The 131,789-nt window shown below is 45.5% G+C and overlaps 3 protein-coding genes and 2 long non-coding RNA genes across 12 annotated transcripts; 2 read left to right on the top strand and 3 right to left on the bottom strand.

The window, feature by feature from the left end:
* Positions 1 to 13,983: 13,983 nt before the first annotated feature.
* Positions 13,984 to 25,683, bottom strand: LOC135373376 (zinc finger protein 431-like). Its single transcript, XM_064606595.1, has 4 exons — positions 25,165 to 25,683; positions 22,434 to 22,931; positions 19,447 to 19,599; positions 13,984 to 15,935 (listed from the first exon to the last, which is right to left on the bottom strand). The coding sequence occupies exons 1-4, from the start codon at positions 25,448 to 25,450 to the stop codon at positions 14,416 to 14,418; spliced, it is 2,457 nt and encodes an 818-aa protein (XP_064462665.1). The 5' UTR covers positions 25,451 to 25,683; the 3' UTR covers positions 13,984 to 14,415.
* A 1,431-nt stretch (positions 25,684 to 27,114) lies between these two features.
* On the bottom strand, positions 27,115 to 29,216 carry LOC135373408 (uncharacterized). Its single transcript, XR_010416443.1, has 3 exons — positions 29,060 to 29,216; positions 28,431 to 28,491; positions 27,115 to 28,021 (listed from the first exon to the last, which is right to left on the bottom strand). It is a non-coding gene; the product is annotated as an uncharacterized LOC135373408 (long non-coding RNA).
* Positions 29,217 to 29,242: 26 nt separating this feature from the next.
* Positions 29,243 to 62,901, top strand: LOC135373407 (uncharacterized). Of its 2 annotated transcripts, XR_010416442.1 has the most exons (11): positions 29,243 to 29,987; positions 31,082 to 31,178; positions 32,409 to 32,637; positions 43,345 to 43,445; positions 46,087 to 46,207; positions 47,858 to 48,960; positions 58,531 to 58,632; positions 59,198 to 59,430; positions 60,907 to 61,059; positions 62,052 to 62,320; positions 62,681 to 62,901. XR_010416442.1 is itself a non-coding variant. In XM_064606617.1 (10 exons), the coding sequence occupies exons 6-10, from the start codon at positions 48,122 to 48,124 to the stop codon at positions 62,264 to 62,266; spliced, it is 1,542 nt and encodes a 513-aa protein (XP_064462687.1). In that variant the 5' UTR covers positions 29,243 to 29,987; positions 31,082 to 31,178; positions 32,409 to 32,637; positions 43,345 to 43,445; positions 46,087 to 46,207; positions 47,858 to 48,121; the 3' UTR covers positions 62,267 to 62,901. The 2 variants fall into 2 exon arrangements, 1 of the variants encoding a protein (XP_064462687.1); XM_064606617.1 differs by having other exon boundaries at positions 62,052 to 62,901.
* A 15,234-nt stretch (positions 62,902 to 78,135) lies between these two features.
* Positions 78,136 to 99,010, bottom strand: LOC135373422 (uncharacterized). The gene is made up of 8 exons (XR_010416456.1): positions 98,608 to 99,010; positions 97,955 to 98,051; positions 96,653 to 96,916; positions 84,847 to 84,956; positions 82,392 to 82,544; positions 78,885 to 78,963; positions 78,577 to 78,800; positions 78,136 to 78,429 (listed from the first exon to the last, which is right to left on the bottom strand). It is a non-coding gene; the product is annotated as an uncharacterized LOC135373422 (long non-coding RNA).
* A 127-nt stretch (positions 99,011 to 99,137) lies between these two features.
* LOC135373415 (zinc finger protein 271-like) lies at positions 99,138 to 130,619 on the top strand. Of its 7 annotated transcripts, none has more exons than XM_064606628.1 (7): positions 99,138 to 99,313; positions 99,386 to 99,525; positions 102,077 to 102,178; positions 102,315 to 102,547; positions 106,058 to 106,210; positions 112,248 to 112,400; positions 128,252 to 130,619. In XM_064606628.1, the coding sequence occupies exons 4-7, from the start codon at positions 102,337 to 102,339 to the stop codon at positions 130,498 to 130,500; spliced, it is 2,766 nt and encodes a 921-aa protein (XP_064462698.1). In that variant the 5' UTR covers positions 99,138 to 99,313; positions 99,386 to 99,525; positions 102,077 to 102,178; positions 102,315 to 102,336; the 3' UTR covers positions 130,501 to 130,619. The 7 variants fall into 7 exon arrangements, with proteins under 7 accessions (XP_064462698.1, XP_064462700.1, XP_064462696.1 ...); XM_064606627.1 differs by having other exon boundaries at positions 99,263 to 99,313; positions 99,381 to 99,525; XM_064606630.1 differs by lacking the exon at positions 99,386 to 99,525 and having other exon boundaries at positions 102,320 to 102,547.
* The last annotated feature ends 1,170 nt before the right edge of the window (positions 130,620 to 131,789 follow it).

Here is a 131,789-nt window from a genome sequence, read left to right as displayed (position 1 = left end):
ACATTTGAGCTCGCTGACGCAGGAATGACGTGAGTAATCGGAAAAAATAAAGCGAACAACCCTGTTCTGTACAGATTCTGATTTCCGAATGAAGTGATCCTGGTAAGGATCCCAAATAGACGCCGCGTATTCCATTTTAGAGCGAACTAATGTGGTGTACAGTTGAAGCTTTAGTTCGATAGGTGCTTTGGAGTAACGTTTGATGAAGCTTAGCATCTGGTTAGATTTCGAGCATACATGATTAATGTGAAGATCCCATGTGAGGTTGTTAGTTATATGAACACCCAAATATTTATGTGAACTTACAGTGTCAAGTACAATATTATCTAGAGAATAAGTGTTGAGCGTGTGTGATTAGTGCGACATAATGACATGTGTTTGCACTTGTAAGTGTTCAATGCATGGAGGAAGGAAACGCAAGGAGCGGCCCCTCCGGCAGTTTTCTATCGGGATGAGCGTAGCCGGCTTCGCATTGCATTCTGGGATGCTCCTGTCTACCACGTGATCCTCCAGACAGTATGGCGCCAGCAGAGTAGACTGCGCGAGCTGTAGTTGTGTCACAGTTAGATGGCAGTATTACGTTGAACGTAATACTGCCTTGCACTTTATTTCTGTGTGTTCGAATGTTTACTGTTCTATTAGAAGACACGTCACAGTGTGCAGAATGCAGAAGGAGTACGCAGGACCGGTAAACATCACGTGTGGCAACGGTTACTTCCAACGTATGTACGTTCCTTGATTAAGTGGTAAAGAATGCAGTTCTCAAAATACCATTAATCAGATTTGTACAACAACAGAAGGTATGAAATGAATCTGCGGCACAGTATAAGGTCCCGTAAGGTAAATGACTCGAACACGCACGGGCGACTAAAACAACTTACCGTGTGCTTACGAACAAAACGCGTTCCCGTGACAGAGCTGCTTTTAGTTCAACGAGAGCCGCAGCCGGGACAGGAACACATTGTCATACGTCGTTTCTGCGATGGTGCTCACATTTTCACAATAAATTACTTTAACAAAGCAAAATTATACGGAGAGCAGCGCGAGAAGCAAAGCCTTGCAAAACCGAAACTTTAGAGGGAATCACGTGGTGGACAGGAAGCAATGGCGATTTTGACTCGAGCGACCGCTAGAGGGTGGCTACGCTAGTCTGGCGCGAAGAGCCGCTCCTTATGTTTCCTTCCTCCATGGTTCAATGGCATAAGCCAAGTGTTACACCAGGAAGAAATGGCATGGAGATCACTTTGCAAGGCAGATTTATCAGAGGGGGTAACTATACGGTAAATCACGCAGTTGTCTGCAAAGAGTCTAATGGTTGATGAAGTTGGCCGAGAACAGAACCTTGTGGAACTCCAGATAAGACAGATGTAATGGAGGAAGTGGTGTTATTTGCATAGACAAATTGAGTTCTGTTGTGAAGAAAGTCCCCAATCCATGCAAGTAAATTTGGATAAATTCTTATGAGAGACAGTTTATGAAGGAGAAGGTGATGAACTTTATCGAAGGCTTTGCGTAAGTCAATGAATGCGGCATCTACTTGGAAACCAGCGTGGATAGATGAAAATAAGTCATAGGTGAAGTAAGCTAGTTGCGTTTCGCAAGAGAGACCACGGCAAAAACCGTGTTGTACGTTAGAGAAGAATGAACTGGTGTAATCATTTGTGTACGTACCGGCAGTTTCCCCCGAGAGTATGCAAGTAGGTTATTATGATTTACAAAAGCGGTGACAGAAACTGTCCATCTAATTACCGTCCGATTTCAGTGTTGCAGGTCTTTTTCGAGGCTTTTGAACGCGTAATTTATAAATGACTTGCCGCCTATTTTTAAAGAATATGACCTCCTCTCGGAAAGGCAGTTCTGTTTTTGACAGCACAGTTCAACTGGGCTTGCTTCCCGTGTACAGAAAGAGGTTATAGACAAGAACAATAAAAATCGGCTGCTGACCTTGGGCATGTTCATATTGATTTCAGCAAGGCGTGTGACTCTACGTGGCACAAAATAGTGTATTAGTAATGCTAATAGTAGTGTATTAGTAATAGTAGTAGTTGTAGTGTATACTATTTTAGACGTAATACAGTGTAACGTGTATTACGTATAAAACAGTATTACTCTAACTATCATGTTACGGGATTCGGCGTACTGCATTTTCATTACTGATCTTATATTGTCACGTACGGAAACAAGAGTTATGCACATATACACGAGGCTATACCGGGTGTTTCAGTTAAATCCCCGGGCTAAATAATTCGCGAACAGGTGCACCAATCGACGAACTTTCTTTTTTGCAAGTATCTGTCCGATACCACCTACAAGCTGCGCACCGTGTGAATGAGTGGGAGGCGCTCATTATTTAACTAAAAAATTTAATGAGTTTCGTAAAAAAACAACTTCTAAAGCAGGGCGCTATCGGCATTAAAATGGGTACTACCCCTTTTGGGACCTTCAGTGGACACCTTTTAGAGAAAAATCTGCCACCGAAGCGGATCATTTGTTGCAGTAATTAATTGGTTTCGGTTTACATATTTTGTCGGGGCTGATCGCGGTGAAGAGTAAAAGGACGTAATAGACCTCTACCTGTTTGTAAACAAATGACGTCATAGTGTTCGACAGCGCCACGAGTTTGGTAGAGTTGAACTACGTTCAAAGCTAGTGGCGAACAAGGTCGCGCTCGAAAGCCACGGTCTGGAGGGGATTACGATGGTCTCTGAAAGGGACTTGCTTTTCTTTCAGTAGGAGGCAGCGAACAATTGAAAATTCGTGGAACCCAGCTCTCCCCTTCCGGTCTGTTTCGGTTTTGGTCTGTCTACCAACGTCATGATGACGTTTGTCGGGTAGAGGTTTATTCATTGGTGGACAAGGGAATGGAAGAGCGTCCTTTTGCGCTTCACTGAACAACATCAGAACAAGAACATCAGTTCTTTCATTTAGAAGTAATGTTTTTCACGAAACTCGTTTGAATTTTTATTTAAATAATGAGCGCCTCCCACTCATTCACACGGTGCGCAGCTTGTAGGTGGTATCGCCCAGAGACTTGTAAAAAAGAAAGTTCGTCGATTAGTGCACCCGTTCGCGAATTATTTAGCCAGGGGATTTAACTGAAACACCCGGTATATTGTATATGTATATGTTTCTAAGAGCTCCAAAGAGCTCCGGCTATTTTTCCTTGTATATGTATGTATGGAGTTTCTGGTGACGACGACCCAGTGAAAGAATTGATAAAAACAAGTGAGCTGGTGAGTGTAATTCATGACAGTAAGACCCCACGACGAGGGACGACAAAAACAGACACATACAGATGTCTCCAAACTCTGTCTGTGTGCGTCTGTTTTCGTCGTCCCTAGACCCGAGATCTTACTTTCACACAGCGACAATTATTCGAGGCATCGGCTGCACAGTAGACTTTTAATATAAAAAGCGGGAAAACTGCAAAGCAAATACAAGAAAACGAAAAGTATAGTGGTCAAAGTTTTTGTGTTCTATTTCATTAGAACGGACGCCGATATTTGTCTACTGCAATAATTATACCTGGATATTACATGGCCTGAAACTGAAAATGAAAGTCTATGACTGAAAACGGTAAACTGCCGCAGTAGTCAGGAATAATTATTTCAGGGCTTCATATTTTAAGAATTAGCTCGTTCTGGAGTACAAAAGATAATATGCCGCCTGCATATCGCCGGCAGCCGGAATAGCGCTGCCAGTCGGGGACGAGTGACGAAATCTGGGCCTGTTGGTATGAGACCATATTGCTGCTGAGCGCTATAAGACGAGGACTTAAACACATGCGCTAACTTCCAACACTTTAATGAAATGAAATGCTGGTACGACAAATTTCATTAAAGTGTTGGAAGTTAGCGCATGTGTTGTGTTCCTGTCTTATTGGCGGCGAGCGCGACTTACAGGGGGCGCTCTAAAAGTCACGTGATCCGCCGGTAGTGTGGAAACAACGGGATGCGTGTCTGCGGTAGTGACCGCGTTTGGTCGTGTTTATACGGCAATGCGCTGTTTTCAATTGCAAATCGCCATCAGCTACACTTGAAATGAACTTCCAGAACTAGCCGAAACATGAAAAGTTTATAATATTATGATTATCTTGATAATCAAGCTGCGAAACGGAAAGCAAGCGCCAGAAAAATTGGTGGATTATGAGGCATGTTCGGAGCGTTTCGCCGAAACGTACGTCGGAATGAAATAAAAGGGTAAGGTACTACTGGGTGGACAGAAAACTGCAACAATATGGTGCTCTTGGATTCCCGTCCAGATCCGAAACGTTGTTTTCAGGAACGAAATATTGTGCCGTCAAGAAATCTACCCACGAATGCTCGACAAGCCTCCATCAAAAAGCCGGCCTGAGAAAATCGTCATTGCGCTGCACTGTCAGATATGTTTTTGGGCGATTTCATTTATTGTGCTATCGATCTTCGTAGTGCTTTGCCGTTGTCGCAGGATACAGATTAGGTCTCACACTTGAAGAAAACTTGTATCACCATTCACATATCTCCAGCTACACTGCCGTATGGTTCCCACTGTAGAGTAGTTCATGGACTTGGACATCACACGGTACAATATAACAATAATAATATTAATGAAACAAACAAACACGAATACATACAAGTTCCTGTTGGCGGCAGGAACGAAACTACAACGCACGCACAAGATAGCCACATATGATCACTGACGACAGCGTTCAATATGCAATATGCAGCTCCTTGAGGACTGTCACTATAGTGCTAAAGGGGACTATCAAGATTGCACCTCACACAATTGCAGACCTGTCGTTATTTGTTTGAATGAAAAATGATGAAAACTGTTAACACCCATTATTACCATTTGAAAGTTTATCTGTATTGAATAACTCTGTACTAGCTGCTAATGTCCACGATCCTTCCTCAAATGTATTGTTACACCTTGCGCTCATTCTATGACGCCCCGCTTTTTATCTTTCAATTCAGTTCAAACTTTACGGTGCCCATGAGCAACCGGATTGGTCTGAGTAATTCTGCACTACACCAAATAATTGTAATCAAACATAATACACTGACGGTAACCAAGCACGACAAACAAATAATTGTGACACGGCGCTCAAGACCGATAAGTAGGCTGTTTTTACACAAAAATATCCGCATCTGTAAGCTGGTGTGGGCATCGATAGGGAAACTGGAAGGCAAAGTCCGTCTGTAACAGCACCTCATCACACGCGCACCTTTCTAGCGCGCATAAATTTAAACAGGAACATACTCATTACGAGTTTAATGTTCATTTGACTCTGTCTAGCCACGCTTCAGGACAGGCAACAATCATGGGGCTGTCCCTCCGCTGAACAGCATTATGGCTGTGTTTCAATACTCGGCGCAGGAGAAGCTGTCTGAGTGGACAGCTAGATAGACGCCTTATCGGCGGAGATTTGGAACAGACTTGCGGACTTGACGCCGCTGTCGCCATCTGTCATGGCCCGTAGGAACATCAATGCCGCACTTTGGTTAAACGCCGCGTAATGCATTCATAAACGCTGAAATAATTCAGCTCACATGTCGATGCATTCTCCCTGCGTATCGTTATATTGCAGAACACCTAGTGACCTCAGTATCATTAGTTAACAATGATCGGCAAAAATGCCGGCACGGCTCATTCATATTACGACGTAGCCTTTCAAGAAATACGCGTTTCTTGTATTTTCTTGATGTGTTCATATCATTCGTATATGTCTCCATTTCCTCAGTGTTCCTTGCATTTCGTTGCTCTCCACGTTTTGCAAAACTTCACTCCGCCATGTATTAACCCTGGGTCCTCAGAGGCGGAGAGTTTTCATTTTCCCGGAGGGGGCAAGGGCGCACCGCGAAGTAAGTACTCTGGCGCGGGGGGGGGGGGGGGATATGTTAATCAAGAAATAATAAGAAAGGAACGGTAAGCCAGATGGATGTCGGCTTGTTATTCCAAAAAAAAAGTGAAAGGCAAAGAAAATAAGAAAACAAAAAGATGGAAAGAGAAGAGAAAAATGAAGAACACAGAACTGGGGGGAAGCTGAAGAATCACACACTCTGGCGGGATCCTATGATGTATGCAGAACTGGTATAGAAATAAGAGGAAGGAAGAACAGAAAAAACAGAACAAAAGAAAAAAAAACAGAGAGACATGTGCACAACTGAAGGCATTACGCCTTTGAAAACTGAGTGCAAAAAGAACAAAATGTATTGAATCCCCGGTGTTTGACCCGAAATGCGCGCAATATAATGAATATGGTCAATGAAATGGAGCAGCGGGAGTTGAACCCGCTCCCAACGAATATGCGTTCCGAAGATTCTACCGTTACACCTCACTGGCAGCTGCTGGTACCGTTTCGACTGCTTCGTTTCATTGATCTGATTGATTTGGGCGAAATCCAGGCTATGTGTTGTGTCATCCTCTGTGTTTCTTCGCCTCACCTTCTACTGTGATAATGAGTATGGTGGGCGGATACATATTTTACAAATTGTAAGATGCATTTTTGGGTTGGTGCCTCTACGCTCTTTTGACCCGGGCGCGCCGAGCCCCAAAGGTTGGTGTCAGTCTCATAGCGGCACTTCCCGGGGGAGGCGGCGCCCCCCCCCCCCCCCCTAGTTTATGTTCCGGGGGGGCAAGGGCTCTCGCGCCCCCCCCCCCCCCGCAGTCGGCGCCTATGCCTTATGGAACTACAATAAATAAATTCAATAAAATATCACTTTTTGGACTTATTGTTGAACGCCGTAAACACGTCAGACCTAATCGCATCCACGATGAGCGCATCTATGTCGCAGACAGGTGTGTGAATTTTCAAGTCTGCTGTCAATGACGACCACTCAGACGCATAGCTAGTCTGCATCGATGCAGACTAGGCGAAAGACGCCTGAATAGCAGTCTAGGCGGGAATTGGAACGAAACTTAACATGGCGGCACTTCCGGTTAGACCGCCAAGTAGTCGACTTACCGGAGCATTGAAACACAGCCATGAAACTCAACTAGACGTGCGTTGGCAAGCTGGCGAACGGCGTTGCATCCACACTACGCAGTTCGCTCCGCCGCCGCGGGAGGGGCGCCACCGTTCGCGCTCGTCCCCAATAGCAAGCGCGGCTGCTATGGTCTGCTAGCGGAAGTACTCGCGGTGCAACTTTTTGCTGCAACTCGGTTCCCGCTACAGTTGCGCGCAACCGAAGTTGCACCAAAAAGGTCCCTACATACGGCGAGCAACTCGGAATGCCGTAGTGGTCACCGAGCTCGCCAAATGACACGAAAAAACATCATTGTCGTCCAATCGCACTGCGACTTCCGCTCGTTACAACTTCAATCCCTTGAGAGTTTGATAATTTTACATAATTTCCACTGGTCAGTGATAACGGTGATAATTTCAGCGTCTCGCGTACCGCCGCTGCAATAACTGACACATCGAGGTCTTCCTGATTGGTCGCGCTTGCAAGGCGGAGCGCGGAGCCGTGGGATTGACAGATGCAGCTAGAGTTGCAAGAGAAATCGCTCGTGAAGCGATGGGCTGTGCAACTCCTGCAACTCGAGTTGCGCAACCAGAGCTTCGCGTTCACACGGTGCAGCTTGGTGGTGCAACGAAAGTTGCATCGTATGAAGCACTCAAATCGGGAGTATGAGGCACCCGGAGTGGCCACTAAACAGCGAAAAGCAACTTTGGAGCGATACACTGCTCGCTACCTGATGCCGCTTTCTGTTGTCTGCTCGTGCAGTGCACAGACGGAGGACACGTTGGCTTAGTTTGAACCTATAGGGGCCGTGCGACACCTAAAGGGGGGGGGGGGGGGCGCTGCTCCGTCGCGACAGCGCCGCCAGTGGCGGTCTTGGAAGTATCCGACGTGATACCACGTCGCCCGTTCTATGCATTCTGAAGTGGAACCGTAGCTTGCGTGGCGACCGCCGTAATTAGAAGGGCTAATTTTCGAAGTGCAAATAATGTGGAACCTTTCTGGGGCGCGAACGAAGAGAATTGAGACAAACTGCACAGAAGCAACCACCGTATTTATAATGCATCTAACAGTGAAGGAGAACAGCCACTCGCGTCTGTCTGGCCAAAACACCTGTAAGTGATACGTCGAGAGGATGGTTATTTGACGCCTCACAAAATCTTGGCTTGCTAGCGAAGGCTATATACGTGTATTTCTCTGATTCCAGCCACTTGTAACATGTTTTTGACTGAGTCTTGTATTCCTTTCGTCCTCTTGGCACACACATAGCTTCGTCCGTGATGCGCTTCTATTATCTCCCGGGTAATTTGAGATCTGGCCCTCCCCAGGACAGTGGTACTCCGAAAATCCGGAACACAACCACATCTATCGCAATGGTATGCCAGATTGCCCGAAGGCACATTTCTGAGGCTGCAGGAGTGCTCACGTAGTCTAGTAGGCACCTGCCCGTCTGGCCAATGTAAACTCTATTACACGAGAGAGGGATTTTGTATATAACACCAGAAGAACAGGGCACGAATTGCTGGGAATGAGCAATATCACACACAACCCCACGTTCAACTTTTTTGACCATGCCACAGAGGCCACCAACCTTGTGAGGGGCCGAAAGGACCGTAGGGGCCAGATCTCAAATTACCCGGGAGATAATAGAAGCGCATCACATACTTTTGGCGGGGGAAGGCAAGTGTGTCAGTCAACCATCTCTAACACTTTATGATAAAGAACTTGCCTTCCTAAGTACCTAATTACTATCTACTGGCTGCCGTGCGTCTATCAGCACGGTTTGAGGCTTATAACCCGGCACGTGTCGCCTACCGGTTGTGTTTTAAAAGCATTCTTTTGCCTGCAATACATATTAGTTGCGAGTGACGCCTGTGTTTGTGTGCTTCCTTCAGTCCCTGTCTTCCGCGTCCCAACATCTGCAGTATGCTGTCTCACCAACTAGCCCAACTTTCTGCGCTGGAAAAGATAGGAATTTTTAATAGACGTCATATAGGAGCTGTTTACTGTGAAGACGGCTGCATGGCGTGAAGTTGTCTGCACTAAAGCGCCGCATTTCCCGCGAATAAACGCCTATGTGGAAGTTGTCCAGTAATACAAAAGCATGATAAGTTATAAAAATATGGCACTTTACTGAAATCCTAGCATTGGGTAACATAGAATGTCCGTATTTTGCTTCCCGTGCCCACATTTCGAAGGTCGTCCTGCTGGCGCTCAACTACGTCACGGAAAATCTCAAGCACGTGGTCGCTTGTCGTCTGCTTCAAAGCCCCCATTTCAAAACGGGTGCGCGGGCAGCGGCTCGGAGTCTCGCACTCCCGGGTGCGTGAGTGAAGTCTGAAACACGCGCGCTTCGGGGCTCCTACTTAGCGCAACCAAATGGGAGCATGAAGAAACCGACACTGAAGATGTGATCTCTGGACTTGACTCCCTTCTTCGTATACGCTTGTGTAAATCTCTCTGTAAGAACCACAATGCAGGATGTTTCTGCCCGACAAGACAGCAACAGCCGATCAGTACTGCACGGGCCACGTTCTTATATAGGCCCGGTCAGAGCCCGGCTTTCCTTTGATTTCTCCAGTCTTTGAGTGGCCCGAGGACTCCATACCTGGCCCAGCACTGGCAGTCGCAATAATTCCTAGGTCTCCCGGCCCTAGCATAGCGGTCTGTAAAAGTTGGCCGTTGCTAGCTGACAGTGGGGGGTAATACATGCTTCACTTAGGCCTGACAACATACGGACGTGAGTTCATAATGTCAATGCCCAGCCCAGGACGGAATGGAACCCAGGAAGGGTTTACCCGGGCCATGCTTGGGCTTCTGTGTGTCACAACGCGATCTCACATTCTCATATGTTATGCCACGTAATCGCCACAGTGACGGTTAACCAGCCATGGTAATGACGATGATGACAACAACAACAACAAAAGAAAACACACACAAAATGATACCTACATGGTTTCTATAAACATTAAAAGGCTTTCACTAAGAATGTACTAGCAATTCGAAAACAAGTTTACTAACTATCGCCGTACCACTAACACACCGTATACGTATAGCACATGACTGTTCATGTGGCCGACATGAGAGAGACTTGGTGGGATACTGCCTTTCTTATTCTCTCTGCATTACCACATGCCTCTTCCGGGTCAGAGGACATGCGGCAGAACCGAGTTGAGACCCGTAAGGTGCGAGGGTGAGTGAAAAAATAATGCCTCCTCATTTACTGCAACTTTACTTAAAAATTAACTGAGTCAAAAATGACATATGTCGTAATACTGAAGTCCCCCCTACAAGAAGCTACCGCTCAGCATAGTCATCGTGACTTCCCATGCACATCACGGCATCGTCGAAGCGTCAGATCTCAGCTGGGCAATGAATCTGGAGGTTGCTTTCTGATCCACGACCTTCAAGCAGATATAACCCGATTCAAATTCTGAAACAGTGGACCACATATAGACCGTCCTTCATCAGACCAAAGGAGTATATAGAAGTGTGAGGTTGCGAAATCTGCGTTGTATTATACAGGGTGTCTTTTTTTCTTCCATACAGATTTTTCATTAAAAATCAATAAAGGCTGTAGACATGCTGTTTTCACTTCTATCATCTCTAGGCCGGTGGACATTCTTGGCCATATGTTGCTCAACCGTCAAGTGACTAATTACCTAAAAATCGTTAATTAATTTTTAATTATAAAAGCTACGAAGTTCTCCCAATGAGAACATCTGTTCCTTTCGGTGACCTGATATCGTAGCCATTTTCAGAACAAAATCCGTTCGGTAGATCGTCCGCAAAAAATTTGTGAACGAACACTTTTTTTTTTCTTTTGTTCATTGCGCATCTTCGGAGACCCGTCTTTCCTTCACCGCCAATGTGAGAGGGTGACTGTCGCCTCTTGCGTCCTGGAAAAAGAATAAAAGAAAACAGAAAATGCAACCCAAGATAAGGGCACTTCCGATAGCGTCACCCGATACCGTTGGTTTTGTTTCTGCAAATTAAAGCTCATCTTCGACGCATTAGGCTTCTTCCTCCTCTCACATCGAAGGTGAAGGCAAGACGCATCTCCCAAGGTGCGCAATGATCAAAATAAAGAGAAAAGAAGGGTGTTTCTTCACGATTTTTTGCGAACGATCTACCGCACAGATTTTTGTACTGAAAACGGCTACGATTTCAGGTCACCGAAAGGAACAGATATCCTGATTGGGACAAATTCGTAGCTTTTATAATTAAAAAGTTAATTAACGATTTTTAGGGAACTAGCCATTTGACGGTTGAGCAACGTATACATGGCCATGAACGTCCGCCGGACCAGAGACGATAGAAGCGAAAACAGCATGTCTATAGACCTTATCGTTTTTTAATGTATTGAAAAAAAAAAAAAAGACACCCTGTAGTTCACCATAGTTGAAAGGGAGATGAGCCACGATGGAACACCCCATTCTGACAATCGCCTGTGCATCGTAAGGGTGTGGTCGTGCATTGTCATGTTTAAGGCCCTTCGTTTTCCGCGATTCCGTGATTCCGCGAAATTTGTAATTAATCGCGGAATCCTTCGTTTGGCACAGAGTTTCACGGAATCCTTTACTTTTAAGGGTGTCTATGAATATGAGAGTTCTCAAATTCGAATTGGATATCAATCACTTGAAGTATCTGATTCGTGAATTGAAATACCCAATATTCGGGTTTCCGGATAATGTAACTATTCGCCGAATACGAACGACACCTCCCGAAAATGGGCTTCACCTGACGCTTCCTTGCATGAGGTGAAGCCTGCTTTACGAAGTTGTTTATGCTGCAGGACAAAACGGACAGATTGTGGTTTAGCTTAGGATTACATTAGCCCAAGTTTATTGTGTATACTTCACCTGAGGAAGGGGCGGCGTCCCCCCCCGTATGCAGTTTAGGGGTAGCAGTGGCGGATTTTGATTTGATATCTGGGAGGTTGCCTTCAAGAAGTTAAGACTTTTAAATAATAGCTACAGTCCAAGAACAAAAAGGGATGTACTAAAAATGTAACTTCGCCAGTGCATGTATTGTAAGCTCCTTCCTATAAAGTTCCTATGAACTCTATAGATGCTGAAGGTCTTTCAGCAGGTATAAAATGATTTCAGGCGACAGACCGCATCAGATGAGAACACAAGATGTCATGTATGTAATGCTGAGCCACAACAGTGCTTTGAATCTGTAATTTTATAACATTTTTTGTTCCCACATGATCCAAGAAAATAAAGTGTCTTCCATTTCATGCAGCTGTTGACTGCTCGCCGCGGAAAACCGCGGTATTTATATGTCAGTGCCGTGGAATTTTGAATTTGCCGCTGCAGAAAACAGAGGGCCTTAGCCATGTTGAATCTGTGTTGAATGGGTGTTGTGCAAGAATCTATAATAATAATAATAATAATAATAATAATAATGTAGTTTATCACTTTTGTGAATGGGAGGAGGGACAAAGAAGGGAAGAAGAAGAACCACACAGACACAAACATACCACATGATTGATTTGCTTTTGATTGGAAGAAGAAGAAGGAATCTATATAAGGACGATGGACAATGTTTAATGGACACCTATGACTACACGATGAAGAACATAAATGCACGTGATCTGCTCATGAGCGGTGATGCTGACGACATTCGACGTGGTACACGGGTGACGTAGTATTTAACGGATGTTTCCATGTTGTCTTTTCTTCCATATGACCTCTTTCAACTCTAGAGTGTGCATAGCTTGTGTGAGTAGGTTTCGATATTGATTGTGTATCTAGGGTCTGTTCAGAAAACTAACGAGAATAACGTGCCGTGTGTCCCTGTCGTCACACGGTCGTCGGTTATCATCTATCGCTGATCTTGATGGATGGTCACTCCTTGGCTTATCCGGTAGTCCGATTTCTCCTGGTTGAAATCCCTCCACATCGCTAATGTCTACTACGGTGTCTCCATAAATGTTCTTCAACTGACTATGGATTTCCAGGGGTGCACAACCTTTTTTTCTCAAAAATTTGATAGCGGCTCTTTGTTCCAGTGTCTGATCCATGCAGGGATGTCAGAAGGTAGGGGCAGAGCGGGCGGTGCACCTGCTTGGGATTTCGATCTGGGGCCCTGACCTTTTGTTCTGAGGTTCCTGCCACCCCATTTTTCATTTGTACATGTCGTCCAAAACAGATTCTCTTTCAGCTTTATTGCCGTACAGATTGAAAAGGAACAACTGAATAGGTATACTATCCACCCAACCCTATGTGATACTGTATGTACGGACCTGCTGCACGAAAAGTAGCAACACACCATTCAGTAACCTTACACGACAGAGGAAAACAGGTTTCACTCCAGCAAAGGACGTCGACTCATTTTTGGTCAACACAGGGAAATATTCGTGGCTAGAAAACGGAACTCTTATCGTGCAGCAAGGAGTCTCTATGCAGTTCACTGCTGCACTTGATGACTCGTGTTGCATATCTGCAGTCTTTGCCAGGGCTATCGCCAAGACACTTGGCAGGGCTAGAGTCAGTAAATAAGCTTCGCTTCAGAGTATCGACACTAAGGTCCAAAGAAGAGCAGGAGCGCCATCTTGTTTCCGCACCACACCGGTACCATCCCCAGCTGAGGACCAAAGACGGATAATATAATGCTCGCCGTGGGATCGAGAAGTGCGTTTGATTGTTGCGCGATAATCCATGTATTGTCCACTAGAACGTCCCAAGGATGTCAAAGTGAAGTCAAGGCCGTCAGCCTTGATGGGCCGCTTGCAAGAGGAAAGCACATTTCACCTGCACACCGAAAGTGGGCTTCACCTGACACTTCCCTGCATTCGCCTGCTCTACAAAATTGTTTATGCTGCAGGACAAACACAGACAAATTGTACTTTAGCTTAAGATGACGTTAGCCCATGTTTATCATGCATACTTTGCCTGAAGATGGGGCGGCGTCCCTCCCGTGTGCAGTTTAGCTGTGGCAGTGAGGGATCTTGATTTGATATCTGGGAGGTTGCTTTATAAAAGTTAAGACTTTTAAATAATGCCTACAGCCCAGGAACAAAAAAGGGTGTCCTAAGGATGTAACATTCCCTGGGAATTTATTGTGAACTCCTTCCTATAAAGTTCCTATAAACATTGCAGATGTTGAAAGACCTTTCAGCATCTACATGGTTTATAGGTATAAAATGATTGCAGGTGACAGACCGCGTCAGATGAGCACACACGAGGTCATGTACGTAATGCTGAGCCAGAACAGTGCTTTGAATCTGTAATTTTATAAAACCCACATTATCCAACAAGATAAAGTGTTCCCTATTTCATGCAGTCGTTAACTGTTGGCCGCAGAAAATTGTAAAATTTACAAGTCAATGCCGCGGAATTTTGAATCTGCTGCAGCAGAAAACTGGGGGCCTTACCTATAACACTGTACATAAACCCTTCCAGACTCCGCAGCACATGGGAAAGTACAGACATGGAGGGATTACTGTTTTTGTCCCCCCTCATGTCTCTCACGTATGATGTGTCTTCTTGTGACGCTTCAGGGATGCATCGTAGGAAAACATGGCACTACAGATGTTGCATTCGTATGACTTTTCACCAGCGTGCGTTTGCTTGTGACGCCGAAGATTACGATTGCAGGTGAATTCTGCAGGACAGAGATCACACTTGTACGGCTTTTCGCCAGTGTGTGTTCGCTTGTGATGCTGCAGGGGACCACACTGGCTGTATGCTGCAGGACAGAGGTCGCACTTGTACGGCTTCGCACCCGTGTGCGTGTTCTCATGACGCTTCAAGTCCGTGCGTTGGAAAAACTCTGCGGGACAGATATTGCACTTGAATGGCTTCTTGCCTGTGTGCTCCCATTCGTGGACCCGCAGGGCCTGACTCCACCGGAACTCTGCAGGGCAGAGACTGCACTTGTACGGTGTCTCGCCCGTGTGTATCCGTTCATGACCACGCAGGGCATGCCCCCACTGGAACATTGCAGGACAGAGTTTGCACTTGTACGGCGCCTCACCCGTGTGCGTCCGTTTGTGAACCCGCAGGGCCTGGCTCCATCGGAATTGTTCAGTGCAGAGGTTGCACTTGTACGGCTTCTCACCCGTGTGTATGCGCTTGTGTCGCCGGAGGCTTGAGTGATCACGGAACTCTGCAGGGCAGAGATCACACTCGTACGGTTTTTCACCCATGTGGGTTTGTTTGTGAACTTGCAGCTCCTTGCTTTGGCTGTACTCTGCGGAACAGAGATTGCACTTGTATGGCTTCTCACCCGTGTGCATCCGCATGTGACACAGGAGGGTCGCAGGATGACGGAAGCGTGCGGTGCAAAGATTGCACCTGTATGGCATTTCGCCTGTGTGTATCCGCTTGTGACACCGGAGGCTGGCACGATGACGGAACTCCGCGGGGCACAGTTCGCATTCGTACGGTTTTTCGCCCGTGTGGGTCCGTGTGTGAACCTGCAGCTCCTGGCTCTGGCTGTACTCCGCAGGACAGTGGTCGCACTTGTACGACTTCTCGCCCATGTGTGCACGTACGTGAGCCCGCAGGTGGTTGCTGCGTCTGAACTCTGAGAGACAGATGTCACACTTATACGGCTCCTGGCCTGCAGGCATCGGGTTGTGATGCTGCAGGCTTGCGGTGTGGGTGAGCTTGCACGGATTCTCACCGGTGCTCCACCGGTTCTTGGGGCTCTCACACAGGGTGAACGGAGTTGTACTGAGATCACACCCGAGCCTCTCCTCTCCCATCAGACATTCTGATGGAGAGGGACCCTGTATGGACTTGTCGGGAGTGTGTACGAGAATGTGGCATCCCTGGTCTTGTGCGACGTCCCTGGTCTCAGAATCTGTGGGTCGACTGTTCACAGTGACTGGGACAGCGTTGTTGGATGGAGCTTGCACTTCCGTTGTGTTCACGTTGAGTTGAGTACTCCAAGGGGTACAGCATGAGGAAGCTGGATCACAAGTGTCTTCACAAGGCTCATCCTTAATATGAAGCACACCGGTGCTTGCCATTGGCTCTGAAACTGCAGAAACAGAACTGTGTGAACGCAGACGGGTTGGCATTACATTAACGCATCTGCCATATTTGCTCGCGTAATTAAGGCACGTTGTTACGCTTAAATGCAGTGCCACAAAGTCAGGGGCACAAGCATCATGGAAATTTTAAATGTTGCAGTCATTTCATTTAATTTATTATGGTCCTTGACCAAAGGGGTCATTACAACAGGCAGTCGGGAAGCTCCAGACTCCTTGTTGTTCACACCGATTGGCTTGATGCGCCTTACTGCAACCACAGTACCAGTCGTTGTGTCAACTCATGAGAAGAGGGTTACATGAGTGAGGTTGAGGAGGAGGAGGAGGAAGAAGAAGAAGCAAACACAAAAGCTGTGAACAAGGTGGTTAGTTCCACCTGTAACAATGACCCAATGGAACAGCAGAACTTGAGTGCCAGAAGAAAGTGGCCCGGCAATAAATTGCCTTGTCTGGGATAATTTTTATTTAATTTTATTATTCATTTACTTTTATTGCATTATCAATGTATTAGCTTTAGAAGCCCCATTTTGAAGAAAAGCTGGCATCGTTGTTTGTGTACGGCAGGGGGCAGGGAGCGACACGTGATGAAGAGCGAATCAGCTTGCCGAGTGCAGCGGAGCCAATCGGAGTCTGCGAAGCGAAGCCGCTAGGGGGAGCAGCGCAGTCAGTTGCGCTTCGTCTCTGAATGAGGAAGATTTTATTTTATTTCGAGTTATCACTGCAATACAACTATAGTTACTGGAGGCTAGTTACAGACAAATGAAGAGAGGACAGCAGGAAGGGGTATGCAACAGGGGAGAGAGGGGAGATGCGAATTTTCGGAATTTCGAATACGAATCGAGCCTCTGATGCTATTCGAATACTATTTGCAAGCTATTTTAAGTATTGGAAATTTTTGGATATTTTTCTAATAGTACTGAAGCGAGGTGTTCCTAGCGCCATTCTGCGAGTGGGCTTCGCCTCGTTTCATTCAGGAGTTCTGTGAAGCCCACTTGGGGTTGACACTATCGTTTTGGTGTGCGGCTCCGTTCTGCAAGTCGGCTTCACCTCATTACGCTCGAGTGTTTGGTGAAGCCTGCTTTACAATGTTTACAACATTTTGTCACTGATGTCTACAACTTCCGTAACCCCATGGTCAACACTGTCACTGATGAGGTTACATGCTTCTTCGGGTACTGCCGAAGAAGCATGGTGCTCCACGTACACCCCCTCTGCAGTGCCACACCTTTCTTTTTTTCATGTTGAAAAGTGCATTAATTACATGAGCAAGTACAGTAAGTAGAAACATTACTAACACTGCGGTTTATGCGAATGTATTCGAAAAGCCAGGAACCATGACGCAGGAAGAAAAAAAAAATGCCGACTTAATATAACACAGATAACAGCTTAATCAGATCAGATCGTCACCCATACGGGAGACACGGAAGGACACAGGAACTGCGGTTTATATTTGAGTTGATTTTTTTGTAATTTTGTGTTGGTGCCGCAAACGAACTGTGGCTATGAGCGGCGTACAGGCGTAGACAGATGGAGAGAGGACAGCGTGGAGGAGTGGGGACGGGGGAGAGCTTAGTACGCGTCCTGGGCTGACTTCAAGGGGAACTGTGCCGATATTCGTCTGGAAAGTCTGCTGGAAAAGCCAGTGAAAACCTCAGACAGCACAGTGAGGGGTAGGGTTCGATCCCACCACTTCCCAGTCTTCGGCACGACCCTGAAGGTACAACCAACAAGGGGGACACCTTATCCCGCTGACTTCTTTTTAATTTATGCTGAAACGCTCGCGATAATGTGACACGGCGCGAAAAGTTTCATCGTCCATTTTGCCTAGTTTGAGAGTCCAAGGCAGAAGCAAGCAGCCTGGTGGACGTTCAGGCTGGGTGGCATCCAGGCCATGACCTAGATTATAACGACCGCGTCATAATCGGCAGCCCCTATGAGGAGCCCCATCTGCATGATCCGCTAGGGGCGCTACTCATTGGCCCGCGAGATCTACATCTTGAATGGACAATGAAAATTTGAGTATTGAATGTGCAGGAGCGGACGTACAGTGGACTCCCACTAAATGAAACTCGGTTAAATGGAAATTACGGATAAACGGAACAACAGGGTCACCTTTGGTTGGTTTCCTATATATACAATGATAAAAATCTTCAGATAATTGAAACAACCCGTTTTATGAACTTTGGGTAAACGAAAGAAAGTAGAGGTACCGAGATGCTGCTGGACCTGGAAGATTACTATTTACGTCCGACAACCCGGGTGGATGTCATAGCCTGTGCAATCCAATCCATCAGTCACTCGTACAATGTTAGGCTTAGCTCGCATCCACATGTGTCTTCAGGAAGTCTTTCAAGAAACAGCCACATGAAGGGGTTTCGCTTGCGTCGATGTTGCGGGTAATTCGGGGACATGATTGCGAGAGCAAATCAAAAATAGAAACCGTGAAATTTGATATCCCAAAGTCAATGCTGTTGTCATAGCAGGCCGCACATTGAATTGTGATGTGGATGGTGCCACATGATAGTGACAGGTAGGATCGGAAACCTGGACGCGGGAAGAGGATGCGCAACTTACCCGGAAAAACCGAAAGAAAAACCTCATCGTAGACGATTGAGATGCGCATGAAATTTTTTCCGAGCCTCAGGCATGCAGGTATATTTTGTAAACAAATCGCAAAATGTGAAGAGAACAGCCGTTAATTCTTTCTTTTCTTGCTACCTACAGTAGCGGAAGATGATTAGTATCTTGAAATAAAGTTGCATTTCATTAAATCTGTGTACTTTGCTTAAATGAAACTTCCGATAAATGGAACAATATTTCCATTCCCTCTGAGTTCCGTTTAAGAGGAGTCCACTGTACGACTACCATAGCAGAGGACAGCAACAGCTCCTATGAAAACGCGTAGAACGATGATGATGATGATCTACTTTGTAAATAGCCATCCCTGGTGGGACATGCACCGCTTGTACAAAAATACTAAGGTAAGCTGAAGTACAAAGTATTGTAGAAGTTGAGGAAGTGTAACAAGTAGAAAACCCTTTTAATTCACGGTTAACCGTGAATTAAAAGGGTTTTCTACTTGTTACAGAAGCAATAACTGGGACAATGAGTAGCTTCCGAATGCGGGGCTAGGAAGGGGTGCCTATGACATGGTCGTTCTAATCTAGTAGGTCATGATCCAGACAGGGCAGAAACGACAATGCTGCATTTTTATTCATTTTTAGTTAATATTTGTTATTTACTGTATTAATATTATTAATATGCTCCTCTGCAAGCCCAACCACCCGGAACTTTGATTACAGAGTCGAATCAGCCGTCCGATACCACCTTTTTTTTTATTGTGTGTTAGCGCCGCGAAGCAACTGTGGCTATGAGTGGCATACAGACGTGGACAGGTGGAGAGAGGACAGCAGGAAGGAGTGGGGGACATGGGGGGTTGGTATACGTCCCGGGCCGACTTCAGGGGGAGCTGTGCCGAGATTCGTCTGGAAACCATATCACCTTGTGACGTTGGGTCGATGCTGTATCCCGTTTGGTCCTGTCCTGCCGTAATTGCAGCGTTGTAAGGCTCTGTTTTCACGACTGTGATTGGACGTTCGTCTGAAAAGTCCTCTCGAGGTTCTTCTTTAACGTCACCCATCCCGACCGCCGCTCCTGAAGTAAAACAAATATGAAAGAAGTTAAGCCACATCGGAAAGTAATCTCTCCCACTTTCTTTTAACCTGTTAGCTTCCAAAGCAGGGATCGGAACCGGTATTTTTTTCGGTCCGGTTCAGGTTCAGGCATATCGGTTCGGTTCGGGTTCGGCTCAGGGAGGGTTCCCTCCCCACACACACACAGACAAAAAAAAAAAAAAACGGTCGGGACATTTACAGGGATTGGAACCGTTACTTTTGTCGGTCCCGGTTTAACCGGTTCATGGGCAGTAATTTTGCTACATGAAAGAGAGCTTACGTTCGCCGTACACGGTTGCAAGAGAAAAATGTGAGATAACCGTTTCAGGTGAGTCAAAAAAAGGTCGTTCCGTAGTACAATTACTTCACCTCTGAATCGATTCCTGAAGCAGTAATCATATGAATTTTTTTCAGATCAGGACAAGCAAAAAAATTGTTTGGTTCGGGTTCGTCAGAAAATAACGTTTTTTTCCGGTTTTCGGTTCGGGTTCACTTCCCATTCCGATCCCTGCTGAAGCCGGCAGTCCACCGCCCTCCGCAACGGGGGCCAAAGTGGAAGAAGCCGGCGATCCGCCAGCCCATTTTAAAAGCGTGACGATAGATTGCGGCTCTGTCAGTGCTCAGTGACAGATGGCAAAAGTAGTCCGGCATTTGTGGTGGCAATTTGCGAGGGAATGTATTTTTTAGGAGAAGATGTGTTCGCGGAGGAGGTGGAGTCTCACCAGTGATGAAGCCCTGCAGCAATTGAACCTCTGTATGCAATAAGGGGATATGTCCAATTATACCCTTTTTAGTATTTTTTTTTTTTTTTGCAATTGCATCTACATACCAGTATGTACCTGTCAAAGAAAATTTAGGAACGTATTGCAATTTATTGACTCGCTATAGGAGGATAAGAAATGTGAAGTGCATGTATGTCAATGGTATGGACAGCCAGATCAGGCCCCTTTTGTACACATGCATACAAATGGTGTAGTTTAAATTTTGCTACGATGCGGAAATGAACTTCCACTTCCACTCAAAAAGCATGTTCCTCCTACCTCACGTGACCGTGCCAGCAGTGCTACTGAGCGTTGTAATCGGAAAACGTGTGCACTATGCTAATAAGTCAGATTTTGCTGGCCGTACAGAACATTATTTTCAAGATTGTGCTCGTTTAGCAACACGATAATCACGATCTAGGCTGCTTCACTGCATTAAGGCACCTTTGCCCGTCTTGGCGTCACCATGAAAGTCCGACTCGTGAAAATTGTTTTTTCCTGCACGAAAACCCTGTGTGTGCAGTGTTATATTGAAAAAGGGGATATGTCATGCTCCTGGGTTTTGTTCAATTTCTGCAAAGTCACACTCCCAGAAACGACGCTGATGGGACATGCATGTAGAGTAGACACACGCATATATGTTACACATTTTACATTTGCGTTATTCGAGGAAACTCATCTGCAGTTACTTTACCACATATTCAGTTGCAGTTTTCTCGTTTTGGGATTTTTCGACTTATCCCCTTATTGCATACAGAGGTTAAATTATTTGAGAGAGACAATTATAAGGATTGCGATGACTCAGATTTTACGAGAGGTTTTGAATTCAAGTATAGGGATAAGGATAGAGTCAGTGAGACGTGAGAGACGTTCCAGCGGTGTGTGCCCTCAGACCTCTAGCACATGAGGGTTGATTGGTTCTTCTGCCTGTGTGCTATAACTTACACAGTGAACCCTCGTTAATATGACATACTCACTTTATGACCGTTTTTCTTGGGAACTGTTCTGCCGCCATATAAATCTATCTCGTTAGTATGACAATCCGCTTATCCGACTATGACTGAGATTTTTGTTACAAGTAGGGTAAGACACAGGTATTATCTTCTCGTTATTATGACCACATCACATGACCCGCAGAGTAGCCCCTGGGAGAGGTTACACACATACCTCAGGCAGAGGGTCACACATGTTCAAGTTGGGGACCAAGGTTTGTGATTAATCCTGATGTTGTTGACCTCGGAATTACTCATAGTGCTTTTCGAACTGCCAAAGCACTGTAGTGCTTAAAACAGCAGTGACCACGAGACCAGGTCACACTGTGCTGCTGCTGTTGTGCACCTAAGAATGGTCAGAACGAAGCGGTCTCTGAGGTCAGCGGATTGTACGTTTCTGGTTAGTATGACAATTCGTCACCCCAGTGTGTCAACCATGCGGATGAACACGAAATTGACAGCCGGATAGCTGATCCAAAGAGCGCATTGGTGCACTGCTCCGTGCAAGAAATATGTAAACCGAAACCGATTAATTACTCAGAAAAATCACTAAGTGTCGACGCAGTTTTCATTTCTTCTCATGTTTTTTTCTTTCAATATTTTTCGTTGAAGGTCCTGATGCGTAAAACAGAGGTTCCGTAAGCATGCGAAGTAAAACTTAAAAGTTAGGGTGTTTATTTAATTAGTGAGTGTATGCAAATGAGCCGCTCACTACTCAGTTCTACCCGATGTCCCAAGGATCTTTACCAAAAAGAAATATCTTTGATGACACCACCTGTTCCCGAATTATTCAGCCGGGAGATTTTCGTGAAAAACTCTGTATATTTAGTACATATCTAGTATACATACAGGCTACTATAATTAAGTTATAGTCCTGACCCAGGGTAAGTGAAATTATTTGCGCTAGCAGCTCCGTGAGAACGAGTGAAAGATGCAAAATCGAGGGTTTTCAAGGGCCATTTGAAAATGGCATTTTAAAATTTCCGGGTATTCAAGGGTTTCAGAGATCACTGGGAACCGCATTAATTATGTTAGTAAGCACAGTAATCAGAAAACGCTACCTGTACTCCTCCCGGTGAAAGTCGTGGGAGAGAGTTCACACGTGTTCACGTCTGGCTGCACGCTGCCCTCCCTATCGACATCCCAGACACGTCCTTCGGAGCGGGCATCGCAACCCGGAGTTTCGTTGTCGTAACCGTGTTCTGGGGTTTTCAGGTTCGACTCTGACGTGCACACCACGGCAGAGAGCTTTCCTCCGTGCGTGTTGAGGTGAGCTTTCAGGCAGCTCGGATACACGAACGAAGCTAAGCAGACGTCACATCTGAACAGCCCCTCTTTCTCTCCGTCGCTCTGCCCACGGGATGGAGGCGGCAGTGCTCCCTGTATCTGGCTCCGTTCCGTCACAGTGTCTCCGACCTTCATTTCTGCTGGGGATGTGTCGTCAGATGGAAAAGCAAATCCGAGGATGAGCTCTCCACACGAAGAGCTGTGCCTTGAGGACGCCGAATCACGAGGGTATCTGGATTCATCTTCGTTGTGAAGCATGCCGTGAGTAGCTTCTGAAACGGTACAAAGACAAGAAGAAGATGAGGATGATGATGAGGGTCTTTATGGCACACAAGCAATGAAAGAAAAAGAGTGGAGACTAGAAAAGCGTGAGTGTACTTAAATGAGCAGCACACACTGAAAAAAGTTTTTTTTTAATCCTTGTGGAATTGTTAATGACTCTACAAGATTTTCAAGTGACAAATATGACTGTAATGTGTACTGTAGTGCACGCGACCTCCATGTGCACAAAGTGCACTTTCCTAGCATTGCTGATGTCACACGCCATGTCATGTGACAAAATATGTCACCTCCAATCGTGAGGAGCACGATGTGATGGTCTGATTTGTAACTCCCGCTGCCCTCTCGGATTTGAAGCCCCTCTCCCACAGTTTCCTCACTTGGGGTGCTGCCTGCCGTGATATCGCTGGCAAAAAAATGACTTTCAGTGTTCACTGCATCAATTTTTGATGTGTCCATTACCACCTTCACTACAGAACTTGAAGCGCAGTCTCACGTTGATGGATGCAGATCTGACAACCTTGCAAGCTTGAAATTAGCGAGACTACTGGGAGGTAGTGTTGATTAGATACAGAGTAATGGCTTCGCATTTATATTCAAATTATGTTCAGATAACTGCTTGGTCCTCGCATGGTCCTTGGTCAATCCCAGCCCACCAATGCTCTGTCCTAGAAGCACTTGAAAGCTTTTCAGACACCAAAGGACTTTAGTCCCTCACTGTGAGCCAGCTTATTGTATTGGTCATAGTGGTCAACATATTGGTCATACAAGGGAAAAGGTGTGCGATATAGCTGCTTGTGTCTCGTGGAAGTAATGCTGGTCCACTGCAGACTTTTAATTTAAAAAAAAGCTACGAAAGCTACATGGGTGCCATTTTTGCAGGTGCAGGATGCCTACCAAATTTTAGCCTTAAAATTCCACGACTTTTCCAGGCTTTTTACTGACTATTTCAGGCGAGTTTCCCGACCAAAACGAAAGGGAATGTTGGAAAGTTCTGGGGAGCTAGGGAGCTTGTAAACATTGGGGAATTTTTGGAAAACAAAAGCTCATGTGCGCAAACATAGACTCGTCAGAAGCTGTTTGTATTACTTTTGAGACACAAATGTTATTGCAAATGCTGCTGCATTCTAGAAAAAAAAATTAAGTATAACAAAAAAAGAACAATACACTAAAATAAGTACCACCAATGTGTAAGAACTGTTCTGTCTCCAATTTTTTTTCTTATCGACATTTTAGGGACATTGGCTGTCTGTATACTTTCATACCCAATTTTATACTGTGTCGTGTCATGCTTTATGTTTCAATTTGCCTAGTTCAATATTGTTTTTATCATAATCATTAGATTTTAACCAGTTGCAATTTAGACCACATGTTTGACATCCTACAGCCTTAGTAGCTTGTGTGCCAAAAAAATTCACCAATTTTTAGTTTTCACCAGTTTTCCAAAACAGATCACAATTAGCAATTTTGTGAAAGATGTTAGACATTTTGTATCCTCTGTTTAAAAGTATCAAAAGGGGTAAAAAGGGACAGGCTTTTCTCAACACTATATAACTGTCTCTTGACTCTCTTAATTGCCTCTTGAACTTTGTGGCATCTTGAATAAATAAAATAAATAAACTGTCATCCAGTTTTGTTAATCAGTTAGAGCTATGTTATGTGAACTGCTTCCATTTGATCTCCTTGTGCCTTTTTCAAAAGGGAAAGCACCTTTTTCGCTTTTCAACGATGAAACAGGCACTGAAAGTTGTCGTGGAAGACAACTAAGTTACGTTGCTTCGATCATAATTCCTTCGTGACACAGATCATGATGCAATTATCATTATTTGGGTAGGCATTATATCGGGTAGGTTTGTTAATCACCGGGCATCATGACGGAGCCAGAAAAACAAAACATGTCCCATCGGGTTTCTACGACTCATCTCTCCTGAAAACGACATTACGAGCTCAGTAGATGCCAACTGCATTGCTGTGAGGTTTCATTTTAAATCAAATAAGGCGCAGAAGTTGCGGGATTTTTGAGTTCGAAAAAAAAAAAAAAAAAATTGTCGGCTTCCCCGTTTATGCAACGAGGAGTAAAGCCATAACAAATAGTTGAACTGCCAAGAAAAACGTTTGCAGATACGGGGCATATTTTAGGAGCAGAACTGCAATTAGTTGCGATGACACATCCTGGGGATTTGCGTGAAGAAACACAAACGATATTGCACACCGAGCACGGCGTACCAAACAGGTCGTTCACAAATTGCCGCTGGAACGGAGAACGTGTCCCTGCAGACGACACGGAAACGTCTGTCACAGTCGCGGTCTGCTTTCCCGGTGCAGAACCACAGATGGCGCGTCTTTCAGCCCTTTGTTTTCGTCGCCTTGACCGCCGCAAGGCAAGCTCTGCTTCTCGCTGCTGGGGAGTCATTCGTGCGAGTCTTTCTCGCTCTGCTTTGGCATGTCTTCTTCTCTTCTCGATCTTCTCTTCTTCAGTAAGAGGCTGTTTTAACTTTCTTGGCCGCCCCATAACTCGCTTGTCTGTGTCGTCCGCTGTTTTCTTGCACTCCGCCCCTGTCTGAATATGAATGATATGGATCCGCACAACAAGTTATGACATTTCTTTCACCGTAGGGCTGTAGCAACGTAAATGACTAGCTGTAATTTTGTTGTGATGGATTGATGGAGCGAGCGAGGCGTCAACGATGTCCCGCAGGACTCTGGCTGCTGTGGCGTCTTCTCTTGTATGGAATGGATGGGATGGACTCATGGATGGACTGATGCTGTGGCTTTTTCTTGGATTGGATTTTCCTTAAAGAGTTACAGCGCCACCACAAACACACGTACACAGATGTCATTGCATATCATCCAATATCATCACAAAATTACAGTAGTGTAAAGGAACTACAGAAACCGACACTGAAGATTTTTGTTTAAGTTTAATTTGTACAAGCTTTCGCTTGTGGTGGTACCTGAGGAAGCGTGGACTCCCACGCGAAAGTTTGTACAAATTAAACTTAAACAAAAATCGTCAGTGTCGGTTTCTGTATTTTGTTTATGTGATCTACTCACTGATCTCTATGTACAAAGGCTGGATCGCGCATGGGAGAGGGGCTCGTGGGGGAGAGGCGTGCCTTCGGGCCGCCATGTTGGTGGGCCCTAAAGTGCTGTGTGTGCCCATAGAAAACAATGGGAGGCAACAGAGATTGTGAGTATTTATTGCGCTGCAAGCATTGGTCGTTGTTTGTCATCACACAATTTTGTAAGGTGCCAGTATACTGATGTATCCTAACAGTATTTCACAGGTGTCCTGCCGTTCGATTCTTAATTACGTTATGTTTTGCATTCCGAAACTAGACCGTCATTGCAGTGCAGCGCTGGGGGTTGTACTACAGCACGTTTCCCAGCCAATATTTCAATAAGAAACGACTTGAGGTTAACAACAACCATGTATATAATATCCCGTACTGCGTTCTGGACAAAAATTGTTCCATAAAGAACGGTCCGGGAAAAGATATACTCGCATGGCAGAAAGGGATCGTTCTGTAGAATCACAGCCGTTGTTTTAGCCGTGTATGCGTTTAGTATGATTTATATCAAGCATCGCCTTAGAAAAAGTCTTTTAGTAAACGACACCGGTGCTTTGCCTCGCAAATATGGACACACCGAAGCAGCCCAAATAATTACTTCACGCAATTAGATCACACTCGTTAGGACAGTTAATCAGGTAGTGATGTAAGCTTAATCAATTAAGTTACTTAGAAAGTGGTAACACCTGCTTGAGACACAGGACTCATCTCTTTTTGAAGTACAGCCCTTTATGTTTGTTTGCTTCTTCCTTTATTTGTTCTGATTATTTGCAGGCGCGATTGTGCCAAACTGAATATGTCCTTCTCCAGCACTCACGTGCTTTTGTTGAATACAACTGCAGCGTGAGAAAAGCTGCTTGGGGACGGGGTCCTGCTATCCAGTGCAGACTTTGTCATGCTCGTTATGTGGAGCATGTTCCAAAAAATGCAGCTCCACGTATGGTCTTCAAATTGCAACAGGACTATTTGGAGCTTGAAACAGTTGTGATTTTGTCATTTTGGCCCTCGTGTACTCAGTCTGTGAAACGCAAACAAAAAAGTCTAACACGATATGCTTTTGTAATGAAGATCACTGATGATGAGTAAAGAGAATATACGAGTTCAAGTTTATTCAATATTTTATATCATTCATTATATTATTCAACATTTTATGTCAAGTTTATACAACATCAAGTTTATTCAAGTTCAAGATTTATTTCTTGCACTTATGCGTTTCAGGATACAATGAACGTCCAGGGAGGTCGCAAAAGGCTACATTTATTGTTTTGTGACCTTGCTACAATGGCAATATATATCTCAGGAATGACAATGTACACGTACATTATGCAAATTTGTTGCACCCAATTTTCATACATGCTGAATTTTAAATTTTTGTTTTGCTGCCTATGTGTTCAGTGTATTACAAATTGCTTAATGCAAACAACACTTTGTTAGTTTCAAGCTTTTTGCTCCCATCTAAGATATTCCTATCCTGGAGGAACTGCCACTTCGACACCATAAAATATTCAGTAGGTTTCACTCTGGCAGGCCCTGCCACTGCAAATTTCCTGAATTGAAACCCTTCAAACTGTGTCATAATCTTAAATACGTCAATATTTCTGCAAGTAGTTGACATGCTGGATGACACTCCCCCTGCAGCTAAGGCAACTACAAAGAGTTCCAAGAGGTCGAAGGTAAACCTACAGCTGCATGAGTGTGATCAACAGTAGGGCATTCTCAATAAATAATTTTCTTCTTATAGTGTACATGTGCATGCCTATTAACTGGGTGCATGCCTATTAACTGGAATAATTATCACTGTTCCATGACAAGTTTTAATTTCTGAGAGTGTACTGTAGAGGCTGCTTAGATCTACAACAGTTCATACAAGGTAAGTATTATATACTGTGAATGCCTTTAAAAATCCCATGTGACACATATGCCTTTACTTTCCGGAGGTGCTGTGGAGTTTGTGGGCATTACGCAGGTTCTGCACCCAATTCTTGAGTATGTCGAGGCAGCTGTGAAGTAACCTGCATTGATGATGATTATTCCAATTTTTATGGTGCATCGACAACAAAGGAAATAATACATCAGAACATTGGTTTGGGTGCAACCAGTTAAAAATGAATATGTTGTTTAATAAATGCATTGGACAAATGTTAAAACATCAGTTTAAAACATGGTTTACAATCCCAGTATCTTCTAAAAATTAAAAAGATTAAAAACTATTCTACAAAGAACATGGGGAACTCTTTCAAAAAAGAATTATAATCTTTAATTATTATATTCCTGGTTGAAGGAGCCTAAAGTGTAAGGTGTGTTTCTGATGTGAACATGTAAGAAAATATGCAAAAGTGAGAGAGGCTAACCACAGTGCGTGCACTGAGGTTGTTCCTTCCTGTAAAGTAGAAACCAGTGGATGAGGAACGTGATACTTACCTGTACACCCAGCCATATCACACTGCACAGATTATTCACTAGGTAGCCCTCATGACGAAACCTGTATTGAGAGACCACTTTTGCCTTAAAAACTGCTACAAATAGCACGACACGCTACAAATTATTACTATCGTAACAAGCTGACGATACAGCTCAGACACAAAGGCGTTATTCAAGTCGCGCCACACCACCGTTACGTAGGATTCTTTGTCAGAAATCAAACCAAGGCACAAAACAATACCAATAGATGAAAAATTGTGACAATCGTGGTCTCATTATGACGTAATACCGAACTTGTGCGCGAAAGTAATTCAAAGAAATGAATGTGGCACTTGCCTCCGCAAAGAACACCGTGTACCATGCTAGCAATGCATGCAAAAAAGCGCTCGAGTGCTCGCACATATATTGATGACAACACTACCTGTGTAGTGTAACATGTTCTTTCAAGCATATTATGCACTCAAACTGTATTTGCCGCCGGGTAAAATGCAAGTGTGCTCGATTGAACGTCGGAAGAGCGATCAAGCAACCTGCATCCAGTGTTCGTTTTGGGCAAAAAAACACTTCATAATGGTCAAGTAAATATACAGAATGGACGCCTATTTATTCCTTGATGAAGAGTGACTCACCTGTATAAATTTAGGCCCTGTAACCCTGCCAGTACGGTTGGTACGACCGTAATTGCAAGAAGTTGCCATGATCGCTGCGGCGACTGTTGTGGGTACAGTAAGATGGCGGCCGGTTTCTTCACGCTCGCGCTCCCTATCCGCCATCCAGCCTTTTACAATCGAGATCAGTGGATCTACTGCTTCCAGTAGTGTAAAGAGTGTAAATCTCTTGCGATGTTTATTTTGCTGGAGCGGTTGAACCAAAATTTTGATATTTGAAACTGCTAAATGTCGTATATTTTATAACAAATTGCAAAGTACGCACTTTTTTTCTTTCTTCCGCATTGCTTTGCCGCTAGCTGCCGCCGCCTTGTTTAGCGAGCTTGCATCCTCGACAGACAAACGAAGACAAGACGGGTCCTCTAGCTGATTCCGGAATGAATTTATTTACGAACTATTGTTTGTTTGAAAATGCCCGATGCATGCAAAATAGACTTACTTGTTGTGCTTGATGTAGCGCCGTCAGAACGATCACAATTACCACAATTACTAACTTCGCTTTGTCGTCTGCCATATTGGCAAGAGATATGACAAAGTTCGTCGCAAGCGGATGGGATAACTAGTCGCACCGTGGGAGAACGCTTTCAATCGTCTTTTGGAACGGGTTGTTCCAGGTTTCACTCACGAGCCAGTCAGTTCATTAAAAATAGTACGCTGTGAATGACACTGTGCATATCACAGTGGAAAGTGGAGCGCAAAAAAAAAAAAAAAAAAAAAACGAAACACGACGTGATGAGACCTGCCAACTGAAAAGTTAAAAAACACAAACCGGAGACATGTCATGGTACGAGAAGAAGGAATACTGTTCGATTTGTACGCTTTAGAAGACACCTTCAACATGCGAGCTAGTTCACTTCACCGAGCAAACAGGTGCCTATGCCCCGACGAGGTAATGCTCCAATCATCCACAAAAGTTCCAAAATTGCCACACACAAAAGAAGTGGCATACGAAATTCCAATGTCAATATGGCGCGCTTTATGTTACGCAATGTTATGTTAAAAAAATAAATACCAATTTGGGCTTGTTGGTCGCGCATAATAAAATCGCGAAAATGGTGCTAAAAACACTAGAGACGAGACCTTATTGTCTAGCAAAGTACGTCCTTATTGTTTTTAACATTGTTTTAGCGATTGTATTATGTTATATGTTAGTTTGACAGTGCTTGCGTGACCATGCTACACCTCAAATGTCACGTGGATACGTGTGGCTGTGAGAAGCTACTAGGTTACTAGATGCTAATAATTGTTGGGTCAATCAATCCTCCGTTCTTCTCTCAGGGGTATGCCTCTCGCACCATGAACAATAATGCTCTCTCTCTCCCCCCTCTCATTTGTCCCAAAACTTATGAACTTTCCAGTCTGATCTTGCCCTGCTTTGTTTTGTTTTCGCCTTCCATTTGGTATGTATACTACGAATATGTTGGGTTCTTAGTTTTCGGGTTTTATGATTTTTCGAATTTGGGAGGGAAAATCGGGTGCTATTTACACACGAGGATTCGGAGACAAATCGGACTCTACGATCTCTGTGTCATATGTCATTGGGGAATTTTCGGGTGCAGTGAAAGGCATATGAAACAAGCCACTGCTGTGACACTGGGACGAGAAACAGGGATCTTTATATTTCCGCACGGAACTGGGGCGGTGAAAGACCGTGGTATTCAAGCACTTGCCTGTGCACCACAAAAGCTCGTCTTTGACTCCTGCAGGAGGGGATTATAAAAGGAGGACAAATAGGTTGTCACAAATAGCTCTCTTTGCTGATATTACGATTTACTTTTCCGACGGTTTACCTAGAACGGCAAGTTGAAGGACTGCGAGGATTTTGGGTAGACTTACCCAAATTCTTGAAAACTTTTTTTGGGGTGAACTATCCCGAAAAATCGTGTTTAACCCGAAAACGAAGAACCCTACAAATATGTTGGGATGTTTACTATTTCGTACCCTTTATTACATCCTATTTCTGTGTTCTCTTGCATTGTCCAGTGAGAAGAACAACTGGTGGTGTCCTCAGACTGTACTTCAGCCAGGAAAACGGACACCTCGTGCTCACGTAAATGAAGAGACACAGCTACAGAAACCAGTGAGTTTTGTCCAGTATTTCATTCCTGTCTAGCCATATGACATTACCCTACAGAAAATGCCATCAAGGGGGTTTCTGCCTCATTTCCAAAAACATACAATGTCGTCTGAATCACGACCTACTAGATTATAGCAACCATGTCATGATCGACAACCCCTATGAGGAGCCCATCCACACAATCCGCTAGGGGCGGCCCATGAGATGGACATCATGATTGGACAATGGATGTTTGAATTTTGAACACGCAGAAGCGGAGGTACAACTACCGTAGCAGACGACAGCAGCAGCTCCTATGAAAACGCGTACAATGATGACGATCATCAACTTTCGAAAGAAGCATCTCTCATGCGACATCCACCGCTTGTACAGAAATACTAAGGCAAGCTAAAGTACAGAGTACCGTAGAAATTGAGGAAGCCATAACTGGGCCGACGAGTAGCGCCACCGCTAGCCTAGAAATGTGGCGCTGGGAAGGGGTCTGTATGACATGGTCGCTATAATCTAGTAGGTAGTGGTCTGAATATACAGGAGAATAGAGTTCATTCACTGACGTCACCCCTGGACAGTGGAAAGTTGAGGACCTACATTATGGCAGCAAATCTTTCGGGGACAGTGGCACACCCCTGCGGATGACGTGATGCGAATAAACCCTATCATTGGAAGTTTTCTTTTCTTTTTTTGGAAAAAGAAACACTGCTTGCTTCCCATCATGACCAAGGGTTGCATTGTCGTGATGTGACTGTGCACATTCGCAGAAGTCACTGGCTGATAAGCCCGCCCTGACTTTTGCTTTGCACAATTATTTACAGTTCATTTTATTGAGGCGGGTAAAAAACAAACAAACAAAAACTTGTTTGTGTAGTTCAGAATATTGTCTAGGTGCTTTGTTTTTGTGGTACATAGTACATACTAGGTCAAAGGGATTATCGCCCCGGTTGATTCCGAAGCTTTTTTTTTAAAATTCCACGTTAGCACCGCGAAGCAACTGTGGCTACGAGCGGCATACAGACGTGGACAGATGGAGAGAGGACAGCAGGAAGGAGTGAGGGACACGGGGGTTAGTACGCATCCTGAGCCGACTTCAAGGGGAACCGTGGTGACAAGATGATTCCGAAACTGTAGTGCCCTTTTACTCCGCGTTCATCACCAATAATAGCGCCAAAAATCCAACGCAAATTGGTGGTCTTGTTCCTGTTTGATTTGTTTGACTTTTTTTTTACTTGTTTCCAGTTTGATGTAACACGTGACAAAAGCAGACGACGCATATCGAGAGCATCCCAGGATTCCCTCTCTGGAAACGTCACCCGGACAGGGCCAATCAGGGAGCGGCTGGTGACAACTGACCGATACTGGACGCCGTCCGCCCTGTGATCGGCTTGTGGAACGTTCTTTCTGGTTAGCGTCGGAGGTGTTTTTACAGCGTGTTCCACGCCACACAGTCGCGTCAGAACTCACACTGGTAAGTGAAAGGTGGCGTATTTACACGTGACTTTTCACTCAGTACATTGCGATGCGAACGCCAAGCAGACGAGCTCAGAGACAACCGCATGCCCTGTGCTCCCATTCGTGTGAGGGGCTTACGCCATCGTGATGTTTATTTATTTGTTTATTTCAAATACTGCAGCCTCTCTGAGGCTATAGCAGGAGCAGGCATGCTTGGTTACAAAAGTCATTCACGGGTAATTCCCTTATAGCACCAGGTAACCTATTCCATTCGTCAACTGTATGAGGAAAAAAACCATATTTAAAACATCTATACGCGAACGCATAGGAACAATGTTTAATGGGTGTGAGTTCCGAAGTCTAGACGGCCGTGCAAACGTAAAGTAAAGTTCATGGGGTATGTTAATCTGTTTATGAGCTATTAAATGCAAAAATTTTAACCTTTCAAGGGCACGCCTCTGTTGCAATGGAACCAGACCCAATGAACTCAGTGCGGAAGATGGAGAAAACTGACTGTCGTAACATTTCATAAGAAATCAAACTGCCTTACTTTGAATTCATTCCAGAACATTAATGTCACTATTGAAATGAGGGTCCCAAACGACAGAAGAGTACTCCAGAATTGATGTACTAAGGTTTTATATGCAAGGAGCTTGGTATCTGTGGAGGCCAATTTTAACGTTCGTTTCAGGTAGCCAAGCTTCTGCAGAGCATTTGACGAAACAATTTTGACGTGGGTTTTCCAGTTTGGGTTAGAAGAAAAATACAGACCCAGATATTTATACGTATCAGCCTTACGTATTGCATGACCGTCAAGTACATAAGAAAATGAAAGAGGGCTCTTCCTGTTGGTAAAAGGCAGCACGGCGCATTTAGAAAAGTTAATATCTAGTTACCACTTTTTACACCAGTTATGAAACATCAAAAGTGACTGGTTAAGATTGACTTGATCATCCACTGATTACACTCTAGAATACAAGACGCAGTCGTCTGCATACAATCTTATCTCTGAGGAGACCTCACTAACAACATCATTTATGAATAACAGAAAGAGCAGTGGCCCTAGCACAGATCCCTGGGGGACACCCGACAAGATGCTAGATTTGGTCGAATCATGTCCATCAAACGAATCAAACCGGGTTCGCAATGAAAGATAGTTCTCGATCCAGTACACAATCCTATCATTCCTAATTAATGTTTTTAGTTTTAGAATCAGCTTAGCATGGCATACCTTATCAAAGGCTTTACTCAGATCAATGAAGGTAGCGTCAACTTGGGTTCTGTCATTAATCGCAGATGCAAGAAAGTGAGTAAATTCCAACAGTTGTGCCACGGTTGAAAATCCCTAGCAAAAACCGTGCTGACGAGAAGATAAAATTGAATGAGTTTCTAAATACATAATCAGTAATGCGCTTACATAGAATATGTTCAAAGACTTTGCATGATGTTGAAGTTAATGAGATAGGTCTGTAGTTAGCCATAAGTTGTTTGCTACCAACCTTGTGTATAGTAATTACTTTTGCTACTTTCCATGCTGTGGGAACGACTCCTGTATTTAAAGATTTTTCAAAGATGATTTGCAGGTATTTAGATGCCCATTCAGCGAACCGATATAAAAATATATTGGTCGCACAATCTGGACCACTGCTCTTCCTCGTATCCAACTTCAACAGTAAATTGAATATTCCTGATGAATCAATCTCGGTATCCTCAAGCACAGGTAATTCAGAATTGACATGAAATTCTGGAGAAATTCTATCGTCGTGCAAGAACGTAGTAACAAACTGGTTGTTAAATGCAGTAGCAATAACAAGAGGATCATATTCCGGGTAGTCATTGATCAGAAATGACCTAGTCCGATCATTTTTGGGCAGAATGGACCGCCAGAATTTCTTAGGGTTCGTTTTTATGAGCTGTGACAAGGAAACCTCATACGCTAATTTGGCTTCTCTCAGATTACGCTTAAGCTGAGATCTTAAATTATGGAATTCATATCTTAGGATGTGATTGGTACTAACAACCAGACGCACTCTCATCCTCGCAATTCGCCTCTTAAGCTGCAAAATGTGTGTACCACGACTAGAGATGCAAAATTTCCGGAAATTTTGGATCGCTCGAAAAAAAAACGTTCTTTTTTCACCCTCTAGGCATAAATACAGAGCAGACCATCCCATGAGACTGCTGTCTACTCAGCGATAGGTAATTGGCAGGGTTGCCAGATGGCGAAGGCCTTGTATAGCCCATTTTCCGGCCACCTGTAGCCAAAATATAGCCCGCAAGTACCTTCTAGCCAAAAAATAGCCCAAAGCGCCCGACGTGTTTGCGCATGCTACAGATGCTCCGGGAGGCGCTCCTTCCTTGTTATCCGTTTCGGTTTGACCGCTGGCGCAGAAACAACAGCCGTGCATTGAATGAATGATAAACATTTATTATTCGTGAAATGATGAGTTTGGAGTTGGAGTTGGAATAAAAAGAAAACTATGGAGATGGTGGCTCCTACAAAAGATAGGGACCGGCTGCTTGAAAACACTTGAAGAAGAAAAGAAAAAAAAGAAACAGAAGAAGGGGGGAAGAAAAAAACAGTAAGACTAAAAAGTTAGAGGCGCTGCAATGTCCACAAGAAAGTCTTCAGGAAAGTCAGTCTTCAGAATCCTCGTCCGCGTTTCCTTCCGATTGACGCTCTCCATATAGTAGGGGTGTGCGAATCCGAATATTTCAAGTCGAATCGAATATCGAATCGAATGGGGGGAAAAATTCCGAATACCGAATCGAATATCGAATATTTATGCAAAATTTACAATATGTGACTTTCGCACTAAAAGTTTCTATTTTGTAGCCCATGGCTTTAGGTGTAATTTTTCTGGCACTAACTGTCACGAGAGCAATTCTTGCAATTGCTAAATGCAATTCTTCTGTTTTAAGCACCTACTCTTTAATTTTACATGAGAGTGGTTCCTGCTCTTCAGGTGAGCCTACACTTACTGGAGTACTGGAGTGGTTACCTTCATTTCAAAATTTTATGTCAGGCAGTAGCATGTTATACGGATGAGGCTGTATTTGTTTCAGACAACCACAGGCCATTTGTGAAACAAACGAATTGGCATCCTGCCTCAGTTTTGCCATGAACGCCCTTTAGTTTCTTTGCACTCGTCCTAGGAAGTTGCACTACTGAAATTTTAGATGTAAAGGCTTAAGACACCCTTCTTGTTCATGGGCTGTAGTCATTATTCAAGAGTCCTAACTTTTTAAAGGCAACCTCACAGACATCAAATCAAAGTCCCTAGTAGGCACTGCTAAACTGCATGTGGGAGGGGCGCCGCCCCTTCCACATAAAATGTCTACAAAACTAACTTTGGGTAACGTTATCTTAAACTAAACACCGTCCAGCCTGTGTTGGTCCTGCAGCAAGGGCAATTTCGTAAAGGAGGCTTCACCTAATGCATGGAAGCATCAGGTGAAGCCCACTTTCGGGTTGTGTCGTTCATATTCGTGGAATAGTCGAATATTCGAAAAATCGAATATTGAATATTCGATTCGCGAATCGAATAGTTCGAGCGTTTGATATTCGATTTGATTCGAGAATTCGAATATTCGCACACCCCTACCATATAGCATGTCGCTCGTGAACTTCTTTAGGAAGTCGTCTGATGGCTTGAAATCGACACAGCCACAGGACCCGTCTTTGAGAAGGCTGAACTTAATGAACAGGAGGTTCTCGAGGGTGGCCAAAGACAAACGGTTCCTCAGGTCTGTTTTCATAACAGTAACCTGACTAAATACTCTTTCTACGGCAGCATTGGAGATCGGGACGCTGAGCAGGCCGATAGCGAACTCCTACAGCTTCGGGAACATAATTTTTCCCAATGCTGTTTTCCCATGCCTCGCAGTTTTATCCAGAACTTGGGCGTGTTCTCATCCCGTGCGTCCTTTATAACAATCTGCAGCAGCGAGAACTCAGATTCGATGTCAGAGACCGAGGTGGCAGGAATCAGGTTGCGAAACGATTGGCGGAATGCGGAATATGATGTTTTCTCAAGATTGCTGCATTTTAGCAGCTGTAGAGATTCCAGTACTTCTAAGTTCAAGGGAAGTCGTCTCAACACACTTTTGACACAGGCGACAAGGAAGTCTTTGCATCTTTCCATCCCACCCAGTTTTTCCTCATTGTGCAGGTGGGAGTTTTCGAGGGCATCAAGGAACATACTCCCCAGACCACAGGCTCTGACATGCAGAAGATGTCGATCCCAAGTAGTGGAACCTGCTTTGGCATGCGCCGGCAATACAACCCTGAGCATAAGAGTTTCAGTGAATGATAGCAGGTCAGCATACAGCTGACACGTGTCAGGGTTCTCGCTTTCGAAGATAGCATTCACATTCTCGAACTCTTTCATGATGGGACACAAAAACGTCAAGAAAAGGCGATTTTGCTCGTTATTGTACATGCCACTAAGTGTACGAGCGGTGTAACAGCGCTCCGACTGTTTCACGATTTCGAAGTTAGCTTTTAGCTCATACCATTGACTCATAACGAAGCGAATTGCTCCGGTTATGCTCAGCCACTGCATCGCGCTGACGCCCGCAAGTTTCTTGGGCTGATCCCCGTGATTGATGGTGGAGAAAATCGGACGGTACTCATGCTGACGATTAGTGGAATGAGAGAACCAATTAAATGTTTCTCTGACTAGGAACCCAAGGTGGGCGGGAAGTATAGCAGCAGCCTCGTTACACGCCCGATTAAGTGAGTGGCAAACGCAGCGCACTAGAATTAGTTTGTTATTTAACTCTCTCAGACGCGAAAACAAGGAATTGTGCTGTCCGCACATCACACTGGCCCCGTCAGTCCCGACGCCGACGCAGTTTGTCACCGGGATGCCACACTTCTCGAGGAAGTCAGTGAGGCTTGAAAAGAGTCCCTCTGCCGATGCGTCTACGATCCGTGTATTGCAATGTGAGCTGCAAGGCGAAGCTCGGCAGATTTCACCTTCTTTGCGGTACCGACTGTTCCTGGACGCGATACCGTGTAGGAACACATGGGACCGCCGCTTGCAGCTACTCTTGCATCATCCATATTCCGTTGATGTTTCTTGCTGCTCATGTGAACTTTCAGATCCTGGGCATGCGCCCGTACGTCGCTCTTACAGGCTCGGCAGGATGCATACTCCTTGGATTTGCCTAGTGCAATCCAGTCTCTAATATACAATGTTTTGTGCCAATCCGACCGCATAGGGACTCACCTTCCAGAACTTCTTTCGTGTTCTACTACGATGCGTTACCAATTACACCCACCTTAAAATTCCGGAGCATCCTCCCACTCTCGGCGGTAACGTCGAGTATACTTTGCCTGCTTGCTCATATGAATCGAGGGAACCAGCCGTGATTACCAAACTAAGTGCGCGCAGACGAAAGCAGTGAAAAGCAAACTACAAGTCGCTTCTTTGTTTTATTGCATTTATTGCATCAGCAAAGCGAAACTTTGGCGCATACAGCACGCGCTTTCAGGGTCAAGGAGAACGCACTGACGCAGGCATGGATTCAAGGAACGTCTGAAACTATGGATTTTTCTCTTGTTTCACATTTTCGTCGTTTCTAAGCGGAACCACGGTAGAAATTCAGAAAATAGCCAAAAAGTAGCCAAATAGCCAAACCCGATTTTTACCCGCCAAATGCGAGCAAAATTAGCCAAATTTGGCTATTTCTAGCCGAATCTGGCTGAATTGGAACAACAAGGGCTAGTTCTCACTTGGCGACGCCCAACGTGACGTCGTGAGCTGGCGGCGGAAATAGACGCGCATTTCCGGCGTTGGGAGAGGAGAGATGTCGAGCCAAAAAAATTGCCATGCCAATTTCTTTCATAAGGTGACACAGAACGGCCACGCCTCCCGAGTTTTCGTCTGCTTTGGACGACGGAATGCCACTGTGGCGCGCTGACGGGGCGGCGGAAATGCGCCTCTACTTCCGGCGCTCGCTCACGACGCCGCGTCGCCAAGTGAGAACTGGCCCTAACTACAGTGCCCTAGAAGATTGTAGTGGAAAATGCGATGCTCCCTCTGTGAGGCTCTTGAGGCGGATGCCTCTGTGGGGCGCTGGCGTAGTTACCCCGAGCAGAAACTGGCGCCGGCGTATTGGGTTATTGCACTTCCTAGGATTGTTATTTGTGTGTGCGTGTCTCTCTGTGAATTATTCCTTGTTACTTCTTTCAAAAACTTTTACTACGCGACACAGTCTACCGGCATATGCCACATAAAACAGGAAGCACACGCAATGAGGGAGACAGGTTTATGCTTTCAGGTATGGAATGATCGCAGGCTATGACGATATAAAGTTGGCTGATAAGTACAAGACACAAGATTATAACGACACAGAGTATGAATATATAAAAAAACAATGAAACTGCAATTAAATGCAACATTGGATGCACATAATGTGAAGAACAAAATTAATTACTGGCAGGTAAAAATGACAAGTTATGTGCAGCGACTGAGCTTCAGATATTTTGCACAGTCGCGTTTCTGTGCTTTGGCTTGATTCAGCGACTTAACAAAAAAATGAAGCCTAGTGGTGACATAAAATGCCATAACTTCAGCACTCAGTTGCTTGCTATGTTCAGTGCAACCAATGGCATCCTGTCGAGTTCTGTGAAGAAGTGCAATGACGTCCATAATGCTTTCATGGTGAAGTTCCTGCGTACTGAAGCAGCTGGTAAACACGTTTTCCAAATTTTCCACGAACCTAAGCATAAAGCCTGATGGATACAACAGGCCCCCCTTATCTTTCAGCTGAGTCAGCTCAGCTGCCTGCAGGTTCTGTACATCATTCTTGTCACAATAAGCAACAACTTTCTACACATGTCACACTTTCATTGAGACAGGAATTTTCTGGCAACATAGCCAGCTACATAAAAAATTAGTCTTGGTCGCTTCTTGAGGATACATATGTGACATCGTCTGTTGACTTTTCAATTACAAGTTCGGCGCTGCTGAGGTCACCATCTCCACTGAACTTGTCTATCATAGTCTGCTTTGCGCATTTGTATTCCTCTATGCCGTTTGTACTGAGCAGAGCATCTAACACACCAGGCTCCGCATTTCCATTTGCAACAGATTTTGCCATACTATAAAAGCTAAGGCAAGAAACAGTTATCAAAAACTGTTGTGGTGTTGGATGTGACAGCCTGAGGATTGCCTCACGATGCCAAAAACGTTGTCAAGCGGATCTTGACTTCGTGATGTCACGATGAACTTATACCCGACGTGCCTTGTTAAGTAGTCCATCAAGGATAGCGTGCTGGCAATGGTGACCCTTAAGCCCACAGCTGTTTTAAGCTCAACAGAAAGCTACCCGGGTAGCCAGTCTTGCAACGGGGCGCGAAGCAATGTGTCTCTAACTTCTTTTTATTCTTCTCCATCGAGGACTAGCACACTCAAATACCGGCAAAAGTTACAGGAAGCTTCACTATTTTGATGCGTCACACATCGCCTTCTTTCGGAGTCACCAAAGCATCACGCAAACCACGCAAAAACAGCAAAAACGCTGCAGCGGACATAGGCGCTTCACAGTTTCTCCTCGGGAATTCGACAGCAGCGCCAGGACATCCAGCAGCGGCCGCCCGCTCGTCCATGTCTACATTGTCTACTACATGTCTACTTTGCGGGAGCAGGAAAGAAGACTTAGAGCACGTGATGTTGAAATGCCCGGCCACTCAAGCAACCCGTCTAGAGGGGTTAGACATCCAAACGGCGCTCGGTCTAACACCCCCTCAAAATGGTGAAAACCCCATCGATATCGCAGACAGATGCAAGCGCCACCTAACAAATTGGGAAAAGCAAACGAGAACCGCTCTGCACACGCTAGAAACCAACACGGTAGCCAAAGCCAACACCAAAGCCGTTTCGGTCAGCGATCCAAGACCAGGACCTGCCAAAAGCCAATCAACCAGCACCAGCCAACAGACCGGGAGAACCTGCGAACAAACAAAGCCAAGCAAAGCCAAACCCCAGCGGAAGTGACCAGAAAACAGCACACGGGAAACCACCTAGCGGCAGCCAAGTTCTTTGTGTCTTAGTGATTTTTTTCTTTTCATTCTATTTCCTTCCTTTCGTTTCTTTTACTTTTCGCCTGTGGCACCTCGAGGTGCCTGCCCTGTGTCGAAAGGGATGAGGTGAACCTGAACCTGTCCTTCCTCAGCTATCGGCGGCTATCGGGCTGAAACCGGTTCCGCTCTTTCCACTATACTCTTCTAGGGCACTGTACCCGCCTAACTCCGACCAGAACTCCGACATTATGTGAAGGCGATGCCGATCGCTTGGAGCAGCCAGACGGAGCTCTAAGTTGGTGGTTGTTGGCGGATTAGAGGCACCTAAGGCACTGTTGGCGGGTTGGAACGCATCGAAGGCACGAAAATTTACATTTTTGAATTTTATCACCTGGAAAATTTGGGCAGTTTTTCCGGATATGAGGAAAAAAAACGAAAAAAACGTTTCCCCCCCAAATTTCCGGGTTTTTTCCGGGGCTTCGCATCTCTAATCCACGGCTGTGATGGTGTCCTTCTTTCGAATTTCAGCGGGACAAATAAAGATATGCACTTCTCAATTATGTTTTGGAATGTAGTATACAAAGAGCCAGCGTCACAAGTATGTGCAATACCACAAAAGGAGCCGAAGGAAAAGCTTAGTTCATCTATAATTGCAGTTGAGTCGGCATTATGGAAGTCAAGGATGAGTATGCGGACGGTACTATGTTTCTATCTCTGGGGCTTCCTTAGCTGCAGAGGGGACATCGTAGAACGTGAAGAAAAACAATGTGCAAGTTTCCGGCGATGCAGAATCAAAAATAACAAAGACGGTTAAGAGCATCAGCTGTTTACTATATACATTAAAAACAAGACTTTCGTGCAGTAGGCTGCACTTCAGGTTTGAGGACCTGTTACAAGTGACAGGGCAGAGGGGACCTGCAGAGGGGAGTATGAATCGATTAAAACATTTTTTTTTTTCAATATGTAAGCTATTTTTGGAAAAGAAACGTCGCGAAGTTGGCTGTGAAGTGGTGACGAACATTACAGTGTGGGTCCCATAAATACGGTTCTGGATGCGATAGGCCCTTTAACTTAAAGTAGCACAGAAGTCATTTTTAACACCCAGTTTTCTTTCTATAAAACTGTTAAGTTTGCCAGTAAGATGCACCATGCGAAGTAATTTACACCACAGAGTCATAATTATCGCAGAAATTGAATTTAAAATACGCCGCAAAAAGCGACCGTGCGCAACGGTGGTGAAGAGCAGTACCAGCCTGTGATCTGCCTGGAACCTCACGCTGACGCTATAAGGAGAACGCTCGCTGATTGGCCTGAGAAATGTTGTCTGTTACTCCGCTGTCGTCTGCTACTCGGCTGTTCGGGGTTCTGATAAAGCCTTTCTCCTTGCTCGGTAATGCTTCGGCCGCTCCTTCTATCCCCAATTCTCCGGGAAAACTGGCAAAACTGGTTTACGGCGGCAAAGGGACAATGCGCTGTCCCCCACTGACCGGCAAACCAGAACGAGTCTCCTTATGCCGTCATCGGTGACGTGCCATCATACCTCCTGATCCTCGTTATAGCTGGAGTGGCGAGTTAAGGGTGAAGGCGCGGAGCTATGTTTATGTGAGTTTTTTTTCTGGGAAACAAATTGCACACATCAATACCTTTCGCGCTATTCGGTATAATGGCACACACACTTTCATCAGATGTCTTAATCTGAAATTTTTTTGGATGGCCCTCTGTACTCCTTTAAGCCACCTTAAAGCTTAAGGTGCCTAAAGTCACCTTAAAGGGGTTCTGAAATCATTTCGAAACTTTTGAAGAAATCACTCTGTACATATTGATCTATGTGTACCAAACATGCACATCAAAACGCTATGTCTCTGTAATTCCAGGTTGCAAAGCTATTGCAATCCAAAGGTCACACGCCCAGCGAACTTCTTCATAGCTCTCAGCTCTTAACCTCCTTGACCATTTTCGGAATGACGTCTCATGTTCGAGAAAGGAAGCGCATTATTTTCCGTTTCCATGATGACGTAAGCTGTTGTAAAGAGGGAGACAGCCGCCGGACCGGTTTCGGCACGGTGACCCTCGGGAACTTGGGGCAAGCGCGCACACCTAAAACGTCACTTCCCGTTCGTCAGCGAATGTCTCTCGCCGTTGTTTGGCGTCCCCATCGACGGTGGCTTGAAAAAAAAATGCTGTTTTACAAATCCAATAGTGAAAAAAACGTTCAAGTAGTAATGTGGGACTTTGCCTGTCGGCTCCATGGACTACCACATATGAAACAACGCCACACGTTTAGTGGGTTGCATTTGGTTTCTCAACTCCTTTAATTGCGAGCCCAAAAGTGAAGCTACGTCCAGAAATGAAACTCTGAGGAAACTGCTCGTGAGTGAAACCCAGAGCCTTTGCATATACTGCAGAAGCGTTCTCCCATTCTGTCCCATTCTAAGCTTTGAGACAATCTTTGTTTACGTATCGCAACTGAAGGCCCGGCATAAAGATGCTGCTGCGGATGTTGTTAGAGGGAGCGAACTGTAAAATGTAAAGTGTAAAAAGTATAATAGGGTATAAAATAGAGTAATAAATTCCTTATTTATGTCATGCATATCGAAGAATTCTAGCTTGAATTCTAGCTGTTAGCTGAGGCAGGCCTGAAACATGCAAGAATCAGTTAAATTCAAGTAACTGGCCTGATGATTATTGAAGGTTGGTGCCATCTGCTATGAGCCATTCAACGACATTGCCATCGTCGGCATCCCAAGAGAAGTTTGGAAAGAGAGCTAAAGTTTGGCTGAAGCTTTGAAGTGGTAAGTCACGAAGCTCTTGTGGCCCCTCGTAATGCAAGTAGTTGGTGTCCAGGAGGAATCCGGAATTATAACGTTAATGTGTCTTGTTGTCTTGAGATGTTTTGATGAAATTCGTTCGTGTTTTTTTTTATAAAACATCGAAAACATTGAATTGGAAATTAACTACCGTCTTCCGGTTGGAACGGCCCTTCCCTGTTTCGCTTCTTCCGGTGATGTCATTGGCATTGCTGGTGAGATTCCCAATCACTCAGCTGACGGCGTCGCCAGGCTGGGCGTCACCTGATACCACCGAAAGCATGAATGCAGAAGTTTCAACCTGCTGTTCGGCAGCAGATTGGAAGACTGCATTTTGTGACAAACAGCCAGCCTTCGTAACCGACTCCAGTGACGTCAGCGGACACATTGTTGCATGAATTCAGCTGGGAGAGCGTAGCCAGGCGCAAACTCCAATAAAATTCATTTTCTAATGTTTCCGACTGTTTCAAAATGAAATATTCGGGTTACATGTATTGCGATCGCGCCTTCTGTTCAACTATGTTTTTTCTCCGGACACCTCCTTTAATGAGGACACTCAACAGATGTGTTGGGCCTCGAAGAATTGACTTCGAACGAAACCGATTCCCAGACCACGAAGGCTTCTGAGAGGGAAGTTCGTTAGTGTGGGGATGGGTCTTTTTTCATGTTCTTTAAGGTGTTTCAGTTCCGTCACTGTGTGGTATGTTTGTGTACAGTGGTATTACACCCAGTGCGGTGAGTATGGTGTTTAAATATCTGATTATTCTGAACGGATGTTGGTGTCTTGTGGGGCAGAAATGTCTTGCATTGTGTCTCTTACAGCAGGATTAAGGCCCTTCTTTTTCTGCGATTCCGCGATTCTGCAAAAATTCGCGGAATTGCGGGTCTGCCGCGGAATATGAGGTTTTGCACAATTTTGCAGAAACCGGGTGCTTAACTCAGTTTATGCGCGAGATGAACAAACTTTGCTCGCACCGGGTCGGCTTGCGTTACAGCATAGATGTGCCAACCGGATTAGACCACCAGGCCGTGATATGGCCCCATCTGTGTGCTGGAACAACCCTCTAACATATTGGGATTCTGGAGTGGAATGCAAACGCTGACCCCTGCTTTGGTGTCCATAGCTGTCAAGTACCTCTGTGTGACAGTAAACTCTGTACATGCAGAGAGGTCACTCAGCAAGTACAATTTGATAGTCAGTGACAGACGTCACTCCCTCTCACAAGAAAGTACAATATACCTTGGCATGCTAAGTCACAAAAGTTGTAACCGTGTTCCTCCACACTAAGAGCTTTTCTGAGAGAGTATTTTCTGTCTGAACTAGGGCAATTTGCCTTTTACCGGGGAAAAATGCAGAATTCATAGTTCCCTGTTGCGGAATTCAGGATTTGCCGCAGCAGAAAAAGAAGGGCCTTAAGCAGGATATTTAAGGTCACGGTGTGGGATAGGTTTCTGGTCAAGTTTGGGGCAAAATTTGTGCCACTTAAAAACGGAAGGTTTGTGTCAACCGGCTTCAACCCTATGACATCTAGGGCTGGTAGAAGGAAAACCTCGGTTTGGGAGGCGCCTGAATTTTGTCCGTTTGTGGCCCATGCGTTTGTGTGCCGAAACAGTTTCATGAGACCACTCAGACCAAACACACAGAGACATACAAAAACATGTTGGTGGTCTTTATGCCAAATACCAGTGCAGAGGGACAGACATTATGTGACACTAATGATCATAGTGATGGCGATGCGCAGGGATAATCAGTTCACTTTGCTGCTGTTTATTGGTGCCACCACTTGAATGGTCTTGTCGCACACAACTTCGTTCGTGGCCCTGCGAGCGAATGTCGAGAGCGCCGAATTATCCGTAATCGTTCCAAATGCTTCCAAATTAACGAGCGTCCATTCGTATACTCTTGTATGCATGATTTGCCGGGACATCGTGGGCAGTCTGAATTTCCAAATTATCGGGGGGTCAAATTAACGAGGTTCTACTGTAATGAGGGATTTAAACACCATACTCTGTGTTCGAATACTGCACAAGCTGCATGCTAGGGCCCAGGACCGACAGCCCGAATGGCCGGGGCCCGGCCATGGCCAGACCTGGCCCAGCAAAGCCGAAGCCTAAATAATTTCTAAGTTTCCTCGCCGAGGACCTGCCCGAGCCCCATTAATTTAGAGGCAACCATGCCAGGCTCAGTGCAGCAGTTAGTAAAAGTCGGCTAACTGACATTGGGGTGATACGTGCTTGAGCCTGACATAGATCTGGCAATGTACGGACTTGGGCCCATAATGTCGAACCTGAGCCCAGCCCAGGCCTGAAAAAAAGAAAGCTTTACTCTGCTGACGGGCTGGCCTCCGGCTTTTGGGTAAGCCAGAGCCCGTGTGGTGCTCTACTGTGCGTCACACTGCCGTGTGACACTGTGATGCGATTCCATATGATCACCAGACTGTGACTATTAACCAGCCACGGTCACAATGACGATAACAACATCAACAGCCAAAACACCCAATAAAAGTATCGCATTTGAACGTATTTGGCACAGTGCCAAGAGATGAAGGGATTTTTTAAATGTGTTAGCATTAGGGGTGCCAAAGTGGAAAAAGCTGTACGTAACAAAACAACTACTTTATTTCAGGATGACGGGTGGTGAGTTTCATCGCCGGGGGCGATACTTACCCCATTGCTGGAGGGGAAGCGAGGAATGAAGTAATGGGCCCCGTTACAACGAGGATCGAAGTCCTGAGGCGTCCAAAAAGGTGAAGAGAGCTTTGAGGGCAGAGCGTTTTTGAGCTGGATGTGGCCAGGGGCCAAGCAGTTTTGTGAGGGAGAGGGGGCGGGAGTCTAGCTCGTTCAGGGAGGCGGAAAGTACGGAGCGGGAAGGGTGGTAGTGTGGGCAACGGAGAAGAATGTGCTCGAGATCTTCAAGAGCACCGCAGTGACTGCAGTAAGGAGAGTTAACTTGTCTCAAGCGGTAGCGCCACTGTGCTGTGAAGGCCACGTCGAGGCGCATTCGATGAACTAATGCGGCGTCTTGACGAGAGATATGTGCTGGCATGCGGAAAGCAAGCGCTGGGTCAACTCTGCTCAGCATGGCGGGGGGTAGTACGTCAGCGGTCCGTTGGCGGGTAGCCAGAGGAGTCACAAGGCTTCGAAGTATGGACCACCGATCGCCTCTCAGCAGTGCAATACGCATCCGTGTACGAGACGAGGGAGCTGCTTCGGCGGCGCTATCCGCCCGTTCATTGCCTTCGACACCGCAATGGGCGGGAACCCATTGGAGTGCGAGCCTATGTCCGGCTTCGTAGACAAGTTTGTAAGCGGTTAACACATCCAGAACCAACGGCGCGGGGGAGCCTCGTATGTCAGAATTTTCGATTGTTTGCAGCGCAGATGTTGAGTCAGTAACGACCACCCAATTCTGGGGGAGGGGGGGGGATGTGCTGCAAAAAGAAAAGTATGGCGTAGAGTTCCGCAGCTGTGGATATTGTACAATGCCAAAGGCGGCGTCCTTGAACTACGCCTTCGTCGGGGATGACAAACGCTGACGCGGACTTGCCATTTCGAGATGCGCCATCGGTGTAAGCGGCGGTAGAGGTGGAAAACTGCGCGTCTACGAGAGCATAAAAATGGGCTCGAAGGACTTGAGGGGAACCTGAGCTCTGCGGACCTGAAGCTGTACGTATGTGTGTGCGTGAGATGGTGAAGCCTCACCGTGGCAGAGGTATAAGTGAAGATATGAAATTGAAGTAAGACAGTAAATGGTTTCCAATAGTTGAAGGTAATTATATGTAATTTATTACTTAAACGTAAAGTAATTAAAGTTAATTACAGCAAGAAAGTTTGAGGTTTGAGGAGCTTAGAGGTAATGAAATGTAAGATATACATAATTAAGAGAAAGATTAAATGAAATTAAAAATTACCGAAGGTAACTGCAGGTTACCGGAAGGAACCAGCGATTGCTGGAACAGCAAGGAATTACCAGGAGTAATTCAGGGACTTGGGACTATGCCCTTGTCGAGCGCTAGTATTGCCGCCTTTGGGCAAGTCCCTCCGTGTATTCATTGTAGTAAACTGAGAGGAAAGGAAATTAAATGTAATTAAAGAGAGGTAATGTCGACTAAAGGGAATTGAGAGTAATTAAAGGAAGTAAAGGGAATCAAATAAAATGCAAGGTATACATTAGGTAGCTGCAAGTTACCTTCGGTAATGAAATGGTAATTGAAAGTAATTGAGGCTAATTAATGCTTAATGAAATGAACTTACATATACTAATTGCTAATGCTAATATAGCAATAGTAATTGAAAATGTTGAACCAAAAGTCAGGTACAGCTGGAAGTTAATACCAGTACACAAGTATGTATAGACTGGTAGCAGAGCCTTGAAAGTAGAATGGATGTGACTGCAGAATTGAAGGAGCAGACCAGTGGAAGAACTTAGAAGAGCATGGGCGGACCAGCATCCAATAGAACTGGGGAAGGAGGGAGAGAGCACTGCGCAGCTGCGAATGGGCGCTCCTGGGAGAGGGAGAGGAGACGGCACTGCAAGCACCGTAGACTCAATCTGCTCTGGACCTCCGTCAGTTGCACTTCACTCTTCAAAGAGACAGGACGTGTGTCGAGCGAGCTCCCGAAGAAGTTTGTGTAATGTAGTGAAGACGGTTTAAATCGCTATGAATGACTTCAAGATCGAGCCAGGGACCTCTAAGGACTCCAAAGAAGCGCGACGAGCACGACGTGCGGAGCAACAGCGTCTCAGAAGACAGCGACAACGTCAGTCGAACGACCCTACAGTTCAGCAGAAACGACAAGCTGAGCTGGAAAGCCGACGAATGAAACGCAAAGCAGAGACTCCAGAAGAGCGAGCACGTCGCTTAGCGGCAGCAGCAGAGTTCCGAGCGAAGAAGTGGAAGAATGACACTCCCATGGAGCGAGCCCAACGGAAAGCTGCACATGCCGCAGCAGCCCGAGCGAAGCGAGCGCACGAGACGGAAGAAGAGCGGGCGCGGCGGACGTCTGCAAATGCCGAAGCGATGCGAGCGAGGCGAGCGCGTGGGGCAGAACAAGGGCGGGCGCCTGCAAAAGCCGAAGTAGCACGAACAAAGCGATCGACCGAGACGGAACAAGAGCGGACACGCCGTCTGAATGCTCTTGCGGACACTGCTGATGAGAGACACGAAGCGGAAAGCCCCGGGGAAGAGGAGCGACACCTTGCAGCAATGGGTGCAGCCCTAGAAGCAATACATCAACGCAAAGCGCAAGAGTGTCGAAAGCAGCACGTCGGAGTAACGGACCACATCAAGAGAGACTTTCTGGACAACCCCTTCGAATATGCATGTTCTGTATGTGATCGACCGTGGCAGAACAAGGACCTTTCTGCAATTACTGAAGCGATGTGTGGTGTACTGGAAACAGACTTTCCGGAAGCTGAACTGCGTTCCCTCCAAGTGTGTGCGACTTGCCAGCTGTCTCTGAATCAGCACAAGGTGCCCCTGTACTCAGCGACTAACGGGTATGTGTATCTTTTGAAACTTCCACATTTGCCGCCTTTGAATGCTGTCGCTGGACACTTAATCTTTCCTAGAATTTCATTCATGCAAGTGCTTCATCTCTTGTATAATACACTGCAGTATGGAGTGAAAGGCCCAGTGGTGAATGTACCTGCGGATACAGATGCCACGCTCAATTCTCTTCCCAGCAACATTGAGGACGCCCATGCCATTCATGTACACACTAAGTGCCAAATGATTGTCAAGTACACGGACCTTTCTGACTTAGTGTCTAGAGAGCAGATTCTGCCATGACTTGAGTATCTGAAAGATGCCCCACTGTATGTGTACCATAGCGTCAAGGTTGATCTGGAAAAGGCAGGGTTCTTGAGCGAGCATGCTCTGGTCCCTGGCGAAGGTATCGTGGAAGTCACCGGAGACTGCTTGGTTGTCATGGATCCAACGGAGGCAGCGCTCTCGCTCGATCAACAGACTGGTGTGGGATGACAGCATGGTCCTTATGATGGCACTGGGTGAAGGAAGAACACCTCCGAGCATCCTGTATGATACCCATGCAGGGGAGCCCCTCTCTCATAGCCCCGGATATATCTTGGAAAGTCTCGCAGTATCAAACCTGACGCCCATGCAATGCCCAACAACAGGGCTTCTAGTGAGTGCTGAAGATCGAACCACAGAAGGGCAACGCCACTTTACGTTCTGTATATGGTCATGAAAGTGATGCGGAAAGTGGATAGGCTTGTCAATCACTGTGTTCTTTCGTGATACATATGTCACCCAAAATCTCACTAGAGCCCAAGGTGCAGATCAGAAGTTTGTAGAAGATGCTGTTCAACATGATATGACATTATGCGTGGTATCCCAAATGGTGTCCAATAATGACACGGACGTAAGAAAGATCTTTGCGATGAATCAGCAACTAGGCAATTCCACGACCTTCCTCACACTGTCTGCTTCTGAAGTGCATTGGCCAAACCTGCTAAATCTTCTGCAGAAACTTCAGTTGAACCCAGGAGAAGTAGGTGTGCCTGTAGAGCAGCTCAAAGGGTGTGAGGAAGCCCAGCTTGTAAACAAGGATCCTGTGCTTTGTGCAGTGTACTTCAAGCATACTATAGTGGAGGCGATACTGGACATTTTTAGTCACAAGAGGTGCTCTCTATTCGCCCCATACACAGTGTGTGAGTACTTTAAGGTGGGACCCCCAACAAAATCACCACAAATTCTCTGGTATACTCGTAACATTTGGGATGTCGGGAATATGTGTACAAAATATCTTGCTCCAAAACTGCACAGATTTTTTCAAACGAAATTATTACGAAGCGAGTACTTCGCCTCTGTGAAGCGAGAGGGCACCGAAAGAAGCACCCTGCTGACATCATCCGGCAAGGCAGAATGCAGGTTTCGAAGCAGACGACAATGCTGGGTGACGTCGTGGTATCCTCCTCTGGATGAACCACTGTATTATCGAGCTCTGTTTTCTGCTCTTCGCATTACAGTTTCGGTTTGCCATTGACGTCATTTAAGAGTTAATTACTCGCACATGTTGTGTCTGGTATCGAGAGGGTGGTTAGTGTTCGGCATGACGCCCATCTAATTTTTTTCGAATCCTTGCACAGTCTCCCTTTAAGCGCCTTGAGCTTCAAGTGCGCACGTGCACATTCTCTTGTGGTTGGAAATGACGCCCGACGAAGAGCTCTCTCAAGACATGGTTGAAACTGTTTCTAATGGCCGAGCATCTGTTAGACAAGTGTAGGCAGTGCGACCCGATTCCAAAGAACGTTGTAGCTCATAGGTTGCAACAGTTTAACGAGAGTCCAAGCGAAGAACAGTGGAACAGCATCAAACATATTCTTTACATTGTAAGGCTGACAAAGACTCATTTACCATAGAGCTGGGAAATGCATCGAAACTTTCTGCGACTTGGACTGGGCAGGAGACAGAATAGATAGAAAATCTTTCAGTGGGTACATCATCACTCTTGCAGGAGCAGCTATCCCCTGGAGCTGTAAAATGCAGCGGACAACTGCGTTGTCGACAGTAGACGCCGAATACCTCGCAATGCATCATGCCGCAAAAGAGATGTTGTTTAACAGCATCTTCTCTCAGTAGACTGTGACACACTTCAAAGACCAAGAACCCAAATCTCTCAGCACACACAGACTTGCAACAAACATAACAGCACCAAGTGTCATTTCAATGCGCCCTCCTGGCCCATGGATGTGACCACTGTAGTTACCACTCTACCATTTCCTTCCAATGGAAACAGTGGGAAAACGCCATAGGGCTTGGAAGAAGTAGTACAAAGCCATGCATGAGGCTGTGGAAACAACCATTCCCTTCTTATTTAGATTTAGTAACTGCTTTTGACCTCATTTCTTGAGTTATATATAATTACGAGAGCATGGTTGGCACATGCCCGCGGGTGGAACACTAATTTGAAGCGTTATCTCTTGTCATATTAATTATTAAGATGTCACTGTTCGATGAATTCGTTTGTGTTAATGTACGTATTTGAGAAAATTTTAGCAGTATACTTTTTGTTTATCACCAATTGCCGTTCGGTTTTAAGAATATCTGACAACACAACAGTGCATGTACACGTAATTATATTGCACACACTGATAATAACTTCCCAAAGCATACTCGCTGCCCTTCATTGAAGCAATGCATCCCATCTGGTTTTGTTAGAATATCTGTTGACCCTGAGCTTTAGAAAGAAATGCCCACACATGGGTGCTGCTGTGAGAGGCCCTTCGATGGCGTACAGGTGGAATGGAAGCGCAAGAACGTCACAGTTTTGTTCCTGGAGGACTTATTTTCGCCGTGTTGGCTTCGTGGCAGAATGCATTGGTGTGCTATTTTTCTCGTACTTGGCCAAAACAATGGGTTCTGCAGAAAATGCCCATGTCGGACATGAAAGGTGAAGTTGTCTGTTACGCTTTGCAACTGTGTGCGCAACTGTGGGCCGCTCCCATGTTGTTCTCACGACGAAAGAAGCGTTGACAAGCTCAGTGTGGCCTGCGAAGCGTCTGTATCTTCATTCCCGAAGGTGACAGCAACGGGCGGTGTTGGCCCATTAGTGACGATTTTGGCCCTAACACGCCTTCTCAGCGACTTCCAGGGTGCTCACCCTGGAAGTCGCTGAGAAGGCGTGTTAGGGCCAGTTCTCACTTGGCGTCGTGAGCGGGCGGCGGAAGTAGAGGCGCATTTCCGCCGCCTGGTCAGCGCGCACGATTTTCATGTTCCCACCACAGTAGCATTCCGTCGTCCAAAGCAGACGAAAACTCAGGAGGCGTGGCCGCTCTGTGTCACCTTATTGGTCGCCAGCTATCGTTCTCGGCAGCTCTCGCCGGCGTCGTGAAAGAAATCGGCATGGCAATTTTTTTGGGCTCAACGTCTCTCCTCTCCCAACTCCGAAAATGCGCGTCTATTTCCGCCGCCAGCTCACGACGTCGCGTTGGGCGTCGCCAAGTGAGAACTGACCCTTAGCTTAGCTCAATAAACCTCTACCCAAGAAACATCATCATGACGTTGGTAGACACACCGAAACCAAAACAGATCGGAAGGGGAGAGCTGGGTTCCACGAATGGGTAATTGTTCCCTACCTCCTATTGAAAGAAAAGTAGGACCGAAGATCGCGTCCTTTTCAGAGACCATCGTAATCCCCTCAAGACCGTGGCTTTCGGGCGCGACCTTGTTTGCCACTAGCATTGAACGCAGTTCAACTCTACCAAACTCGTGGCGCTGTCGAACATTATGACGTCATTTGTTTACAAACAGGTAAAGGTCTATTGGTAGAGTCCTGGACCGGCAATCCAGAAGATGTGGGTTCGAGTCCTACAGCTGGCTAACCTTTTCAGTGACTTTCATCTTTCATCGTTCACCATCTTTCATCTGTGAACGCATTTTGCCGATGATGTCCTCATCAAAAAACACATCTGCGAATGTTGAATGTACTGTAGTGAAGTCACATTTACTTACAGAGTACGTGAAAACAACGTTTGGTTTGTATTTTGAAAATTTTGAACACACAATAGCAAAACATTTGCTTTGAAGTGCTTTGGATATTTTTTGTGCGGCGTCCGACTTTTTAGGATGCAGACAACACGTGATGCCACACGTGGTGGTTCGAGGGTGTCACTACGAACTGAACACCTGAACAGACGCGATAAAAAGCGGTGCAAAAATGCATCAGAACAATGCAAAAAAGAGAAAAGATGACAGAACATTACGTTGCGTACAAACATTTTATTTTGAATTGGATTAAATGTGCCAAATCCTGCTTATGGCGCTTGGTGATGAGGCTTGGGGAATTTTCGATGGAATGCCGTAAACTGTCTTGCGGGAATGCCATTGCCCTTCTATCTTAGTTTTGTCGCAAAGGCTGTATTGCTGACCTTCTGGCAACAAGTTAATGACAGTACGCACTTACGGCCATAACCGTTAAGGCCGTAAGTGCACCCGTCTGACAGGGGTATTAAACCCCTGGATATCGGCTGTAGCTTACTCAAACATGGATCTCCATGTCATCTTGGATGTGTATGCATTTGCCACACACGTTGTGGAACACATAAACAAGCCTAACGCCAGGAATGTCAAATTTGCACAAAGCCATCCAGGAAATTGTAGCGTAGAGCCCTGCACGGGCTGGACCCGGCCCGCGGGCCGTACCGGACTTGTTGTTGGCTGTGTGCTCTGCAGGCCGACAAAATACACCAATACTGCGGGCCGGTCTGGGCCCAAGCCGACAGAAGACTCCAGCACGGTGGGCCGGGCCGGCAAACATGTTTCCGGGAGTCAGGCTCGACCGGGTCACGCAGCCAATTCCACGCAATGGTGAACTATTAGTTCATATCATCACGTGCTTGTGTCATGGCGGTGCAGAGTACTTGCAAAAACAAGCAAGGGACACGGCATTCTGCAAAAGGACTCGCTGTTGGGCATGTTGGTGACCAGACATGAAGATAAAAAACAGCAGCTCAATACACAGTGTGTGAGTACTTTAAGGTGGGACCCCCAACAAAATCACCCCAACAAAATGGATAAAAAACAAGGTTTTTATGTGTCATTAAACTGTTCGTTGGAGTAGCGCCTGTCCCGTCTTCTCTTCTTCCGTAGTGTCTTTTCGCGCCTTGTTTTTTATCTTCATGACTGAGGGCAACCTCCATGGAGCGAATGTACAGCGAAAAAGCTGCGAACTTCGCTCAGCATCCGACGCCCTGCGCGAGGCGTCAAAAATGTGAGCGTCCGCCGCCGATCTGCCCATGCCAGATATTTTCGCCCAGCGTCCGCGATTCCGGAAGCGTCAACTGCAGATGAACCAATCAAAGTGCTCTTCCGCTACGAATCTACGCCAGATCGCCTGCACGTGGTCGTCTGCTCTCGTGAATCATCGTCGTCGTCGTCTTCTTGCAACTGGATGCTGTCGTCTGCTCGCTGTTTCGCCAACTGCATCGTTAGAACGTGAGACATTCTCTGCCAAGAAACATGTTTTCTTTTCGCAGTAGTGAATATGCTTTTCGGTACGTTACTGGGCGCATCTTTTCCGACAGATGCTGGATTTAGTTGCAAAATTTGTGACATTAAATGCACTTTTTCGAGCAATTGATTGCACTAAGGTTTCACCTTATACCCTGGCAACAGTGACATCACAGCATAACTTCCCGACGCCGTCTGCTGGTTTTTCGCTCCATGGAGCTGGTGTCGGCGAACAACTGGCGGCGGAACGCGCGTGGCAGTCTGCCGCGCGAACGTCGTTGCAAAAATTCGCTCCATGGAGGTTGCCCTTATGCGCACGATTCTACCCTCTATGGGCACCGTGCAATACCTGGAGGGCGCTGCGCTCGGATGATCAACAGTGACACCCATGGCGATGTCGTGCGTAACGGTCTGGTACTAACGCCTTATCGGCGCCTTCGCATATGTAGCTTTGGTGTGTACGAGTGGTTCGCCGAATTTTATATGTCGGCTTTGGGGCTTTGTCCTCATTAACATGTGAGACTACTTGTGTGGAAGTGGTTTGTAGAAAGGGCATCTGCTCTGCAATACGAAACACGTAAAAGTGTATGCGAGGGGGAAGGTTTCTGCACGTGGAACATTATGTGTCTATGCACAATGTGTGACACAGTGTGTAGAAGTGCATATTTATCCGGAAGGGACTACCAATTATTGATTACAAATCAGAGGCCAGCTACGTCAAGTACCTGTGCTATGAGGATGGAAATCTCGCACAGAAGAATTCACACGAATAATACACATTGTCGCAAACTATTATATTAAATAATTCCCATAAATATTCCCGTATGTTCGCATGCACGCTGTATATTGAAGGAAGACCAGGCTTCCAAAAGCCACTCTCTGCCAACACGCCGCAAAATTAGGGTCTGAGTAAAAGGGATAAATACTGTCTGACACATAGCAGACCTTATTTTAAGCCAAGCTCCACTATATTCATTGATCATTGTATTTTGCAATTGTTTCACGCAAGCTGCTGTGCTACAGGTGTGCATCGAGACGCTCAACTGGTCACTGACATATATACCAAATGCACGAAATGAGTTACAAACAACGGATTTTTTTCGTTATAAACAAACGGATTGAGCAGGAAGTTGGATGGATTGCCATGAAAGCGCTCTCTCAAATACGTGACCGACGGGACGATACAGCGAGAAGGATGAAAACTTTACTGCATGTTGCCTCTCTTTCACACTAACTTGGTTGTCGTGGCAGATTATAACATAGAATTACCGTAATTTCACGCGTATAAGCTGCACCGCAGATACGCCGCAGGACCTGTTTCTAGGAGCATTTTGAAAATGTTCTGGCAGATAGGCCGCACTCTCAGATAAGCAGCGGGCATTACAACGCGACCGATTTGTGCGACAAAGGAGACCACAGACAAAGCCCTACACACCCTGTCGTCCGTACTCCGGGGTCGGCATGGTGTACAACAAAGGAGTTCAGTTCTAGTGTTCTACAAAGATCGAATTGCACCTTTGTTGCGTGTTTTTCATGGATCGATGGGTCTTCCAGAAGACACGAATCACTGTCACGGCTTTCGTTAAGGCTGCTTGGGGGAAGGCATCAGGAAGGTCAATCTACTCGAATATGGACGCGCCCCTGTTACTTACTGTTCGTGCATCGGCAGGACGGTGCTGTTCCAGAGACACTGCCGGTTCTTTCGTTAAAACTGGTGTATGGGGAAAATACCGGGGAAAAATAGTCATCAGATAAGTCGCACTGGTGGATAAGCCGCAGAGCGTCTGCGAGAAAAAAACAGTTCCGCATAAGCCGCGGCTAATACGTGTGAAATTACGGTAGTTTCCATTTTGTCTTCTCTTTTGACCTTCTATGCAGTCAGCTTCAAATTAATCGCTCTTTTCCAACGGCAAAGCTAGCCCAAAGCCCAGCACTGCTAGACGCTGGTACCAGGCCATTACGCCGCGTTTCCCCTCGAGGGACCACAGTCGTCGGCAGAAAGCTCTAGCGCATAGGTGCCCATAATATTCTCAAAGCCACTTTACATTGCTCCTGACTCCTCACGTATTTCACAAACAGGTTCGCAAAGCTTGGTCAGAGGGGTATGGATTGGGAGGAGTTTGTCGACGGCATTCTCTACATTCACAAAAACTTGGTAGTATAACGGTAATGCGCTTGCCCGCGTGCGTCCTGGATATAATTCTGTCTCAAGCTGTTGTGATGTCAAACTGACAGTTCTTGTATGTTTGTTGCCGTGTCTTCTCTTCCTATAAATTTACTTATAAATTTGTGTGATAAACGCTAGAAACGCGTACGTCACGTCTGGAAATACTAGGCCGCGATCTATGCGCTCAGTTGCCGGGCCGGGCTCTATTCATTGGGCCATCGGGTCGGGTCACATAAAAACATGAACGTCCGTGCCCGTGCAGTGCAGTGCCATTTTTCGATGTGCCCGGGCCGGGTCGGGCCTGGAAAAGTCGGCCCGTGCAGGACTCTATTATAGAGTCCTCCAGTGAGGCCAACATGAGCTACTCCAAAGCTTTACACGAACTCGGAGTGAAGACGCTTAATGGAGTAGAGATATCCTCACGGAAGGCAGCTTCGTTTCTGCTAGGACAGAGTATGTCTGCGACGAGCTGACTGGTCGAGGCAGCTAACACCTCATGGCCCAAAGAACGCCCTCGGATTTGTGAGATACACCACCAAATGAATGATGTGAACCTTGACGTGTCAAGTACAGATGTGTGGAAGAAGACCTCCTGAGATGGAACACATAACATTCGCAGAGTTCCTAACAGACCTCAGCAAGAGAACTGGCAAGAGGTGAACGCCAGCGGCGATACTGAGGCATCACAACTACCCACTATCAGATCCCATAAACGTTAAACGAGAACATGTGCTCCTCCTCCATGCATTTCGAAAGGAGGTGGACGTCCTGTACCCGAACACATTCGAGACCATCTAAAAAGAGAATTTGCAATGCATCATTGAAGTAAAAGCACAGTACTCGAGTGGAATTGGCATAGAGAGGATGGAAGAAATGTGCTTCAGTATAACCTCTGAGGAAGTCTGTAGTAGACAGTAGAAACCTCCTAGGCTGGATGACATGTGTGAACCACTACAAATGTGCGTATGCTTCTGGAGGAGAATGATAATAGTACAGGTCTTTTTGAAGAACCAGATCAGCCTGAGAGCAAAGTTCTGAATCCTCGATGTCCAGCAGTTCAACGTCCAATGTTCAAGACATCATGCCTACACACGCGAAACTCGGGAGGACCAATTAATCTGTGACAACATGAGATTCCAAGAGAAGTAGTTTACCTGCAGGCTTACCTGCGCCCGACTCGAAACCACTGCAAATCTTCACGGGAGCAGCTGGATGTGGGGAGCCCTTTGTACTATGACGGACCATGGACATTCACAACCGGTAACATTGACATTATCCACATCCGCACTGTACCTGCGCATGTAAGATCCGCACCTGCAACCGTGCTAGACGCAACCGCGTGCATAACTGTGCGTTACATTTGTAGAACACAAAGACAAAAAAATACTTAAAAGATCGTAGATTTATTAACATACAAGCTTTCAGAAGGAGCCCATCCTTCATCAAGCGCAATACATTTGAACGGGGAACGCAGACGATGACACACATTGACACCATTTTCGTTTACAGTCAAGCCCCGTTAATATGACCACGATATTGGTCATCAAGCGAATTGTCTTAATTAACAAACAGTATATGACACACGTAACAGAAAACCTTGCGTAGCACAGGGCTGAGCTACAATCTGTTGCAAAACAAGAGACAGTGTGAAGAACATGCAACTTATTTGGAGAAAAAGTCTAATAAGATTGTCTGCTGAGTTTTTCCGTTCATGTTGCTCTACCAACGAGTCCAACTCGTTGAACTGATGGCGGTCATCATCAGGTACTCAGATGTTATCGACTGCACAGGGTGCTCATTACTTCCTCGTGGGGAAGAGTACCTAGGAAAGGGGGAGCATCCTCCTCGCTCATCGCCCTTTACATCTTCCAAATGTCACTTGTCGAAATGAGGAAGTATTCGAATACAAGTATCATGTTTCTTTCTTCAGAAGGAAAAAAGTCTACGCAGGATTTTGTCAAGAACCTCTCACTGGCACCTCCTCTGTCTTAAACGAGAACCCATGCGGACCCAGCTGGCCCTCTGACGAGCAGTGAGTCAGCGTTTATATCACTACATAGTTAGGGAGTGACTCTTTCAGGGTTAAATGCCTTTCTCAGATTCGGGGGGTAAAAATCGGGCACTATTTTTAAATCTGTAATTTGGGGAGAAATCGGGCGATAATTGTGCCTTCGGGTGTTATCGGGTGTTTTTGTTTCTCCTCTTGTCTATTAAGTCCTTTCCTAATCTCTTTTTTTGTCTTTTTTGGGGGATCGTGACCTTCCAGCAGCAATCCCCGAAGGCATAGACAGTGTTGACACAAATGGGTGTATTGCTGGGAACGTAAGTGACCCATTCTTACATGTGTTACACGTGGTGACCTTTGTTCGTCTTCAGTGGAAACGTCACTTGAGGATTTCATAGTGATTGGAATTCGGGGAGAAATTGAATTGGTCGGAGGTAAGTTCGGGGGGAATAACCGGGCGGAATCGGGTTTAACCCGAAAAAGTCACTCACTATACATAGTTCAGCATTTTCACACTGAGTTTTTGGAAATTGATGCTGCATTGGTTTACTTCCACATGTGCTTCTCTCTCTCATATTCTACATGGAACAAGGACTGCAAACAGTTTACTCTGCATTAAGGAAGAAGCAAGAGATACTTGTGTCTTTGGGTCATCACATTCCAGTCCCTCGGATTCACAATTCCAAGAAATGCAGCTCTCCCCAGAGTTCAGCGGTCAGCTCGTGAGAGTAAAATTGGAACCACCTGATGTTCCGTGTCTACCAGAAGAGGGCCAGACACAGCAGCAGCACTGCAAGGAGTCTTCGTCAGGGGGCGATGCTGATGGTAACATCCTTGTATAAACTATACGCTCGCGTGGTGAATGTTCTATAGATGTAGGTATAACATATTCGGGTTAAATGCCTAAAACGCCTAAGTGTCTGAAAAATTTTCCTCCTCGCATTGCGGCGAACCGCTACGAAACCGCTCTTGTCGAAGTAGAGCCCGGTCAACTTTTCTAGCGCTATTTTGAGCGGCGAGTCTGCGTTGACCAGTCGTGAGCTCGTTTCAGCCGTGACGTCGTGGAAGACGGGGTTTGTTTCGCTTCCGGTCACTCGAAGCAGCAATGCTGGAAGGCGACGGCAACGACGATGTGAAAATGGCCACGAGTTTCGTCTGCCCGTGCATGGGTGCTTGGTTGCTATGGTTTGGTATCGCGATCACAGCGTCGAGTGTGTCATCCTCTCTCATGCTGCGGATTCCCGACGCGGAGAGTAAGCAATCACGGCAGTACCGGTGCATCGCGTCGCAACGAGATATCCCGTGACTGCAGCAGGATGGCACCTGTGCTCGGTTGTATGTGAGAACGTCAGCCAGAAAAACAGCGCCAGCTGTCTTGAGAGTATTGTCTAGCGCTATAAAGCGAAGCGCCGTATGTCGGAACTGGCCTTAAAGTGGCACAGAAGTCATTTTTAACATCCTGTTTTCTTCCTATCAAGCTGTAAAGTAGGCCAGTAAGATGCACCATGCGAAGTAAATTTACGTAATTATCGCGGAACATTGAATTTAAGGTACGCCGCAAAAAGCGACCGTGCACAACGGCGGTGGAGAGCAGTACCAGCCCGTAACCTGCGTGGAACCTCGCTCTGACGCTATAAGGAGACCACTTGCTGATTGGTCTACAGAAATGTCGTCTGCTACTCACCTGTTCCGGGCTCTGAAAAAGCCTTGCTCCTGGCTCGGTAATGATTCGACCGGACCTTCAATTCCCAATTCTCCGGGAGAACTGGCGAAACTGGTTTACGGCAGCAAAGGGACAAGGCGCTGACCCCCACTGACCAGAACGAGTTCTCCTTATAACGTCATCAGTAACGTGGCATCATACCTTCTCCTCCTCGTTATACCTGGAGTGGCGAGTTAAGGGTGAACGTGCGGAGCCATGTCTATGCGAGTTTTTTCTGGAAAACAAATTGCGCGCATCAAGACCTTTCATGCTATTCCGTAAAATGGCACATGCACTTTCATGAGACACCTTAATCTGAAAATTGTTTTAATGTCCCTCTGTACTTTTTAAGTGCGCAATGTCGCCCATGAAGCCGCACCCTCTCCTAACCTCTCTATATTTCCCTCGCCCAATCCCGAATATTCTCCTCTCCCTTTCCGCCTCACTCATTCAGCGAGTGCATTTGATGGCCAAAAGTGGCAGCCGTAATTGCACATGTGTTGGGCATTACTAGGTTCAGAAAGTGTGTGGGCGTGGCCATCACATGACTTGAAGCTTTGCAATGTGCCTTATTTCTCTCTTTTTTTGCTTTACTTCAGGAACAATAGGTGGGATGTGTAACATTAAAGAAGAACCTCGAGAGGTCTCTTCAAATGAAGATCCAATCATAGAAGTCAAGACAGAGCCTTACAATATTGCAGTCTTGACAGAGCAGGAGCAGATGGGACACAGCTGTGACTCAACATTGGAAGGTAAATACAAAATGGACCAGGGGTGTTCAAGTAAAGACGAAGAGACGAGTTCGACACTTACCCAACCTTTATCTCATCAGTGTAATATCCCAAGCAGCACAATGTACTGGAAGTCGAGTGCAATAGGAGTGGACGATATGTGTCTTATCAATGTTCTTTAGTTTCACGAGTCTGTTCAAGGCCTTCCACCTACCCGTCCACCCCTATTGCACTCGACTTCCAGTACATTGTGCTGTTTGGGATAATGGAAATCCCCAGAAAACAGACACCCAATCGTGGTGTTCCACGCATTATGAAGCACGCACACTTCCCGTTCATCATTCTAATCTTCTAAGAACACGATATTCAAAGAAGACGAAATCGATCCGCAATAATTAAAATTTAAGGCAAAAGCGAGATATCAGAATGAGAGACTAACCTCGTTGAAAGCCATCCCACATCTAAAATTAATCCCACTCAGGCCCTTATGTTCCCGTAGAACTCTCAGAGCTTGCGTCGAGACTCTAAAATTTCACCAAAGATTAAGATGGGAGACGGAGAGATAATGTTGCTTTGTCAACATTGTCATGGAATTCTGATGCGACTGGAAAAGTCATGGGATTGTCAGGGAATTTACCAAAAAGCAGCTAAAGCCCGGGAAAATCGAGGACAAGTGCCGCGAGGATGTGCAGCAAATAGTTTGCCAATACCACAAGCTCAGAGACAGAAAAGTCGGGCAGCCTCACTAATACTCAATAGTTGATCTGTTTTATAGGGTATCTGTACTAAAAGGTAGCAGCAGGCACCAAGTTCTCTTTTGTTTTGGACAGGAAATTCGCATGCAAAAAGGCAGTGAAAACCTGGAAGGGTCAGGGAACAGGGCAGTGTGGTAGAAACCTTGATATATGTTGCAAATATATGGAGCACGAAGAGAAAGGGTACAGGGGTGGCTGTCACATGACTTGAAACCTTGTAATGCAGCTTACTTCTCTTCTTTTTTTGTTTTACTTCAGGAGCAACACTTGGGATGTGTCACATTAAAGAAGAACCTCAAGAGGACTCTTCAAATGAACATCCAACCACGGTAGTGAAAACAGAGGCTTACAACATTCCAATCTTTATAGAACAGGACCAGACGGAACACACCTCTGACTCAGCTTCGGAAGGTGATACACGATGGTCAAAGGGATTCATATACCCAGGCTGTCACACGGACTCTCTTCAATGATAATTGAAACCAAAGGCAATTGAACACGTGTAGCAGTGGCACTGGTTGCATAACCTATGAGTAGGGCCTGACTTTTTAGGGTTAAACCCGTATCCGCCCGATATTTACCCCCCGAACGAAATCTGTAAAATTCGGGTTTAACCCGAATCTACCCGAAAACATCCAGGTCGCGTGGCACACTCATAAGCGTGCATTAAAATAAAGTTTGATAACATTGCTAAACAATAGTTCCACGTTAAGACATTTTTATTAAACAAAAAAAAAAATCACCCGAATACACCCGAGTTCCTGACGACAGAATATGCCGTAACGGGATTTAACCCGAATACACCCGAATTTTCAAATGAAAAATATCACCCGATATTTACCCCCCGAATTTGGCCAAAAATAAAACCCGAAAAAGTCAGGCCCTACCTATGAGGGTGAATCGGATTCAATGCTCATTGAGAAGTTGGCGCTTTACACGGTTGGTGGCGCTACGCACATTTTCAACGGCCGTTGATTTGAATGACGTGTGAAGGCTGCCTGTGACAGAGGTTTGCTGTAAAAACCGGACTATACGTCGATCCCATGTTATAAGTCTGGGCCCCCAATCTGAGGAGCCAAAGAAATAAAACAAGGCAAAAAGGATGTGATTTGAAAAACAAGAATATTCAAAACTACTTTAATCAACATGTTTGGAACTGGCACTCTCCCTCGCCAATTACAGTACATATAAGTAGTAATTTTCGTGAGGACCTATTTTTCGCGAAATTCATGAATGCCCTTTTTTTCGCCAATTTAGAAGTCCCTCAAAATATTCGAAGCTATGACGCGCTCTACTCCAATACATCTTACGTACGTGGTTGATTACACACTTATACTTCACTTTCAGTCCTGCACCTGACTTCAGGACTAGTTCTTGTAGTTACCACCAGAGGCGGAGAGTTTTCATTTTCCCGGGGGGGGGGCAAGGGCGCACCGCGAAGTAAGTACTCTGGCGGGGGGGGGGGATATGTTTATTAAGAAAAAAAAGAAAGGAAAGGTAAGCCCCATGGATGTCGGCTTGTTATTAAAAAAAAAGTGAAAGGAGGAAGACAAAAAAGGCAAAGAAAAGAAGAAAACAAAAGAAAACAAAAAGAAGGAAAGAAGAGGAAAAGAAAAATGAAGAACACAAAACTAAAGCTGAAGAATCACACACTCTGGCGGGATCCTATGATGTACGCAGAACTGGTAAAGAAATAAGAGGAAGGAAGAACAGAAAACAAAAAAAAAAAAAAAACAGAACGTAAACGGTGAACATGTGCACAACTAAAGGCACTATGCCTTTGAAAACTGAGTGCAAAAGGAACAAAATGCATTGAATCCTCGGTGTTTGACCCGAAATGCGCGCAATATAATGAATATGGTCAATGAAATGGAGCAGCGGGAGTTGAACCTGCTCCCAACAGATATGCGTTCCGAAGATCCTACCGTTGCACCTCACTGGTAGCTGCTGGTACCTTTTCGACTGCTTCGTTTCATTGATCTGATTGCTTTGGGCGAAATTCAGGCTATGTGTTGTGTCATCCTCTGTATTTCTTCGCCGCACCTTCTACTGTGATAATGAGTATGGTGGGCAGATACATATTTTACAAATTGCAAGATGCATTTTTGGGGTTGGTGCCTCTTCGCTCTTTTGACCCGGGCGCGCCGAGCCCCAAAGGTTGGTGTCAGTCGCTTAGCGGGACTTCCCGGGGGAGGCGGCGCCCCCCCTAGTTCATGTTCCGGGGGGGGGCAAGGGCCCCCGCGACCCTCCGCAGTCGGCGCCCATGGCTACCACGTTTACACTTCTGACTGTGCCGATCAGCGACTTTGGGAGAGACATGTTCATTGGCAGCAGAAAAAGTTTGTCGCCTACCATATGGCAGACGGCACTTTTTGGCAGTCCATGCACGTGGTCGCTGGTTTAAGGAGGAGGATGCGGCGACATTGGCTTTATGTACCGGAGCGAGGACACGACAGTAATGAGTCGAAAAATACTGAGCTGTCAAGGTGTTCACTGTGTCGATGTGGACACAAGAATGACGGGAGACGGGGAAGTTAAGCGATGACCCAGATGCCACTCGAGTGATGACACCTCATTGTAGCACTCTGAGTCAGAAGGGGCTAAAAGGGATGAAATGGGTGATGGGTTGTTGTCCTTTTGTTAGTTCAACGTATGTTATGATATGATATATGATATGGTTCCATCGACCCACGTACACGCAGTGTGCACTTTAAAGGGCTGGTCTGCCCGTTTTTAGCACTTTCGTATATGTCGCGCTGGAAACAGAGCAAAGCGTCTTGGCTGGCTGATTACTTGGTGATATCGTTTCATCGACCCACCTACACGCAGTGTGCACTTTAAAGGGCTGGTCTGCCCATTTTTAGCAGTTTCGTATATGTCGCGCTGGGAACACAGCAAAGCGTCTTGGCTGACTGATTACTTGGTGACGTGGTTGCAGCCACCCAATTATACCGGCAGGATGCACTTTAAAGGGCTGGTGTGCAGTTTTTAGCAATTTCATCTACGTCGCGCTGGGAACACAACAAAGTCTCCTGAGCTGACTGATTACTTCATGATATGGTTCCAGAGACCCAGCTACTGGCAGGGTGCACTTTAAAGGGCTGGTGTGCCCGTTTTTAGCAATTTCGTCTACGTCGCTCTGGGAACACAGCCAATTGTCCTGGGCTTTGTTGTGTTCCCAGCGCGACATAGACGAAATTGCTAAAAACCGGCACACCTGTCCTTTAAAGTGCACGCTCTCGGTAGTTGGGTCGCTGGAACCATATCACGAAGTAATCAGTCAGCTCAGCAGGCTTTGCTGTGTTCTCAGCGCGAAGTAGACGAAATTGCTAAAAACGGGCACACCAGCTTTTTAAAGTGCACCCTGCCTGTATATGGGTCGATGGAACCATATCTCCAAATAATCAGTCGGCTCAGGACGATTTGCTGTGTTCCCAGCGCGGCGTAGACGAAATTGCTAAAAACGGGCACACCAGCGCCTTCAAAGTGCACCCTGCCGGTCGTTGGGTTGCTGGAACCATATCACGAAGTAATCAGTCAGCTCTGTAGACTTTGTTCTGTTCCCAGCGCGATTTACGCAAAATTGCTAAAAACGGGCACACCAGCCCTTTAAAGTGCACCCTGCCGGTAGTTCGGTCACTGAAACCATATCACCAAGTAATCAGTCAGCTCAGGACGCTTTGCTGTGTTCCCAGCGCGACATAGACTAAATTTGTAAAAACGTGCACACCAGCCCTTTAAAGTGCACCCTGCCTGTAGTTGGGTCGCTCGAACCATATCGCCAAGTAATGAGTCAGCTCAGGACGCTTTGCTGTGTTCCCAGTGCGACATAGACGAAATTGCTAAAAACGGGCACACCAGCCCTTCAAAGTGCACCCTGCCAGTAGTTGGGTCGCTGGAACCATATCATGAAGTAATCAGTCAGCTCAGGACGCTTTGCTGTGTTCCCAGCGCGACGTAGACGAAATTGCTAAATACGTGCACACCAGCCCTTTAAAGTACACAGCCGGTGGTTGTGTCGCTGGAACCATATCATCAATGCCTTCATAATTTAATTTGCGCACGTCTGGTATGCGTCATTTGACCTCATTTCTGAATGCCCTCAGACTGACCTCACACACCTCAGGCCTCACCAGTGACTTCACTCACAGAGACTTGGCGCCCCTCAGACCTCATGAGTGCACTCACAGGAGGTCTCATGAGGGGCACAACCTCATGAGTGCACTCACAGGAGACCTTATGAGGGTAAGACTCTCAGGGCTTGCGTTTGTGAGCGCCGTGAGGGTGAGGACGAGTGAGGGCCTGTGCTCGTGAGGGCGATTGAGGGCATGTGTCTGTGAGGGCCGTAAGGGTGAGGGCGAGTGAGGGCATGTGCCCGTGAGGGTGAGTAAGGGCATGTGCCCATGAGGGCCGTGAGGGTGAGGGCCTGTGCTCGTGAGGGCGGTGAGGGTGAAGGCGAGTGAGGGCATGAGCCCGTGAGGGCCGTGAGGGTGAGGGCGAGTGAGGTTTCACAAAAATGCCCACCTATGCTAATTGGGCACTCTCACCCCAGCGTGTGGCGAGCCATTGACGCGCTGCGGCTCGAGCACTCAACGGTCAACGGGAAGATAGGGCAGTCAACAGCTAGTGCCCCAGCAACGAAAGTATAAAAGAATCAACACTACGTCTCCAGGAACGTCTTCATCAAATCTGCGAGGAGTACGTAGAAAGTAGAAGAACCATGGAGAGTTTCTTCAGGGGATACACAATTCGCCTCGGGTTGTAAGTGTGGTATGTATAATTGTCCTCTGTTTCTGTTCTTGAATAAATCCAAGCGTATTAGCGCACTAATGTCATCTGTCCCGCACTGACTGCCAACTGTTATTGCCAACTTTGGAGTAACAATTTTAATCAAGTGGGGTAGTCAGGTCCTACAACTAGGCAATTCAAAGCAAGAAAAAAAAAAAAAAAAGAGGAAACAAAACATAATATTCACAAAACATAATACATATATCTGTCACATCAAAGATGTGCTTTTGTGTGTGTTTAAGCGATGGCAAAGCCATTGCATGCCTGCTGGACCATTTTTTCCGCCTTTTGCCAGCGGGATCCTTCTTTCCGGGACCGTTTTTTCTTACTCCTCACGGAACCTGCAGCCATGGGAGGTACAGTGTCATACGTGGAGGACACAACAATCTTGTGCGCAGTGATATCATTATCGGTGACGAGAAGCGCATCTTGCGTGAGTCCTACACTCTCAGAACAGAACGTCACCGCATAGCACGTTGTCCGCCGCAAACCATTGACACGAATGATAGGATTACCACTTCTGATTCGAAGAGCGAGGGGGGCGCATACAAATTTGGATATATGATAATTGCTATAAAAATGCCTATGTCCCCCTCTCTCTTCAAATCAGAAGCGATAAGCATATCATTTGTCGCTATAGTTGGTGCACAACATGCTATGCGGTGAAGTTCTGTTCTGAGAGTGTAGGCTCTGTGCAGATGGTCACACAGCGAACGAACAGCGTTCTTCGACAGTCGGTAACACTGGCAAAAATCCTCGTTTGGCATTTCAAACGAGACTCATGATAAATGTGGAGTCAGAGGCGCATTAGTAAAGGCACGGCAATAAAAGCGGTCGCAATCTTTCTAACAAACTTCGAAGTTCGACACTATCTTTCCTTGAACTTTTCTCGGTGGGAAAAAAAAGTTGCGCAACGTCATTTTGACGTCACGGATCTTCTCCCAAAAGCTGCGTTTTCTCTTTCCTTGAACTTTGGTTTGATTGACAACACGGGCGGTCACGTGGGCCAGGGAAACTGCCCAACGGCTCTCTTTCCTCATATCTCCCGAATTGTTTACATTGGTGAAGTCTGCAAAGACACCATCCCCCAGGGCAACTTAAACGTCATTTTGACGTGATGATGATATTTCAAAGTGCGCGCCTCTCGGTAACCTTGACCTGAGGTTTGATTGACAGTCAGGAGCGCTCACGTGGACCACGGAAAGCATCCAATGGTTGCCCTCCCTCCCATTTCTTCAACTTTTTTCGTGTTTCAAGATACGACGAGTCTCGCACCCCTGGTCTTTCAGGTTCCGAAGAATTTGCTCAACGGGCACGTCAATAAGTTCAAATACGGCGGCGACGCCTCGGCTGGTGTTCGACGTCTTGTGTAAGCTAGCTCATATTCTTTTGCCCAACATTTCATGTGCATTCAGGATGTCTGTTTCAGGGGTGCACTTTATTAACAAGTAGCCTGATCGCATGCGCTTGATCTGAGGTATACGCTTAGACATACCACTGCCTTCTCAATGAAGAACGGTGACATTTTACTCAAGGAGACTACCTTTCCTTTGTAATTTCCTGTTGCTCCAAGCACAATGTACTTTGCTGTGAAGCTTGTTGACGTTGTATTGTATACGTCGGTCCAGGGACGTTTGCCACCCCCGATAGTAGAAGAGAAATGCTTAACCATACAGGTTTGATAACTAGGCATTCCACAAGGTCACCCACACGTCATGCCTACACATGTGGGAAGGTCCCGGAATGTTCAGAAAACCCGTCGGCCAGGGTCTGAGCAGACCCCGAGCGCCGCAGTTCAAGGTTTCCATCCTTACGCCTTTCATTCTCTAGGCACAGCACGAATAATACCTAGGAACTGAGGGCTGGTGTCCGTGGTGGCGCCACTTACCAAACATCACTGATGCCACCTGGGGGGGGGGGGGGTAAATGAAATTACCCGTGTGGCGAGTGTCCTCACCACGGGTAACACTATGCAGTTTTTGTCTTTCTGGCATGCGATGAAGCATTCTTTTGAACTTTCTTGAAACACCCTGTACACATACATATGGCTAATATATCTATAAAGCAACAGAAAATTACCCAGGCACCCCCAAAAAATCAACTTGCACAACAAAGCAAGTGGGCTTCCCTTCCCGGAATGCACAAGTTCCATGCCCCATATGTCAAGCTCCCTATCAGTGGCCACTGTACAAAATATTTTCACTATGTGGTGTATTGTTGTGGCATAACCGAATTTACAAAAACCTTCAGAAAGCAGCCGGCTGATAAGATCATCATGTCATGTAGGGAAGCCCCCCGTGCCTTTTTTCTCTCTTCTCAGCTCACGGGCCATTAATACCACTTTGAGGAGTGCCGCTCCACGTCACGAGTCACATGTCCTGGTACCACATTACGTCACAACGTTCTCCGATACGCCCTTTTCACGTGTGGAGGAGTTTCTTTGAAGGTGTGCGAGACAGAGACCTCGCACACAGCCTGTAGGTCTCCTGCACTGGTACTTCTCTCGTTGCTCATTTTATTTGTGATTTTCAAAAAGGAACAAGGTCGATCCTTTGGTGGGCCAGACAAAAATGCGTTAGCATTGAAACTTGAAAATCCCATGGAACTACTAAACTACTAAGATCTTGAGTATTATCACGGTCTTTCAATACTCTGAAAGACCGTGGTATTATTTATCTCTTTTATTCTTTATGCAGTAAATTCTTTCTTCTGCCTTCAGCAAGGGGACAAGAGAGAGCAATTGGTTTAAAATTTACTAAAATGAAACGTGAACATAAGCAGACACAATGATCCTTCTTTGCATCAGGTAATTATTGTGAGTACTGCGTGCCAATAAGGATAAACTTTTATATGTGGCTCTCCTGTATTCATATTAATCGATTGGTAGTTGTTATTGAAAGCCCTTAACTTTACACGATTCACGGAAATCTCGCAAAGTGATGATTTTTTCCAGACCACACCTTTTGTTGTGGTATTGCAAATAATTTTGCTTTTTTTAAGCTATGTAACCCAGAATTCTTTGGTGTGCCCTATGGAATGTGTTATTCTCACCAAACAATTAAAGAAAAAGCAGTTGCAACAGAGCAAGTAGAGATGATATACAACCCCTGCCCATGCCTGCAAGAGCACTTCATATCTAGTGATCAGGCAGGCATGGGCCTGTCTGACAGCCTGCCTGCTTGGCTGGAAGCCATGGTTGGTGGGTGTTTTTGCATTTCTCTGGCATAAGCAAAGGTGTTAAAAAATGCGAAACTCAAATACCAAATATATGAGCACAGCAGATGCATGACACTATGCCTGGAGAATAGGGCCAAGGACTTTCAGTATCTCAGATATCTAGATTCTTTTCTGTTGAGAAAAAAACAAACTGTTTGTCTATCAGTTGTGAACTTTTATACACACTAAGAAATCCAGCACATGCCCCCTTTTTTATTTCTTTTTTGCCTGTAGACAACTGCAGACTATCAGTTTGTGGTTCGCAGTATAATTGAAATTTTCACTGCAGAAATGTAGGGGCTGTAAACTTTTAGTGTATATGATGAACATTTCAAGCACCTGACAACATACAATTGTAGACACAGAGGCGTACAGGCGAGTCCAGGACATCCTGTTGTCACCTGCACTCCTAAAGGATATCCCATTCCTGTCCTCACAAGAACAGACATATGGATTGAAGGCTGTTCACAGTGTCCTCATCCACTTCCTGCCGAAATCCTACGCTTTTTCTGATGAGGGGATGGTGGCTAGGTATGAAGCATATGAACCCACGAGCTAGGAGCCAAGTCCAGCACGGTTACAAAGGGTATCATAAGAATGTAATCTACTCCACTTGTAGGACACAGTTGGCGATCATTCACTTCAACGAGAATGCAGAGGGAAGGCACGAAGCAGTACTGTCTCAAACCACTGAAGGTGAAGACGTGGGTGGCTGTACCTCTGAAGGGAGCTATGGTACGTGCTCGTTGCATGCAGCATGAATGAATCTATGTTACAGTCATTGAGTTTTAGTTTTATTTATTTGTCAAAAAATTACCGCACTGCCCAGTTACACCAACGCTGGATAACTTTGAACTGAGATCAAGGGGTGCTAAACATGAAGTTAACACAAATTCTTTCTTTACAAATGTTAGATAGTCATGTGATGAACGTTTCAGTGACAATGACTCTTTTTAGTGAAGAACAGTTATGTGTTAAATTCAAGTTAAGGGACCAGTATCTCGGTTGAAATGTGAATTGACGTTGATGAAACTGGGCCTTCGGGAAAGGAACCTTGCTGAAATCCACTGTACAGGTTACAAATATTGAGTCCCACAGTGAGATCAAATATTCAAATCTAGTAGTGATGTCAGATCATTGGGCAAGGAATATCCCTCTGTCCATAAACACTTTGCTTCACCATTACCTATTTTTGAATTATTCAGCTGTGAGTGTCTCATCAAACATCCTGTACAATGGGAAGCACTTTAGTGAAGAGCAATTTTTAGTCCATTGATCAGATAGTTTCCGTGCCAACTCCCATCTTCATATTGGATAGGTTATGCATCAGCCTTGATTGCTGAGGTGCTGACACGCATTCAGGAGTGCAGACGGGAGTCTAGAGTTGTGGCAACTCTGCCAACGTGGTCGTCAACATATGGTGAGAGGCCAAGCCTTACAGAAGCAGTCCTGAAGCATCAGGCAAGGTTTGTGCACACTTTTCCTACCATATATTGCTCACATACTGTCATGGCTTGATGTTGTTATATATTGTGAATTTTTATTTTTAGGTTCCAGAAATGAGGCTCCCACCTACATCACACACTCAACATTGTATTGAAACTAAGCTAAAAAAGGCCCTTTTCAGGGCCACCATAAGGTTTATGCAGAGACAAGCGTTGCGTTATGAACCCACCAAAGTGTACATTATTGTTTTTGGTCCAGCTGCATACACTTTTCTGAATTGTGTTGCTGATTCAAATGAACTGCTTTTTTTTAATTCCTTGTTAGTGTGGCTATTAATGGCATCGCACCTGTGACTTTTATTGCAATTCCAGTTACAGTTTCAGTGCACAGAGGACACACTAAGGATTCAAGAATATGGCGGTATCGGGCACCGATATGCATACGATGGTAAGCTTTTTATCTTTGTCTTAAATATTTGTTTTTACTTTTTTCGGCACATCAAGCTCACACTGCTCGTATGGAAGAAAAGAACCTGTTACCACCCTGTCAACATGAACTAAAACGCCAGCTCCCTACATAGCAACTGAAAATAGAGGCAAGAATGAGGAAATAAAATATGTACTAAATATAATCAGTTCTCGTCTGAAATCTTTAATATATGTATCAGGTTCAGAAAGCTACCATATACAGGAGGAGATAACTGTGGCAATACATGCACTGTCAATAACCTCTACCATATCTATTTGGAAATAAAGCATAAATCCAGGCTAAAGGGAAAAAAAAACATCTTTTTTTCTTTGTAAACATATGTGAAAAACCTGGTACAAAAGAAACCTCTCTATAGTGAAGCTGGATAGACTATTCAAAATGTGTATTGCACCTGTACTTGTCCTCATTGTGTGATAACTTTGGTTTGTACCAGAGAGGCGAACCGAACCCGAACCGAAAACCGTTATTAACCGTTATTTTTGGCCGAACCGGAACCGAACCGAAAGAGTCGACGCCGTCTTGGAGCTGAACCGGAACTAAACCGGTAAAAAAATACCGGTTTCCGGTTCAAATAACAGTTCACACGGAATTAAGTGCGAAACTTTGGATGTTGTGCGTGAACACAAAAACTATTTTTCGTATTTTTTCACCATTTATTAGCTTCGTAGACATCGTCTTTCTTGCCGAAAAAGTCGTGCCCTGCAACAATGATTTGGATCTTCTCGAGTCACGAAATAGCAACAGATAGTAACTGAAAACTGCCAGGACTGCTAACGTCTAAGACATACACATAAATATATACAAGAATTAAAGGTCAACAAGACATTAGGGACAGTTTTGGGTAGTAGTCATTAAGTGACATATTATAATAATAATACATATACTAGTCAGAGTCAGCTATACACAGGGTGTCCTGGTTCTGCATTTCAAGATCAGTCCGTTTGCAATAAAAACCTCTCAGTTTTTCCTTGACAGCGCTATGTCTTCGAGATCATCTCTACCGTTATCGCAAGCATCCTGTATATAAATACCAATACGTGGACCAACCGACGCATATGTCGTATATGTATTCTCCCCTTCGTTTTTTCTTTTTCTTCTTCTGTTCTCTTACACGTAATGCATTGCGAAAGCAAACTACCTGAGCTCAGCTCTAGCACGTATTCGTGTATACAACGCTGCAGCATAATTCCCAACGTGTGCGCGTGTGAACTTACATAAGCCCCTTATACATTTATATTATATACATACATACATATTATACCCCCCTAGCCACACTTAATGAAACGGAATGGCGGTAAGTTCACCTCCTCACCAACTATAATCTTGTGTGGCGTCGTTCTCTCCTGAGCAGGGGCGTGTTGAAAAAACGCAGTCATTCGGGACGATGGTTGCTCAGGAGGTGAAGTTACTGTGATTCCGTTTAAAGCATTAAGTTTGCCGCGTGCCTAGGGTACTAGAAAGTAAAGCACCGGCCACACTCATGCTGCCCAGATGAAGAGAACATGCCAAGTTGGCTTTCTTTGTGGATTTAAAATAAAAGAAGCAAAAACGACCATATTGACACAGCATCTAAAACTCGCCACTGGGTCTAAAATTAATCGAACTCTCTCTTTGCACTTGCTTTGTCTTTGTTCCACAGACACTTCACGCTAACGCTGAGCATGGCGGCGGTCAGTGCTGACACAATAACGTGCCGTTTACACATAAAGTCCTCGAGCTCGAGATCGCACCATTCCAATCCAACTACATACCATGACGCGTCGTTATTTGATTAACGTGTATTCGCGATCCTCACTGGTAACGAATAATTTCAATTACTTAAATGACTTAGGCCAAGGTAGCAAGCTTGGTTGACACTTGACAGATATTCCTGGTGAGATTCCGCTAACAACCCCGCGACCTGAGCTTCGTGCGGGGAAAGTCAACCCAAGCCAGTAATTCATGGGTATGCTCTTCTTGTACCCGCTACTAATCTTGTCTTTCATGTCGCACAAACTCTTTCAAAATCCTGAACGACCACTGACGCCTTCCTGCCCACTTCAAACACTGTAACACACATATGGAAGCTTTTTTTAACCTGCCCGTTGTGCTTCATTCGCACCCGTCGTTCCTGAACCGGTTCGGGAACCGGTTCGGGAACCGAACCGTTTGGAAATAACCGGTTTGAACCATTATAATTGCCTTCTGGACCTGAACCGGATCCAAACTCTTATCGCCGAACCTAAACCCGAACCGGACCGTTAAATGTTTCGGTTCGACTCTCTGGTTTGTACTTCCAAATGATTCTCAATTAAAATTGTTTACACATTCCACTGTACTTCCAGTATGTGACCTAAGTCTCTACACTGCTCTTGAACTGAAACAAAGGGTCCAAACCTTCGTAACTGTCAATGCATGCACATACGAGGGTGGTTCCATAAGTTTCCGGACCAAGGTAGAAAATGCGAGCGAATTTGAAAATGCGATTAAGGCAACGTGGCGCCATCTGTTGGAGGGCCGGAGCACCACCCTCAACCCTCTCCATGCTTTTGTCGGTTGGAGAGCGGCATTTCAAACAGCCAGGGTGCACTCTTCAGTTAAAATCAGGGTGTCGAACCGAACCCGAACCCGAACCGAAAACCGTACCCGAACCGTTATTTTTGCCGGAACCGAACCCGAACCCGAACCGAAATTTTCATGACACTGTTGAACCCGAACCGGTGCAGAACCGTAAAAAATAATAGCGGTAACCGGTTCGCAACAAAACGGTTCGGACATAACAGAAGTCAGCATAAGAGTTCCTCTCTATCCCCGAACGAAGACACATTGGTATCATCATCACGTGCCTATATCATAAATTTCAGAAATGTTCACCTAGCAGTCAGACGACAACGTATAGTAAGTATACTTTCAGCGTCTTTTTAACATGTTGAAGCGCAGTTGTCCTTGTGAGTGCCGCGGCTAGCGCCCCACGCACGCGGTGCGGCGTCTACTCTTCAGAGACCAGGTGCCACGCGGACGAATGAAACACGAATGGAGTAGGCCAGTTATATAGCTCTACAGGACGAATATGTGATCAAATAAGCGCCCAAGATTTCCCTTTACACGTGAGCAGCACAAATTAAACAAGTCAGAAACATGAGAAGTGGAGAAGGAGCGTACGCAGAACGGTGCCTGTTTGATTGGTCATGCTTTGAAAAGTAAATGTGGTTCTGCTTATTGGTACCGCAGTTGTGTCGTCGTGACACATTGCCGTTGCGTTGTGGATTAACAAGTACACTGCTGTGAGCTCGGACAGAGTAAGGCTAGCAGGCTTATTTTCGACATGCTTCAGTACGGTTTCAGATCGATTCACGCTGCGAAGGCAGTGTGCGGGCAAGTACTGTCGTAAGGCGATAAAAGTCGACTGGACGAGACAAGTCGATTGCCCTCTGCATATAAACCGGCGTACATCGACTTAAAAGCAGTGTTGTACATATCGCCGTTACAAGTAACGCCGTTACTGTAATCGATACTTTTTCGGTATCGGAGTGCGTATCGCGATACTTTTTAAAATTGGTATCGGAAGAGTATTTCCGTTACAAATTTATGGTAACGCGATCTCCGTATCGTTACGGATCCCGATACTTTTTAGTGCCCCACCCTTTCTTCACCGACGACATTTCTCACTCTTGTTCATTGTCAATGGTTCGCCTAGCCCTCGACAAGAAGCCTGTGGACATGTCCAAGTGCTCCTAACCGGAATTATAGAATTACTATACCAAACACATGTTCACTGCTTTTCTTAGAAACTGGAGAAAATAACCACAACAAAAGAGTTGAGGTCAACGAACAGAGGTCAAGTCATTGACAGTACGCTCTGGATTCCACTGCTTAGCTGCCGTGTCGCACTGAGTCACGCTCACATATACTGTGGTATTGTTAACTCCGGATAGGATTCCTTGGTAATCGGACTCCAGGGTGTGTGGGCCTGACACTAACGTAATTGTCATACTGGTCTCTGCCAACTGCCGGAGAGACAACGGCCTGAAAGGATGGCAGAAGACGAGTTCCAGAACGAGCTATTGATAAAAGTCTGCTGTCTTTTTACTGCAAAACTGTTTACGTAAGCGATACAGTATTTCTATGTTGCATCATCTTCGTGTTTCAAACAAAAGTATCGGGCAAAGTATCGCGTTACTTTTTTTAGTAACGGTAGCGGTATTCGTTACTTTAAAAAAGAAGTATCGTTATCGGTATTTCGATACTTTTTACTCAAGTAACGAGTATCGGTATCGCGATACCATATTTCGGTAACGGGTACAACACTGCTTAAAAGGGAAGTCGACACAGAGGAAGGAAGTCGCTACGATGGGGTGGTTCAGACGACAGCTGTCGACTGAAACCGGTCATGCAACTTATCCAGCAGGTTCCCCTAAGCTTCAGTCGAGCTCTGTGCGACCTTGGGAGTCCCAGCCGATTGTCATGTACACCCTCGCCATCCGACCTTGACGATTTGTCGACTGGGGCTTTCAATCGATTTAGCAGTCCATGTAAACGCAGTTAATAACTGCGTTTACGTGGACGTCCATCTTATTAGGCTTCCTTTAAATGTATCTTGCTGGCACTGTGCGTGTGAAAAAAGTTTTTTGGGAACAGAAAGTAGCAGGACTACACCGCTTCAACAGCGTGAACTCTAGTTGCAATAAGTGTTCATCCATTTCTCATTTCTCTCACTAAAGGGCTACTTCACCGCTAGAGACGTCAATGCAGACAACAGCAGTAAGCTATTAGCCACGCATTTCCTGATAAAAGCAGTTTTATGGAACATATATAACGGAAGCGTGGAACCGGTTTGCGAACCGGTTCGGGGCTGCGAACCGGTTTGCGAACCGGTTCGATTTCCGGCCTGGCCGAACCGGAACGAAATCAAAACAACGCGAACCCGAACCCGAACCGAACCCGTATTTTTTGCGGTTCGACACCCTGGTTAAAATGGAAAAAATCGAGTACCGCGCTGTGATAAAATTGTTGACAAAAGAGGGACTTTCGCCTAAAAAAATTAAAGCGCGACTGGACAACGTGTACATAGAAGCCTCTCCGTCGTACACAACAGTAAAAGACTGCGCTAAGCAGTTTCGACTGGGACGAGAGTCCATTGAAGATGATCCACGCGATGGTCGTCCAGTGGAAGTGGTGACACAAGAAAATTTGTCTCTTGTCGAGGAGGAAGTGCTGAGCGACAGGCATCTGAAGGTGAAGGAAATCTCAGAAAGGCTGGGGCTTTCCAAAACAACCGTTTTTCGCATCATCGGCGAGGGCCTTCACGTGAAAAAGGTCAGTGCGAGATGGGTGCCACGACTTCTCTCGTCAGTTCAAAAGCAACAGCACGTCGTCTGCACCAAAGAGTTTTTGGAGCTCTGTCAAGAGAACGAAGAAGAAATATTGAAGTCAATTGTCACAGGGGATGAGACTATGGTGCTCTACTATGATCCCCTTTCGAAAAAGAAGTCGATGGAATGGCGCAAACCAGGAGAAGCACCCCCAAGAAAAGCCAAGGTCACACAATCCACAAAGAAGATCATGGCAACAATATTTTGGGATTGTCACGGGATCCTCCTCATCGACTTCAAAGAGCACTCCTGCACCGACTGCGAGACGCCATCAAGGAAAAGAGGCGCGGCAGGTTGAGTCGAGGTGTCCGGTTGCTCCAGGACAATGCCCCTGTCCACACGGCTTCTGTTGCCAAGGCTGCACTGAAGGAGTGCGGCTTCGAAGAAATCCACCACCCCCCCTACAGTCCAGACTTGGCACCGAGTGACTACTTCTTGTTCTCAAACTTGAAGAGGGATCTCAGAGGACGGAGATTTCAAAAATGATAGTGAGGTGCAAGAGGCAGTTTTCCAGCATTTTGCGGACAAAACTTCTGACTATTTTTTCAGGGGATAAGAATGCTGGTTGAAAGGTGTCAAAAGTGCATCGAAGTTAAGGGTAACTATGTCGAAAAGTGATACACTTGTTTCGTCTCTATGACTATTAAAAGTTGGTCAGGCCAGAAACTTATGGAACCACCCTCGTATATGATATAACAGTATGACCTGCTCAATAATCTGTGACTTCGCTCTGCAACATTTTTTCACCATATATGGTTATGGAAAGCAAACATCATCGAGGTTTTGATTGTGTACGCAGTTACATCTTCTAATAGCAAAGCACCTTACATGAACATGCGCAAACAACTATGACATTGATGAGTCCTACAATGCAAGCGTATATAATTAAAGTATTGTTTGCTCTAACGTGTCCAGAAGTTTTATCTAAAACGACCGCTACTTTTCAGCTACTTCACTAAGAAACAGGTGCTGCTAGTGAAGCAGTACCTGTTTTTGAGTAAGAAACAGGTAATGCTTCACTAGTAGCACTAGTAGTTCCAGTTTGTTAGTGAGGTAGCTGAAAAGTAGCACTCGTTTTAGATAAAACTTCTGGACACGTTAGAGCAAACACCCTGTATACCGCACAAGTTGAATTTGAAAGGTGTTATGAAAAGTGAAGTATGTTACCATATATGCAACGTGGGAGATATGCCTGGTGTTACTCATAGTATCCTGTATATGAAATCGACGGGTACAACGTCCTGATTCTTCGATCAGCACATCGTGGAATCTGCCTTCGGTTTCTTATTCCAAGGTATCCATGAATCCAGCTTGTAAAGGAGCAATACGCAGTGTATCGGAGACGTCTGTGTTAAACAATAATAAAGAAGACAAAGTATTGTTTTGTTTGACTAAGAGCAGCAAACTTTTAGTAACACGCATCCATATGCTCGAAAAGGAAGTGGCACGAAACCCTGACATTTATGACGTAGGAGAAGTTTTTGACACAGTACCTATTGTCAGATGGCTCGAGAATACGCATGTGACGGTCATCACGGCAAAACACTGGTGCATAAACAAGCAGGAGCTCCCTCCGCAGACAAATGTCATTGAAGAGTAGGTGATCGGTGATACAACTGACCCCCGGCACTCTCACAAGACAGCTGACACTCGATCAACGGAACTGCGGCACCGGCGTTCATCAGGTTCCACTGGACTACAGCGAGTGCAGAGGCATCTGTCATTTTCAAGTGGACAAATGTCAAACTGCTTAACAATGCACAATCATCAAGAGATATGATATGATCGGGATATGGCGTACCTGAAAGCGTCGTCGCTATCGGACGGCTCGTTTTCACTGGCTGCACCTTCACCTGCAGCGGGGTCAAGTGGTAGAGTGTCTGTGGAATAAGGGTCGTCATCGAGCACAATTTCTTCGGCGCTGTAATCCTCAGAATCGCTTGGAAGCGACGCGACTTCACTTTCGCAATCTGACGATTCCGACATTAGGCTTGCTGTCTGCTGGCCGCCTCGCATCCAGATGCCCGGTGACCCCACATTGAGCGTGACGTTATCAAGGCGTTGTGGAGAGACGGTGGAGAGGGACCTTATTATGCATCGTCTGCTCTCTCGATGTCTTTCATAGATTACTCAGCATACACGCGACCTATTCACTTGGGGTTTTCGCTGCCCTTGTCAGAGGTCACTGAGAAATATTGTGGTACTGAAGTTTCGGAATCGACCGAGATGGAGTCCCTTTAATGTGACACATCCCAAGTGTTGCACCTGAAGTAAAACAAAAAGGGAGAGAAGTGAGTCTCATTGCAAGGATTCAAGTCATGTGATTGCTGCCCCTGTACCCTTTCTGAATCTGGTTATATATGCTCTATTACACCAAGAAGGCGTAACGAAAGGTTGGCGCGGTGCGAGTGCTGCCAGAGTTGAAGCCTGGAAAGGTGGGAATGGGAAAGCGTAAGAAAGGATAGGTAAAATATCCTGCGCCTGCTAAAACAGCCTGCGCAAAATATCTTTCAGAACTCCATGTCTGCCGTCTGTGTCTATGTGAACTTCATAGAGCTTTTTATCGCGCGTCTCATTTCTTGCGACGAAGCGGCATACTAACTGGGGGAGCTTGTCCTGTTGGGAGCAGATCGGAGCGCTGTCATCACTGGTACCAAAATATATGCTGCGCTGCCGCAGAGTGAATAGCCCTAAGCACACACCTCGAATTGCAACTTATCTATACATATTACGTACAAAAACATCAGCTGACAAAACTGGGAATCCTTTGTGGCTGTATGACACGAGAAAACTAGGACACTAGAAAACTAGGAATCCTTTGTGGCTACTGGCTAGTATATAACACAAGACCACTAGGACACTAGAAAATTAAGAAGCTTTTGTGGCTGTAGGACATGAGGCAACTAGGACGCTCAAAAACTAAAAATCTTTTGTGGCTGTATGACACAAGACAACTAGGACGGCTGAAAACAAGCAAGTCTTTCTGGCTATATCACATGAGACAACTAGGATGCCAGAAAACTAGGAATCCTTTGTGGCTATATGACACGAGACCACTAGGACACTAGAAAACTAAGAATCTTTTGTGGCTGTAGGACATGAGGCAACTAGGACTCTAGAAAACTAGGAATCTTCTGGCTGTACGACCTGAGACAACTCGGACGCTAGAAAACAAGGAATTTTTATGGCTGTATGACACGAGACAGCTAGGCTAGGACACTAGAAAACTAGGGATCCTTTGTGGCCATATGACATGAGACAGCTAGGACGCTCGAAAACTAGGAATCTTTTGTGGGTGTATGACACGAGACAACTAGGACGCTAGAAAACTATGTCAAAAGTGTTGGTGAAATCTCCCCTGAAGCAAATATGTTCAGCTCATAATGTTCAGACGAGCAGATTTTGTAAATACGATTTTGTATTCCATTAGGTGAAATGTGCTGTATAGCTAGGGAGTGACTTTCGGGTTAAACGCCTTTCTCAGATTCGTGGGGTAAAAATCGGGCGATACGTGTGCCTTCGGGTGTTATCGGGTGTTTTTTTTCTCCTCTTGTCTATTAAGTCCTTTCCTTTTTTTCTCTTTTTTGTGCGACCTACCAGCGCTAATTCCCGATGGCATAGACAGTGCTGGCACACATGGGTGTATTGCTGGGAACGTAAGTGACTCATTCTTACATGTGCTACACGTGGCGACTTTTCTTAGTCTTCAGTGCAAACGTCACTTGACGATTTCATAGTAACTGGAATACGAGGAGAAATCGGGTTTAACCCGGATTGGTCGGAGGTCAGTTCGGGGGGGGGGGGATAACCGGGCGGAATCGGGTTTAACCCGAAAAAGTCACTCCCTATGTATAGGTATGCAGTTACTTGTGCGGGTTAAATCTTCCAAAAGTTCCAATAATGCGAAATTAGTTAAATAATTTTCGCGCCTATTTTGCCACCTATGAGAGACTTCCATAGAAGACGGTGAGTGCTGATACATGTGTGACAGAAAACTAGAGGGCATTTCTGTTGCGTTCCCTTTCTTGGCCATATGACACCATTCAGCTGGTGCTGACTACCATCGCTGTCACACAGGCAGTCCTCAATCACCGCTGAAGCTAATGCTCATTGAAAATATGTGCGGCGCATTGGAAACGATTCACGCTGACAAGTTGACAGGTGACACACCTGGTGGCACTACACGCATGTTCAATGTTTCAGTCAGTTGTCAAGAGTTTTCGAGCTGTTTTTCCCCATTCGTGATGTACCAACTTGCCCACACTATTGCCTTAACTCAGTTCAGTGGTTGTTGGTTTCAATGGTTATTGGAGACTGCCTGCATGATAGCCTGGTATACGAGGGGCGTTCAAGTCAAACCGGGACTTTCTGTCTCCTGAGTGTACAAATGGCTCGCGCTACTTCTTTTTCGTCATTTTCACACGCGACAGGCCTCCGCGTTCACCACGTGGTGGTCCAACGTTTGTGCAAAACAGAAGACACGTGCTGGACAAGATGGCCGACAACGAGGTGAGCGCGCACATCGAACAGCGAATTGTCATGAAGTTTCTCGTGAATGAAGGCCTAAAGTCATCTGAAATTCACAGAAGACGTCAGGCTCAGTACGGCCACGATACACTTAGCCGCAGCAAAGCGCTTGAGTGGTGCAAACGGTTCCGAGACGGCCGTACATCGGTGCAGGACGATCCCGGTCGGGGCGGCTCAGAGCCCAGTGTCAGAGTTCCTGAGAACATCCAACTTGTGGAGTGCCTGATCCTCAAAGACCGACGGACAACATGTCTCGAACTGGCTCGAAAGACTGACCCTTCTGTGGGAACGTTGAACACTATCATTCATAAACACCTCCAGTTTCGGAAAGCCGGGCCTCCTAACCAAAGGAGTCCTCCTCCTACAGGACAATGCACGCCCGCATACCACGCATCTCACGACACGCACCTTACAGGAACTTGGCTGGGAGTTGCTGCCACATCCCCCTTACAGTCCAGACCTCGCCCCCAGTGATTTCCATCTCTTCGGGCCACTTCGGGCCATCTCTTCGGGCGTTCCTTGGGGGCCGCCACTTCAACTGCGACGACGAAGTCAAGAATGCGGTCCGATCATGGCTGCTACGCGCCGGTAAGGATTTCTACGCTGCTGGCATCCAAGCCCTCGTGAAACGCTGGGACAAGTGCATTAGTGCAGCTGGAGATTACGTCGACAAATAAAACTAATTTCTAGCCTCTAAGTTCATTTTACTTTTGCGAAAAATGAAAGGTCCCGGTTTGACTTGAACGCCCCTCGTAAATCCCTCTCAACATTTTTGTATCACCTTCTGATGCAGAGCCACAGCTGTGCCCCATTTGCTCCTGCTCTGCTATAATTCCAACGTTGTAAGGCTCTGTCTTGATTTCTGTGATTGGTTGTTCTTTTGAAGGGTCCTCTAGAGGCTCTTCTTTAATGCGACACCTGCCACGTGTCGCCCCTAAGGTAAAGCAAAAGAGAAATAACTGAGCAACATTACATCGCAATGCTTCGAGTCACGTGACGACCACCACCCTGTACCCTTTCTGAACCTGGTTGTGCTCTGTTGTGGCTAGGCCCGGAACGCCGAATAACATTTGAACCGAGATCAAAAGTCTCTTAACTTGAATTTAGCACTTAGCTGCGCTTCACTCAAGGAAGTTATTGTCACTGAAACATTCATCGCACCACTGAGTAGCATTCATAAAAAAGAATGAACTTGAAGCTTTGGCGACCCTTAATCTCGGCTCAGAGTTGACCAGAGTTGCGAAGGTCGGGTCTAGAGACGTGCGTTGCTTCCCGTAACAAAAGGTTGGCACGGCATGAATGCTGCATGAGTCGAAGCATGGGAAAGGGCTATTGGGTAAAATGTTTCAGGTTTTGCAATTTCTTGGGACAAAGCAGTTTACTAAGTGGAGAGGCTCGCCGAGCCGGGAGCAGATTGGTGTGCCGGCGCTGCCGGCGCGGGTGGAAAAATATACGGTCTGCCTACGCAGAGTGCAAGACCCGTGTGTTACAAGGCTTACCCGTACGTACCTTACACGCAACACAACGAATCCCTTGCGGCTATGTGACGCGAGATAGCCGGACGTACGGCAACATCGTCAGAGATGTTTGTCATTTTAGAAGTACATCTGCAGAATTGTACATGTGACATGTTACAAAGGAACAGTCTACAAACAGACTATTTGAACTCCATTTCTCCCTGACTTCCAATCATGTAATCCAGTTTTATCCTCATATCACCATGACAATTTTCATTAGTGGATGGTTATATGTGGGAAAACTAAAATAATAATGCCCAGACAAAACAACCACAGGAAGGAATTCACATTTTTGGTGGTAATACGTGCATCCATAGGCACTCGACAACACAACTAAGGGAAGGGCAATGTCGCGTGCCACGAACGCTTCTATGCAAACACACAAGACAGTGCATCGGCAAAGGCGTCCACACCATCCATGCTAGTGACTAACTGGAGCAACCTGCTCCACAGATCAATTGCATGTGCAGGGTGTGTGTGTCCCAGTGATGGCCTAGTTAACTACATGTAGTTAAACTACCTGATTGTAGTTAAAAAGTAGTTATCAATTACTTGCATGTAGTGTGCAACTACTAGTTAAACTACTATTTTGGGTAGTTAACTACAGTAGTGAGGTTACTGCAGGCACCAACTACTTCCGATTTTGCCGCAAGCTCTACGGCACGACTGCGCTTCCGACTTTTACCTCGAAGCTACTTGTTTGATGAGAACGGAGGTGCAGAGCAATTGTGCTGTGCATGCATACTAAATCTTCACTTTCATCACTGCTTGTGATTCACATTTACATGTCCAAGAACACTATAGAATGCGATTGGTGTTGAGAGACAATGTTCTGTAGTTAGAGATGTAGTTAAAACACAATGCTGTAGTTAAAGACGTAGTTTCAACTGCCTCCCCTGAGAAGTAGTTGAACTACTAGTTAAACTACTCCATCACAAAGTAGTTATACTACAGGGTGTCTTTTTTTTCTTCAGGGTGGCAATAGATTTTTCATCAAAAACTGTAAGGGCTATAGACATGCCGTTTTCACTTCTGTCATCTCTGGGCCGGCGGACGTTCTTGGCCATATGTTGCTCAACCGTCAAATCACTAATTACCTAAAAAATGTTAATTAACTTTTAAATTATAAAAGCTACGAAGTTGTCCAAATGAGAACATCTGTTCCTTTCGGTGACCTGATATTGTAGCTGTTTTCAGAACAAAAATCCGTTCGGTAGATCGTCCGCAAAAAATCTGTGAAGGAACACCATTTTTTTCTTTATTTTCTTCATTGCGCATCTTCCGAGACGCGTCTGCGATATCAGGCTGCTGACTGCGAGCAAGTGTTTGAATACCGCTGTCATTCGCCGCCCCAGTTCCGAGCGGAAATAATAAAGATTCTTGTTTCTTGTACCAGCGTCACAGCAGTGGCTCGTTTCATATGCCATTCGTTTCATACGAAAATTCCCCGATGACATATCAAACAGAAATCGTAGCGCCATATTTATCCCCAAATTCTTATGTCTAAATACCGTAGCACTCGATTTTCCCTCCCAAATTTGAAAAATCGTAAAACCCGAAAACGAGGAACACTAAACATAAGATATGGGAAGTAACCAAGCAGTAGCCAGTTAACCATGGTTATAGACTTTGGTCGCCTTCTCCGACAACTTGGCATTAAAGTGCTTAAATGATTAAAGTGATTGAATAGCCATTAATTGGATTAAAGCGCTGACTCACTGTCCCCAGGGAAGTGATCTGTGTTCAGTTCCTCTGTGTGCACATTGGTTCCAGTTCAGTCAGGAGAATTGCCAGAAAGGTTCTTGATGGCACTCGCATTCCATTGTCTCCTTTGAAGAAAGAAATACGATACCTTTATTAGAAAAATGATCCCTAGTTTGGGAACTTGATGTTTCGAAGATATAAAGGCTAATGACTACAGTCAGTGTTCATGCAAAATGCATATTTTTAGAGTGCACTGCAGCATATGTATGTAGTAACTAGAGCCTGGATTTTTAGGCACGAAGAAAACCTCGTTATAGGCACCTATGACGGGCTCTAAAAATCCAGATTTAGGCACCGAAAATGGCATTATAGGCTCTATAAATTGTTGATTCTTTTCATCTGTAGCACTGAAGCCGCAAAATGAAAGCCAATAGATCAGTTCTATCAGATCAGCAGGAAAAATACCGTAAATGGTGGTTGTGACTGTTTTTCTGATTTTTTGCTGCACGAAATGCAAAACTCATTTATTCTACTATAACTAAAGAAATCAGTTTCCATCATGATCGTGCTATGGTCTAAAGACCAGGATTCTAGCCACTGCAACCGGTTCCACGACACCTCTCGGAAGGACTTGTCGTGGGCAGCACACACTGGCGATATTCGAGCATTGGAAGCTTTGGTGTTACGTTAAAATTACTTAGTCCTCGAACTTTTTAAGCTCCGCCTTCTGGATTTCGTTTGCAGCATTTCCACAAGGATCGCAAAGGTAGCAAATATGGGGGATCAATTCTGCTCACACCGGATGCATTGTCACCTTCGCTCGTGTACCTATGGCCCTGACAGCATGCGAGGGGAGCTTGCTAATGTTGCCAACTGCAAGGACTTGTACCTACCTTCGTACTACAGTAAAAACAGTAAGCAGGGTAACTTGTTTATACACACAAGGGAGTATGGGTGTGTGATTGTATTTTCTGTGATGGTAAAAAAAAGGTAATAGGTAAATATAAAAAGAAGAGAAAGAGGCCTGCCTGATCTAGAAAGTGGGCAACAGGTGTGTTAGCTCGGAAAGTATTTTGTTATCTGAAAGAGAAAGGGTGTTCCTGTTGCAATGATTATAAGTGCCTTCTATGTGGCATGTCAGTAAAGTTGTTGAAAGTGAGCGCTCTCTGTTGAGTATGTCTTCTGTCTTTTAAAGTACAGAGGGCCATCTAAACAAAAATCCCATTAAGACATCTGATGAAAGTGTTTATTATTTATTTATTTGTGATATTTCTGGCATAGTGCCGTAGAAGGAGGGGCATTCCCCAAATACAAGTCGTGAGAACATCTTCAACAAAAGGAAGAAAGAAGAAATACATATGCGTACAACATACATACATACAATACATAAGAACAGACCCAGTTGGAAAAACAAAGTGGAAGCTGAAGTGGATTATAGTGGATCCACTTAAAGGCTAAAGTGGTTTAAGCAGGATCCACTTGGAGGCCAAAGGGGTTTAAGACAGATCCACTTAGAGGCCAAAGTGGTCAAGCAGAGATCCACTTTGGGGCCAAAGTGGCCAAGGAGGGATCCACTTAAGGCCAAAGTGGTTAAGAACGGATCCATTTTGAGGTCAAAGTGGTGAAAAATTGATCCACTTCGAAGCGAAGGAGGTCAAGAATGGATCCACTTAGGGGCCGAAGTGGTCAGAAATGGACCAACTTTGAGGCCAGAGTGGTTCAGGGTGGAAGACCGAGAGGTCGAGTACAACAGTACATCATCACTCTCAAATTAAGCAACAATATATGATTGAGGGAATTGATTGGCAGAAAAAATAAAAATGATTAGAATAAGATATGATTAGGAAGAACACTGTACATTCGTGTTGAGGATGAACTAATTCAAACCAATTCAAACAAATGAAATTCCAGCACACGAACCGTATCGAAATTATTGCAAGTGAAATTTAAATGAAAAGTTGAAATTAAAATTTATTCCGAACCATTCTGAACAAATCAACCGAGGAGGCGATGGACCGTCGGCGACTATTTTCTAGAGAGCTGGCCTGAGATTTTCCCTCTCCCTCGCGAGCCCCGCCCACCCGGAGCGTGCCAATGGGAGGATGCGTGGGCGGTGTCGGCTGAGTGCCATCTGGGGGCAGAGGTTCGAACGTAGACGGGGACGTGCTTTTGGCGATGCTACATCCACTGGGTCGTTACATCCAGCACGGCCCTGAGTTGGCCCGTGAGCACAAACAATGCGTAACAGGGGTGAATCAACATTCAAATAAATCGATCTTTCTAGTGCATTCCCCAAAGCAGCTTTAACGAAAATGGTGACAGTGATTCACGTCTTCTGGAAGACCACAGTGACCCATCATTCCATGAAAAACGCAAAACAAGGGCACAATCTGATCCTGGTAGAACTCTGTAGACCTGACCTCCTTTGTTGCACACTATGCTGACCCCGGAGTATGGACCACAGGCTTTATGGCCTTCTCTACGGTCTCCTTTGTCACATAAATCAGTTGCATTGTATTGCCCGCGGCTTATACGCGTGAAATTACGGTAATTAAACTTAGGCTACATGACATGCACATCCGGCGGTGGCAAAAACCTAGTAAGAACAAATGCCATTGACCGCATGATTCCAGGCAGCGTACCTTCTTAATTAAAATTCAATGACACGTTTTCTGGGACATCCCCTATATTTATTACACTACCAAAGGGGCTGGAAACCTGAAAAGGAAAAAATATAACACGGGGGTCACCTGCTGGAACGACTGAGAAACGCCACCTGACAATAAACCGCGTTTCTTCATAACATGCAATTTCAAACTAGGAAGTGTCTAGAGGTCCGTCGGATGGACATGATTGTACATCGGAGTCCGTCGGCTCTTCATTTTGTCGCGCTAGATCAAATTAGTTTAGTTTAGGTTAGGTTGGGTTAGGCTAGTGTTAAGTCAGTGCAAGTTAGCCTCGTGCAGCTCTAGGTTAGGTTGGTTAGGTTAGGAAATAGAGTCTCGTTCCTCATACCATGGACCATCCGACGGACCCCGCTGCACAAAGAATCCGGTCCGTCCCGTCCGACAGACTTCTAGACACCTTCAAACTATTCCGAAGCAGACACAAACAGACGACATAAGCTGTAGGTTGGATCACGACCTACTAGATTATAAGGACCATGTCATAATCGGCAACCCCTATGAGGAGGCCGTCTGCACAATCCGCTAGGGGCACTACTCATCGGCACGCAAGATCTGCATCACGACTGGATGATAGAAATTTGAATTCTGAAAGCATAGAAGCGTATGCATGACTACCGTAGCAGACGACAGCAGTAGTTCCTATGAAAACGCTAGAATGATGATGATAATGAACCTCAGAATGAAACATCTTTCGTGGGATATCCACCGCTTGTACAGAAATACTAAGATAAGCTGAAGTACAAAGTATTGTAGAAGTTGAGGAAGCAATAACTGGGACGATGAGTACCGCCACCGCTAACTTCCAAATGAGGCGCTGGGAAGGGGTGCCGTGACATGGTGGTTATAATCTAGTAGGTCGTGGGTTGGATAGATGCCGTTGCATTTTTATTACAACCTCCACTGCACTTCCTGTGGTAGTGGTTACAAGAACTGTTGCTTTTAGGAACCATTCCGTAACCATACCGTCCTTTGCTGCACTTGTTTCACTATGAGCTTGTATCGACTAGTCTAAAGCAATGTTCTGTCACGTCTGACAAACAGCTATTTCGGTTTTGAGAGCTATATCAGTTGTGGCATTTTTAAACTCCATTAGAAAGATCAAGTATTGACTTGAAATTCGCAAGTTGGTCAGACCTCTGGAAAATAGTGGGCTTCGACTGCAAACCTAAGGGCCACCGAAAGTTCGCAATCATGCACATCTTTCACACATGCCGTGGTGCACACTCTAAATGTATTTCTTTTTTGTTTGCTGGCTTTTTACAGAAAATCTGTCCATACAATTATCATTGCAAGATCCTCAGACTTGAATGTATTTCTGAAAATGCGCAAAAAGTTGGAAACCTCCTTTTGTGACACAGCATTTAATTATATCCAAGGGGGAATTCTGCAGACTAAAGATAGAACTCACCATTTTCTGAGTTCTTTGTTTTTCTGTGGGCGTGTCTTGCTTCTTGAGGTTCTTTTCCAATTATTTATATTAAAATTAATAATAATTGGGGTGCTTTTACACGTAATGCCAGTCAGACGCTTCTTCTAAGTGACACTTGAAGTTACTTTGCCATTACTAGAAGCGTGCTAAAAACTTTAAAGTTTGTGTCAAACGGGATCACTCTTCTTTACACTTCGCAAAATAAACTTCGAGAATAAACTCCTCGAGATAAATCACGAAAAAATCCACGGTGTAAAGATAAAGCCGTAAAAATCAACTTTTGCGATACAAACACTTTAGATTCAAACTTTCAAAATAAATTGCCTCTGATTGGTCGACAGCCACGGCAGCCTCAGAGCAGCGAAGGCTTTTGGCTCCCGCGTCTCAAAATAGTTCCCCGCAGGATGAGGCCATGATGCTCTTTGCGGTGGGCTGGGAACGAGAGTACAGAGTCTGGATGGATCGTTTACTGTATTCTCCGCCGGCTATCAGGATTCTGTTGACGCTGCAGTTAACGATTTGTTCTGCTGCTCGCCTGTCAAATTTGAGTATGTCGAACTCTGAATTCATGTCGTGTCATCAAATGAGTTCCCGGTGTTGTTTCCAGCTATGGTGGACACCTGCTATATTATGAACATTGTCGCGAACGTCGCCATTCTCCTGCAGGGCTGCCACAGGATGGGGGTGGACTTTATACTGTGGACCAGACCACGGGATAGGTGTCCGGTTTATTCTGTGGACCAGTCCGACAGTCCGACCGAACCACAAGATTAGTGGTTGCAAAATTAGCCATGGTCATGCAACGGCGGTGTGGAAAAAAAAAAAACAACGGTGTGGTGCAGTGGTTAGCGTCCCCGGCTGGTAATCAGAAAGTGTAGGTTCGATTCCAGGTGGAGTCGCCTTTTTTTTTCACGCTCCGCGTGCCCTTTTATTCCAGGTGCAACATTTGAGTGATTTTTTGGCTACGCGTTACAGTCGTTACAGTGAATGTGGACGATATCGTGTGGGCATGTTTGGGCGACGACGGCTAGCACACAGAAAAAGAAAAAGTGCTGAATTTTCGCTACAAATTAGGTTAGGTTAGGGCCACAATGCCTTTCTTACGTTCTAGCATTAGGTTAGGTATGGTTAGGTTAGATTAAGTATGGCATGGCATTTTTTTCACATTTGAGGCCGACGCCGCATGGACTGGTCCACAAAATAAAACGGACACCTATCCTGTATTCTGGTCCACAGAATAAAGCACACTCCTATCCTGTGGTCTGGGCCATAGAATAAGCACTGCGTTCCTTGTGAGCCTACGTTCTGATAAATGCAGGGAACAGCTACTGGACAGACTCTCGAAATGCATTTTTACAAATAAGCTGCATATGAATGTAAAGAAATTGTTTGTGTGCTTGCAAGAAAAAAACTATTTTCTCTCGGATGAATAACTTGAGTCAACAGAGGTGCCTTAATTTTTTGCAACCATCTTACGGTAATCTCAAAGTGTAACGAAATAAGATTCTAATTTCAGGAACATCCACATTGATTCACGCACCTTCCCAGACAACGATTTGCCATGCAAAAGCTGCAAGAGATGTATCTACATATAATACTTCAAGCACTTTGTTTTCACCGGTCTTTGAATACCCTGGAACCTAAGGATGCCGTTTTCAAGGTCTTAAAAACCATGAAATTTTCTCACAGAAATTGTTGCATCTTTTTTATTCGTGTGGATATACAGTGCAAATTCTGGTTATCAGATGCCGGAACTGAAGAAAACCAAGCGCAATAAGTAATTGAAATCAGAAGTGTGAGAAATGAATGGCACCCTCTGTTGTATTTGTTTGCCTCTGTTTCTCTCCTATGATCTTCACATTCAGAAATCCCCAAGTACGTTTATTAGCAGGTCACTCTTTATGCCAAGCACCCACACCAAGAAGAGGTCTAAAATTTACGGTACCAGCTACTTCATTGTATGGTACCCTTGCACCTATTTTTACAGCTTATAAATATTGTGCTGAAATATGAAATCGCTATAAAACTTGCATCCTGCGCGACATTACATTAAATGTGCTGCTTGCAGTTGTGCAGCGTTGTTTCTCCCTCACGTTCAAGTGAAAAGGCAAAAAGAACGCTCCGAGACTTACTCTCACACAACCATTATTTCGCGGCCATGTCCTCGCACTAAATGGTCACGAGCATACTTTTTGAAAACTATAGCGGCACATAGGGAAACCGACGTTGCATTTGCGCCGACCTTCTATTTCCAATAATTAAACGAGACCTAATTAGTACATCCACTTCGGATGTAGAACATGTTGTCATTCCTTATAACTGCAAAAATATGATTTCTCCAAGAATAAAAAAATCAGTCCATGGACACGTTATATGCACCGCACCTACTAGGAATTAACCGGCGGTTGCTGAAAATATACTGGTATTTGTGTTTTATGTGATGTATGGCCCACATTTCTTCTTGACCAGCTATGCCAGTCTGAGAGCTCCTACGCCAGACTAGCTAATTCCTCCTCTGTGTCCTCCATGCGGTCACGTATATGTTACACTACAAGGAAGCTAGCTGGTACTAACAGATCCAAACAGGTGAATTAACATGAACACAATCACATAGCAGAGTGATTAACAACCACCATTATTGACTTAGTTTGCTTGGTCGATGGCAACTGAAGGTGGCATATTTCTTTCCTCTGATTTTTTTTATTGGTTTGTTCCAGCTAAAAACGGAAGCCATACACTGAGCAGCAGGGCATAATAAAACACTCCATAAGCATCACTTTGCCTCTTTGGCTTTGGCAAGCATGGCTTTGCCTCCACAAGCATGACTTTGACATAATTGCTTTCTGTCGTGATAAAGGGTACTATGACTGTGTTCGCAGTACCCTTTAAAACGTTGGCACCTATACGCATAGCTGTGCCAACTCACTAATGAGGGCCTTCATGGGTGCCCCTCACCTCAGGCCTTTGAGGTGCGTGTGAGTGAGGGCAAGCCCACGATCAGGCCATCCGTGAGTGCACTCATGAGGTTCTTACCCTCATGAGGTCTCCTGTGAGTGCACTCATGAGGATTTGCCCCTCATGAGACCTCCTGCGAGTGCACTCATGAGGTCTAAGGGGCACCAGGTCTGTGTGAGTGAGGTCATTGGAGAAGCCTGAGGGGTGTGAGGTAGTATGAGTGCATTCACAAATGAGGTCAAATGACGCTTACGAGACGTGGGCAAATTATGAAGGCACTAGTGATATGGTTTCAGCGACCGAGCTACCGGCAGGGTGCACTTTAAAGGGCTGGTGTTCCCGTTTTTAGCAATTTCGTCTACCTCGCGCTAGGAACACAGCAAAGCTTCCTGATCTGACTGATTACTTCGTGATATGGTTCCAGCGACCCAACTACAGGCAGGGTGCACTTTAAAGGGCTGGTAGGCCGGTTTTAGCAATTTCGTCTACGTCGCTCTGGGAACACAGCCACGCGTCCTGTGCTGACTGATTACTTGGTGATATGGTTCCAGCGGCCCAACTACAGGCAGGGTGCACTTTAAAGGGCTTGTGTGCCTGTTTTTAGCAATTTCGTCTACGTCGCGTTGGGAACACAGCAAAGCTTCTTGATCTGACTAATTACTTCGTGATGTGGTTCCAGCGACCCAACTACAGGCAGGGTGCACTTTAAGGGGCTTGTGTGCCTGTTTTTAGCAATTTCGTCTACGTCGCGTTGGGAACACAGCAAAGCTTCTTGATCTGACTAATTACTTCGTGATGTGGTTCCAGCGGCCCAACTACAGGCAGGGTGCACTTTAAAGGGCTTGTGTGCCTGTTTTTAGCAATTTCGTCTACGTCGCGTTGGGAACACAGCAAAGCTTCTTGATCTGACTAATTACTTCGTGATGTGGTTCCAGCGACCCAACTACAGGCAGGGTGCACTTTAAAGGGCTTGTGTGCCTGTTTTTAGCAATTTCGTCTACGTCGCGTTGGGAACACAGCAAAGCTTCTTGATCTGACTAATTACTTCGTGATGTGGTTCCAGCGACCCAACTACAGGCAGGGTGCACTTTAAAGGGCTTGTGTGCCTGTTTTTAGCAATTTCGTCTACGTCGCGTTGGGAACACAGCAAAGCTTCTTGATCTGACTAATTACTTCGTGATGTGGTTCCAGCGACCCAACTACAGGCAGGGTGCACTTTAAAGGGCTTGTGTGCCTGTTTTTAGCAATTTCGTCTACGTCGCGTTGGGAACACAGCAAAGCTTCTTGATCTGACTAATTACTTCGTGATATGGTTCCAGCGACCCAACTACAGGCAGGGTGCACTTTAAAGGGCTGGTGGGCCGGTTTTTAGCAATTTCGTCTACGTCGCTCTGGGAACACAGCCACGCGTCCTGTGCTGACTGATTACTTGGTGATATGGTTCCAGCGACCCAACTACAGGCAGGGTGCACTTTAAAGGGCTTGTGTGCCTGTTTTTAGCAATTTCGTCTACGTCGCTCTGGGAACACAGCCACGCGTCCTGTGCTGACTGATTACTTGGTGATATGGTTCCAGCGACCCAACTACAGGCAGGGTGCACTTTAAAGGGCTTGTGTGCCTGTTTTTAGCAATTTCGTCTACGTCGCGTTGGGAACACAGCAAAGCTTCTTGATCTGACTAATTACTTCGTGATGTGGTTCCAGCGACCCAACTACAGGCAGGGTGCACTTTAAAGGGCTTGTGTGCCTGTTTTTAGCAATTTCGTCTACGTCGCGTTGGGAACACAGCAAAGCTTCTTGATCTGACTAATTACTTCGTGATATGGTTCCAGCGACCCAACTACAGGCAGGGTGCACTTTAAAGGGCTGGTGGGCCGGTTTTTAGCAATTTCGTCTACGTCGCTCTGGGAACACAGCCACGCGTCCTGTGCTGACTGATTACTTGGTGATATGGTTCCAGCGACCCAACTACAGGCAGGGTGCACTTTAAAGGGCTTGTGTGCCCGTTTTTACCAATTTCATCTACGTCGCGCTCGGAACACAGCAAAGCTTCCTGATATGACTGATTACTTCGTGATATGGTTCCAGCGACCCAACTACAGGCAGGGTGCACTTTAAAGGGCTTGTGTGCCCGTTTTTACCAATTTCGTCTACGTTGCGCTGGGAACACAGCAAAGCTTCCTGATCTGACTGATTACTTCGTGATATGGTTCCAGCGACCCAACTACTGGCAGGGTGCACTTTAAAGGGCTAGGGCTTTTTATTGTTTGTCGTTCCCTGTATCTGTCCTTTGGTGTTTCATTGTTTGCGACCTGTATGATATATGTACTGCAGGCAGCTCTCATTCAGCTGAAACTCTGAGCTTCAGACTGCTGTTTCGATCCCACCTGATGACAGAGACAAACTTGGGAGTAAATATGTTTCGGTGGTCTTTGGCACAAATTTCGACGTCCTACTTTGCCACACTTGCGCAACAACGTATTTATTTACAACCTTACGCAATCAAGCTGCGTATGGTGACATGTAGCCCACGTATCAGCATCAGTTTCAATACAAACGCGATTAGTTCTTGCACGAAATCACGCTTAAAAACTCAGGCGCATTCTCATATTTTGCTGCTCGGTAAATATCCTAGCAGTAGACGCCGTAGAGGAACAAAGAACTGCTGCTTTCCAAATTAAGTGTCTCGATTTGTACTGTTTTCACGGTGCGATGCGTTTTTGTTTTTTCTGGTGGTGTTGACGTTCTCGGAGCCGCACAAACAAACAACATCCACGATAAAAATATGCAATATTTTACGACTAATGAATATATCGGTAGCGTAGGCAGCAACCCGCCGCCATGCTCCATCTGCCGTCTTCGCCCTGATTGGTTACTGGGTCGATGACGAGTTGTGATGTCAGTGTATAAGCGGCCCCGTATGACCAGTATGACCACCTATCGTGGGTTGTGTTTGCTGTTCATGTTGAAAGTGTTGTTCTGTCAAGCAAGACAAGCATCAAACACTGTTACGAGGCATGTTTTGTATCGTCAGTGTGACCAGTCGATTATACATAAAGAAAACATGTTTGCATGCACGTTGTTAAACATGTTTTGAGCGTTTGTATAACCAGTGTGATTGCAGCCTTGGATTTGCAACATGACATTGCCCTCCGCACCCCACTGCACGAGAGAGTATCGCGTTCCAAACCAGCGCCTCCTCTATACACAATGCCTGTCAAATGAGCGCCAAACCGCCTGCTAAGCCCTCTCCCCCATACACGCTGAATCCTCCGCTTTGGCGCTGCCTTCCACACCGCTGAATTTAGCAGACGACATGCCTCGCCAAAAAGTTGCCGTTCCAGACGATGTGCTTATTGTCTCATTTGAAAGAGGGGGAGGGCGGGACCGGGTGGAAGCTGGCGCCCCATGCGGACTCTCCGAGAAACTTTTGGCAGGCGGAGAGCAATGCAAACACGCGTGACGTGACAGGCACTGTCCAAACACTTTCCCTCTCTGCGTCCACCGATACACAACGAGGGGGGAGGGGGGAGGAAATCCGCCAGGCATCTGCAGTGTCTGCCCACACGCCCCCACCAGACACGAAACGCGAAGCGTTTATGTTCGCTCGGTGCACTCCAATACACATTTGCCATTCTCTCCGACACGTGAACGTCAGACATCGACTAAACATTTTCGGCTTCATAACCTATTATGAGGACTCCAAAACCTATCCGTTATCTTCAAAATCCATCGCATAGACCAACATCAAAACCCATCACGCTGACTTCCCCTTCAAAACCATCGCGCTGACTTCAAAACCCAACACACGGACTTCGACTTCAAAACCCATCACACAGACTTCACCTTCAAAACGGAAAGCGGCAAAGCGGAAAACATGCTCCAGTAACGATGCTAACAGTCAACGGCTATATTACATTTCTCGTAGGTTTCTGCGTCAACTGTTAGATAAAATCCTGTCTCCAGGTCAAATTAAAACATATTTCATGGCGAGGTATACGAGCCTGTTTGCAAATTTTGCAATTTGCTCGCAAAAGCTTGTCCACGAATCGACAAGATGTTCTGTGTATGATGTCATGGCCAGTTCTCCTCGGAGGTGGGCCGTAGCAGCTGCCGTTCGCGCCCGTGGTTAATATAAAATATCTTCACTATTTGAACCATTTTCAACTTCATATTTCACAGCGCAAATGCTTTAGTGCAGGGGAACAAATTAAAAATGAATGTGGGTTCGTCAAACATCCTTTCATGGTCCCTATAAGAGCTGAGAGCGATGAAGGAGTTCGCTTGACACGCGGCACCTGGATTGCAATAGCTTCGTAACGTGGGATTGCAGAGACATAGCGTTTTGACGCGCATGTTTGGTACACATAGATCAATATGTACAAGGGGACTTCTTCAAATATTTGGAAATGGTTTCAGAACCCCTTTAATGCGGCTGTGGTTAAAGGAACTATCACATCCAGAACTGTACTTATGGAACCCACACGGTAATGTTTATCACCACTTCAAAGCCAGCTTGGCCACGTTTCTCCCGAGAAAATAGCTTACATATTAAATAAAATTGTTCTAATCGATTCACACTCCCCTCTGCAGCTAAGGAAGCCCCAGTGATAGTAACATCATGACGCCGTAAGCCCCACACACGAATGGGAGCGCAGCGCAGGCGATTGTCTCTGAGCTCATCTGCTTGGGGTTCGCATTGCAATATACTAAGTGAAAGGTCACGTGTAAACATGCCAACTTTCGCTTACCAGTGTGAGTTCTGACGTGACCATGTTGCGTGGAACACGCTGTTACGCTCCCACTTGTACAAACACCTCCGATGCTAACCAGAAAGAATGTTCCGCAAGCTGATCACAGGGCAGATGCCGTCCAGTATCAGTCGGTCGGCCGCCAACGCTACCAAGGTACCTCCAGCCGCTCCTTGATTTGCTCCGTCCGGGTGGCGTTTCCAGAGAGGGAATCCCGGGATGCTATCGATATGCGTCATCTGCTTTCGTCACGATTACATCAAACTGCGCAGGAACAAGACCACCAATTTTCTGCGTTATTATCAGTGATGAACGCGGAGTAAAAGGGCACTACAGTTTCGGAATCATCTTGTCGGCACAGTTCCCCCTGCAGTCGGCCCAGGATGCGTTCTAACCCCCGTGCCCCTCACTCCTTCCTGCTGTCCTCTCTCCATCTGTCCACGTCTGTATGCCGCTCGTAGCCACAGTTGCTTCGCGGTGCTAACGTGGAATTTAAGAAGAAAAGCTTCAGAATCAACTTGGGCGATAGTCCCTTTGACCTAGTATGGACTATGTACCACAAAAACAAAGCACCTAGACAACATTCTGAACTACACAAACAAGTTTTTGTTTGTTTACCCACCTCAATAAAATGAACTGTAAATAATTGTGCAAAGCAAAAGTCAGTGGTGGCTTATCAGCCAGTGACTTCTGCGAATGTGCACAGTCGCGACAACACAACCCTTGGTCATGATGGGAAGCAAGCAGTGTTTCTTTTTCCACACACAAAAAAATCCAATAACAGGGTTTATTCGCACCACGTCATCCGCAGGGGTGTGCCACTGTCTCTGAAAGATTTGCTACCATAATATAGGTCCTGAAGTTTTCACTGTCCAGGAGTGACGTCAGTGAATAAACTCTATTCTCCTGACAAGTTATACGGTCTGTACAAGCAGTGGATGTTGCATGAGAGATGTTTCTTTCGAAAGTTGATGATCATCATCATTGTACGCGTTTTCATAGGAGCTGTTGCCGTCGTCTGCTACGGTAGTTGTACCTCCGCTTCTGCGCGTTCAAAATTCAAACATCCATTGTCCAATCATGATGTCCATCTCGCGGGCCAATGAGTAATGCCCCTAGCGGATTGTGTGGATGGGCTCCTCATAAGGGTTGTCGATCATGACATGGTTGCTATAATCTAGTAGGACGTGATTCAGACGCCATTGTATGTTTTTGAAAATGAGGCAGAAACCCCCTTGATGGCATTTTCTATAGGGTAATGTCATACAGGTAGACAGGAAACAAATACTGGGGAAAACTCACTGGTTTCTGCAGCCGTGATTCTTCATCTTGTTTAGCACGAGATCTCCGTCTTCCTCACCGAGGTACAGTCTGAGGTCACCACCACTTGTTTTTCTCACTGGACAATCCAAGAACAGAGAGATAGGATGTAACGAAGGATACAATATAGTAAAGGTCCCAACATATTCGTAGTATACATACCAAATGGAAGGTGAAAACAAATCAAAGCAAGACAAGATCAGACTGGAAAGTTCAAAGTTTTGGGACAAAGGAGAGGGGTGAGAGAGAGAGCATTATTGTTCATGGTGCGAGAGCCGTAGGGGTCCTGACTCTTTGACTCCCAAGAGAAGAATGGAGGATTGATTGACCCAACTGTTCCCCAACTTGGACATCCTAGTAGGTTCTCACAGCCACACGATATTTGAGGTGTAGCATGCACACGCGCAAGCATTCTGTCAAACTAACATAACATAACGTAATACAATCGCTAAAACAGTGTTAAAAACAATAAGGACTGTTTTCGCGATTTTATTGTGTGACCATCAGGCCGAAATTGGTATTTACTTTAACATAGCGCAACACAAAAAGAGCGCTATATTGACATTGAAATTTCGTATGCCACTTTTTTTTGTGTGTGGCAATTTTACAACTTTTGTGGATGATTGAAGCCTTACCTCGTCGGGACATTCGCTCAGCGAAGTGAGCTAGCTTGCATGTTGGAGGTGGAGTCTGAGGTGTAGAGACCAAAGGGTATTCCTTTTCCTCGTACAATGACGTGTCTCTGGCTTGATATGTTCCGTAACTATTCAGTTGCATGTCTGAGCAGTCTGAGCTCGTCCAGCAGTGTTGTTTCGTTTTTCTTGCGCTCCGTTTGCAAAATGACAACCAACTCAACTTTCCACTCTGATATTCACAGTGTCATTCACAGAGTACCATTTTTAATGCCTCAAAGCGAACTGATGGTAAAAACTGCTCGTGAGTGAAGCCTGGAAAAATCCGAAAAAACAAAATAAAAAAAGAATTGAAAGCGTTCTCCCATCTAAGCTTGCGACAGTAGAGACAGACTTTGTTTACGTATCGCAACTGAGGGAACGGCATAGAGAGGCCGCTGCCAACGTTGTTGGCGCTAAGTGTAAAATGCAATAAAAATAGTATGACATGTTTGAGAGCAATAAAATCGGTATTTATGGCACGCATATTGAAGAATTTCAGCTTAAATTCAGCTGTTGGGCGAGGCAGGCCCCAAACGTCCAAGAATCAATGAAATTCATTAGCTTGTCGTCGTCTGCTATGGCGCCATGAGCCATTCAACGACATTGTCATCGACGCCGGCATCCCAACAAGAACATCGGAATGGCAGAAGGCAGAAGCTTTGAATGGGTAAGTTATGTAGCTTTCGAGCCCCTAATGATGAAGGCACTCAACACATATATGTTGGGTATTGAAGAACAGACTCAGCATGAGACCCATTCCTGAAACCCATTCCGAAACCCTGAATGGTTCATTTTGAGAGAGAAGTCCGTCAGCCTGAGGAAAAGCACCCGGGATTTTTCTTTGTGTTCTTCGGAGTGTTGCAGTTCCGCCACTCTGTGGTATGTATGTCTACAGTGATGGCGTTTAAATCTATCACTATTTGTTGTCTCTGTTTTCATGGTCGAGGAGGCATCCAGACCATGGGCCCCTGCCTTTTGGATGTTTCTGGCTCCCGGCTACGTTTTTTTAAAATATTTTTGTTGAGCCAATAAAATTTCTGTTTCAAGTGTTGTGGATGTCCTGTATTGCGGAAGGGTCGCAGTGGGGGGCGAAATTTGTGCCACTCCCCAACTGAGTGTTTGCTTCAACCATATGACATCAAAGGCAGACTGAAGCAAAACCTCGGTTTGAAAGTCACCCAAATTTCGTCCACTTGTGGCCCATGACCAGGAAGCCACCCCCACACTGTGTCCTTAAATGTCTCGCTGTAAGGAACACTATGCAGGATGTTTTGTCATCACAAGACAGCAACACCTCATCAAGATAATGAGAGATTTTGAACGCCATACTGTGCGTTGGAGATCTGCACGGGCCCCAGTCCATCCAGCCATTGATTTACCCGCCCGGCCCGACGGCTCCGTACCTGGCCCGGCCCGGCCCCCGAATAATTCCTAGGTTTCCAAGCCCACAACCGGCCTGAGCCCTATAAATTTATTAAAGGCTGTGTCTAAAGGTGCGTCGGACGGGCCCGATTCTTTATGCAGCGGGGTCCGTCGGATGGTCCGTGGTATGAGGAACTAGACTCTGTTTACTAACCTAACCTAGAGCTGCACGAAGCTAACTTGCACTAACCTGACTAGAATAAACTAACCGAACCTAAACTAACTTGATCTAACACAACATAATGTTAAAAGCGGAGTGTCAAGACGGACTCCGATGTATAAACAGTCTGGTCCGTCGGACCGACGGACCCCATTCTTTACGCAGCGGGGTCCATCGGATTGTCTGTGGTATGAGGAACTGGACTGTTTCCTAAACTAACCTTACCTAATCTAGACCTGCACGAAGCTAACTTTCACTAAACTGACTAGAATAAACTAACCTAACTAACCTAACCTAAACTAACTTGATCTAACACGACATAATGTTGAGCCGACGGACCTCTAGACACTTCCTTTATTAAATTAAATTAAAATAAAATTTATTATATTAAATTTAAAATCAGCCCAGTGAAAAAGCAAAAGTCTGTAAAAGTTGACCATAGTTAACTGACAGTGGGGTAACATATGGTCGAGACTGACATAGGCCCGGCAATGTATGGGCCTGGGTCCATATTGTCAAATATCGGGCCAGCCAAGGCCCGCAGACAGAGGGCTTTACCCGGTCCTCGGAGTTTCGGGTAAGCCCGGGTCCGCACAGTGTTCTACTGTGTGTCACAATGCAATGTGACTCCACATAATCGCCGGACTATCACAGTTAGCCTGCCACAGTAACGGCAACAACAACAAAAAAAACTACGGTTTGACGAAACGTTACAAGGTTTTCGATAAGAATTTAATAGCAATTCAAAACGACTTTACTTCCAATGAATACTTGGCACTATGCCAAGAGATGAAGATATTTTTTTTTTTACTGCCACACGTTACCACTACAGGTACATAAGATGCACCCACATGCGCGTATGTTTAACAGTTACCTTTAACATTACTAGGGGTGAGCGTGGATAATGTTGACAGGATCTGCATCGGCACTGTTCCCGTGCAGGTAAGATCCGCATCTGCAACCACGTTAGATGATATAGGTGTTTCTGCATGGGTTTTGAGTACATCCGCCCATTATATTTGTAGGAAGAAAAAGCCCCACGACAAAAATGTTACGTTGCATTTTCCTTTTTCAGCATGCAAAGCACTTGCTGAACACGATGCCACCCAGAATTTGTCCAGAAAAACGCTGTTAAAGGCACAGCAATGTAGACGACGATACACATCTACACCATTTTCGATTACAGTCAAGCCTCTTTAATGTGGCCATTACCACAGATATTCATCATCAAGCTAACTGTTTTATTAACAAACGGTATATGACACACATAAAAGGAAACAGTGCGTAACACAAGGCTGTGTTACAATCTGTTGCAGAACAAGAGACATCGTGCAGAACATCTTGCACCTTATTTGCGGAAGAAATTCAATAAAATTGTCTGCGTAGTTTTTCCAACGATATTGCTCGACCAACGAGCATTACTCGTTGAACTGATGGCGGTCATACTATTGAGGGAAGAATACACCTGTTCATCCCCCGAAAAATCTTGGTCATTGTCGGATAAGCGAGTTGTCATGTTAGCGAGGTGGATTTACCACATTTTTCACAGGATTTCCATTTGGACCACCTAGTGGTGCTTCGTAATATACTGCAATTAAATAAATAAAGTAAATCAAGTATACTGACACACTGAGAATTCTACTTAGGCATAATAATGATTGAAATAGAATTGACGATCCATGTTACTCGGATGTTATCCGTTACACAAATTGGTCATTACTTCCCAGTGGGAAAGAGTACCTAGGAGAGGGGGAGCATCCTCCTTGCACATCACACATTACATATTCAGAATGTCATGTGTTGAATCTGGGAAATATTCAGATACAAATGTCTTATTTCTTTCTTCAGATGGAAAACAGTCTACGCAGAATTTTGTCAAGAACCTCTCACTGTCATCTCCTGTGTCTTGACTGAGAACCCATGTGGACACGGTTGATCCTCTGACAAACAGTGAGTCGGCACTTTTATCAGTGTACACTGTTCAGCCTTTTCAAGTTCTGTGCTTACACTTACGGAAGCTGGTGCTGTATTTTTTCCCTTCCAAACACACTTGTCCCTTTCTCTCTCTTACCTAACATGGGACAAGGACAGCAAACAGTTTACTCCCCATGAAGGAAGAGGCAAGAGATCCTTGTGTCCTCGAGTCATCACATTCCATCCCCTCGGATTCACAATTCCAAGAAATGCAGCTCTCCTCAGAGTTCAGTGGTCAGCTCGTGAGAGTAAAATTGGAACCACCAGATGTTCCATGTCTACCAGGAGAGGGCCAGACACAGCAACAGCACCGCAACGAGTCTTCGTCAGGGGGTGATGCTGATGGTAATATTCTTCTATAAACTGTACGCTCGGACGGTGAATGTTCTATAGATATAGGTAGGGCCTGACTTTTTCGGGTTTTATTTTTGGCCAAATTCGGGGGGTAAATATCGGGTGATATTTTTCATTTGAAAATTCGGGTGTATTCGGGTTAAATCCCGTTACGGCATATTCTGTCGTCAGGAATTCGGGTGATTTTTTTTTGTTTAATAAAAATTTGTCTTAACATGGAACTAATGTTTAGCAATGTAATCAAACTTTATTTTAATGCACGCTTATGAGTGTGCCACGCCCCAGATGTTTTCGGGTAGATTCGGGTTAAACCCGAATTTTACAGATTTCGTTCGGGGGGTAAATATCGGGCGGATACGGGTTTAACCCTAAAAAGTCAGGCCCTAGATATAGGCCATTGCTCTGTACTTCCATTCTGTCTGTTTCACCAGTATTTACAATGCCAGAGCAGGTTTTCTGTGTCCATGAAGGATTTTCAAAGTGCAAGTTGTTTTCGCATTCTTTTCAGTTTGCCTAATGAAAACAACACACTGTTTCATTGTAAAAAAAATTTGTATGTACATGTGCAGACAAGCATGTATATCTTTGGTTAAACCAGTACATGAATACATATTCTTCATGAACTCTTTTCAACTGCATGTCCTTGGGCATCTTTCTAAGGATGAGCAGCGCACAACTTTGATGACGTTAGCTTACTGGGGCTTAATTGTTACCCTTAGAAACCTATGTACTCAAAATTCGATTCGATGTTCGAAGGGCAAGTTTGCAGATATTCGTGTTCACACGCCTCTAATTCTTAATCTTGTCGACTGACTCAGTAGCGCCCTCGATGGCAAGGGCCCAAAGAGGATGACAAATAAACGAGCTTGCCTCGGTGTGATTCCTCGCAGCCTCTCAGCATGGACCTTTGTTCTGTCCAGTTTAATCCAGAAATTGCACTTGCACTTGCATTGCTCTTTTGGATGCACATGACAGGGACCCAACTTGGAAAACCAGAAATTGTCTGGGAATCTTGATGTAGCTGTAAAAGTCAGGGAACTCACCAAAAAGCAGCTGAAGTCAGGGAAAATCGAGGACAAGTTCCGTGACGATGTGCAGCGAATAGCGAGTGCCGATGAGTGTTGCAACGTTGCCACGAGTAGCAAGGTGGTGCAGCCTCACCAAGACTCAATAAATGACCTACTCTATGGTGGATCAGCGGCAGGCACCAAGTTCTCTTTCATTTTGAATAGGAAATCTGCTTGAAAAAGTCGTTGAAAACCTGAAAAATCTGGGAATTTGAAGGCTGCAATTTGGCAGACGTCCTGATATAAGTTGCAATTAGAGTTGCCACGTGGCCATTATTTCATCGGTACGGCCAAATATTTGCTTCTCTGGCCAGCTGCCTGTTTAAAGGGGCACTAAAATGCAAAAACAACTTGTTCTCAGATGGAAGTCCCTGTTTCAGTTAGTACAGTTCAAACCAAATTAGTGTAAACAGCGCTACTGTTTAGACGAAGAACGCAATGAAAACAGGGCCGTCTTTGGTGGAAACGAATGGGATCCCCAGGAGGCAAAGACTGCCGACGTCTAATGAAACGACGGGAGAAGCGAACGCGTACCCATCGTGCATGGCTGTGTGGATTGGAACAGGTCCGATCGTGGTGTTCTGTGTGTGAGCGACATGATGCGCACTGCTGCCTTTTTCAATACCGATTCACTGAATTGTAGCCAACAACAGTTCCCGCAAATTTTCCACTGACAACATTTGTCTTCACACCCTTCAAACACCGGCACCAGTCCGCTTCGCAACGCGCGCTATGTTTTTTCACCAGGACTGCTCCATGGTGTGGCACGCGCATCGTGGACTAAAAGCGACGACGTACAAGCTGAAGTGTCGTTCACTATGAAATGCCGAAGTGCAAAAGAGTCCGGTATAATCCTGATCGCAGCTTCGTAACGGAATCAAAGTTTTGAATTATGATAACAAGTACGAAGTCAACATAGCATGTAATGCAATTTGAAGTGAACTTGTTTTTGCATTTTAGTGCCCCTGAAGTTCTTTGTTCTGCTTTTTGCTGCAGAGCGTTCTCTAGCAAATAAAATGAGTTCCCGCGAAAGATTGATGAGCGTAGGTGACCTACAGAGCGAGCGCGAGAGCTCTGTTCTGTTGAAAAATTTGTTTCCTCGTGACAAGAGAGCATCTCAGAACGAGGGGATGTCGTGGCGTACGCTACTCCCCTCTCGTGACCAGTGACACACAGCTCGAGCACGTAAAAGCGGCATGTGAGCTGTAAATTCAATTACACAGCTAGAGCTAGGTTTCCGAGTTTTCGGATTTATTCGATAAACTCCCTGCGATGTTTTTTTTTGCAAAGAATCTGATTTATCAGATAAACTCCAATTTCTCCAACGCCCATGTGGCAGCTTTACAGTTTTTCTCGTTTTCTTCTTTCTTTGTTCCCCTTCTTCATCACCCACTTTCTGACTTCGAACTGATCCACACACACAAAAAAAAGGGTCAGAATTGGTAGCCTCCTACAAGTTTGCTGGATGCATAAATGGCCCAAAAGAAGGATAGTAAACACACTTGTCCCATCTGTTCTATGCATCCTGGACTTTAGTGACTCTACTTGACACCGGGTACTAGGCTAGTTTGGCACAGAACAGTTCTGTGTTTGTCACAGCTGCTACTCATTTTGAGTCTGGGTCCCATTCACAATTTGTGCAAATACGCTTGTTTGTACTTCAATAGCTCTGGGTAGTAAAACGTGTCAGTCACTTTTGCACTTCTTTCCTTACATTGTCTCTGCAATGACTGCTCCGAAATACTCCAAAACCGGCGCTGTTCACTTTTCAGATTTTTTTCATTTTTCTAATCCTCCGAGAAACTACGAGTTACGGAAAAATTTAAAACTTCAAAAAACCCCCTTTGTATTTTCCAAAATGAAAACTCCAAAAACTCGGAACCTTACCTATAATGCACCGCAAAGCGAAAATGTTTCACATGGAGCCTCCTGGTGGACAGCTTGGCAGACGAAGCAGAAATTTGGGCGATGTGAAGTGTTAGTTCATTTCTCCTTTAAAGACAATACGGGCAGTGTTTCGTCGTATTTTGCAGCAGAAGGAATTTTTATGCGGAAATGGGTTTAAGGATGTGATTTTTGCCGATTTGATTTTTCCAGTTTCCGCTACGTCTTTTGTGTGCGCGTTCAACCACGTAGGGTCACAAAAGGAGCGTGGACACGGTAGGCTATGCGCGCACTGCTAAGTGTGTGATGTTGCCCTGAAGAGTTTACCTCACCCCCTCCAAACCTCTCTATTTCCCTCGCCCAATCACAAATTTTCTCCTCTCCCCTTCTACCTCACTCACCCAGCCGGTGCCTTTGATGGCCAAAAGTGGGAATCTCCAGTTGCAAAATGTGGAACATAGTTAGCTTCAGAAAGGGTACAGAGGTGGCCGTCACATGACTTGAAGCCTTGTAATGTGGCTTACTTCCCTCCTTTTTTGTCTTACTTCAGGAGCAACAGTTGGGATGTGTCACATTAAAAAAGAACCACGAGAGGATTCTTCAAATGAACATCCAATCATAGAAGTGAAAACAGAGCCTTACAATGTTCCAGTCTTGGCAGGACAGGAACAATTGGGACACAGCTGTCATTCAACATCAGAAGGTAAGTACAAAGTGGTTGAGGGGAATTTGTCAACAGCAAGTTGAACGGCACGATATGGACAAAAAGAGGGATGCAACAGAAACACTCTGGTTTTCTGTTCGTCATGTATCAGTCTTCCAGCTAATGTTCTTTTCAGCGGAAGATTCTCAAAGTATGCAAAATATCCAAGTATCCAATTTTGCATTACTTCAACTTTCGCAGACTCTGACCGCATAAACAACTGCATGTAATAATGTTTCTAAGTGAGAAGACAAGTATCTGCAGACGCAACCAAAGGAATCTAGTACAAGTTGTGTTTCTGTCTCTCTCTTCACATGCTCCCACGATGTTCTGCACTAACGAACATGTTCTACATCTCCAAGTGCATCTCTAGAAAAGGTACGCACAAACGATTGTGTGCGCACGAGGCTTGTTTACGGAAAGAAATATCAGCTTTTGTGAAGCTCCTACGTTGTATCACGTTTTTGTCCCTCCTCGCTGAGAGAAAAAGCACCCCATGCAATACTGCACCCATCTGTGCTTTGCATAATTATTCCGGAACTTCCGGGTCCCGCTTTGTCATATGCCAACCGGTGTGGTGTGAGCGCTTCATACTGGCCGCCAGAGGGACTTAACTACCACCGACGGCAGGAGATGAAAACGAGCACCCACGTTGGGGGTGTACCTTATGTGGACTCAAGCGTGTGCTTGCCTATGTTGGCTTGCTTGTTGCAGGCCTGTACAGTAATAAGCAATGGTTGTCGGGGAACTGGCTGTGGTCTGGCTCTGAAAGTAATACGACAGGTGTCATCGGTCGTCATAATTAGGGAGTGACTTTTTCGGATTAAACCCGATTCCGCCCGGTTATTCCGCCCTGAATTGACCTCTGACCAATTTGGGTTAAACCTGATTTCTCCCCGAATTCCAGTCACTATGAAGTCCTCAAGTGATGTTTCCACTGAAAATGAACAAAGGTCGCCACGTGTAACACATGTAAAAACGGGTCACTTACGTTCCCAGCAATATCCCAATGTGTCAACACTTTCTATGCCTTGGAGGATTACCGCTGCAGAGTTCACGATCCTGCAAAAAGACCAAAAAGAGGGATTAGGAAAGGACTTAATAGACAAGAGGAGAAACAAAAAACACCCGATAACCCCCGAAGGCACAATTATAGCCCGATTTCTTCCCGAATTACAGATAAAAAATAGCGCCCGATTTTTAGCTCCGAATCTGAGAAAGGCATTTAACCCGAAAAAGTCACTCCCTAGCCTCATAATCTGTGCTGGGGGCACAGGATCTCCAGCTGCCTCCTCATGCCGCTCCGTGAAACCAAAGGCCAAAATAGAAGTAATACGGAACATTTTTGTTCATCAGATTTGTTTTATCACTTACAGATCAATCAAGAATTTGTTTTATGAACGATGAATACTATTTCCATTCTGGTTTTGCGTCTTTGATGTTACAAGAAGGTCTCCGAGTATGAACATCTTATTTTGACCTGGGATGACAAAGTGTGTATCCAAACGTCTGGCATCAAAATGACAAAATGGCTAGGAAACAGGCAAGCTGGTGAAGATGATGCATAATGTAAGACCCCGAGACTAGGGAACATGAAGGGACAGACACAAACACGTCTGGCATTAGCTGTTGCGCAGTAGATGTTGATATATTTTGTAAACTAATGCATGCAAGCAGGTTAGCATTTCATCTTCAATAAAAGGAGCCAGAAATACAATAATGAAGAGAATTTCATAGAATGACCATGTCCTCTTTATAGTGCATATACTCATCGAAGAGGGAAATAAAATCCAAATAATAGTCATCGTGGAGCCATGTATTTCGCTAGACTGATTATCAAAAACAGAATGACCTTGTTTAGAATTGACCTCACAAGCGTCCCACATTCTAAATGGCTGACGATGCATGAAGTCAAAATCATGTGTCACTATTACCGGAGGGCATTGCAGGGCGAGGTATGAGGGTGAAAGTGTGCAGTGAATATTTAGTGAGTTTGGTGCCATTATTGACTTTTTTGAGACAACAGTTTTTTGAACATGTTCGCTGTCGGGAATATCACGATGCATTTTTTAAAAAAGTGCCTCGTGTACCTGTTTACTCCCCCTTTAACCTCTACCAGGGCCGTATATTAAAGGGGAGTCTAGCCACTCATGGGGCATGCCTATACCCGAAGCTCCACCCACTAATTAAGCTTTATAACCAATGATGTCTTGAAATATGGGACACTATCGATCGACCTATTCTCACTATTTGTCGCCCTATCCAAAATGGGCAGCACCATTTTAAGTGGGAAGCGGATTGGATAGGATTGAAAGGGATACTTGGCCGTTTGGAAATGTGGTGCAGTTTTGTGCCAATTTGATGACCGTAAACCAGATGATGCAGGGTTTGGAAGGAATTGTCGTCCACATCTGCCATTGTACTAGTGCCGGTAGAACCACCTGCTGGTGCACATATTGTCATCGGTATAATTATTTAACTTATCTACATGAATAGGTGGAATAAAAAAAAAGGCAACAATGTTTGCATCCATAAGATATGTTAACTAAATTCAAAATTGTACAGCATAATGCCTATTTTTGCCGATTTCGTTGCGATCGATATGTTCAGTAGGCCTAACACCAATGACGAAACATCGATGGCGGAGCATCAATTGAAACTTTATTTGAGAAACGTATGTAAGGATGTACATCTGCAGCGTAAAATCAGAGTTGCCTGCAAAAAGTTTTTGTCACGGAAGTCCCGCTTCACAGTGTATGTTCCTATGCTGTTTTGGGTGGCAGTAAAGCGTCGTGGCGAACCCTGCGGTTAAAATCAACCCTATCTGAGGCCAATAACTGTGATTGGCAGGTCGAGTCCCCTTTTTGGGACTCCTCTGAATGGCCATACTCCTCTCTAATATACGGCTCTGACCACTCTGATATTCGTATAGCACCACCTACATTTTAAAAATCAGGATCTGTTGCTGCACCGGTGTCGAGTAAGCAGAGTCATTCCGTGCCGATTATGTTTGCTCACACCATTACAGTGATTCATTCGTTACTCCTCTTTCCTACTGCCGTAGTATCGCTCTTTGATGTGACATGCACTTATAAGTAAACTTACCACTTCCAAATGTGTTAATAAGTAAATGTGTCATAAAACTCTCATAATAACTAGAAGCCATGCCAGCGAAGGGGGGCATCTCAACCACAACCTACTAGATTTTGACAACCATGTTATAGGCACCCCTTCCCAGCACCGCATTTAGAAGCTAGCGGTGGAGAGCGGCTACTCTTTTTCTGCAATACTTTGTTCTTCGGCTTACATTGGTATTTTTGTACAAGCTGTGGATGTCCCACGGGAGATGCTTCCTTCTAAAGTTAATTATCATGATCATTCTACACATTTTCATAGCAGCTGTTGCTGTCGTCTGCTAGGGTAGTAGTCTGCCTCTGCGCGTGTTCAAAATTCAAATTTCCATTGTCCAGTCATGATACAGATCTTGCGGGCCGATGAGTAGCGCCGCTAGCGGATCGTGCAGATGGGCTTCTCATAGGGGTTGCCGATTATGACATGGTCGTTATAATCTAGTAGGTCGTGATCTCAACCACGACCTACTCTAATCTCAACATGTGAGCCGCCATGATCGATACGGTCGGCCTAGCATGTGACGAACGGTGGCTCCTACGAGTTCCATGGGCTGTCATTTCATGTCGCAGCACAAGGTCTGAACCATACAATACAGAATCCAAGCGCATAGATGATGGCAGACAAAACACACACACTTTGCACACGGCATGGCACGCAGAGCCGAGTGGAAGCGACTTGTATTGGATTGGATACCATTGCACAGAACGCGCCTGGTCTTCACATGTGGAAAGGCTGTGGCTGAAACACTATGACCTCATTGGTTTACAGACAGGAAGAGGTCTACTCCATCACCTCTGTTAGCGATGCACTCGCAGGGATGACGCAGGAAGGAGTCGACAGTGTGCCGCAGGTAGCTGTCATCCATTTGGACCCCTGCCTTCGTCAGAGGAGACTTGAAGGAGTCTGCAATCAGGAGTAGCACATGCCTTTGCTTATTACATTCCCCAGACAGAGTGATCAAGATGAGGACTTCATGGGGACCATTCCTGTGCCGACATGAAATCGCTGAGACTTCCTGTGCTCCAGCCGTGCACCATCGTTGCTTTGTGAGCTTGCGCTGGTTCTTCTTGGAACACGTATGGTTCGTTACTGAAAGTGGGAATTAATCCAAGAGACGAAATGCTTCCTTAGGATGTCATTTATGTGGTTGTGCTGGTGGATTTTTACTCCAGGATCCACAAGCTCCCCAGCACATCTGACACTCCAGGGCATTCCATCATCGTCGATCGGAGCTTGTAAGGGGGGGGGGGGGGAGGACAATCTTCTCTACTTTCGTGTTTGAGTTGAGCTTGAATGTTCTACATACTTTTCATGTGGGAGCACTATTCAATGACCATTGAACCACCACTGCATCGACCAATGTATTGAACCACAAAGCGTTGTCAACCTGTCGTTGAATCCAGTGTTCTTTCCGAAGTTGACACGCTTGATGGCACCATAGGCATGTTCAATGCAGAGCCATATACAGAGATAGAGAGTTTGGCCATCTTTTGATCTTATCAGGCAGCAGGTAGACGTCATCTTAATGCAGTTCGCCGACTGGTTGACATGTGCTTTTGTTACTCTCTATGTAATCTACCAGGGTCTCCGGCTTATGACCCACGGACGTCTGTGAAGTAGGGGCTTTATTACCAAACTGCAAGGACTCAAGGATGAAGGTGTCTCTAAGGACGGGGACCCACGTGTCTTCCCCCCTTGCGTCGTGACCAACGCTTTGCATCAGCTTGGCGTCGGCGACATGTTGACGACTGGACAGCAATGAGCGCGGAAAGGGAGGTCGTTGAGCTGTGACGTCGCATGACGCGCTTCAAGTTAGGCTCCTCCTAATGGCCAAACTCTCTCTTTCTAAACGTCTCTGGCTCAGTCCAGGGTGCTAGGTTATGAAAAGATGACTTCCCTGGGTGTCGCGATTGCCTGGGCAATGCCAGTGCAGGATGAAAGCACTTGCTACATTCGTTCCCCTCCTTGATAACCTGCGAGCTGAGATGTGTATACTCATCCATAGAGCCTGGGACTTTGTGCACAAATATATTCCAAAATATACGTGTGAACGTCCAAATATGCACAAATATGGTGACGCCGAGAATGTTGCTCCAGAAGCTTTTACGCAGCCTGAAGCCGTATGAATACGCTAATTGACTAAAGAAAAACTTCCTCATTGGAAGTCGGAATGTGTGCTTTAAGTTACAATTAGAAGTTACAATTGGAAGAATTCAGAAGTCGGGACTTGTACACACTAAAGTTCCTCATTGGTCATTGCAACATGTCACTAGGGCCATAACCAAGGAAGGAGTTGCAATAGTTGAGACATTGTTCGCCTAACCATGGCCAACTATGGCAACCAGTTGGCAACTATGGCCGTGGCTTTCAGAAGTGCGTGCGTAGACACACATGCATGTGCTCCATGGGATTATTGAAGGAGAACAGAGGGCCATCCAAAATATCTTCAGTTTACGACATCTGATGAAAGTATATGCGTCAATTTGCCCAGCAGCACAAAAGGTTTTGACGCAGGCAGTCGTTTTTTTTTTTTTCAGAAAAAAAGTGCATAAACACAGCCGTGCTCATTCACTCTCGACTCGCCACCCGGGGTGTAACGAAATGGAGAGGGACAGACTAGGACGTCATAATGTCTGCATGGTCAGTTGAGGTCAGCTTCCTGTCTCTTTCTCTTGTGTGTGTGAGGGCTTTCTTTTGTAGTCTGTAAATCTTTTACTTCGGGGGGATTAGGAATTTGAAGGGTGACCGTGGGCATGGAGGATTTCATTTGTTTACAAACAGGGAGAGGTCTGTTAAGGTGCTATATGTAGAGCATAATTGGGTTCAGAAAAGGTACAGAGGTGGCCGTCACATGACTTGAAGCCTTGCAATATGGCTTACTTCTCTTCTTTTTGTTTTGCTTCAGGAATGGTGGTTGGCATGGGCCACATTAAAGAAGAACCTCAAGAGGACTCTCCAAATGAACATCCAATCATAGAAGTGAAAACAGAGCCTTGCAGTGTTACAGTATTGGCAGGGCAGGAGAAAATGGGACACAGCTATCATTCAATGTCAGAAGGTAAGTACAAAATGGTCGAGGGCATTTATATACCCAGGCTATCACATGAGCAGTCTTCAATAACCATTGAAAACTAACAGCCATTGAACATGTGAGTGGTGCGGCCATGTGTGTACCTCTCAACCTGTCGGGGTGTATTCACGATCATATATCAGTTGATGTTCAAGACGAAAATAACGCAACTTATGGATAAGCACATTCCTGTAAGCGTCATCCGCATACGAAATGATTCACCATGGTACAACCGCACTTTAAAACGACTAAAAAACAAGAAGAAGAGGCTTTATCGTCAAGCCAGAAGAACGTCATCTCCCCAGAAGTGGGAACAATATACCGCTTCTCTGAACGCTTATAATGCTGCTCTTAAAAATGCCAAGTCCAATTTTTTTTCAAATCAGTTACCCTCCATGCTAGCCGAAACTCCCAGGAAGTTTTGGAACACGGTAAACCCTAAGAATAAGTTGCAGATTTCCTTGTTTGATTCAGCTGGCAACCTACACTCTGACCAGAGGTGCGCAGGCATTTTGAACATGGCTTTTTCTAACTCCTTCAGCTCAGTTTGTAACATACAATGCCCTCCACTCAGCATGCAAAACATACCGCCCATGGACCCCATCATTGTCGATGATGTGGGAATTGGCAAGATCATCGATTCATTACCATTGTCATCCAGTGCGGGCAGTGATTTCATTACTCCCAAACTTCAGAAAAGCACTATTGTTTACTCATCAATTTTTCTCTCTAAAATATTTCAACAATCATTACTTGAAGGACAAGTTCCCATTGACTGGAAGTTGGGTAAGATAATCCCAATACACAAATCAGGCGATAAACAATCCCCCAATAATTATAGGCCTATTTCATTAACATCCGTGCCGTGTAAAGTACTTGAGCATATCATCTACTCTCATGTAGTGCGTCACCTAGAAGAGAATGCTTTTTTCAGCGATTCCCAGCACGGGTTTCGCAAATAATTTTCCTGTGAGACGCAACTTACTTGTTTTACTCACGATCTCCACTTCGCGTTAGATCGGTCCTCAGTTATAGATTGTATCTTTCTTGATTTTAAATGCGCCTTCGACAAGGTTTCGCACCAGTTACTGCTTCATAAGCTCAACTCCCTCAATATTAATCCCCAGGTTCTGGAGTGGATTCGGTCTTTCTTGAGCGGTCGGTTCCAATATGTAACGGCTAACAATTACGACTCCAATCTAATCCCAGTCCGTTCCGGTGTTCCCCAGGGTTCAGTGTTGGGCCCACTTCTTTTTCTCATATACATTAATGATTTACCTAGCAGCCTTCGTTCAAACTTAAAACTGTTCGCTGATGACTGCGTGCTATATCGTGAAATTACGAAGAGTGATGACGCCAGCATTCTCCAATCTGATTTAGATCACGTCCTTGATTGGTGTAACACATGGCGTATGGAGCTCAATATTAATAAATGCAAACACCTTAGAGTTTGCCTCAAAACCTCAAACTATTCAGAGTACAGCATCAACAACACCATACTTGAACACGTTTCATCGTATAAATATCTAGGTGTTCATATCGCATCGGACTTATCTTGGAGCACGCATATTCAACACATTATCAGTAGTGCCAGTCACACTCTGGGTTACATCAAACGTAATTTTTATCTAGTACCTCTTCATCTAAAGTTAACACTGTACAAAACACTCATTAGACCAAAACTCGAATATGGGGCAGCTATCTGGGACCCTTATCAAGAATAGCTCGTTCATGCCATTGAAGCTGTTCAGAATCGATCAGCACGTTTCATTCTCGGCAATTACAATCGCACCGCTAGTGTATCGTCAATGAAAAATAGCCTCTATATCCCACCTCTGTCTGTGCGCCGTAAATTGAGTCGCCTGAACCTCTTTTATAAAATCTATCACCACAACCCTTCGTTGAAGGAATCGCTCATTCTCCCACCACATTACATATCGCGTCGCGTCGATAATAGCCAGAAAGTGGGTATTCATCGCTGTGCAACCACAACGTTTTCTGAGTCCTTCATACCTAGAACATCGCTTCAGTGGAACCAACTGCCATCATCATTATCATCAATCACTGACATTACACTCTTCAAGAAATCAGCAGCAATTCATTACTCTGTCAGTGATTAGTTTTGTTAGGCCACCTTGTCTGCGTGTTTTTTTTTTTTTTTTGCATTTTTATGTTATGTTATGATTGAAATTGCCTTGTATGTGCCTGTCATTTCTCCTTTAGTTTCTTGTTCCACTCCTCTCTGTAAGCTTATGCCCTGAGGGTACCAAAATAAAATAAAATAAATAAATATAGAGATGGTCGTGGATGAATGGGATCCAATATGCTCTTCGAGACATTTAACACTTTATACGGTTTGTAACGCTGCGAATATTTTCAATGGCTATTGGCTTCAATAATAATTAGAAACTACCAGCGGGACCAGGTATATTCGTCAACACCAAATTGAATGGCATGACGTGGACAAAAAGAGGGATGCTACAGAAATGCTCTTTGGTTTGCTCTTTGTCATGTTATCAGTTTTCGAGCTCATGCTCTCCTCTGTGGAAAATTCTCAAAGTATACGCAAAATATGCACAGACGTTCTCTATACAATTTCACGTTATAGTAACTTTTGCAGACTTGGGCCGTGCAAACAACTTCATATAATGATGTTTCTAAGTGAGAGGACAAGTAACAGTAGACGCAACCAAAGGAATGAAGTACAAAATAATGCACGGTATGATCCCTTGCCTCCTTTTGCATGCTGCCACAATGTTCAGGCAACCAAAGGAATCAAGAGATAAACTGATGTTCTGAGGCTGGAACAACACACAAGGGACAGATTGATTTCAAAGGAATCAAGTACACAAAATGATGCAGGCTCAAGTTGTTTCCAGGAAAATTAGTAATCCTTTATACGGTGCAGTCCCTTCAATCTGACCTCAAAGGGGACTGAAGGTCTGTTGGAATAAAGCGAGTTAAGTTCGAACTATAGTTTCTCAATTAGCGTGCTAGCAGATGGTGTAGACATATCGCAGCACTTTAAAGGAGCATGGAAATGATAGGAGTAAAATATGACGGGACAAGTAGAAATTACGATTCCGAGCTCTGTGATGCTTATTCGCACAAAAAGCTTGAGCGTATCCTGGCGCTCCTGGGCTTTAATGAGGGACACAACCAGAAAAAGACAAGACTTTATTGTCTTCTGTGTTGTGTCCCTCATTAAATTACTATGTATACAATGTGTTAATATAGGCCATCACTCTGTCAACCAGCCGGTATATCTACAGCGTAGTAGCTGAGCCATTCCAGTCGAAACCAGCCAGCAGTGTATCCCCAACAACACCGAATATCCTCTAGATGTATTAGTATTGTCCTAATGAATTCGTACCACCAGAGGATGTTCGGTGTTGTTGGGGATAGCTCGATTGACACTCTTACATTTTGCAATAAAAAAATATGCATTCCCTTAGGGGTGTGGGACATAAGCTATTTTCTCGATATTCTGGTTTCTGGAACATTGGGGCATCTGGGGATTGGGGCAAACTTGGCCCAAATCATGGAAAGGAAATTGTTCGTCCTGTGCATCCTCCTTACGCTTGCAGAGGAAATTTATGCCCTTTCTTCACCCGTTAAAGTAGCGCGGAAGTCATTATTAACACCCAATTTTCTTTCTGTAAAACTGTTAAGTAGGATACGAAAGCAAAGATACGATGATATGATGCATTCATTCCTGCACCTCTAGTTTGAAGGTGCTGTAAAGCAGCGAGGCAAGCAGCGGCATTTAAAAGCTTATTCCGAAAGAAACCCACACTGCAAATTTTTTCGCCACAGAAAAATCTGAATATTTTTTTATCACGACTGAAACTCCATTGAAAAGACGCATGAGGCGATGCCTGGTGGGAAACAGTCTCTCACTTTTTGGGCAATATGCCCACAACACTTCTTTTTAAATGTTTCTTCGAACGAGATAGTCAGCGACACGTATTCTCCCAAAGGCAAGAACATTGGTACATCATCGAAATGAGTGACAGAGCTGTCAGTGGAATCACAGTGACAATCACGCACGCATAAATGCACCACGTACGACGTGACCACGGTAGCGGTTCAGAGACGTGGCTGTATACCACAGGCGTGGCATCCAATGTATTGCTCCGTTGAAGATAGACCAAAAGCCAGGGGACATCATGAGGAAAACTTACACACACTGGCTTAATGCAACAATGAAACAAAACGTAATATGACGTTTCGATGCCTGTTGGGCATCATCATCAAAATGAAACAAGAACGGTACGCAATGCGAGTTCTACTTATAGCTTAGTCATGACCTTGTAGCAATTAGGTAATGGCCCTTTGTGACTGTTACATGCGTTATCATCACGGTGAATGTGCCAAGATTCCAAAAAATTTTCTTACCCCCCCATCTATGCTCGTGTGCCACGGTCTTTGCATTGGGAAAGTCAAAAGAACAACCTGTTTTTAGCATGTGCTCAACAAGTTCTTAGCGGTGATTCACTGCCGGTGATTTTGATATCTGTTGCTGATGTTCTTTCAGTCTCGTGGCTTTCTTTCTTCCAGTTTCTCCCACGTAGCAGGCATTAGATTGTTCATATTCCTACCTGTATACAACACCAGATTCTTCTATGTGGGGCACAGGGTCTTTGGGGTGGCATAAAATATTATATAGTGTTTTGATGGGTTTAAAAGTGTGTGTATGCCAAGTGGTTTTAAAATTCTTCGCACAGCGTCTGGTAGGCCCAAACATAGGGAATGCCTACAATGTTTTCAGGAGTGGGGTTCTTCTCATGAACATCGGACATTCTAGAAATGGTACTTTGACGAAGTCGACAGGGTAATGGTTCTTGGTGAGGATGTCACTTGATAGCTTACGTTCAGTTTCGCTTGGCGAGTGCTTGAAACTGCATCTAGACGTTTGTAATGGCTTCTGACAACAGCACGTTTGTGTTCAGGTGCGTGGTATGAATAAAAGGCTAGGACAGATCCAGTGTCACATGGTTTGCGGCAAACAGAAGTGTTAATGCGTCCTGACTCGTCACGAGTAACTAAAATGTCAAGAACCAGAAGACTATGGTTATTCTCCTTCTCTATTGTAAACTGTATGTTAGGGTGAAGGCTGTTATAGGGTCTCTGACCAGAAGCTGGAGAGACCTTTCCGCAGTGGCTACCAATAGAATACACAAAAGCAACTTCACATACGAAAATGCATGCCTCAACACTTCGAAGGAAAGACGCGTCTCTAGAGATGCGCAATGAATAAAATAAAGAAAAAAATGGCGTTCTTTCACGACTTTTTTGCGGACGATCTATCAAACGGATTTTTGTTCTGAAAACGGCTTTCGTATCTGGTGACCGAAGAGATTAGATGTTCTCATTGGAGCAACTTCGTAGCTTTTATAATTAACAAGTTAATTATTCAAAAAAAAATTAAGACATTGCCTTAGGAGTCTGTTAATGCCTCCCTAGGGAGTGCACTTCAGCATATGCTATATTGCAATTGATTTCATCTCGGAAAAAGTGATTGATATATTTTCTAAAAATCTGTTCACACTTAGCGTGGACACCCTGTATAATAGCTGTTTGAGTATATTACATATTTATTATAAAAGTTTTGTGCCTGTGAGTTCCTGCAAATGTGCTCTGCGGTGATTATACTGGACAGAGAGCTATGCCTGTATAATAACAGTAACTAATGTTCTCTTGCCCATAAACCTATTCCTAGGGTACATCCGCACCCTTGGAAGTCACTGGAGAGGTGTGTTAGCTTAGCTCAATTGGTAAGAGCCCTGGATCGGTAATGCAGAAGATGTGGGTTCAAGTCCTACTACTGGTTAACCTTTCCAGTGACTGCCTTCTTTCATCATTCATTTCTTACGCACTTGATGCCTTTCTATGGGTTCCAGTCTCAGAAAATGAACTGCTATGTTCAAAAGAACTCTGATATGCCTCTGCAATCTGGAACCCATCCCAACATCTCTTAATCGACAGAGTAGAATTTGTACAGAACAGCACGGTTTGTTGCTCGTGATTATCATCCTTTTTCCAGAGTCTTAGCCATTAGAGCCCAACCCTTTGTTACTCCTTTGATTACCAGATCAGGTATCAGGCCTGGCATTCTTTCATAAGTTATATTACGGTCACCCTCCTCCCCACCCCACTTACTGTCAATCCCCTCACAAGTTACTTCCAAGACTTGATGACCCTCCCAAAGTACTTGCTCCACCTACACAAACGAAAAAATTCCTCTACTCTCTGCACCAGCTGATGGTGTCAAACTGGAATGACCTTCCTGCCCACATAACATCAGAACAAAATATATTGTCATTTATTTCCAAGTGCTATGATCATTTTCAGATTGAATGAATTCTTTGTGGTGAGTGAACGAATTTTGTGTATTTTTGTGTACATCATTTTGGTATGTCTTTTTTGGATAAAAACCTCCCCCCTTTATGTAAATCCCTTCACAAGGGTCTTTACAGTAAACAAATGAAATGAAGAACTTCGTGATACCTTCGTAGTTGGAGCATTTTTAATGCATATTTTAAAACAGTGGTTGCAAAAAATGTGTCAGACACCGTTACAAAGGCTGCCGTCTGTATCAGGTGAATCATGATTTTTACCAGAAGCCCAATAATGTATGATGCTGCATCACATATGCTATTTTGGAACAATCTCTGCAGACATATTATGAAGGTATTATCTGAGTGCCACAATAAACTATATGAACCACATTGCATGTTACATCATCTTTGACTACAACATGCCTATTTGAGCAGCACAAGATACAAAGCTTGGTTCCTCAAGGTCTACATCCTACTCTAACTGGGTGCGCACTTTGCACACAAAAGGAAGATTGAGGTTTTCGATAGTTAACTTGTGTAGTGAGCACTTCTGGAGGACTGAGAGCAGGAACCGGATGGTCACACACAGGGTAACCTGCATAACAGTCTGATTTACTTCCACATAACGATGATTAAAATACTTGAGGTGCTTAAACAATACTATTTGGGTGCTATCAGACAGTAAGAGTTTGAACAACACTTACGACATACTGACTGAATGGGTGGACAAAAGGATGCGTCAGAACAGGATTGGATTTGTGTCTTGTGGAATTGAGAGCCCAATGTAATTCTTAGCAGGCGGAGCAGGCTGATGAGATTGTGCTTTGTGCCAGGGATCAGCACAATGGTTTATCCAGAACCCCAAGCATGGAGGGGTGTTGAAAAAAGTTGAGGGGGAGGGGGTCATTATTATAGTTACATCATTACCGACATGTGTCTACAGCTGAAATTGCAAGGGCACCCCATGTAGGGGGTACTTCCACCTAGTATCTTGGGTATTTTAAAGCATGTAGTAGTTACTATGGGAAAGGCTTTGCGTATCCTGTTCACCGCGCAGACTGGTATAACGATTATCTTGTTTTTTTTTTTCAAGTTTGTGCAACACCCATCTCACGAACTGTTGGTATGTAGTGTATCTACGTATTTCCTGTACGAGACACGCAAGCTTTGAACAAAGCTAAAGCTAGTGGGATGCCGAGTATTAATTCAGCTGCACTCTTTCTGAATAAGTGATGAACAATAACGAGAAGTTCAGAATAACTATTTTGTATTGAAACCAACCAGCATGATTGTGCATGAGACACGCTTCTTACTTGTGAATATGAGCGCTAGGTTCGTGCTGCCCTAAGTCTTAAATATGCTGCTCTAAGAGCAGCTCCTGGCAACATAAGCACTCAACTTCTTTCGGCATTATTATGCATGAACCACTCCGGCCCCCTTACACGGCGCCGTCAGACACGAAATTTACACAAACTGTTCATGGGCTTCATCATGATGGATGCTGAAAGCTCATCTAACAGTCTGTCGTGGGAACTTCCTCTTCATGCTGAAGTCGATTCGCGGCTCAACATTTCAAAAGCAAGGCCTCCAAACTCTGCTGCACGTAGCAGGTCCCTCTTAGCTGCTGAAAGGTAGCTGAAAAGTTGACTTGTCGACTCCGCTGTGCTTCCACGTCCATATTGAAAAAGCGCCCGGCAATACGGCAGTTGCGGAAGCCACCCGAACTTCCGGTGTGGGCTTTCCACCAGTAAACGTCGCGGGCGTTTGATGGATGTCATACACATGGGAAAACCACTGCATAATAGCTAGAGTTTTGCACTAATCGCACGAGTTGAGGGCAGACATCGAAACCGCCTTTCGGCTCCTTGTTTGAAATAGTTGGCGGCTCCGCAAAGACGAAACGTTTCAGTTGTAACTTTGAGGCACCATGTAGGTTCGTTATCCATACAAACAAAGACATTGACCAGGTTGTGGTCAGAGACCCTTTAAAGGAGCTCTGAAAGCCATCTAAAAAAATTTCCGTTCCGAACGCGTTGTGGAAGCAGGTAACTTAACTTGATGATTAACACGAAAATTTTCTCTGTGCGCGATGTTTTTCGTAGAAAAAAAGACACTTGAACATCGCCGCGCGTGTTCCCACTCGACTCGCTCCTCCGGGTCAAACGAGGAGGAGAAAGAAAAAAACGTCATTGGTGACGTAATAAAAGTTGAAAGCTACGACCGCGCTTCTATCCGGGTCAGTGCTGACTGGTTTTCTTTTCTGTCTTTCCGTTTTCTTTCACCCTGCTTTCTCTCTGTCAAGGGATGAATAAGGGAGGACCTCGATATTCATGGTCGTGAAACCCCCTTCTCGAAATTCATGTTCTGGAAACAAGGAAAAAGGGAAATGCTGCTTCGTAAGATGTTATGCCGCGATTAAGAACATAACATCACTATTTAACCACTCAAATTCAGGAATTTTCTATATGTGTTCAAGTCGCCTTAGCGAACGAAAGACACATTTAGAAGCCATTTGGCTTAGCAGGGCGGCATGTTGGTTGGTTAGTTGTGTGCTTGCAATATTATGGGTGGGTTAGTCACAGTTTACCGTTGGCAGTTTTCCGCGCGCAACATGTGCATTTTATAGTCAGCTAAAATTTACACTAGTCACGTGTTGTTTCAGTGCACGCTGATATGTCGTCGGACGCAAACTTAACCGGCGTTGTCGGTCACTATAGGGTGGATAAAACTGATGCACTATATGGTGACAAAACAAATGCCGCCGAGCACGGATGAACTCAAACTTGCGTGTCTGCGTCGTCCACATTTGTAGTCTGCATCGGCCAATTCTCGTTTAGCTCGATGGTTGGTAAGTTGACCATAAATTGTGGTGGTCTTATGACACTGCTTGGCTATGTTGGTGTGTAACTCAGGCAATGAATGTTCAACTCCTGATGCCACGATGTGCCGGCGACGGCATATTGCGATAGATTTCACTGGATTGTATCTGACAACGTGTGGGCAAGAACACTCCTCCAGCTGAATAAGGAATTAACTGAATGACTAACAAAGTTGCTAGTCAAAGTGACGGGCACTAGTGATCATAGCGAATTAGTGATATAGCGTATATTGATATAATGACATAGCGGAGGGAATTAGTGGTCATAGCCATGCAGCGATCATTTCGAGGCGTGAAGTGAAGCAGCGCTTAGTGCCGCACTGTGTTTATACGTATTGCCACCAACAACACAACAAGAAACAGTCACCACGATAACGAACAGCATACAAAACACAGACACGGACAGAACAGCGTTCAACTGGCACCTGAAGTTTATTTTCATAATCCACCTACTCCGGAAGGTCGCTTTAGGGAAAAATAGCGGTCAAGCGGGGAGAGGTTGACCGATTTTCGGTTGACTTCGCTCGGGGAGTTCAATGAGGAGGCCTCTACAATCTCACGGTCTAACCTTGAACAGTGTCTGTAGACCAGTCTTCGTTTACTGTATCTGATAAACAAAAAAAAAAAAAAAAAACTGACAAAGAAAAAGCAAAAGAAACGTCGTCCACCGTTGCAGCGGGGTTCTGAGTGAAAAATAGCAGACAACGTTCTTCGAAACCAATCAGGGGCTCCACCTTTCTGACGTCAAAATGACGCAAGCGGCTCGACGGCTCGCTCCGGGTATTGCCACCGTTGCGCACGGTCGCGATTTTCAAAATCGAATTCTGCGATATTTATGCACCTGTTGACGGTATTACTTCGCATGGTGCATTTTAATATGCTTATTAACCACTTGGTTAAAAAAAATGCCAGTGATTAAAGTGAAGTGACATCCTCGCGTTTTAAAACAACAAAAGTATCGTCAACGTAACGTTTATAAAATTTAACAGTGACATTGTCAGGATTAAAAACATGCTGTTCAGTGTATTCAATGACTAAATTAGCAGCCGAAACGGAAACTGGGCTCCCCATCGGGCAGCCTACTGTTTGTTTGTACACCCGGGCGGTTGTCAAACTTGAAGAATTTTAAAACCACTTGGCATACACACAGCTTTTAAACCCATCAAAACACTATATAATATTTTATGCCACCCCAAAGACCCTGTGCTACACATGGAAGAATCTGATGTTGTATACAGGTTGGAATATGAACAATGCAGTGCCTGCTACGTGGGAGAAACTGGAAAAAAGAAAGCCACGAGACTGAAAGAACATCAGCAACAGATATCGAAACCACCGGCAGTGAATCACCGCACAGAACTTGTCGAGCACATGCTAAAAGAGGTCATTCTTTTTTGGTCATTCTTTGCGGTTGTTGTTTCTGCGTCAGATGCCTTCGGGTCACGGTAATTACTTTTATCCGATAATCTCGTAGTAAAACGCGCAGTTTCGCTCATAAGGGCTCGTACTTTGACGATTTCAAAAGATGTGATGGTGACCGCGCGTTAAGACTCACTGAGCCGATGCTGAGAGAAATGGGATACAACGTCGCAGAAGAAGCACCGTCTAGTTTGCGCTGGCGAAATACGTCCACATCTTGGTTTTATGACGAGGAAATATGTCGGTAAGCGCCAAAACGACATGTCAACAAAGTCACATGACTTCAAAATGACGTTGCGACCAGGACAAGATGGCAGTTTTGCCAAAAGCACCCGCTTGAGGGTAGTTACAACGATGGAGGGTTTGTGTCACCCCCTGTGCTGTATTAGACCTGTGCGCCGATGCGACTTTGGCCGCCGGCGGCGTCAGCCGCGCGAGGGCGAAAACGCGTAAGCCGTCCACAAGCGTACGCAAGCGCTGGTGGCCTGCGAGATGTATACTGTTTAGACTACAGTCCAAACCACATCCTAAAAAGGTTTCACTTTTTATTTGAAGACAAAAAAGTATAACCGTAACAAATTTATCACAGACAATAGATCTACTTCGATCACATTTTGACTAGAACAAGCCGTGGAAGCCGGTTATCTATGCATAGTAACATGGTTGCACACGCGTTGTACCATCAGAGGGAATTTTTACAGAGGGCATAGTTGTCATGCACAAAAACCAACCCGGCCAGCGGGAGGAGGGGCAACGGCCCCCATTGCACCCATTCGCGGTGCCCATGGGGATCAACCTAATACTATCGTATATAAATGAAAACATAAATAAAAATAATGAGAGCCACGAAGCTCGAGCGTTTTTTACACGTCTCCTTTTACCAATGTTTTGCATTCGTTCGGCAACTGGGAGAAGATTTTCATGTACCAACATACTCACTTATCGAAGGGCTTATCTCCATCCTTCTCTTTTGCGTTTGTCAGACACTCATCGTAGAAGAAATCAGAAACAACCTTCCGCTTCTTGTCATCGTCTTGCAAAACTAAGATGCCAACGTAACGCCACACCGCGCTCGTTTTAAATGCACTTGAGTTCTTATCAACAGAGAACAACGACACGCGCTTCAAAAACGGAGATCCAGTCCCTGATGCCATGACAGTTCAATACTCGCAAGGCCAAGACCGGCAGAAGTGCGTGAAACCACTTTGAGCTTCCCGCTCCGCAGCGGAACCGATCGGGACACGGAACGCGCGCGGAGAAATGGCCGCGGCGGCGCACTGGTCTATGCTGTATACGCTGCCATTGTTATTGGCACGTTTATGTTCGCCTCCCTACATGGCGTGAGCTGCGGAGTTCGTATCCGGTATTGGACGCTGGGCTGCCCGTAATATCAAATCAGAATCAACTACGGGGTGAACGAAATTTATGGCGTTTTGTATTCTGGGCAGCCAGGGTGTCAACTGAGCCAGCAGTATGAAATTGTATGCCCGCTGCTTTACAAGTATAGAAAGCGTATACACCGACGCGACAGAACAACACAAAACAATTTAATTCAGAACATTTCCTCCCCCACATGGGAGCAACGTCCAAACTAAATTGTTTTCTGTTGTTTTGTCAAGTCGGTGTATCCCCTTTCTATACTCGTGATGAATCCCGGCTTTTGGAACATTTTTGCTGCTTTACAGTGTGCCTTTAATCCTGCAGCCTCAATCATGTACAGTAGGGATTGTTTGAGGAGTCCGACGAGGACAGCCTGACAAGGCAAGGCGAACGTGGTACCATCTAGCGTTTTTTTAACAATAGACCTCTACTCGAGAAACGTCAGCACGACGTTGGTAGACAGACTGAAACCGAAACAAATAGGAACGGCTGGGTTCCAGGAATGGGCACTTGTTCGCTGCCTCCTGTTGAAAGAAAAGTAGAACCAAAGGTCGTGCCCTTCCGGGGACCCTCGAGACTGTGGCCTTCGGGCGCGACCTTGTTCGCCTCTAGCTTCGAGCGTAGTTCATGTCCACCAAATTGGTGGCACTGTCGAACACTATGACGTTATTTCTTTACAAACAGGGAGAGGTCTATTGTGATTCTGAGATGCACCTGCGCTGGTATGCCCTCTTAAGGGGGTGCAACACCCTCCGCGTATCGTCAATTCCGCTCAATAGATGGAGCGCAGGACGATCTAATTGATTACCTAGCGTTCACTGCGGAGGCTCCTGGTACTACGGCGGCAGACGGTTACATGTTACATTACGCGTCTGATCCACCATATCGGCGGAAAGGATTACAACCCACTCTTTCCCTCTTGCTTTGTTCGTTTACCTTCGACCTCTAGCTTGCCTTTATCACCTTGAGAACAGCGTCCGCATGTTATCTGTTATTTGTGCGTGTGATAGCAGACGGACCGACAATTTCGTTCAACAGAACCTCGCGAACACACCAAATGTTTCCAACACTCGTTGTGGAATCGCGGAGGAACAAGAAAAAGAGAAGAAGAAGAAGAAAGGACAGTAGCTGATTGCGCAGACTATGGCGGGCTAGAAGGACTAGCCCGCCATACGCAGACCTTCTAGATTAATTTGAAAAACAGTTGCTGGCCTATTGAGAAAGCAATGGAGTGGTATGGCTTGCGGGTGCTCCAATGACTTCATGAAATTCATGGCAAGCTCACATGTGCTTCTGTGTATTCGGAATCATCGGGATCATTTCATGAACAGCAAAATTGCTGCACCATCGTCAGCCCCAGGTTATCAGTGCACTGCCCTGTAAAATTATTGTGGACTGTTCTGCGATATCACGGTGCTTTGACACTGGCACATATAATGCTGTATTTTTGGTTCAGTGTGATCGGTAAAGACGAGCCAAGTTGTGTAGTCGGCAGTGCGGTCTTACATGGAGTTCATTCTCAGTTTTGACGGCATCTGATCACCTGAACAGTGATGGGTGTCTCAGTATAGTTGACAGTGCTGTTGTCGACTCACTTACGCTGACGCCACAAGTTCGACACTCATATTTGTACACAAAGTCTAAACAGAAGGGAATGAAGCTGCATATGACAGCGGCGGCAGTTACCTTCACGAGCACAGTGCCAGTGGTACAGTGCTTGTGGTGGATTGTACAGTGTGCGGGGGCGTCGGCGGTGGTGGGCATCAAGGGTAGACTGTAACAACCGGATGACTTGATAGCCAGATGCTTTTGTAACGAGGTGGCATGCATCAACAGTTGTGCACTGGAATTCCTAAGGCGAGCTCAGTGCACAAATGGTGACCAATGAGACGCGGACGCTGACCATCGGCCATCGTGCTTACAACAAGTCCCTCCGTTCCCTCAGCTGGAGAAGGGCGATCTGGCGTACGCGAAGTTCTATACCAAGTTCTAGGCCACGTTCTACACCAATGTTTTAACTGTCAGCCAAACTGTTCGCTGCCAGATGTCTTAGTACACAGAATGCAGAACATCGAAATTGTAGAACTGCCACCTATGGCACATTAGTGGTACCGTTCCCTGTAGTATTTTTCCCCATGAAAAGAAAACTAAGCAGGCATGTGAACGCCGTGTTATTTCACTGAAACTCACGCATAAGCACTCACGCATACAGCACGTCCTAATCCGCAAGGACAGTTCAAGACAACGTAACGTTTGAGTGTTGTCTATGACAGGATGCGACTGCCGCACACAAATGGGATTGGGCAATAAGCTGACCAGCTACAGCGTTGTGCGGGATGCGCATATTTTAGTTAAGCGGCATACCGACTAAGAAGAGCTCAAATATGTGTAGATAAAAAACGAACAGCTGATTATGAGAATCGGAGACACCTGTGGCTGAACTGAGTTTGTTCGCACAAGGGTTCAGAGGGCAGTCTAAAAGATGAATACAAGAGATAAGCTTCCTCAATAAACAGTACCAAATGGACACCAGGAGAACCACGGACACACAAGCATACATGAGTTAAGCTTCCTGTGATAATGATAAGTCAGCTAGGGGGCAGTGTCCCTCTGTGTGACGCTGTCCACGCTCCACGGGAATGTGCTCATGTTCGTCATGACAACGCAGGCGGAGCAGAGGCTTCGGCCACTGGGTCCGATAACTAGGATTAGATGATGAAGGCCACATTGGGGTCAACTGCAAGCACAGCAATGCAGAGCTGTGTGACGGAAAGGGAATTGTAGTGGATATACCATGCACAACAGTATGAATATACACAGTCTGACGAAATGGTTGCACTACGAAGACCTCTCCTGCGTGTTCTATTTCTTCTTGTAGTCAGGGTCCCTGATGGGCATACTGCGTGGTATGCGTGGGTCAACAAGCTCTCGATGGAGCTAATCATTATAGAACCGCTCAAAGTATACCCAGCTCTAGTGGATAGCACACTGGATACAGCTACCCTGTTCACGTCCATACGATCAGACATGATATCTGGTTGGCCCTCAGTAGCTATAACGGCCTTCAGCAAGCACATTTTGCATTGCAGCATAATTTTGCTCCGCAATCCATTTCTGTTCTCTGACATTATCTTCATGACAGCAAGTGTACAGTTGAATGGGCTGTGGATTCTCAGAGCTTGATATTAGTTGAACAAGTGCATATTGTCCACAATGCTTCGCCCTTCAACAACGCAGGGTCTGTTTCCGGACGTTCTTGCAGACACGTCTTGCGTACTGTCGCTTCTGCTAGCTCTTGATGAAAGATTGCTTGATTCGTGAGAGTCTGGTACAACAAAGATTATCCAGATGCCTTCTCTTGTAGAATTTCAGGGCTTGTTCTTTGCGTCTCTTCCGTTTTCCGCAGACAGGTTTCCTGCTATGCGAAAAACCGTGACTTGCAGGGACAGCACAACCACGGAACGAAGGATTCCGAGATAACGAGCGACAGCTGCACGTCCACACTTCATTTATTATCACATGCGAAAAGACAGATTGTGACAATTCATCCGGTTTTTCCCACTTGTGCAGATTTCTGTGGCATGCAGATAGATGGCACCACCGCGCACAGCCAAAATCCCAGCGGGTCAAAATTTCCAACATAAAAGATGCATTTCTGGCACCATTAAGTACTAGAACCCATTGAGATCTTCAATTCAAGACCTATTTTATGCAAATTGAGCAATTTCTTGCGGAGCCATGCTGTTTGAAAAATGCATGAGGAATGCCATTGTGCCAGGAGGGTGTTGCACCCCCTTAATGTTACATTTTTGAAATTTCAGGAGCAAGAGAAAGCACCGGCATGCTCCATATTAAGAACCAGCCTAGAGGCACTTGTGACCAAGCATGTTCAGGCAGCACTTTTTCAAATGCACAACTCAAGATCAGCACAACGACAGTTGAACCGCGATTCCACAACACTGAACTTGGCACTATGGATGGTCGACCCACGGAACAACCTCCAGATCAGACCAAGTCATGTGGACTTGCATGCACGTCCAAAGCCAGCCTACAATGCCACACGTTTGCACACTGTCACAGTCAGTCTGAAGAGCGTCCCACTACTCCGCCTGATGTTGAGATGAGAGAGGAGGGTTTTGGATGTGACACCTGTTCCTCTGCATTCTCGCAGTCTGTGAGTCACGAGAACCACGTATCAAAGCGTACTGACGATAAGACATACAAGTGTGATCTCTGTCCTGCAGAGTTCACCCAGAGCACGCACCTGCAGCGCCACAAGAGGATGCACATTGGCGAGAATCCATGGAAGTGCGATCTCTGTCCTGCGGAGTTCAGCCGGAATGCGCATCTACGGCTTCACAAGCGGACACACACGGGGGAGAAGCCATACAAGTGCGATGTCTGCCCTGCGGAGTTCAGCAGCAGCGGGAGCCTACGTCTTCACAAGCGGAGACACACGGGCGAGAAGCCATACAAGTGCGATGTTTGCCCTGCGGCGTTCATCCGAAGCGGCCATCTACGAGACCACAAGCGGACACACACGGGCGAGAAGCCGTACAAGTGTGGTGTCTGTCCTTCGGCATTCAGCCGGAGCGGGCATCTAGAGTATCACAAGCGGACACACACCGGTGAGAAGCCATACAAGTGCGATATCTGCCCAGCGGAGTTCAGCCGGAGTGGGCACCTACAGGGCCACAAGCGGACTCACACGGGTGAAAAGCCATACAAGTGCGACATCTGCCCAGCAGAGTTCAGCCAGGGCGGACAACTGCAGGTTCACAAGCGGACACACACAGGGGAGAAGCCATACAGGTGCGACGTCTGTCCTGCTGAGTTCAGCCGGAGCGGGAATCTGCGGGTCCACAAGCGGACGCACACGGGCGAGAAGCCATTCAAGTGCGATTTCTGCCCTGCAGAGTTCAGCCAGAGCAGGTCCCTACGGGATCACAAGCGTAGACACACGGGTGAGAAGCCATATAAGTGTGACATCTGCCCAGCGGAGTTCAGCCAGAGCGGATACCTGCAGTTTCACAGGCGAATACATACGGGCGAGAAGCCATTCAAGTGCGATGTTTGCCCTGCGGCATTCAGCCGGAGCGGGCATCTAGAGTATCACAAGCGTACACACACCGGCAAGAAGCCATACAAGTGCGATGTCTGCCCTGCGGAGTTCAGCCAGAGCGGGCACCTACAGGGCCACAAGCGGACTCACACGGGTGAAAAGCCATACAAGTGCGACATCTGTCCAGCAGAGTTCAGCCAGGGCGGACAACTGCAGTTTCACAAGCGTACACACACAGGGGAGAAGCCATACAAGTGCGACATCTGTCCAGCAGAGTTCAGCCAGGGCGGACAACTGCAGTTTCACAAGCGTACACACACAGGGGAGAAGCCATACAAGTGTGACGTCTGTCCTGCTGAGTTCAGCCGGAGCGGGAATCTGCTGGTTCACAAGCGGACGCACACGGGCGAGAAGCCATTCAAGTGCGATTTCTGCCCTGCAGAGTTCAGCCAGAGCAGGTCCCTACGGGATCACAAGCGTAGACACACGGGTGAGAAGCCATATAAGTGTGACATCTGCCCAGCGGAGTTCAGCCAGAGCGGACACCTGCAGTTTCACAAGCGAATACATACGAGCGAGAAGCCATACAAGTGCGATGTCTGTCCTGCGGCATTCAGCCGGAGCGGGCATCTAGAGTATCACAAGCGGACACACACGGGTGAGAAGCCATACAAGTGCGATGCCTGTCCTGCGGAGTTCAGCCAGAGCACGTCCCTACAGGATCACAAGCGGACACACACGGGTGAGAAGCCCTTCAAGTGCGATGTCTGCCCTGCGGAGTTCAGCCGGAGCGGGTATCTACGGTCTCATAAGCGAGCACACACGGGCCTCATGCCATACAAGTGCAATATCTGCCATGCAGAGTTCAGAGAGATGAGGTACCTACAACATCACAAACGGACGCACATGGGTGAGAAGCCATACAAGTGCGATGTCTGCCCTGCAGAGTTCGTTCTAAGTGAGCACCTACAGCGTCACAAGCGAATACATATGGGCAAGCAGCCATAAAAGTGCGATCTATGTCTTGGAGAATTCAGCCACAGCCTGGAGCGAGCAAACGTGAGGTGGAGCAGAAACTTGCAGTTTTAGAAGTGATCTTTCATGGGCATAAAGCTATACGAATTAGAGGTGTGCGCATATTGGAAGTTTCGAATGTGAATCGAATATTTGCGATATTCGATTCGTATCTGTATTGAAAAAACGTAAAAACATGAATATCGGATTTTCTTGAAATATCGTAGCAGCTTATTGCGAAGCTGTTACGGGCTGCGCGGTGGAATTTGTACGCTGTAACAGCGATGAGCATGTATCGTTGAACAGCTGCAAAGTGACGCGCGGAGCGTCCGAGGTACGCTCATATGCGAACGCGTCGCCACACGTTCGGAAACCGAAACTAGTCTACAGCCGCCATTTTTGAGTACACCCTAGCCAACCGCGGTACGGGTCGCGCATCGTCAGTCCGGTCGCGGCTTTTGTGGATTCTCAACGACCTCGAACAGTGTTCGTATGAGCCCTACAGTTCGGTGAAATTCTGGGTAGGTATCCACTTTGTCATTACTATTTTTTTGTTCGTTGAGCTGAACACAGCTGACCAAACCCACGACCAAACCCATCCTCTCGAACATGTTTTCATTTTTTTCCCTTCGATTCGCGGTAGTCAGCGATATACCGGGTGTTTCAGTTAAATCCCTGGGCTGAATAATTCGCTAACGGGTGCACCAATCGACAAACTTTGTTGTTTTACAGTTATCTGTCTGATACCACCTACAAGCTGCGCACCGTGTGAATGAGTGGGAGGCGCTCATCATTTAAATAAAGATTCAGATGAGTTTCGTAAAAAAAAATCACTTCTAAATCAGGGCGCTGTCGGCGTTAAAATGGGACCCATTGGGACTATCAGTGGACACCTTTCAGAGAAAAATCTGCAACTGAAGCAGGTCATTTGTTGCTGTAATTACTTGGTTTACATATTTTGTCGCGGCTGGTCGCAGTGAAGTGCAACAGGACGCTCTTCCACTCCTTTATCCATCAATGAATTATGTCCTGTCATATGTCAATTATGTCATGTCAAACATATGTAAACTGAAACCAATTAATTACTGCAACAAATGAGCCTGCTTCGGTGGAAAAGTTTTCTCTGAGAGGTGTCCACTGAAGTGTCCACTCACCACCTTCATATTGCTTTGGAGATGAGCTCATCCCACATTCGGAACATGACATTGCTTTTTCCTTCCACTCCGTCTGTTTCACCAGCACTTACAATGCGAACACAGGCGTTCACTGTTAGTGAAAGATTT

This window comes from Ornithodoros turicata, unplaced genomic scaffold (assembly GCF_037126465.1).
Source record: "Ornithodoros turicata isolate Travis unplaced genomic scaffold, ASM3712646v1 Chromosome24, whole genome shotgun sequence".
Lineage (NCBI taxonomy): Eukaryota > Metazoa > Arthropoda > Arachnida > Ixodida > Argasidae > Ornithodoros > Ornithodoros turicata.
Note: the sequence above shows the minus strand (reverse complement) of the source record. Positions and strands in the feature narration are given on the sequence as shown.

Bases quoted from the DNA above. Each gene is read 5' to 3' on its own strand.
- LOC135373376 (XM_064606595.1), bottom strand. From the start codon at position 25,450: ATGGGGCGGCCAAGAAAGTTAAAACAGCCTCTTACTGAAGAAGAGAAG. The intron at 22,932-25,164 runs GTACGCCGTGCT...GTACCGTTTCAG, and splicing joins ATTTGTGAACGACCTGTTTG to AAGCTACTCACGGCATGCTT. The intron at 15,936-19,446 runs GTGATATGGTTT...CTGTTTCTGCAG, and splicing joins CATCGACCCAACGTCACAAG to TTTCAGAGCCAATGGCAAGC.
- LOC135373407 (XM_064606617.1), top strand. From the start codon at position 48,122: ATGAATGACTTCAAGATCGAGCCAGGGACCTCTAAGGACTCCAAAGAA. The intron at 58,633-59,197 runs GTGAGTCAGCGT...ACATGGAACAAG, and splicing joins AGCTGGCCCTCTGACGAGCA to GACTGCAAACAGTTTACTCT. The intron at 59,431-60,906 runs GTAACATCCTTG...GCTTTACTTCAG, and splicing joins GTCAGGGGGCGATGCTGATG to GAACAATAGGTGGGATGTGT.
- LOC135373415 (XM_064606630.1), top strand. From the start codon at position 102,337: ATGAAGGAAGAGGCAAGAGATCCTTGTGTCCTCGAGTCATCACATTCC. The intron at 102,548-106,057 runs GTAATATTCTTC...GTCTTACTTCAG, and splicing joins GTCAGGGGGTGATGCTGATG to GAGCAACAGTTGGGATGTGT. The intron at 112,401-128,251 runs GTAAGTACAAAA...TTGAAATTTCAG, and splicing joins CTATCATTCAATGTCAGAAG to GAGCAAGAGAAAGCACCGGC.